At 34.8% G+C, this 103,928-nt stretch overlaps 1 protein-coding gene across 1 annotated transcript; it reads left to right on the top strand.

Moving 5' to 3' along the window:
* The first annotated feature begins 451 nt into the window (after positions 1–451).
* On the top strand, positions 452–92,289 carry LRRC9 (leucine rich repeat containing 9). Its single transcript, XM_033108742.1, has 33 exons — positions 452–558; positions 7,523–7,606; positions 7,913–8,131; positions 9,072–9,212; positions 9,729–9,792; positions 10,105–10,175; positions 14,724–14,906; positions 15,996–16,151; positions 17,649–17,845; positions 18,879–19,010; positions 24,725–24,901; positions 25,229–25,346; positions 36,870–37,002; positions 38,349–38,471; positions 39,084–39,199; positions 41,411–41,623; positions 46,353–46,472; positions 50,739–50,930; positions 52,080–52,205; positions 54,477–54,611; positions 55,646–55,823; positions 58,220–58,440; positions 59,593–59,715; positions 67,908–68,038; positions 70,069–70,177; positions 70,885–71,024; positions 73,570–73,706; positions 78,201–78,418; positions 82,308–82,376; positions 83,886–84,026; positions 88,349–88,493; positions 90,232–90,400; positions 91,476–92,289. Exons 2-33 carry the CDS (start codon positions 7,559–7,561, stop codon positions 91,513–91,515), a joined length of 4,485 nt encoding a protein of 1,494 aa, XP_032964633.1. The 5' UTR covers positions 452–558; positions 7,523–7,558; the 3' UTR covers positions 91,516–92,289.
* Positions 92,290–103,928: the final 11,639 nt, after the last annotated feature.

Here is a 103,928-nt window from a genome sequence, read left to right as displayed (position 1 = left end):
CGGCCACCTTGTGACATCACAGCACCACGCCTAGCGAGGGTTCAAGTCTAGCCTTAAAGCTCTGTGCTTCCAGGCCCTGAAGGTAAAAGATTTACAATAGGAGAGAGCCGGGACTGGAGGAGGCCACGCCTAGCTCCCCGCCACCAGGCCCACAGCTCGTTGCTTCCAGTCAGGTCCTCTGGTCGGGCGAAAGCAGGTGAAAAGTTGCGCGCAAGCACTGAATGACCCGCGGGCGGGGAGCGCCACACGATTTCCAAAGAGCTTCGGCGGGGTCTTCCGGATGGACCCCTACCTCTGCTGATTGGTTGGAGGCTGCCGCCACGTGATCCAGAAAGGGATCGGCCGCTGCTTTCCCCGCCCCTTTCATCCCCACCCCTCTAGGTCGCCGTAGGCTGAGAGCGGGTTTCCTAGGCAACCGCAGCGGGTAGTGTGTACACTTCAGGTCCCGGGCTAGAGAGGGTATGGTGCCTGCTGTTGCAAGCCAAGGATTGAGAGGTCGGAGTGAACTCAGCTTTCTCTCTGGGATTGTCCCGGAATCCATCCTGTCTCTGGGATAAGGTGAGTGTCTGTCACCTGGTGGCCTTCGGGTGTACATTATGTGTAGCCAGGCCCTAGATAGTCTTTGCTCCCCTCTGTCTGTCTCAGGCCGCACCAGGAGGAAGACAGGAGAGAAGCACAGTTGAGTGGCTTTATCTGAGGCTGTCAGTGAACCTCGCAAAGCTTAAGAGTTGGAGGAAAAGGAGGGTGGTCTTTAGTGCACAGGTTAAGGTACTCCTTGGCCAAACTTGATACTGCTCACCTGAGCTGGAAAGGGCATTCACCCCATCCGTGATAAGGGATGGAGTCTTATCCCTTTATACCCAAGGGAGGAAACAGAGGTTTCTAGCTTGTAGAAAAGAAATTTGATTTTCTCAGAATGATACCCTACCCAGTTCTCATGGTAGACAGAAACATGGTCTTTTACACTCCAATTATCATAATACTCTATACATGATTGGTCATGTATAGCTAGTATATCTTTAAGTTATACTATAAAGGACATTGTGATATGACAATTAATTCAAACCATTTCAACAAATTTTATCAAACACCAAGCATGTGCCAAGCACTGTGATATGTTCGTCATCACCGCCTTCAATGAACATGTAACCTGATAGGGAGGAAAGACCAGCAAGCATCACAATATATTGGGACAGGTGTTATATAGCGAGCATTTGCAGACCTTAACAGGAGTTGAGGAAAAGAAGGATTATAATACTGCGAGAGAGAATTGAAGTCTTCACTCCCTTAATGTAAATCTTTAAGGATGTATGAAGTATACCATAAAGTCAAGGGAAAACGACATTTTGGGTGGGGAAAAAGCATATGCCAAAGTACGGAAATATTCCAGCATGTTCAGAGAACTATATAAGGTGTGATCAAACAATACAATGAATGTTTAAATAAAAAAAAATTATTATAGTAAAAGACACATTACTATTTATCCCCCTTAAATACTCCCCCTTGCATCAAACACACTTATCATTCTTGCCACTGTCTGAAGCAGTTCTGGAAGTCCTCTTTTGTGAGTGTCTTTAGTTGCTCTGTCGTGGCTGCCTTGATGTCCTGAATCATTTTCACTTTGGGGAAGAGCCAGAAGTCACACAATGCCAGATCCAGTGAATAAGGTGCATTATGGACACACCGTAATGTTCTTATTTGACAGAAATTGCCATACCAGAAGCAATGTGTGACACCTCGCCTTTCCGTTGTGATCAAAAGATATGGGGAATGCTGCTACTGAATGCCATCCAACGGGAAGGCAGGAATCCTCAATACAGGAATTGGCACATCGAACCTTAGTAAGAGTGTGTGACAACTTTCAACTTCTGTGGTGCAGTCAGTCAGGTGTGAGCTACGGTTGAGAGAAGGTATGTTTTCAACTGTGCCACAAATCATCCTCCATCATGACAATGCTCCATGTCACACATCGCTTCTGGTATGTGGCAATCTCTTTCAAATAAAAACATTATGGTGTGTCCTCATCTACCTTATTCACCAGATCTGGCACCATGCGACTTCTGGCTTTTCCCCAAAGTCAGAATGATTCAGGTCATCAAGGCAGCCACTGCAGCGCAACTAAAGACACTCACAAAAGAGGACTTCCAGAACTGCTTCAGAAAGTGGCAAGAACGATGGCATAAGTGTGTTCCAAGTGAGGGGGAATATTTTGAGGGGGATTAATGGCAATGTGTCTTTAACTATAATAATTTTTTTTTTAATGTAAACATTCACTCTATGTTTTGATCACACCTCATAGTTATGACCAGAGCCGGGGGTGCTCTGGGGAGTTTGTGATTGATGAGCTTGTGGGGTAGGTAGGAGTCCGAGCACAGAGACCATGAATACCTTCCTGGGAGAATAGCATGAGCAGATAGATTTACCTTTCAGGAAACTGGCTGTCACAGTAGTATAGAAGATGGATTGGAGGGAAGTAGAATAATAGGGAGGGCATCCAGTTAAGGTGAAATGATGAAGTCCTGAAACCAAGGCAGAGGCAATTGGAAGGGAGAGGAGGAAAAAGTTTGATAGGCATTTAAGAGGTATGTGCAGAAAGATTTAATGAGTGAGTGAACATGGGGGGAAAGAGTAAGAGTCGTTGAGGGTAAGTCCAGGTTTCCGACTTGGATGATTAGAAAGATGTTGTCATTTACCAAGAAAAGGCATACATTAGGAGAAGCAGGCTGCCTGGAAAATATCATAAGTTCTGTTTTGAACATACTGAATTTTGAGATACCTGTGACATATTCGGATGGAGTTTTCCATGTGGGTAGTTGGATTTGTTGTACAGGAAAGAGGAAGATAAAGATTAGTAATTTTTCTCCAAGAATGAAACAATTGATCAAAAAAGTAGGTTTGAAATAACAAGTAGAGCGAAGCCAAGGAGAAAAAGTCAAACCAAAGAAGAAAACTTAAAGAAGAGAGTCATCGGCATCATCAAATGCCATGTCAAGGTCAAGTTGAGAGCTGAAACATGTCCAGGGTCTTTGGCAATTAGAAGATTACTGTTGACCTTGGTAAAAGAAACTGCAGTGGCCTGAGGTGTCCCCAGTCAGATTGCAGTGAGCTGAGAACTGAAGGGAGGTAATGAAGTATTGCTAATGACTTACTAGAAGTTTTTCTGTAAAACAAGCTATTCATAGAGTACAGGACAGGAAGATTTTAAAAAAATTTTTTTAAATATAGGAACAACCTAACATTCATATATGGAGAGAAAAGAAACCCTAGAGAAGAAAATATTGGAACAAGTGAGAGGAGCAAAATTTGACAGGTCAATGTTCTAAAAGAGACTTAAGAGGATGGGATCATTACACAGAAAGGGAGATTCATTTTGGACAAGAGAAAGAATGCTTTTACTAAGACAGAAAGAGAAAGCAATACATTTTTAGGAGCAAAGAGAATTTAAGGAGTGCATTTATGAAGGCATCACAGTTCACTTTGAAAATAGGGACAAGATTATTTGCTGAGAAAGAAAGAAAGAAGAGTGGTGGAAGTTTAGAATAGTCCCTGTGTCATGAGTCCCAGATCTATAGCCCTAGTCCTACTCTCCCTAGGAGAGGAAGCTGAAGAAGAAAATATAAAACGTCTGTTGAAGATCCAGCTGAAGTTAGAGGCCATGCGTTTGGAGAGACTTCAACCCCATGCTGGTCATGTGAAATCTTCCAGCAGCATTCCAGAGCAGAGAGGAGGGGTGATTAAACCAATGCAAGATTTGAAATTTGAAGGGTGAAATCTATAGAAGCTCCTGGTGGTTTCTTTATAAGCATACAAGGCTTAAAAGTACCAGGAAGGTCCAGGCTTCTCATAATTTAGATTTATGCAAATTATAAAATTTGGAGTTTTTTTATTTCGTTTTGCTAATTAACTATTGAATTAGAACAAGACTTTTCCTAAATGAGGGCATTGATGAAGGGAAAACATGGTGAAGTGAGAGGTAAGGTTGGTATTCTAAACATGGATATTTATCAAGAAAAAGTAGTCTTCTTAAATATTAATGCATGGAGAGCTATGCCTTGTTCTCAAAGAAGACTCAGCACTGCCAAGATGGAAGGTCTTCCTAAATTAATCTTTACAATGGAATCTCAAAACCACATGTGAGTTTTTTTAAAAATCTAATTCAAAATAAGCATAAATCTTACTTGGAAAAATGAATATGAAAGAGTAGCCAGAAATTTTCCAAAAAAAGAATGAGGTTGGAATTCACAATATACACCACAGTAATTAAAACAGGATAATAGTATAGGAATAGGCAGTGCTCAGGGAGAGCACAGATTAGAAAGTCCAAAATTAGACTCAAGTATATGATAATTATGTGATAATTTAGTGACGAACAAAGGGAACAGCTAATTTCTTCTGGAATAGATATCGTGGACATAGACTAGATACATTGGGTCACCATTTGGTGACTGAGATGGTGGGGGCATTGAGGGCAGGCTGTAGCCCTTATGAGGTGGTGGGCAGGCAGGGTTTTCCTTAGTGTTCACAGACATTGATGCAGGGGCTTCTTTCAGGTTGTTTCTGGGTAAGTGCTCCCTTGCCTGGCCACTCCTACAGCTTATGCTGTAATATCTGGGGGCTATCCAAGAATGGGGTTATGAGACAGTTGCAGGGGAAGCAGGGAAGAAATGATCCATATTACTTTCAGGATAGATCGATCCATCCCCTAACTAATCACCATCCCGACTACTCAGCCACAATTCTCTCTCACTTATTTTATTATAACTGTCCCTTAACTGGTCTCCTTGCTTTTGCCCTTGACACCTACAAGTCTGTTTTCAGAGTTGCTAGAGTGATCCTTTCCTAAACTTAAGTGAGCCAGTGTTACTCTTCCACTCAGAATCCCCATATACCTTTCCATCTTACTCCCAATAAAATCCAAAATCCTCACAAGAGCCTACAGATCACAAGAGAGCACATGATCTGGCCCCGCAATACCTCTCTGACCTCATATCCTACCAGTCCCCATATTCCTTGCTATGCTCCAGCCATATGATTTTCCTTGCTATTCTGCAAACATGCCATGTATGCTCGCACCCCATTATTTTGCATTTGCTCTTCCCTCTGCCTGGATGCATTTTCCCCAGATTTCCTCGTAGCTCACACACTCTCATTTCCTTCACCTTTTTGCCCAGATGCCACCTTATCAGAGAAGTCTTCTCTTTCCCCCTGCCCCCATAATCCTGTGACTGGTAGATATTAGTCCCTCAAAACATCTATTAATGAGTGAATGAGTGAATGAACAGAGAATCCAGTGTAGTAGGATAATTACCTGGCTGTATTTTTCTTTGTGATGCTAGTTGGGTTCCCTTCCCTCCTCGACTCAGCGTGGGGGAACGATGTCCCCAGTTTACAAACCCTGAGTACAAATACAGACCGGGTGCAGTACTCTGATATAGATCTCAAAATCCTTTGATTTGGTCCCTTTTGACGGTCCACAGCCATCCTCTTCCCAATCACTGCTGTTCTGAGTTTGGGAATTTTTCAACATAGTTTTGTAAAACTTCTTTCTCTAGTACCTTGAATTTTGGGGGCTGGTTTGTACTGATGGGCTTTTCTCTTAGTCTGATGCTGTCTGCTTCATTTTCCTTCAAAAGACCTTTTTAAACATTTCTGGTAATTAATGCTCTTTTTCTAGCACTACTATACATTTCTTTCTTATTTTCACATTTCCTTAGTTATTCAAGTAGGATTTGGGGAAAGAATTTTAGGTAAATGCATGGACACAAGTCACCATCTTTTTGCCTTACAATTTTAATTTATATACATACATATATATATATATATATATATATATATATATATACACATATATACCTGCATCTTCTACCACTGTCCCCTTTGTTTACTCCTTTCCAGCCACTCTGGTCCCTTCATTGCTCCTTGATTATACCCAGCACACCCTCACCTTAGGGCCTTGGCACTTGTTGGAATATTCTTGCCCCATGTGACTTCATGGCCCATTTCCCACATTACTTTGCATAAAGGAATAAAAGTGAGCCTATAAGTACTTTTTAAATAAACATTTAAATGAAATTTCATTTAAGTATAATATATACAATATATATTATATATATAGATGTGTATATATATTTATATCACACATATATAACAGATAATAGATAAATATATATTTATATCACACAAATCTTAGCAATCTAATTTTATTTTCTCAAAGTGAACATATCCCTTTAATCAGCAGCCAAATCAAAAAATATATCTTCATCAGCACTCCAGAGCCCCTCTTTTATTTCCTCCTAGTCATTCACCCCTGGAAGGTAACTACTAGCCTGACTCCTAATAGCACAGATTAGTTGTTTTCAAATATTATATGAATGGAGTCACGTAGTATGTTCTCAGTGCATGGCTTCCTTTGCTCAGCATTGTGTTTGTGAGAATCATCTATGTTGGATGAAACAATAGTTTCTTTCTCATTCCACTCCTAGGTAAAAACCCAGTAGAAATGCGTACCTATGTCCTGTGTAACAAAAATATTCAGAGAAGCACAAATTAGCTCCAATCTGGAAACAGTCCAAATGTCAACCAATAATACAATGAATAAATAAATGGTTATATATGCATATTATACATCACTAAACATGCTTTTTAAAAAGCGCAAGGTTTTTCTTTTTCCTTTTTGCCTAGATCTAGCCCCATCCAACTTGTCATGCCTATTATAACCACTTCAGCTGTCACCTGCATCTCAGGTTAACTCATATTAACAACTTATCATGTATCTTTCCATATTTTCTCCTTGCATAATCATACATACACATACACACACACACACACACACACACACACACACACACACACACAACCTGTGGGGAGTTATTGTAAAAAGTGGAATCACAATATACACCATTTCTGCATCTTGCTTTGTCATGTTATAATATTAAAACCAGGATTCCTATATTTTTTAAAAAGTATATGTCTGCAATAATGTCATGAAAATATTAAAAATTATGAAAAACTGACTTAAATTTTATTGAAGCTATTTATGTATTAATCAGTTCATATCATCTAAAGTGAAGAAGTTGGCTAATTCATTTGAATAAACATTTATTACCATGCCAGGTATGTTTCTAAGCCCCCTTTTTTTCTTTTTTGCTGTCTAAGTACACTTAGAGAACTAAAAGACATGAACTGGGACGAGGTAAGGATGTAGATGAGAGACGGCTATTCAAGTGGTAAAGGCTCATAGTGTGGAAGAAAATTATACTTGTTTTATTTGAACCCAGAAAGTAGAATGACAAGTGGGTAGGAGTTATGGAGAGACAGAATTAAATTCAGAATAAAAAATAACTTTCTAACAGAAAACTTCAGAAATGGAATAGACTGTTTTGGGGGCCAGATACTTGGTAATGTACTATGTGAAGATTTCAAGCCACAAGAGGATAGGTCCACCAACATAACTTTAAGGTCCCTTTCAACGTGGAATGATATAACCCTAGTATTTACTTCAATTTTTTATTTTCCCTAATAGATAATATTATTATGACACTTATTTTTAATAAGGAAGATGATTGAACGAGAAAACCCAGACCAAGAAGAAATAATTAAAGAACTGGTGAGTCAAAGCCAAATTTCTTTTCTACCACATTTGAAAGAATATTAAATGGAACATTTTACATTCCTTTCTGGAGCTTACCTTGAGATTTCTTCTACTGCATGACCTTTGAAAGCAGAGGAAAAAATCATATATATACAACAACTTTCATTCTTGTGAGAGTGAAAAATGCATCAGTGCAATTGACCGTTTATAATTTCTAATGGCAAAAATAATTTTTGATTTTTGTTTTAGCCATTTTTTTAATTAAAAATTTTTTTTGATTATTTTAAGTAGGTAATAACCTAATTTCTTTTTTGAAAACAGTGTTTATGCAATGGTCTATCTTATGAGATGGTTGGACAAGAAGGATCAGATACTTCCAAACTGGAGATGTTTTTCTCAGGATATCCCCGTATAGTCGGATTATCATTATTTCCCAGTTTAACAAGTCTCACAATTGTTGCTCAAGATATAAAAGAAATTTCAGGATTAGAGATTTGTTTACAACTCAAAGAACTTTGGATTGCCGAATGCTGTCTAGAGGTAAGTCTAAACATACAAGTTTACGTGAAATATTTTATGCTGAATTCTTTGTATTTGGAAACATAATTCATTGAAATATATGCTTGAGACATGGATCAAAACAGATAAATGGGGGAAGGCTAAAGAGGCTGTACATGATGCATTGCAATAAAACCTTTTATCCATTCAATAACAACAACAACAAACCCAAAAAACAGATAAATGGGCAAAAGAAATAGATTTATACAAAGGAAAAAATAGAATTAAAGAATTAAAACATAGACATATACTACTTTTTAGTAATCAAATCAGATCAAATAATACCCAGTATTGCTTAGTAGTGAAATTGGTTCACTTAGACACTATTGGTCGTGTGAAATTACGACATTTATATTGAAAAACAATATTGTGAAATGTATTAAGAGCCAAAGAAAGGTATATATCATTTAATTCAGAAATCCCTATGCTAAAATATTATCCTAAGTAAGTAATTCACAATCAGAAAACAGCTGTATGCATGAAGTTATCTGTTGCATATTATTTATAATAGCTAAAATTTGAAATATAAATATGCACTTTTAGGGTTGTTTTTCAAAAAAATGATTATAAACGTCATGAAACATTTTGTAATTATTAAATATTATAATTTGAATATTATGGAAACATCTTAGATGGTCTCAAATTATAAAAACTCACAAAATTGTATAGGTATTATGACTATATAAAAATAAGTGTAAAAGTGACTAAAATTTAAAGAGAACATGAAAATTGAAAATAGTTGTATTTAGGTAGAGAGATTATATGTTTTTTTCTTTTAAAAATAGTTCACTTTGCTGGGTATTAATTTTGTAATACTATATGATTTTTAAACAAAAATGTATTTAAAATCTACTTTATTAAAAGGATTAATGGCAAAACGTAAGCTAACACTATTCAGTCTGCTCTTTTTTTTTTTAAACAGAAAATTGGAGGTCTTCAAGAATGTAAAAATTTAGAAAAACTGTATTTATATTATAATAAAATTTCCAAAATAGAAAATCTAGAGAAATTATTGAAATTGGAGGTTCTTTGGCTGAACCACAATGCAATTAAAAATATTGAGGTAAGATAATTTCATTGATTTATATGTGAAGTTAATTACTACTTGTGGTGTTTACACCACGATATCCATGCTCATATTATGCTTATGGGCCAAAATATTCATGATTAGTTGAATTATTGTTGTTAAGAAGACCTAACATGGAGAACTTCATATGCATCATTTTCTGTACTCCTCACACCAAATCTGAGAGGTAAGGTGTTATTTCTTCTTTGGAGATTTTTTAAAAATAAGGTTTAGAGAAGTTTTATATATAACTTGCCTAAGATTATAAACACACTTGAGTAATGTATTTGTTTTCCTGTTCCTCCTCCTTTTTTCCTCTCCACTCCCCTCCCTGCTCCCTCCTCCAATAATTCTCTCCAGTTTTCAGAGAAACAAAGATTGCTTCATAGAGGCACTCACTTATTTGTGTGCTCAATGCTCAGAATACCTAGTGTACTAACAAGATTGATCAAATGGTTTATAAATATAGATTTTAATGATTTCTCCTAAATGATATAGTGTTTAAATTTTTAGGGCTTGCAAACTTTGAAGAATTTAAATGATCTCAACCTTGCTGGAAATCTAATAAGCATCATTGGTATGTATTGTTTCATTTGTGATGTGAGCTAATGCTACAATAATATTTTATCAGTATAAAAAGTACATGTCTTTCTTTTACACTTTTTTGTATGATATCTTTGCAAAGCATTTCTAAATCTTTATAGGATGTGATTATAAGATGTGAATATATCACTCGTTAATCAGTGGTTACTAATTATACAATGTTATTATTAGTCTTATTTACATGCAAGAAATGATGGCCATACACAACTCAGAAATATGAGAGAATATGAACAGGAGGTAAAACAAGAAATTTAATTTTTCTTTCATCTTGTTTTTTAAATTAAAGGTCGATGTCTTGATCCCAATGAACAACTGGAGAGGTTAAACCTTTCTGGTAATCAGATATGTTCTTTCAAGGTATGTTAAAGTGGAATAATTCATTTCTACTTATTAACCTAGATCATGAACCATGTTATTGCAAAAAATGGACTAAAGAGCCCCCTTTTAAGAAAAAGTTTAATTATTTTGGATTACACAATACTCCTGGAAATTTGAGAGTCAGCTGACTAAATTGGCCCTAATGATCTGACACTATTAAAATCAAACAAATAACTATTTGGCTTTAGGATAGCACTTTCTAGTTTTCTTCTGATCTTCCTTGGCTATACCTCTTCAGTTTTTTGGTTTTCATCTTCTCCTAACATCTAAAAAATGGACTCCTCCAAGTCAATCCTGGGATCTTTTCTCATTTCTATCTGCTTTTATTCTTTAAATAATCTCATTGTGTCTTAGGATTTTAAATACCTTTCATCCACTCATTACTCCTAAACTGGTATCTCTACTTTCCCTAACAAGTCATCCAAACTATAGATGTCTCCTATCCTGTTTCAAACTGATTTCCCCTTCACTAAACCTTCTTCTCCTGCAGCCTTCTCTATCTCTCTAAATGGCATCTCGATTCTTCTAGTAACTTAAGCCAAAATCCTTAGTCATTTTTGACTCGTTTTATTCCTTCCTACTCCACATCCAATCCATCGGCAAATTCTATTGACTCTATCTTTAGAATATGTCCAAAGTCTGACCATCTCTTACCACCTGCATCACTACCAACCTGGTTTAAGACACCATCATCTCTAACCTGCATTATTGACAAAAATAAAAAAGCCTCCTAACACGTCACCCTGTGTTTACCCTTTCACTACTATCAGTCTGTTCTCCACACAGCAGCCACTCCTTTAAAAATATGTCACATCAAATCACTCTTCCTCTCAAAAACCCCCTTGGCTTCTCATCTCTTTCAGAGTAAATGCTAATTCTTACAATGGCCCACAAAACTCTAAATAATCTAGTTCTCCAACTGTCTCTCTGACCATAGCTTCTACCACTCTTCCCTTTGCCTACTGCATTCCAGCTGCTCTGGTCTCCTCACGATTCCTTGCACACATTCACCTCAGGGCCTTTGCACTTGCTGGAATGTATGGGATATTTGTTCATGGCTCATTTCCTCATTTCTTTCAGAACTTTGTTCAAACGTTATGCTCTCAGTGATGCCTTTTCTGCCCAATTTAGTTGGAAAAGCAACAACCCTTACTACCCTCCCCACTCTGAAGCACTCTCATCACTCTTTCCCTGTTTTATTTTTCCTCTTGGCACTTACCCACCTCCCTTACTAGGATACAAGCTCCATGAGTACAGGAGTTTTGCCTGTTTTGCTCACTGCTATATCCACAATGCTTAAAATAGTACCTGCCATATAGTAAATCTCAATAAATACTTGTCAAGCACTTGAATAAAAGAGAAAAAACTGAAAGACAATGTTTATGGCATATAATGTGGGTGAAAATATGGCATTCATAATTTTGACAGTGTCAGATTGAAGGTGCATATTCAAACACTTCCTCTTGACAGTACTGAAGAAAGACAAGTAAATTTATAATAGAAATAATTTTGAATTAATCAGTATTAAAATAGGCAGTCTTTTACTCAGAGAAGACTATAAGACATCAAAAAGCTGGGGATGAGACAGGATACTATAAGCACTTTAAAAAGAGACTTAAACAAAATTTTATTTTCTTGGTCAAAATCAAGAGGAAATATTTGATGTGAAGCTTGAAGGGCTGACAGAATTTCAACAGGCATTTTAGGAGGCTCTTCTATGCAGTGGCAGGTAGGCATTCTAGGATGGGGAGAATAGTATGTACAAAGGCGTGAGATAAGAAATCAAAGGGTATAAGTGAGTAATAGCAGGAGAGATCAGTGGGTGCTATAAAGGAAAAACTCAGAATACTGTGGGAGGTAATCTTTAAACTAATATATGAAACATGAGTAAGGAGTTACCTAGTGAAAGAGCGTTCGGGCAAAGGTGTGAAGGACCTAAGTGGTGGAACGGAGCATAGCAAATTCAAGAAACTAGAAATCCTGTGTGGCTGGAATAGAGGAAGGAAGAGAATCATGAGTTGAGACTGAAGAAGATAAGGGTAGAATGCTGGGAGGATAAGGGGTTGCGCTGCCAATAAGCCAGGTAGAAGCTTATCTCGCCCTGGCTAGCCATGGCAGCCTTCTGGTGGTGAAGAGCATAGACACAGGCAGAAATGCCTGTCAGTTTTGCCCAAAACCAGAGGCAGCATAATACGGCCGTAACGTGAAGTTTAAGTGAAATAATAATGTGAAGTTCTTAGAATAATGACTAGCCCATGGTAAGCACTCAACAGAGATGCTATTGTATTATTATTACTATCACTTTAATTATGTCAATCTCATCAAAAATGGGGATAAAAATAAGGTTATTGTGAAAAGTCATCGTATGGCATGATGTTAAAAAGGCTCTTCATAATAACGATGGCTCTTTATCATTAAAAAAATGGAAGGTGATTCACAGCAACTTTTACTATTCTCTCCTGAAACACTATTATCTTGAATTTTTTCTCTAACCTTTCCATCCACCCTACAAAGATACTATCCTGGTAGTGATGGAATAACTTCCGTGCCACTTTCCATCCATACCAGGTACCCCAACACTGCTTTTCAGTGATGAAAATGACTCCAGTGTCACCTGACTTTTGTGTGTAGGTGGGGGTTCCTGTGTATGACTTCAAAGTGCACCATCTCCTAGCCCAGACTGATAGTCAAACGCAACATAGCTCCCCAGCAATCAAAGGGTGTCTTTACTCATCGGAACAATCCGAGGTTTGCCTTCCTTGTTCCTGCAGAATTCGACCTAATAATTCTCTGCACAGCTCGGTCCAGAAATTTCCCTCTCAAAGCAACTCTGCCTAGTCCCACTCCTGTCATGGATCCTGCCAGGGAGCCAAGTTCTCACTTATCCAGAGAGAGAGGGCACACGTTGGCCACCGGGCCCTGTCTTACTTTGTACTCTGGCAGCCTGACTTCACAACTGGCTTCCCCACTCCATTTGTACTTTATCTTCAGAACTAATGCCTCCTGGTTCTTGCTTTGGATTTCCCTTAACTCCCCTAACTAGCATTGCATCCTTGCAAGTCCAGCCCCACCATAGCACCCTTCTACTCCAAGAACCATCCTAATAATGCTGTTATTGAGGGAGATGTGAGGATGTCTTGAAGGTTGGTAGAAAGTAATAACCATTTGATTCAATTCATGTATTTACTTAGTGCCTCCTGTTACTAAATACTGAATGCTGGGAACTGGGAACGCAGTGTTAAACAGGACACAAACCCTGCTCTCAGTTTATCTCAGGAATTGGCTATTTTTTTCTATAGAAGACCAGATAGAAAATATTTTAGGCTTTGTGGGACATATATGACCTGTGTCGTATATTCTTCTCTGTTTTTTATCCAGCACTTTAAAAATTTAATCACAATTCTTAGCTCATAGACCGAGGGCCAAAGCCCATATGGACCCTTGGCTTACAGACTTGTGGGTCCACAAGCAGGTGGCCGTAGGCTGTGGTAAATTGTATCACAAAGGTAAGCCAAGTGGTCTAAGAGAATTCATAGGAGGAGCATCTATCCCAAGCTTGGGCAATGAAACAAAGCTCCCAGAGAACATGATTCCTAGGTTGAGTCTTAACAGAGTAAGAGGTAAAATTGGGGTTAAGTCCAGTCCACTCAAAGACAGCAGCATGGATGAAGGTCTAAAGATAAGATGGGGTCTGGCACATTCTGAAACTTCGAATTGTTCAGCGTAGCTACAGCATAGAATATTAGGATTTCAAAAGGAAGACACAAGACTGAAGAGTTAAGCAAGGGCCCGATGCCAGATAAAGGAAGGTATAAAGATGACCTGAACTTCAGGATAAAAGATGTTAAGGAAAAACCATCTAGAAGTACATTAGCAACCCCTCCCCCTCCATCGGTTGTGAGAAAAAGGAGGCCCTCAGGAGAAAGCTCGGTTTCAGTTGTCCTTAATAGGTAGAAATGGCATTTACAGAAAAAAACAAAAATATTTTTTAAAAAACTGAAAATCAGGATCTCAGTGGTGATTGTTATAGGTCCCATAGCCTTTGATGAGAAGAGATGTGGAGGCCGAGGAAAAGGTGAGCAGTGTTCCTAGGTGGTCAGTGTGGGGAATGGTGGTGAAGGGAGTAGGAGATAAGATCCCCAGCTACACTGGAGGCCCCTGTTAGAAAAGAGCTGTGCAGAGGAGAAAACGGTGTCTAAATGAGTACATGTGCTCAATGGACTGGCTCCAAGGTTCCAGGTGAAATACATGATTTGGTAAATATTCTTTGACCTTTTTGTTAAAGTGCCTTTAAAATGCCTAGTTATACAGAGTCTGCTATTTAATTACTGATGCTCTGTTCCATTCATGCATTTAGCATGTGTTTTGTTAGAGAAAAACATTTTATCCATCTCACATTAACATATTTAAGCACACAATTAGAATGCATTACATGACATTATGGTGATCTTATGTGTTCAAAAGCCTCCTTTAGATATGGACAGTGGCAATTAATTAATTGAACATTATTACTGCCGTTGTTTTTAGGACCTCACTAACTTAACCAGGCTTCAACACTTAAAGGATTTATGTCTGAATGATCCTCAATATAAAACCAATCCAGTTTGTCTGCTGTATAATTACTCCACACATGTGCTGTATCACTTGCCTTGCCTTCAAAGACTTGACACATTTGATGTGTCAGCAAAGCCAATCAAGGAACTGGCAGATGTAAGTGCATCTCTAATTGGGTATCCGTGACTTAACTTTAATTAACTCTTCTTTCTGGCTATGTCCACATATGGTAGGTAGTATTATCTTGTCAGTTCTTGTTACCATTTCGACTTTTGCCCCAGTCTTTTGACCTGTTCTTCATGTCATATACTTGTTTCTATTCTATCTTTTATGCGAAATAATTCTGTTGGGATCTTGACTGTTAAATCTCTACTAAATAAAATCACATAACAGGAACCTGTGTCTATAGAAAATGTATGTCCAGAATAGTGTATAAGTCTTCCAACTTATCTGAGGTACAGATTTCCTGTTAAAAAGAAATGACATTATTATTTCAGGTAAACAGTTAAAACTTGGACACATTTTAAAAGTGTACCTGATTTCTCCTCCACTAGTTCATTTTGACTAATGTAGTTGACAAGCCTATTTAGCTACTGTATTCTTAATGGTATATTTAATCAATTTATCATTATAAACTTATTAATAACTGCATGATCCACTGGTATTAAGGAATTAAAGATAACTGGATTAGGTTGACAATTTAGTAATTTGTTCAATCTAAAACAAGTTCATTTAGAGCTCCCTTTTATAGATTTGGGAGAAAAAAATAAATCTTATTCTTAGCTATGCTTTTAAAAATTGAATTAAATAATGTTACATTTGCTTTTAAGTCTTTTTAATTTCTTTACTTTTTCCATAAATTAACCAAATAGGAAAAATGTAGTTGTATATTTGGTAGTATTATAGCTTAGGTAGCACTGACTCATTAGCTCAGTGATACTATTTTGTAAATTGAATTCTATCAATAGTCTCTTTATATCATCATCCTGGAAATAAATGAGAATATGCCTCACATTTGAAATATTATCTGTAAAGAAAATCTTTGGAATTTTATATTTTGCTTATTAAGTTTAAATATAGAACTCTGTGTAGCCATTAGCATTTCAACCATCATCATTATTACTAATTGAGCTTACAAAACTTTCAAATTGTTATATAGAATATATCTCACTCATATAATATCGCTAATAATTACCTATGATGTTTTTTATTTCAGCTAATCTTTGTGGCTTTTCTCACTTTTAGATCACAGCAATGAAAAAAATAATGTATTACAACATGAATATAAAAACTATTCAGAGGCATCTCAACGAAGACCTTGAAAAACTGAATGATCGAAAATGTAAATTACAGAAGTTGCCGGAAGAACGATTAAAATTATTCAGCTTTGTGGAAAAAAATGTAAGCTTTAATACTGTAAAATTTCAATGGCCACATCTTAGGAAAACTGGAAGATAAAACAGCATTATCTTTTAATTTTGTATGTATGTATACACACATACTATTTTTTTTTATTAATACTGAGTTTCAAGTCAAGCTTGTCCCCAAAATGTTTTGAGTCCAGCTGCTTAGTTAAGCTTCATTCTGTGCCTAGACATCTTCAGTTCAACAAGGTATAGGCTTGTTAATACATACAAATTTTGAAAAGCTGTGTAATTAATTCAATATGATTCAGAGACCTTTGACTTATTTCAGCTGCATTTTTATTAGACACCAGTAGGTTGTGCTCAAAATTCATTTTCTTGTCTAAAGTGCTAAAATGTCCTTTTACTATTATTAAGGTACACAAGGTAGAAACTATATCAAGCTACACTTTAGTAGTTATATTATGTGTGCTTCGTTAATTTAGAATAAATTAGATTTTCTTTACTAAAAGTAGACCCTGAAAAGTTAAGGATTATTTACCACAAAACAAAACTTTGTATATACGAGTATTTATCTGAATAAAAACCACAAGAGAACCAGGATATGGAAATCATTTTATATCTGCCATTTTCATCTGCAAATACATGTGTTAAGTAAAACCTACAGATGTGAAAAATAATATCTATAGATTATATAAACTACAGACATTTTTATAAATAAGCTTACTTTGTTTTTTTAACAGCTGGATATAGCCATTACAGAGGAGGGAGTACAGAAAATTAATAAATTTCTATTTATATACATCTCTGTGTGTATAGTACAGTTTATCCTGAAATCCTGCAAGGCTGGGTAGGATTATGATGAAGCAAGTGATTCATTTGCCCTGGGCCCAAAATTTAAGGGAAGGCCCAAAACCTCAGTAATCAAGATAAATCATAGTTAATGCAGTATTTAAAAAAAATAGAAATAATGAAAAAAAGTTCATAATGAACAAAAAACCCCAATATCAAAAATTTAAATAAAGACATTGCTCTATTGAGTCATATAGGAGACTGAGGCAAAAGGAAAAATGTGCACCCATATATACATGCCGTTGTGTATTTTTTATGATTGATTTTTTTCCTAGAATACCAAAGTAGATGAAAAAATATTGAAAAATTGAAACATAGGTGATAAAAGTCACATTATTTGGAGTTTGAATATTTTATTTATACCTAAACCAGAATTCATTGTAATTTTATTTTGGCTTTAATAGAATCTAACTCCTCAGTAACATTTAAAAGCCTATTTCTTTGTTTTTCTCAGTTTCACTTGAGAGAACTGCCATACTTGAAATACTTAAGATTATCTTTCAGTTGGTCAAGAGAAATTGGCTGACTGAACTCGTACCAAAGTTATAATCACATGCTGGCCATGTTTTCATGAAGTTTGGCCTATTTGTTTCCTAGATTTCTACTTTGTTAATTTAAATTAACTATATATTTAATAAAGTCAACTAAAAATTTTTGCTCTCTGGTACATTGATTTCAACAGTTGGAACGGGAACTGGCTGAACTCAAGGGATCTGACAAAGGTCACAATGAGAGATCCAATAACAATAAAGTAACAGAGCTGGAAAAATCAAAGAACTGTGAAACTGTCACAGAAGAACCGAGTCTTCAACAGAAAATACTGACCAAACTAAATGCCTTGCATGAAAGGGTAACATTCTGGAACAAAAAACTAGATGAGTATGTTTGATAAATTTTCTAATTGTTTAGATTTGAAACATGAGAGAATATACTGTTCTGGGCATTCAGTTGAGCTCAGTTCCCTCCTTCAGGAGTGAAAAGAATTATAGTATTAAATAAAACATGAAATGTGTTTCCTAGTAGAGGATAGGCATCATTGGTTCAAACCTGTCATATAGTTTTTTACAGAGGCAATACTTAAGTAGGACCAGTGAACTTTCCCTGAATGGCTTCCTGTCACGTCACTACTCTCACGTTTGCAAACTAAAAACATTAGTTTTTTTTAACATTAGCTGCTACCAGTATAAAATCTCATGACATAGATGAGACTGGGCAAAGCACCTACACAGTTGTCTGGAATCACATAGAAACAAACTCAGGTTGAGTATCAACTAGAAACATTAAGCAAGAAGACTTAGTAAATACTGTGAAGTTTGTAATTTACTAGGGCACCAAGTGGATAAGTTAGTTTGCCCAGTAATAATACTAACAAAATAATAACTAACATTTATTGAGCTCTTATCGTGTGCCAAACTCTTAGCTAAGAGCTATGCATGCATTTTGCATATAATACTCAAAGAAAAGCTTCTCCAGGTGTTGGTACTTTTTTTTTTTTTTTTTTTTAAGGAGGGTACAGCTCACAGTGGCCCATGTGGGGATTGAGCTGGCAACCATTGGTGTTATCAGCACCCTGCTCTAACCAGCTGAGCTAACCAGCCACACTTGGTGTTGGTACTATTAATATTGTCATTTTACCGAGAAACTAGCATAAAAATGTGACTTGTCTAAGATCTGAGAGCCACAAGTGGTGGAGGCAGGAGACTCTTCTAACCTTCACTTATTACGAGGTTAACAAAATTTGAGGTGATTTTAATTGCCAAAAATAGAAATGACTTCCATGGTTTAACTATTAACATCAAGCTTTCTTTATCCATTGACAAAAGCCTAGTATTTTTAACAGCGGCTTTTAAAAAAAAATTCTATCATGAATTTTAGATCATTTTAATAGCTTTATATATTTTTTCTTAAATAGAATTGAAGCAATCTATCAAACTGAAGTAAAGCAAAAGAAGAAAAGTCATGGCTTATTGATCCCATTTTTGTTAATTGAGTTGGAGACCGTGGGAAATATCCACTTTGAAGAAGGCACTCAATCTGATGACTGGTAAAGCTGTTTGAAATTGAGTTATAGCTTTAAAAACAATTTTAAGTTCTTAGAATCATCAACCAAAATAGCAATTTATAAAAATCTTAAAATGTCCCATTTTCAAAATACTTCTCACATGGAATATTCATCCATTGTAAATTGGCAGTTACCTACTTTACCACCTAAACATTTTTCTGTTTACACCATTGCTGTGAGCCAACCTGGAAAACATGGTATTTCATTGTTCTGCACCCAATTTTCCTTAGTCCAAGAGCAGAATTTAGAAGTTTATGGTCCGGTACTAATTTTATACATGTTTATACTGTTTATTTCTGGACCAGATATAGCCCTAGGTTCTAATATTGGGTGAGAAGTTAGAACAGAGAAGGAATGGCAAAGTAGGATTGGCAACAGCACGTTGCAAACACCATACTAGAAGGCTGCCTAGTAAATTTCTTGGAGGTTCCATAATCAAAGTCAAACCAAATTGGCTAGAGCTAGTTAGCGTCAGGGTGCACATAGACTCTACGAGTTAATATAAGTCCCAGGAATCCAGGTGAAAGTCCATTTAGACAAAAATAGAGAGAACCACCAGAAACAGGAGCAGGAAGCAGGCATCCACACTTCAGAATCAAGACCTCCCGGTAGACCTGCAGAAGTGGTTGTATTGCCTCAACTAAAGGGTACATCCAAAAAAATGATCCTTACAAAAAAAAAAAAAAAAAAAAAAGAATGAAAGAAATAAAGCCTTTGCAGAAAAATATTGCTAATTATTACTTTCACATTTCTGCAATCATTTTCTCAAAATTGAGAAGCCCATGAACAAGCCAAAGATTGCCCTAGAACCTTGAAGCATATGGCAAACTTGGGTGTGTGGAAAGAAACCAGGAAACACATAAAACTATAGCATGGACTTGGTATATTTATCTAGAGGATGATTTTACTTGCAGTCATTGTTGAAATAAACTCTGATTGTTTTTTATAGAGTAAAATGCAAAATTTGCATTAACTTTATAGAAAGTAAAGTGTGTGATTGTTATGGGTTACTTTAAACCAAGCCCTCTGATTTCTATTAAATGTGGCTCTTCTTCCCTTCTGTGAGTAAAAGCTCCTCAAGGGCCTTTAGTGGAAAAGTATGAGAAGTTCTTTGGAAGGAAGAAAGAGATTTTTTCAAAACACTTTCTTTTGTATCAATACATCCATTTACCCAGCAGTTACCACTGTTTGCTTAACCACAATACTTGATTTTTATGTATAAAGATATAAAAGGCGTTCATCACAGTTCCCATGTAAACAAGTAGAGGCCTTGATTTTTTTCAAGTGCAAAAATTGAATGGTGTCTCTCTGCAAGATGCATGAATAATTTTTTTCCGTCTTTCATTTATATTCACTCACTCTAAACAGAATTTTTTAAATTATTTGTTTCTTTTTAACTTATCGTAAGCTCTTTACAAAACAAGTAGATTAGTGGGCAAAAATATGTAAAAGCAATATGACTAAAAAGCCATTTAGGTAACTATGTCAGCCTGACAGTCAATTAGATAGCTTTGATGGATTTTGATAAGCATTAACAATTGTTTACTTAGTTTTAATTAAAATAACCTTGATCCATTTTAAGGAGAAAAATCAAATATATGTTGGCAGAATTTCAAGGACTGTTTTTTACTTTTAGTGTACTGCAAGCTTGGCCACCTTAGCTCTGATCTTTTATGTATGTTAAGAAATAATGACTGAAGTGCTTTAAATTGCTCTGTGTGCTACATATCTAGTTGTTTTATTTAAGCACTGACTTCTCTTTTATTAATATTTTTAAAGCCAATGATTTAGCGTTTAAATAAAAAGTACTGGAGTAGGGCTAGAACGGACATACAGATTTCCCCGCTATTCTAAAGTAGAGTGTTCCTATGAAACCTTTCATAGCCAAAATAAGCCAACATGGTGTAAAGTGAAGAAGCAATTACCTTAATTTAGACGGGAAAAATTTTTTTGAGTATTCCCAGACCTAAAAAATAACTTACCAAATCATACCAACTAACACATGAAACCTAAAATGACACTAACATATAGTGAAAGCAGGAGTGATACGATAAATACACACCATATGTATAGTAGAAATAACGCATATACAGTGTAGTTTCACTTACCAGTGCCTGAAGCCTCTATAACAGTTCACTGCAAAACAAACACTGAGTGCTATTTTTGCTTTTCGCCTTTTTTTCATAAAAACGAAAATTCTCTTCAAATTTCTTTTGGTTAGCAAAAACAGGTACTAATGTAGGTCTTTCATAAAAGTGAAGTGGTGTAAATCAAAGTTTCAAAAAACGGTGTATACCTGTATAATACGTCAATATAGCCTTCATTCATTTCTTTAGCCAAAGAGAATTGCATATTTCTAATTGTTTATCTTTCAATATTTTTTAGCCTTATTTCTTTTATGAAATAAAAGGGCTATATTTTTCAGTTTTAAAAAGTCCTATTTTACAGAACCTTGCTTGGTGAATAGATTGTTGCCACTATAACATTATCATTATAGAATCATACTCTTTACCTATGTATTAGCAATTGAATTAGCCGTTGACATCAGACAACATTTATCAAATAGGGACTCCAAAGCATCAAAGATGCAGTCCTTGTGTTTGAGAAGCTTTCAACCTGGTTATAGATACAAGACATTTACAATTTAAAAAATAACTTTAAAGCACCACGAAACAACATAAAAGAGACTGTGTAAGCTCCCTGGGGACAGATATAATGTTTCATGTACCTGATAAGTCATAACATCTAGCACAGAGCTGGCTGGATTCATAACTCAGTGGATAGCTACTAATTAGGTTTCTATATCACTGTGTAAATATGTAACAGTTTCACTTTTGTGGATATAATGTCTTTCAGTAATTAATCTAACTCCTTATATATAAAGATTTCATGCTGTACTGTTTCAGGGAGCTATATAGCAGCATAAACTTTTTGTTTTGTACTGATGTTGGTTTAAGTCAGCAAGTCAGTTAACAGTATTTATTAAACCCTTGTTTAAGATTCTGAACTGCACTTTAAAAGATTTTATTGAACTCCAGCCATTTAAAAACATGTGCATTCTACATTTGCTAAATGAATGCATCATCTGCATATTAATGAACGTTTGTAGGCATCTCTCTGTGTAACAATATCTTCGTCAATGATGTATAAGGCCACTGTGAATGTTCACACGTTCAGGTCCCACTCGTGAGGCGGGGGGGGGGGGGGGGGGTGCCCAGTGAAAGGAGGGGCCCTCACTCTACTAACCTCGGCAGTACTTGATGCTGTTAACCATTGTTAACCATTCCTTCCTTGTAACTTCACCTCTCTTGTTTTTTGTACTTAGACATTTTCTCTTTTCTTTTTACACTCTCCCTTAACAGTCTCTTCTATCTCCTGCACTTTCAAAAATTACTTATAGTTATCATCTCTCTCCTTTAATCTGGATTACACTTTTGTTATCCTATAACAAAAACCTTATCTACATAAAATGCCCACAGCACTAGTTTGTATCAGAATGCAATAATAATTAGAGTACAGATAATAATGAGAACTTCAGTGGTTCCAGGACATGTCCTTTAGGGATGACTCGGACTGATTTAGGTCCAGAAAATGACCCCTCTGTAGATGAGACTGCAGGTTTCCCACTCCACATGATGATGTGGTTGTTTGGCCAGACCTCTGAACTAGTTAGCGGCCTCATGCTGGATTGCAGCACCGCCTCTGTCCCCTGTACCATACTGGGAGCTTCTCTAGGATTAATTTGGTTTGGGTAGCTCACTTCTCAACTCTAAGAGTGGCATAACTGGGCAGCGCCTGGCTGCACTGGCTCAGCCTTTGCTAGTGAGAAAGGTAATGCTGTAAATAAGAGCTCAGATGTCAGTATAAGGAGGAGACCCCCCCCCCATAAGGAAACTCTGTGATCTTAGTCCACACCCATGCTCAGCCCCTGGCTGATTGTGCCTGTGAGGACAAAACATCTAGTCAAAGGCAAATAGATACCATATAGGATCACTTAACTTCCATTTCAAATTGATCCATTTTAAAATCTCATCTTATGGGCCCACCATCTAAAATCTGTGCTACCCTGACAGGGCCAGAACTGCTGTGAGCATGGCCGGATGAGGGCAGCAGAGAGCAAATGAGCCCTTCAGTCCATTTTCCCGAGATTTTTCACATAACTGGCCGCCCCTCCTCCAATCCTTAGCTGCACTATCTTCTCTGAAAGGTCTTACCCAAGACCCTTCTTAACTAGCCCCCATTCCATTCATTACCCCAAGCCTCTCTTTCTTCAAAGCACTTATCAGTTTAGAAATGATTTTATTTATGTCTTATTTATTTTTTGTCCAACTCTCTTGGAATATAGGCTTCATGAGAGCAGGGACCCTGCCTCTTTCACTTCTTTATCCTCAGTTGCGAAGTTATTGCAATAGTCCAACTGAGCGATGAGGGTGATCCAGCGTAGGGCAATAACAGTGGTGATGATAAGACAGGGTCACATCAGGATGTATTTTATTTTTCAAATTAGTTTTTTTGAATATAAGTATAGTTGGTATACAATCTTATGTTGGTTATATTAGTTTCAGGTGTACAATATAGTGATTTGACATTTTTATATCTTACAATGTGATCACCCCACTAATTATAGTAATCATCTGTCACTGTGTAAACTTATCACAATAATATTACAGGATGTATTTTAGATGTAGGGCCAAACAGACTGGCTGAGGAACTGGATATTGGTGAGGAAGAGAGGAAGCAAGATGTCTTCCTGTGGTTTTAACATAAGCTACCAGTTAGTTGGTGGTGCCATATACTGAGATGGAAAACACTCAGGAGGAACAGGCTTAAGGGGCAGCCAGCCATTGGATGAGTTAAGTTTGAGAGGCCTATTACATATTCAAGAGAGCATATATCAAGCAGGTAGTTGGATATATCCAGTCTCGTTATATCCAGCTAAGTTGGGTAGAGATAAAGTCTAGAAATAAAATGTTGGAATTTACATATATATACATAATATTTTTAATATATGTTGCCAAAGGACCAGATGAAATTATTTAGGGATAGTATTCATGGAAATAAGAGAAGAGCTAAAGATATACTCCTGGGGCAATCCAATATTTAGGAGTCTGTCAGAAGAAAAGGGAGCTGCCAATAAGAAGAAAGCAAGAACATGTAGTTTCACTGAAGCCAAAACAGAGTGTATCAGAAATGCAGGATTGCTCAACCAACATATCTTTAGTCAGACCAAATACATAATAATTAATAAAAGAACTTTGTTTTCAATCTAGATTTCCAGTTTGTTATGTTTTTTCAACTTTTATTTATTTAAGTGTGTTTTTCCAGGACTCATCAGCTCCAAGTCGAGTACTTGTTTCAGTCTAGTTGTGGAGGGCGCAGCTCACAGTGGCCCATGTGGGGATCGAACCGGCAATCTTGTTGTTATGAGCACTGCACTCTAACCAACTGAGCTAACCGGCCACCCCAGGACTATTATTTTTATGTTTCAAAGTGCAGCCTTTCTTTTATTGATTGAATAACTGTGTCCAGTTTGAACTCAAATAGAGCTACTATATGATGATGTATCTATCGTTAGCAAAAAAAAAAAACACACAGAAAATATGGGCTATACGTTCTATCATAAGTAACTTTGTGTTCTTCAACATTTTAAGGAAAATCTGTTATTTTCTTTGTATATATTCTGTATTTCCATATAGGTTTAATTCCTGCTATAAATTAATTCTATCACGTTTTTGTACATGGAACTTCAGAACATTTGGTATTACAGGAGTGAAAGTAAAACGTGTCATCAAAGTTAACAACCGTATTCTGAGACTAAAATTTGAAAATAAACTCCAAAAGTTTTTGGACAATGAAGACATGCACGATTCAGAGTAAGAAGTTAAATTCCACAAGGAACATTTTTACAAGTCTGCTTTTATTTTTGTAAAAATGTCTTTCTGTTTTAAAAGTTTACAATATTGAAAATATGACTTCTTAGTAAATATTTCCTTTTCATGCATCTCCCTTGACTAGAATGACCTCATAGTTTATCCACATTGGGGCTCTTTGTGAGACGAAGGGGAGTGGAGATTTAATAATGACATGGGAAAGTCCAATGTAAATGAGAAATATCCTGGGCAGGACATATAGTTGTCTTATCTATGGCTAAGTGTTTTTTGAAATCAGTTCTTAAACATTTGTTCGTCTCTATTCTTAAGGAGCTATCGAAACATGCTGGAATGCCTTTTTTATGTTTCTGATCCTGAAGTTACAGTGAAGAAAAAGCATCTGCTACAAATCCTTGAAAAAGGATTCAAAGACAGTGAAACAAGCAAGGTAGCATAAAATGTCATTCAGAATAATGCTTTCTTCTTAGTGAATAAAGCTCTGGCACCAGTTAAGCATGGTTTGATTCTTAATCCTTTTATTCATATTTATAGAAAACTTCTGTAGCATAAAAAAGCTGAGTGCTGTCATAGAAAATATAGCATCTTTGTTCTTTGGATTGTACAAGAATTAAGTCCATTATTTACTTTATATGCATGACTATCTATTTAATCTTTCCATGCATCCTATTTTTTATGCTGTGATCCTTTTGTTGATGATCTCGAAATCTACTTCTTTAATCTGTTTTAAACTCTCCAAGGTCCTCTCCATCTTGAAAAAAATCAATTCACTTAACACTGCCTGTGCTTTCTAGCTATCATCCTATTTTTCACTTTCCTTTCATTGCCACCATTTCTTTGTTCTCTACTTATTGCCCCCACCTCGATGCTGATATTCCTGAGCCCCAAATTATCCAGTTAACCTTTCTCTGTCCTCCACCCTCTTGTTGAGGCAGCTGTAGCAGGTGTAGACAGTGTTTCCTAACTCTCTTCACATCATGGTACACATAAAATGAAAACACTGCTGCATCTGAATCCTGGCTTTCCTACTCAACCAGCTCTGGGACTTCACTTCTCTGCGCCTTTTTCTTCCTATCTGTAAAATGAAGATAATAATATCTACTTCCCATAGTTGTTGTTAGGATTTAGTGAGATATGTTTAAGAATTTCTTGTATCTCAATATTCTTTTTTTTTTAAATTTATTGGGGTGACAATTGTTAGTAAAATTACATAGATTTCAGGTGTACAATTCTGTATTACATCATCTATAAATCACATTGTGTGTTCACCACCCAGAGTCAGTTCTCCTTCCATCACCATATATTTGATCCCCCCTTACCCTCATTTCCTACCCCCCACCACCCTTACCCTCTGGTAACCACTAAACTATTGCCTGTGTCTATGAGTTTTTGTTTCTCGTTTGTTTGTCTTGTTCTTTTGTTGTTTTTGGTTTATATACCACATATCAGTGAAATCATATGGTTCTCTACTTTTTCTGTCTGACTTATTTCGCTTAGCATTATACTCTCAAGATCCATCCATGTTGTCACAAATGTTCCTATATCATCTTTTCTTACCGCCGAATAGTATTCCATTGTGTACATATACCACAACTTCTTTATCCATTCATCTATCGAAGGACATTTTGGTTGTTTCCATGTCTTGGCCACCATAAATAACGCTGCAGTGAACATTGGAGCACACGTGTCTTTATGTATAATGTTTTCAGATTTTTTGGATAGATACCCAGGAGAGGGATTACTGAGTCATATGGTAATTCTATCTGTAATTTTTTCAGGAACCTCCACACTGCCTTCCATAGCGGCTGCACCAGTCTGCATTCCCACCAACAGTGTATGAGGGTTCCTTTTTCTCCACAGCCTCTCCAACACTTGTTACTATTTGTCTTGTTGATGATAGCCGTTATGACTTGGGTGAGGTGATAACTCATTGTGGTTTTTATTTGCATTTCTCTGATGATTAGTGATGTTGAACATTTTTTCATATGTCTATTTGCCATTGGTATGTCCTCTTTGGAGAAATGACTCTTCAGGTCGTCTGCCCATTTTTCAATTGGGTTGTTTGTTTGATTGTTGTTGAGTTGCATGAGTTCCTTGTATATTTTGGATATTAGCCCCTTATCGGAGGCACTGTTTGCAAAAATCTTCTCCCATTCAGTTGGTTGCCTCTTTGTTTTGTCGATGGTTTCTTTTGCTGTGCAGAAGCTTTTAAGTTTCATATAATCCCATTCGTTTATTTTAGCTTTTACTTCCCTTGCCTTTGGAGTCAAATTCATAAAATGCTCTTTGAACCCAACGTCCATAAGTTTAGTACCTATGTTTTCTTCTATGCAGTTTATTGTGTCAGGTCTTATGCATAAGTCTTTGATCCATTTTGAATTAATTTTGGTACATGGTGACAGATAGCAGTCCAGTTTAATTCTTTTGCATGGGGCTATCCAATTCTGCCAGCACCATTTATTGAAGAGGCTGTCTTTTCTCCATTGTATGTTTTTTGCTTCTTTGTCAAAAATTATCTGTCCATATTTATGTGGTTTTATTTTGGGGTTCTCAATTCTATTCCATTGGTCTATGTGTCTGTTTTTCTGCCAATACCATGCTGTTTTGATTATTGTAGCCCTGTAGTACAAGCTAAAGTCAGGGAGTGTGATACCTCCAGTATTGTTCTTTTTTCTTAAGATTGCTTTGGCTATTCGGGGTCTTTTGTGGTTCCAAACAAATCTGATGATTTTTTTGGTTCTATTTCTTTAAAAAATGCCATTGGGATTTTGATGGGGATTGCATTAAATTTGGGTAATACGGCCATTTTAACTATGTTGATTCTTCCAATCCATGAGCACAGAATGTCTTTCCATTTCTTTGTGTCTTCTTCAATTTCTTTTGAAAATGTCTTATAGTTTTCAGCATATAGGTCTTTCACATCCTTCGTTAAGTTTATTCCTAGGTATTTTATTCTTTTTGCTGCAATTGCAAAAGGAATTGTTTTTTGTATTTCTATTTCTGAGATTTCATTGTTAGTATATCGGAATGCAATGGACTTTTATACATTGATTTTTTAACTTCTTCATGCCCAATTTGGATGCCTTTTATTTCTTTGTCCTGCCTGATTGCTCTGGCGAGGACTTCCAACACTATGTTGAAAAGCAGAGGTGATAGGGGACAGCCCTGTCGTGTTCCTGAACGTAGAGCAAAGAGCTTCAGTTTTTCACCATTAATTATGAGATTAGCTGAGGGCTTGTCATATATTGGCCTTTATTATGTTAAGGTATTTTCCTTCTATACCTATTTTATTAAGTGTTTATTAAGTGTTTTAATCATAAATGGATGTGTCTTGTCAAATGCTTTTTCTGCATCAATTGATATAATCATATGATTTTTGTCCTTTATTTTGTTTATGTGATGTATCACATTGATGGATTTGTGGATGTTGAATCATCCTTGTGCCCCGGGGATGAACCCCACTTGGTCGTGATGAATAATCTTTTTAATGCATTGTTGTATTCGATTTGCTAGAATTTTGTTTAGGATTTTTGCATCTGTATTCATCAGAGATATTGGTCTGTAGTTTTCTTTTTTTGTGTTGTCCTTACCAGGTTTGGTATCAGGGTAATGTTGGCCTCATAAAATGAGTTAGGGAGTACTGTCTCTTCTTCAATTTTTTGGAAGAGTTTGAGCTTGATTGGTATTAGATCCTCTTTGAAGGTTTGGTAGAATTCACTAGTGAAGCCATCTGGTCCAGGACTTTTGCTTTTGGGAAGGTTTTGGATGACTGATTCAATTTCGTTACTGGTGATCGGTCTGTTTAGATTTTCCAGTTCTTCATGGTTCAGCCTAGGAAGGCTATATGTTTCTAAGAACTTGTCCATTTCTTCTAGGTTATTGAATTTGGTAGCATATAGTCCTTCATAGTATTCTTGGATGATCCTTTGTATTTCTGTGGTGTCTGTGATAACTTCCCCTTTTTCATTTGTGATTTTGGTAATTAGTGTCTTCTCTCTTTTTATCTTAGTGAGTCTAGCCAAGGGTTTGTCAATTTTGTTAATCTTTTCAAAGAACCAGCTCTTTGTCACATTAATTTTTTCTATTGTCTTTTTGTTCTCTATTTCATTTAGTTCTGCTCTGATTTTTGTTATTTCCTTTCTTCTGCTGACCTTGGGTTTCATTTGTTCTTCTTTTTCTAGTTCTTTAAGGTGTAACATGAGGTTATTTATTTGGGATTTTACTTGTTTCTTGAGATAGGCCTGTAATGCTATAAATTTCCCTCTTAAAACTGCTTTTGCTGCATCCCAGAAATTTTGGTAGGATGTATTTTCATTGTCAAATTTGTTTCTATGTATCTTTTGATCTCTCCTTTAATTTCTTCTTTGACCCGGTCGTTCTTTAAAAGTATCTTGTTTAATCTCCATGTATTTGTGTTTTTTCCTGCTTTCTTTTTGCAGTTGATATCCAATTTCAAAGCCTTGTGATCAGAGAATATGCTTGGTATGATTTCAATCTACTTAAATTTGCTGAGGCTGATTTTATGTCCCAGTATATGGTCTATCCTTGAGAATGTTCCAGGTACACTAGAAAAAAATGTATAGTCTGATGGTTTAGAATGAAGTGCTCTATATATGTCAATTATGTCCATTTCATCTAATGTATCATTTAGGGCTTTTATTTCGTTTTTTATTTTCTGTTTGGATGATCTATCCATAGCTGTCAATGATGTATTTAAGTCCCCTAGTATAATTGTGTTTTGGTCAATTTCTCCCTTTAGTTCTGTTAGTAGTTGCTTGGTATATTTCGGTGCTCCCCGATTGGGGGCATAAATATTGATGACTGTTATGTCTTCTTGTTTTATAGTCCCCTTTACCATTATGAAATGTCCATCTTTGTCTCTTGTTACCTTTTTCACCCTGAAGTCTGCTTCATCTGATATCAGTATGGCTACACCTTATTTTCTCTAGATACCATTTGCTTGGAGTGTCAATTTCCACCCTTTCACTTTGAGTCTATGCTTGTCCTTGTAGCTGAGATGTGTCTCTTGGAGACAGCATATGGTTGGGTTTAGTTTTTGATCCAATCTGCACATAGTAATGTGCCTTTTTATTGGTGATTAAGTCCATTTACATTTAGGGTGATTATTGATATGTGAGGATTTCCTGTCATTCTATCTTTAGTTTTCTGGTAAGGCTGTGTCTCCATTATTTCTTTGCCTTTTTGTTGTTGTCTATTATTTCTGTGTGGTGGTATTCTATGATGTTTCCCTCTGTTACTTCTTTTATTACAGTATATATTTGAGTTCTGGATTTTTTTTGAGTGGTTACCCTTAAGTTTATGTAAAAGAAAGTTTGATATTTAGAGTACTCCATTTTCTTCAGCATGCTTACTTTCTCCATTCCCATATTCTGGTTCAGGCCTTTACTCTCCCCCTTTTTATGTTTTGGTTGCCACAAAGTGTCCCTGTTGATGGTGGTCGAATAGCCTCCTTTAGTATTTCTTGTAGTGCAGGTCGTATATTAGAAAATTCCCTCAGCGTCTGTATGTCTGGAAAGGTCTTTATTCCTCCTTCATTTCTAAAGGCTATCTTTGCTGTATACATTATTCTTGGCTCCTAATTTCTCTCTTTCAATAGTTTGAATACTTGGTTCCACTCCCTCCTGGCTTGTAGCATTTCTGCTGAAAAATCTGATGATAATCTAATAGGCTTTCCTTTGTAAGTTACCGTCTTCTTTTCCCTGACTGCCTTGAGGATTCTTTCTTTGTCGTTGATTTTAGACAGCTTCAATACAATGTGCCTTGGAGAAGGCCTGTTGGGATTGAGGTAATTAGGTGTTCTATTTACTTCTTGGATTTGAGGATCCAGTTCTGTCCACAGTTTGGGAAGTTCTCATCGACAATTTGTTTGAATATATTCTCTGTTCCCTTCTCTCTTTCTTCTCCTTCTGGTATGCCCATTATTCTTATATTGCTCTTTCTGATGGAGTCAGAAAGTTCTTGTAGAGTTCTTTCATTTCTTTTTAAGTCTCAAGTCTCTTTCTTCTTCCATCCGTGTTATTTCCAGGTTTCTATCTTCAATGTCACTGATTCTTTCCTCCATCTGGTCAACTCTACTACCTAAGCTGCCTATTTCATTCTTAATGTCTTCTATTGAGTTCTTAATCTCCAGAAATTTTATTTGGTTCTTTTTTAAAATTTCAATCTCTTTCATAAAATGCTCATGTTGTTCTTTGATTGTGTTTCTGAGTTCATTAAACTGCCTTTCTGTGTTTTCTTGCATCTCGTTGAGTTTTTTCAGAACTGCAATCTTGAATTCTCTGTCATTTAAGTCACATATTTCCATATATTTAAGTTCCTTTTCTGGAGACTTTTCACTTTCTTTCTGAGCTGTCTTGTTGCCTTGGTTATTCATGGCAATTACTGATTTATTATTTCTCTTCCTAGACATCTATAGGAATGGCTTCTGCAACAGGTTGATAGGAAGAGGTCTTTCTTTTGTTTTCCAGTACTTGTTTGTAGAATGTTTTACTTTCTCTCCGACTGCAGCCTTTTTTTCTCTCTCACACGGTAGTGCTATGTTTTCTCTGCACTATTCCAGCTTCTCACACAATGGGGGGATTCCCTGGGAGACGGGCTTCTCCTTTGTTAATAGTTCGCCTGGGTCACAGGGCACAGTGTCCGTGTGGGTATGCGGAGAGCTTTTGAAGTTCCAAAGCTCTTCCTGCACCAGATTCAGAGCCCATATGTTTCAGCAGTTCTGTTTACTCCTGCAGGGATCCGCCCAGATAGGTGGGGCCAGGAGCAGCTGAGTTGTGAGAGGTGGCCCAGAGCAATGGCGGTGGCCACCACCACCACAGCCAGTCCTGCTTCCACAGCTCCCTCCCCTTCGCCAGAACTAATTGGGCTGCGAATCTGTGTCTGCAGTCCACAGTTCTCAGAACAGCAAATATTCTGTTCTTTTGATCTGACACTGCTACTGTTCCGCTTCTAGCACCAGGCAGGTGGAGGCGGGGTGAGCTCTGGGAGGGTAGGGAGGGGGTGGCTAGTCTCAGTGCCTAAGGCTTCCGTTCTCTGCTCGGCAGTGAGGGCTTAAACCACCGTTTTCAGCCCTCTTCCCTCAGTCCCTTCTCTGAGGTCTCTGCCATGAGTGTTGGGCCCAGTTGTGTTATATGCTGCCCCCTCAGCCCTGTGGGCCATAAACAGAGCCCTAGCAGTCCAAGTTCTTCCCTCTCCCGCAGCTGTGGTAGTTCTGGGATGCAGCGAGCTCGGAGCACTGAGCTAGATCTGCGTCCTGCGCCTGCGTGGCTCCGTCTCCGCACTTCTCCCTTCCCTCTTCCCCCCGCTCGCGCAATTCGCCCACCTTTAGGTGAATTCAGTAGGGGTCCTCTTCGTCTTGCCTGTCTGCTGTGCAGGGAGTCCTTTGTGTAGTTATAGATGTTCAATTAGTTGTAAATTCCAGGGGAGATTTACAGAGGCTCACCTCATGCCGCCATTTTGATGACGTCTCCCCTTATCTCAATATTCAAAGCATCATTCACAATAATCAAAAAAGTAGAAACCACCCCAGTGTCCATCAACAGATGAATGGATAAACAAAATGTATACACATATAATGCAATTTTATTCAGCCATAAAAAAAATGAAATTCTGATATATGCTACAACATGCATGAATCTTGAAAACATGCTAAATGAAAGAAGCCAGTCATAAATGGACAAATACTGTATGATTCCACTTATATAAGGTACCCAGAACAGGCAAATTGGTAGAAATAGAAAGCAGAATTGGTGTTACCAAAGGATAGGAAGGATAGAGGTATGGGAATTATTGCTTAATGAGTACAGAGCTTCTATTTGGGATGATGAAAAGTTCTGGAAATGGATGGTGGTGATGGTTGCACAATATTGTGAATGTAGTTAATGCCAGTGAATTGTACACTTAAAAATGGTTAAAATGGTATCTTTTACTGTATTTTCTATTTTTACCACAATAATTAAAAAAAGCAGTCCAACCGCTTGGTGGAGGGATTGGAGGGAGTAGGAGCAAATGATGGGGGCACTATATGTGGGAGGTTCTACAACGCTCAGGCCAGACGTGATGGTGGCTGCAGCAAGGTGGCCCTCACTGTACTTTCTGGAAGAGAAATGAGAAGGCGGTGGGAAACTGTGGGTTTTAGAAGGTGGAGTGAAGTGCTCGGGGTCATTCCAGAGAACTCTGGACCATCATGGGCACAAAGGGTGGGGGAGGGATGGGGTTAACATTTCTGTGTGTTTTCTGCGTGCCATTCACCGTGCTAGTGCTTCATCTCCTGCATCTCCTAAAAGAGATGCAATAGCTCTAATCCACCCAACAGCCCTCTGCACTGCTCCCTGCACTGCATTAGCCACTACCCATGTGTGGCTGCTATGCATTTGAATTGTGACTAATCAGAACAGAGATGTGCTCAAAGTTTAAAATATACACCACTTTTTGAAGACTTGATACAGAAAACAGGACTATGATTTCTTACATTGATTACATGTTGAAATGATAATATTTTGGAATATTTGATTAAATGTAATGTATTATTAAAATTTATCAAAAAAGTACTTGGACCAGTTCCTGGCACATGGAAATTTTTGATACAATTTATCATCATTGTCTGAAACATTTGATACTATTTGACTGCTCTTTCCTTTTTGAAACTCTCCTTTGGCATCCATGATATTACACTGTTGTTATCCTCCTGTTTTTCTGATTTTCCCATTTTTGTTTCCTTTTTGTTCTTCATTTTGCCTCAAAACATAAGAATACCAGAAGATTAAAATTTATTAATCTTCCTCTTCCCTTCTTTCTACACCCACCATCAATTACTCTCATTGTTAAAATCTTAGAAATGGGGGGACATAATTAGCTGGAAAAATCACCGTGTAGCATGTAGATCAGATAAGTTAGATTTCTATGCTATGATATGTACACACTGAGTAAGGATACATAGTTATGTTCTGTATCATTTAAGAGGGGATCTGATTTAAAAGATGAGCTGTGTAAACAATTCAGAATGTGGCGTAGTTTGGCAATACTTGGCTGAGGCAGAAGGCTGGCTGGCATGGGGAAGATCAAATATGTCATGGTCAATAGCCATATGGAGTATCATTTATTCGATTTTGGCTTACATCCCCAGTTAGCCCATCTCCTGATCTCTGCTCTGACACCCACAGCTGCCATTCCTACATGGTTATCTGCTTTATCTTCTTACACAATATGCCTAAAACAAGCTTTTAATCTTTTGCTCATAAGCAGCTCCCTCCCATTTTCTTTCCTTATTTCTACTAACAATGTTGTCATTCCCTCCACTGAACAGGTTCAAAGCCTTGGAAGTTTTTGACCAGTCCCTCTTCCATTAACCCTACATCTAATCATTTGCCATTTTAGTGATTCCTCCTTTACCGTATCACTTGCATTCCTCCTTTCCCTCCCTGTTGCCGTTGCCTGCCACCACTCAGTATCCTTCTAATCTTTGCCAGTAGTTTCTTAACGAGAAACCTTGCCCTTCTCTCTCTTCCTCCCACCTTTAATAATACAGACAAATCCATCTTTCCTAAACTATTGTTTCCAGAGAGCACACTGCACTGTGTCATGATGAGAAACCTTCAGCAGCTTCCTGTTACTTCCAATAATGGAGTCCAAATTCCTCTCCGCATCAAAATTTAAGGCCCTTTACAATCCAGCTTCAACCTAACTCTGTGTTACCAACCACACCGATGTCCCAAGAATGTACTTTACTTGTAATTCTCCTATACACACCTCAATGCCTTCCTTCGATGAAATGCTTTTTCCTCCTTTTTCCCTGTGGCATACTTGTCCTTCAAGTCTCAGCTCAAGGACTTGCTCCTCGGTGAAGCCTGTCCTGAATTCTCAACCAGTAGGAGCCTTCCTACTTAGTTTACAGGTGTTTCAAAAAAGGCAATTAAAATGGAGAACTGTAAACAAATGATTTACTTAAAGAATCCTTTAGTATAACTTAAAACACGTAAGCTTACAGTCATCTGTCTTTGTATGGAGGGCCAAAGCCTTTGAGTATGAGTTTGGAACTCTACATAGTCTTTCTTGCATCAGCCACAACCGTATTACATATTAGTTTTGGTTGCTTTAAAATTGAGCATGAACTTAAAGATTCTTGCAAAGCAACTTGAATGCAAGAATCCATCTAGTTTGTATGATCCTCCTTGCCACTACCAAAATTTTGCATTTATTTCCCCTACACATTTTGACAGAAGTAGTTAATGATTATTAGCCTCTATGGAATCCTATCAAAGCTTCTCACTTAGTTTTCATAGAAACATCTCTCATTCTTTCTCATATTTCATTTATTTATGTAATGGGCATAATTTCAATGACAAATACAATTGGTATAAACAAGTTTAGGAAGAAAATTAACTGACTTTTGGTAAGCATAAAGCATGACTGGGTGAAACAAGTATATCAGCATTTTAAAAAGTACCCTTTTATGCTTGAATTATCACCATACTGTGGGTTAGAGAGAGAATGGAAAATACTGGTTAATCCTATGAATTGGTTAAGTAGAAGTTGACTAAGGGACAATCAATTGGGAACTTTTACTGTAGCACATTTGTTATGTTGCAATATAATCATTTCTCTATAAGTCCTTGAGGGCAAGGACTTTGTTTATACATTCTTACTTGGAGTCTGATAAATGAAAGATGGATGGTTGGATACATGGATGGATGGCAACCACACCTATTTCTGTATCTTCATATGTTTTCCTTCTCTTAAGAATACTTTCCTTTAAAGTTTATGAGTTTTGGAATTGTGTCTAATCTTCAAAGCCTAGCCATGATCCCATTACCTCTAAAAATTCCTTCTTAATCACCTCACTTAAAAAAGGATATCTCATTTCACACATCTTGTGATGCCTTGTATTTTTAATTATTGGGTATAGTTTCTTTTATCCCCTCTCTTATTTGAGGGCCAAGACCATGCAGTAGCTTCATAATGCCATGCAAATATCTAATGGAGATGTTCACTAGAAGTATAAGATTATATTTAATGGGATGTGGAATTTATGGTCACATGACGCACATTTCAGTATTTATTTTTTTAGAAACCTCTTTGGATAACAGGTTTCAATAAGAAAAAATATAGAGAAAATTCAGCATTGATAGAAAAGATAGTTTTCTAGATAATTTGGCTACTAATATTAAACTAGTAATAATTTCAAAACTGAGCTAGTGAAAGCGGGGAGTAGAAGTGAGGTCAAATCATGACTTTGCAAAATTCTACTTCTGTCCTTGGATAGATCATATAATCTCTCTTAGCTCTAGTTTTTTTACTGCTAAAAATAGAGATTGTTTTTGCTTTTTTAGAGTTGCTTTCACAGCAAGTAATATGAATATTGCTGATAAAACACTTTCAAGAAATAAATCTAGTCACAATGCAAACTGATTTCCATGCATTAGCACAAGTATCTGGAAAACAATGTCGATTATTAGACCAGATATATTATTAAATATATATATTTATTATTAAATATATATATTATTAAATATATATTAAATATGTATACATATATATTTAATAATATATCTGGTCTAATTATATATATATGCCCTCACTGATGTAATTCCCACAGGATTTTCTTTTTAGAATTTACACGATTACTAGTGGAATATCACTGAATATGTGTAAAATTGTAGCTCCTGCACCACACAATATTGTCAGTCTTGACTCTGGCTGCTTTTACAAAAACAAATACTGTTCTACATTACTTTTCATAAACCTATTTGCATATACATTATATAAATGGTTTTACAAATTAAGTTGCACGTGAAGGTTATCCACTTCTTTTCAGTGAATCTGGCCTGCGTTTTCTTTGCCCAGACACATAAATAGAAAATAATAAACCATCTGTATTGATGCTGAAGTACTGTCAATTTTGTAAAAATACTCAGACTTTGTTTTTGCATTACAGCTCCCTCTCAGAAAAGAAGCTGTTACTCTTGCCAACAGCCTAAGTATATGTGACTGTCCCAGAATTCAATTTCTACAGCAGAAGTACAAGGATGAGAAGAAAAACTCTTTTGAGCATGAGCTCTTTAGACATGGTAATACAAATAAATATACAGTATTTCTGAACTTTTAAGTTCTAAGTCTTCAAATTCATTAATTATTTCCATAACATTTTTGATGCTTGGTTTTACCAACCTGGGAGATTTTCTGAAACCTATTTTATTAAATATTTACCGATGTAGTAATACATGACTTTCTGATCTATTACTTTAATCAAGTTATCAATAAATATTTACTGAGTGATTATTATGTGTTTATAAGGATGAGACTCATTTGTTACTCATATTTAATCCTACTTATATGATATAAACACCTCATAGTCTGCTTTTGTTCATTAAGTAGTGTCCCAAAATAAAAAAACTTTATATTAATATATACATACATACACATGCATATATACACATACATATACATATATGTGTATTATACAAACACACACACACAAAATTCATAGGGAAGAGAAAAGAGAACTTGGCCCATTTATGCATTAATCATCATATAGAGCACTGAGGAAGGCAGGCCTTATTTGTCCTTAATCATCAAAATATAATAATAAATCCTGGTTTTAAATGCAAAATTGGCTAAAAACAAATTGTGAAATGTATGGATTGCTTAATAAGTTGCCTTTTGGAAGATAAACTTTTGGTATTTAATTTATTTATAGTCATAAGTACATAGTCGTATGTACTTTATTTGCATCTTGAATATGTATAAGTAAGAGTACATGACCCAGTTTCTAGGACACATCTAGAAGAGGATCCCTGCTACCTACAGATAGGGGAAAGAGACCAATTCATCATGTCCTCTCTTGCCTCACCCTCTTCCACATTCATTCTTCAGTCCCACACATATTTATTGAATGCTTACTGTGTGTGAGGCACGTGGTAGGTGATAGTGATACAGTCAATCCAAAGTGGACACATTTTCTCCTTTATGGTGTTTATGAACATTAATAATTATGCAAATAAATATAAAATTACAATTATCAGAAGAGCTACAAAGATGAAATATTAATGCATCGTGCCAAAGAATGTATAATGAGATTTGATCAGGTCAGGGAGTAAGGGACACGTAATCTTTGGTCTCAACTATCCAACCTACTAAAGATTGAGTAGTCAGAAATACGGTTAACTTATTTATATGAGTGATAAAATCACAGGACTCCTCTTTCATAACCATTTTATTTATTCAACAAATATTTCTTGAGCTCCTCTTTTGGGTGAAGCAATGTACTATGCGCTATCCAGTGGCAACAAGATAGCCAGGATCTCTGCCTTTACACAATATGCAGTCAAGTCTGGGGCCAACGAATAAGGAAGGTGATACTGGAAAATTACTAAAATGCATTATTGTTAAAAATGATTTATTTTTTTCAACTTAGGCATCCTCCTCATTACAAAGGTTTTCCTTGGCCAGAGTGTTCAGGCTCGTGAACAGGACTCCATCAATCAAGCCAACTATCCAATGGTTAATTCAGTGTTCATTCCTCAAAAATATTTACTAAGTATGTTTGCCATAAAGAGAAATCTGCTTTCAACTTTCTGAATACAAAATGTTTGTATTTAATATAGATGCTTACAGTTTAACCTCTACCTAAAATAGTTTGTAAACTTTTCTACAAAAAAATGTTCCTAGCTACTGACCTTCCATTTTTCTACCCTCTACTTCAATGTCATTTATATATGTGTATGTGTAGATATTCTAGTTTGTAAAATTTTATTTTATATTTCACATACATATAAGTACCATATATGATATGTATAATATGTATTTCAAAAGATAAAAACTTTTATCTTAACAACAAGTTTTTAGAATAATACACTTGTTGAAACTATATGGCCACACATTGAACAGAAAAATGAAAAAGTATGAAAAGGAAAAATAATATGAATAAAACTAAACCCTACTAGTCTATGTAGTGAAAAGGTGACTAGTAAGTATTTATAGAATTAAGGAACTATGGGGGAGATATAAGAAAAAAAAAACCACAATAACATAATAGTTGGAACTTACTGAGTTTGTTGTTTATTAATCCATGTAAGAATGAAAAAAGTATATTATGTTTCATTTTGAAGAGTGATTGTTTTGCTTGTTTCTGTTTTTTATTTTACTCTAGATTCTATAGTGCAACAAAGAGACTGTGATTGCAACTTTCGGCAGTACAAGTGGTTTGTCTTTGACCATGACTTTGTTTTGCCAGAATACATCGTTGAATTTGAGTATATTACGGTGGTATGAATGTATTTTTAAACCTGTAATTCCTTAAATGAGAACAGAACAGTAATTTGAAGTCCAATGTTATGTCAAGTTTATTTTATATATGCATAGTTAATTTTGAAAACAAATCATTATGACACCTAAATATTTTAATTATGCAACTATATTACATGAATAATATATGGCTATAGTCTCACTGGAAAAGATTCAACTATATTGAAGAATATAGTATAAACATGAAAATCTGCTTTTCTTCAACCCCACTGCTACTCCCTTTCATGAAGCATCCACTGTTAACAGCTTTGTGGGTTTGCTTTCAATCTTTTTTCTATGCATTTCTATGTCACTTGTCTTTTATTTGTAGCAAAAAACTCATTTGTCATTTTAATTTGTAACTTACAAGTTAATTTTTAAGAGGTCAATTTTTTCCATCTTTTCTGGTATGGATTCTGAATTTTATGTCTCGTTTCAGAAGGCATTTATATAAATCTTCTTTATTTTCTTCCAAATCTACATAAGTTCTTCTAAAACTTTTACTTTATTAGTTCCATCTAGAAATTGTTTAATATTGTGTGAGGTAGGGTGATCAAATATTTTTTCTAAAAATGAATAGCTATTTGATAAGCATCATCTTTTTTGCTGTATTTGAAAATACCATCTTTATTGTTAAAATTATTTTCATATAAAAGGGGTCTTCTACTGATCCTTCTATTCTGTTCATTGATCTCTTTGTCTAATCTTTGACCCCTACCACACTGTTTTGGTTATTACAACCTTGATGATATGTTTTGATATGTAGTAGGGCAAATTTCCTTCCCCTTCCCCAACTCCTTAAAAGAAAAAAAAAAAATCTTGGGTATTTTTGAGCGTTTTCTTTTCCAAATAAAATTTAGCATCAGCTTGTAAAGTTCTATTTTAAAATCCTATTAGGATTTGATTGAGATTGTATTGAATTTAAAACTTAATTTAGGGTGAACTAAACACTTTGCAGTATTGGACCTCTCATCCAGGACCATAGTTAAGTTATTCCATTTACTCAAGTCTTCTCTTACAGTTTTCTTTACATTGATCTTAAACATTTCTTATTAAGTATTGTTCTGGGTATTTATATTGTTATTATGAATGGGATGGTTAGTCAAGTACACTTTCAGCAAAAGACACAGAAATCCAAACAAATAGTAAATAGAGTAACTCAAATAATCAGAAGTCAAGAGGTGGGCAGCTCCTGATTGCTGTTACTGTTCAGTGACATCAGCGAAGACGTTAGCTCCATTCTTCTGCTTTCCACATCATGAGCTCTTTCGATGTGAAGGTTCAGTTCTTTCTTCACGTCTGGGAAGTTTCTTTCTCTTAATTCATTGATTATTTCTTCTCTTCTATTCTCTGTCAAGCTGCCTAGCATCTTTATTAGTTAAACATTGGACATTCTTAATTAATTCTCCATGCCTTGTAATTTTTTTTTTTACACCTCCATCTTTAAAATTCTATGTTTTGGAAGATTTCCTCAATATTAGCTTCCATACTGCTAATTTGATCTGCTGCCATATCCATTTGGGTGTTCAGAGCATTTAGTGATTATTTTTTATTTCACTAATTGTTTGTAATTTGACTTTGAAATGTTTACCCTATTCTTTTCTATGGTAGATGCTTTGTTCTCTTATAAATGCTTTATTCTCCCAGATTTTAAAAAATTCTTGTATGGACCAGTTTGGGTTTTTTTAGAGCCATTTCCTTTTGTTTCATGTTGTGCTTGCTTATCCATCCACAGTTGGATAATTACCCAATTACCTGAATACTTAATTACCTAGAGCATCCTCCTGCTGTTTAACTTGTTCACTCTGAACACCAGCTTTCTCTGGATCTGCTCTTCAGTGTGTTTATCTCCTGCGTATGTTTTGGCTACAGGTTATATTTCTGCTCCTTTTTCTCTGTCAATCACTGAATGATTTATGTCTCACAATTTTTAGTCTTTTGTTGGTGCCCTTTTCGCTGTTTTAAAATTATCTTTTGCCAGTTTTAAGGACTATTCAGTGGGAGGGGACGAATATACTCATCCTTAGCCCACAATTTTAATCTACTCTCATAGATTTCCTAATGTGATTCTGATCATCGTAGATATTACTATATAACTGAAAAACTTAATTTATCTTTACTACATAATCTATTTCTTGTTCAAAAGGATAAATACAGCAACCAAAGTTTCAATATTTTTAATACATATTTTAGGTCAAGGCTCACTCTTTATTTTCTTCGTTCGACAATGTTATTCTAGAAGAAAGCAAAAAAAATTCAGAAGGATCAGTATTGTCCCAGGATTTGAAATTTGATGAAGAAGTTATAAAAATGGAACCCAGGATCAAGCCAAGACCAAAACTTATTAGTGTGGATGATAAAACAATAGTTTCCCTTGGCAAGACTAATATTTACAGTCATATTGTGGTAAGCATTATTACAAGTAAAATATTGGGACAGAAACCTTGAATTTGGAATCAGAATCTATCATGTGAAATCTAAAGACACTAAACCACCTGTCTGAGATGCCAGGCACCATGCTGTCAAACTTGAAAGTGCCCAACCCGTTTCTTGTATGTGGACCAGATCTGGTAGTAACATAATATGAATCATGTATATAATTTTAAACTTTCTATTAGCCACATTAAATTTCTTTTTTAATTAAAAAGCCAGATTAATTGTAATAATATATTTTAGTTAATCCAATATACCCAAATATTATTTCAACATGCAATTGATATTAAGATTCATTAATTAGATAGTTTCGAAATAAGTCGTTGAATTCTGGAGTATATTTCACACTTACAGCACATCCCAATTCAGACCAGCCACATTTCAAACACTCAGTAGCTACATGTGGCAAGTGGCCTCCATACAGGACACTGCAGGTCTAGAGGTAGCCTTCTGGTTTGCAAGGGATTTTATTCCTGAATAACACATCAACTCTCCTTAAATGATTAAGATAAAGACAGGTAAGTTTCAAATCAGTATTCAGGATCAATCAACATACAATATGGGAGCTTTAGCTTTACGAAATTAACAGTTAACTTATTTAAGTGACTTAAATAAGTCACTTTACACTGAGGCAATTCTATTGAGATAATCGTATTAAGCCTACCTCCCTATCTTGACTTTCAGATCTGTCCATTTCCACTCTGCCCCCAATCTATCCAAACTACCTTTATCTCTGCCCTAGACTACTGCCATAGCCTTCTAACCCGGCTCCCTCTCCCATCACAACATTGCACAGCTCCAGGAGGCACTGTGCATGTTGTATTAGTGTGTACTGTTGATGTGCTCTTTGGGTGCCACTCACTGAATCACTGAATATAACTCAGTAGAGGGGAGGGGTGCCTCCTAGAGCTCGGCAACAGAGGCCCTGTCCTGCTTCCACTTTGAGCCCCAACTCATTCTCCATGTTGAAGCTAGAATAATCTCTTCAAAATGTATTTCTGATCATGTCACTTTTGTCACACCTCTCCACTTCTTCTTGAAATCCTCAAATGATTTTTTTTCATTGCTTTCAAAATAAAACCAAAGTCCTTAGGCCTAGAAGGTTTTACATGGCCTGGCCCTGGCCTACCTTTCCAGATTCTTTTCATATTATCCTCCCTTCAGCTCTCTGTGCTCAGCCTCTTCCTATTTTGAGATGCACCCTGCTTGCAGCCAACACAGAGCCTCTGTACTTGCTAGTCTTTCTGCATGGAATGCTCTCCCCGGACCCCTTCTCCTAATTAAATCCCACACATCTTTTAAATCTATACTTAAGCATTAAAGTCTTCTCTTACCTCCGAGTCTAGGTCAGATTCCTTTGTTATGTGCTGGGTTATCCTTCCTAGACTGTAAATTCCGCAGAGGCGGAAGCTATGGCTGTTCTTGGTCATGTACAAGTACATCCGCAGCTGCAGAATAGTGTAAGTCTGTGCGGTGTGCATTGCACAGGAGGGCCACCTCCAAGGGGCACCTTTTAGATCAGAGAGTAGTATATATACTGCAACAATTTTCTGATAACTTCTGGTACATTTTCTTGTACTAACAAAATTGGCATATTGTGACAATTTTCTAAAAGCTGGAAATAAACGTGTCTTAAGGAAAGGATGCTTTTTTCTCATAAACACTGTATGGACCAGCAGCAGCTCTGCCGTTGTCAACCACAATACCTGGCACACAAGTGATCATCATCAGCTACTTGTTTGAAATAGATTGTCTTCGCAAACAGCGAGTGATTCTTAACAAAGTGGGTTGCTTGCCCGAATCTGCAGATTTAGTAAGCAAATTGATATCTGATTGCTAAATACATAAGAATACTTGAGAAGACCACATATTCCTACACAACACTATCGATGTTTGCACTGAAAGCTGAGATACAGATAAAATTCAAAAATGATTTTTGTTATCTTGAAAGTCAATTACATTGCTCCATTGTGACATTTCTAGATCCATTGTTTATGACAATTTTTTTCTCAAGTGACTGTGAAACAGAAAGAATACAAAAATATTTTTTGACATAGTTAAGTGAGGTTAATAGTTTTAAGTCTGCTTCTGAAAATATCAGAAAACAACTTTTTCAAGAAGTTTATGGGCCTGCTTTGGTGAAACGTGTTGTCACCACCCACCGAATCGTCAAGTCAATTAGATGAAGTCCTTACCTTAGCCAGTTATTATTAGAGACGAAGGAAAACTTTACAACATAATGGCAATATCACCATCTTTATCATAGCTGTAGCAATCTTCCAGCTGACAGTATAGAGAAATTATTATTTCTGCACTATATTGTCAAGATTTCATATTTCAGTAATACATTTTTGATGATAAAGCTTTTATAAGGAAAAATTTAATAAATGAATGTGTGCTAATTGGATTGAGCTTCCGCAACATGTATTCCTACATATTGAAAGAGATTAAATAAAAGTGAAAAAAAAAAACAGAGGTAGGTCTCTTTTATTATCTTTGGTTTGTAGATGGAAAACAAAAGAGTAAGACTTCAAATGACCTTGACCTACTTGACCTCCACCTGACTGCATTAATTTGATCAACACCCATAACATAAGTATGGAGGGGCTTATCCTCTTAAATTTGCATACACTGCTTAAAAGCCAGCAAACTTTCTAGGGCTTCTAGTAAGAATACCAGATATTACAAGAATGTGGAGACATCACATCCTTTGTTTTCCTTCCTTTGTGCCATCACGATAGGAGAAATTCAGGTACACGCCTCTTATTTTCTTTTCAGTCTTCCCCACTAGATTGAGTTTTGTGAAGACATCCATATAAATAAATAAAATACGTAGAAATAAAAACCCCAGGGTATGTAACATGTAATTCTATCTTCTCTTATAGCACAATTCAATACTAAAAATTAGAGTTAGTTACAGTCTGGCTTTTGGTCTGATTTATTCATCTAGCATTTACTGAGAATTTACTGTGTTAGGCAATGAGGTAGTATTGGGGTTTAAAAAAGATAAATTATTTTTCCTGCATCAAGGACATCAATTTAGTGGAGGAGACAGATATGTTAACAACTATAGGAAGCTTGGAGTTGCTGGGACAGTGCCACAGCAAGAGGTAGGTTCTGTGTGGATTTTTGAAGGATATGAGAAATTTAGCTGTTTATGTCTTCCAGGCATAAGAAGTACTCTACCTATAGGCACATGGTTTTGAAAGAGCCAGGTGTCTTCAGGGAACACCGAGAAATTCAGTGTGACAAGAACACAGGGTATGTGATGTCGAAGGTAGAGGCGTAGATTGGAATACAAGGAAGAAATATGAAGCTGTGGCTGGAAGAGTAGAAGGTTACAGACACACTAGAATGGATGTTAGAAGGCAGATTTTAAAAAAATTTAGATTCTTTTCTTTAAAGAACAGGCTCTCTGTTTTTAAAGACCCTGCCTTTGGCAGCTTGTGGTAAGATTTAACTGAAGTCAGACTGGTGGATGGAAATCCAGTAGAAACTATTGCAGCCGTCCAAAGGATAAATAATAGTCCGGCAGTAGTGATGGTATGGGGCGTCGATTTGACAGACATTTCTAGAATCACATATTTTGTGGAAAACAGGGAAGGGGGCGGTCAACGATATTTGTTAGCTACTGAAACTCTTAATCAGGATTGAAAACAGAGACTGCCAAGCAGATAAATAGAGAAGATGATGAATTCAGTTGTGGACATGTTAGATGCAAGGTATCTGTAGAAGCTATCATGGGTGATACCAATATGTGTCCTATGGAATAAACTGGTCTGCATAAATTGACCCTTCTTATCAATTTTTGCTAAGTTTTGACAACTATTTGACATTTAGTTATTTCTCCCTGGGGGAATTTAGTTAAGTCCACTGCATAACAGGGTATTAGATGGTGGTGGTGAGCGAAGAGCGTTGGGAAGTGGACACCTGAATTTATCATAATACCCATTTGTTGTGAATAATGTGGTCCACTGTATTCATACATTTTCTTGTGCCACTGTTTATTTTGTAGACAATACATAAATACAGTCTTCACTCGATATCATTCACAATAGTATAGCTTAAAGACAGAAAAATATGTAGACATCAGGGTCTCCCCTAAATATAAAAATGTAATAACATTCATTTTTTATAGTCCAGGGTCAAACGAATAGGGAAAGCCTGGTCCAAATTCTGATATATAAATTGTCTTAGACCCTCTTTACCTCCTCCTTTGACATTTTGCCCTCCTACTTTACGCCCTCACTCAGCCCTTCTTCTTTAGTCCAGTGCCCTCAGACGGTTCCCTGCAGTCAAGGTGTACCCTTATCATTCTCTCTCTCTCTCTCTCTCTCTCTCTCTCTCTCTCTCTCTCTCTCTCTCTCTCTCTCTCTTTAGGTATCCTAGCTAATACCCCAAATCTTTAGGGCCTACATTGTTCACTAGCTAGTCTGAGAAACAGAGCTCCTCTAGTAAATATCTTAACTGTATATTTCACTATTTTCTAAAAAGAATCTCATCCAAGTTATTGATAAACTTAGACCAAGTGGAAAATCAAATTAATCCAGAACCATATCCAATGATGCTATTGTAAACTGTACCTTCTAAAATCATACACTAGAATTTCTTCCTCATTGGCTCTGTCTTAATGTTCTTTAAATAAATGTGGTATACAATATAATCTGTCTTATTTTTTAATTTGTATTTTATTTTACTTTAGAGTCTGAATCTACATGGAAACCGCTTGAGTAAATTGAGAGATCTCGCTAAGTTAACAGGACTTCGAAAACTTACTATCAGCTTTAATGAATTTACTTGTTTAGATGACGTATACCACTTGGTAAGAACTGTCCTTTTGAAATTACTTAAGTAAAAGTATTAATTTAATGGATAAGTTACATTTGTAATTATGACCTCATATATACCATTTTCAAGATTACACAACCCAAATCAGGAACAAAACATGCATAAACGATACTATGTTACTTTTTCTAAAATAGGCCTCAGATTTAGATTTCATTTACAAACCAAATATACACCTGTAGTCATATCTGATTTCTAGCTACTTTAAAATAAATTTGTTAAAACTACTATGGAATTGTTTTTAAAATGTCCTTTGGAAAGTGTCCTTTCCATTTTCTTCTGCTCTTACCACTTCACATCTAATGTCAATTCTTCCGATCTGTTCATATCCATGTTGGTATTTCTCTTTCTCTCTGTCTTGTCCTTTCTACCTGAATGTCACATTCATAAATCTTATTTGACTTGTGTTTGCCTTCACTTAGATCATAGGAAAAATATAGTTATACACGTATACACATAGGTATGGATCTTGTCTGGCTTTTGCTTTCCTTGTTATATATCATATAACAAAAATAGTTATATATGTGGCCAGAACTCCAACCCAGCATCCCATTTCCACCGGTCCCTGACAAACCTTTTCAGAACATATCGTCATTCTCAGCTCTTATTCATTCTCTTCTCTACCTCCTTGCAACCAAATCAAAGCCCTTGCATTGCTGCTTCTACCACTGTTGTGGGAGCTGTCCCTCTGCTTTCTGGCCTTAGGTTTTGGTATTCACCCCCCAACTTATTTCTTTTGGTAAGCTTTTCAATAGAATCCCTGACAGTCTGGGTTTAGCATGAAACTGAGGAAAGAAGGTAGTTTAATAGAGGTCCCAGGACTGTATGTAAATTGTTGACAGGTTTTAATTTAAGTTTTTCTGATGATTTGCAAGCACTTCCAAAGGTCTTGACAATTATTATAATTTTGCTCAGGCACAATTTTAAAAAGTAAACTCTTAAGTGGTGCAAGGCACTTAGATTGTGAGTGAGCTTAGCCAGCTGCCTGGCATGTATTTTGCAATGCGGTTTTTCTTAAATTGAAAAATGTCTTTCATCATCATAGCCTCAGAGCCTACTTATTGGATGACTATTACCATGGTCATTTTACAGATAAGTGAACTGGACAAATTTTATGCCTAAGTAGTATTTTCAAATTTTAGGATTAGCAAAGGTGGCTAGATATAGACCTCTCAAACATCAAGTATCTGATGTATAAATATGTTTCCAAAAATGATGATAAGAGTGTTAGAGGAGATACTTTACTTGTGTATTATTTCACCTGTTTCTGTAATATAAAACACAGATGTAGAAAGCTACATGCTACAAACATGTGGTTTCGTCAATTGTTTATACGATGAACATGCTTGTAACCAGCAGCCAGATCAAGAAATAGAACTTTTCCACCTACACATAAGCCCCCTCTGTATGTCCCATTTAAGACATCATTATCCTGAATTCTATAGTAATCTTTTCCCTGCATTTCTCCCATAGTTCCATCACCCAAATGTGCATCCTTAGCACAATAGTTTGGTTTTGCAATTTTTTTTAATGTGTTACATCTTTTCAGCCACTTTTAATTAATAGGTTTCCCTTCTATCCCCTTCTACATTCCATAGTTTATCTGCAGAAACACTTGGAGCTTCCAACCCAAAGAGTTTCCTATAGTCTGGACTCTGCTGATTTGCTTATTTATAATACAAACCTGCATGCTCTCCACCCTCCACATTTTTTGAAAATTGGCCACTGGATCAAAAGATTAGCAACTCAGGTTCCATTCCTCTGGCAAGAATGTAGGAAGCACAAAATGTCTGGTGATCTCACTTTTCTGATGCCAACAGCCACTAGTCATGCGTATATCCATTAATTCATAGGGGATTACAAAATGGCAACATTCTTGTATCATTTCTTTTTCATTTATTAGTTGAAATAGCCTTACATAGACATTTCCTTTGTTATTTGGTAATCCAGTGGTACCATTCATATAGAAAATGCAAAATAGATGCTTGATTATTTACCTTTATTTACCAATTTTTAAAATAATGAATTCATTCCTTATGATTTCCCAAAGATGAGCAAATTCATTTTTTTTTTAATATCATTAGGAATGCAGGGACTTAAAAACATATTTGATGAGATTCGATCCATTGCAATTATTATCACAATTGGAGTTCAAATTGTCTTAGCCAGTGGAAGTATCTTAAAATTAGCTTCTTTTGCAATAACCCTGGTGGCCTTTTGATAGCTTTTTTTGCCACCTGGTATGAAGAATGTTCCATACGCTTTATGCATTTTCTGTTGCAGACATGGGATCAGCCATTTCCACAAGGAGCCCTGGTTTCTTTTAGAGAAAAGTGATATTTTAGTACTACAGTCTAGGTTGGTCACTGTTTCTAGGTCTTTCCATTGGATAGAATTTGTTGTAGGAGAGGGGTGTGTGTGTGACTTATGTATGTATGTATGTATAACTAAAACTGACCTCATAAATTTACAGTGATACTTCCAATTCAGATTCAAGAGTACAAACCTTTTAGCTTAACCTCTGCTCTGTTACATGTATATCTTTTTTCTCCCACACCGAGACCCTGATTCTCAAGGATACAAGGTGACAGAATTAGAATGTTTTATAATTATTCATCTGTCTTATCCCTTATTACACATACAACAGTCTCAGAATGAAAGTACTAATACTTTCATCAATATGGTTACTGGAAAGATTTTTTTTTTTAATTTTTGGGTATGTTCTTTCCTTTCTTCACCATTTTAAAATATAATTAAAATTATCATACTATAGCTACACTGTCAGAGCATGTAGCCTTACACTCTGCACACTCTCCCTTTTAGTTCACTGGTAACTGTACATTTAATTCTCATCACCAATCCTCAGGTTGGTATCTCTCTAAACATTTTGATTGTCTAAAAAAATATACTAATATACATTCCTCGGGAAGGGCTTATGGAAACACTATCCCTTCAGTTACTGCATATTGATAACAGTTTATCTATGTCCTTTATACTTTAAAAGGCAATTTTGTTAGATAAAAAGTCCTTGCTTGGCTAACAATTTCTTTTCTCGGGCATCTTAAATGTTATTTCATTTTCTTCTGGTATAGTGTTCCTGTAGGAAAGTCAGAAGGGAATGTATAATTGATTTCACTTAAAAGAGTGATCTAAGATTATGTCCTCAATACTTCTTTTTACTGCCAAATATGCTCTTGTTCAAGAAATTATAATAATAGTAAATGATGGGGTTTTTTTTGCCTACTTAGGAGAATGAAACGTCAGTAACACTATTTGGTGTCTAGAAATTTTCTTTTAGGTTTTAGTGACCTATACATTTAATTCTTGACACCTGAACCTCTATAATAGTGCTATTCCAACAATATGAACTATGCATTGCATAGCAGTGACTAATTCTATGCTGACTTCAAACAGTTGTTTAAATTAAACTGTAAAGAAATGAAGTTCATTTTTAATTTATGGTAATATTTTTTATTTTAAAATATATGTTGCAAAATATCATCTTAAAGTTCTCTTTATCTCCTTTTTCTCTGTATCTTATAAGAAAATTTTATTTGCAACAAATAGAAGTAACAAAGTCTTAAAGATTTCTTACAAATAAGTAGGATGAAGCTCTAAATAGATAAATGGTCAAATACGAGAAACCCGATAAACAAAAAAAGAAATCTGAAACAGGCTAATATAAAGAAATGGACACATGTTTGACTTCACTGGTAATAAACAACGTAAATTAAAATAAGGCAAGTAAGTGAATTGCTCGGTAATTAGACAAATGGGCATTCTCATATTTTACTGTTGGAAGAAAATATCGATACAACCTTTCTTAAAAACTATTTGGCAATATTTATCAAGAGTCTTAACAATACAAAAAACCTTAAAACCAATAATCTCCTTTCTAGAACCTTTTCTGAAAAAATATCAGTCTCAGTTGAAGTACGATCATGGACATTTGTTGCGGTGTTGCCCAACAATTAGAAGCCACATAAATGTCCATAGAAAAAATGTTTAAAACAATCCTAATAACTCACATATTAGAATAATATGCAATAATTAAAAATCAGTTTGAAAAACACTTAATGATGTGTAACCATGTTAAATGGATTCAAAATTCTATGTAATACAATCTGTTTTATATAAGAAAAATATATGTGCATGTAAAGTACTTAGAGAATCAAACAAAAAAGAACTATGTAAATACAAACCGTGATCTTTTCAACATCACTTCTATTTGTATGTATTGCAGTATAACCTTGAATATTTGGATGCAAGCCATAACCATGTGATAACCCTTGAAGGATTTAGAGGACTGATGCAACTAAAGCACTTAGACTTGAGCTGGAATCAACTGAAAAAATCTGGCGCTGAAATAAATGTGTTACGCAAACATACCACAAGCCTTCTCACTCTCGATATTCGACATAATCCGTGGCAAAAGGTATGCAACAGACATGTTTATAAAAAAAGTAAACAATTATTTTTATTTCAAAGCCATTTTCTCACTGCCAGAAATAGACAAACTATCTTTGTTTTAGTAGAATTTCTTTAAATATTTCATAAATTCAATTTAGTGTAGTGATCAAATGACTCAAATGTTACTATAAGAAAAGACTATAATTTCATATCAGATTGTTTTTGTAATCTTTAATAGTTTGAGAGTATTATGGCTTTAAGAGTATTAGATGTCATTGCCATTTGCAAAACTTCAGAGAGTAGATGTAGCTCAGTGTGCTAGAACCCTATTGAAAGGAAGCATAAGAACCAAAAATAATAGAATACAGTGAAAGAAACATTCTATTAAGAAGGAACAAATTTGTGACTTCTCCTGACAAACCTGGGTTATAAATCTTATGGTCTATTATAAAAGGAAATTTGGTTGAACACTATGTTTTCTCATCAAAAAATATGTAGGTTCATGCTAGGAAATTACAATGTTTAATGATTATATTTAAGGGTATCTCCAAGTATTTAAAATAAGCCCCAAGATTATAATTTCAAGAATCCTCCTTCCCTTGCTTTTCAAAAATGTATATAAGACTGTGTTCAACGTTTTAAAAAGGGACTAAAGCATGACTGGTTCTATTCAATTGGGCATAATATTGTTTATATTGTTATACATCTTCTATTTTGCTCCATAAAATTGAAGGATATTTTTCTTTTGCCAAAGCAGACTTCCTGAATGATCACGGTACAGCTGTCTCTCTGTTACCAAATTAGATGTCAAGGGTTGAAAGTCCGTATTGAATCACACTCAGAGCTGACTAGCTAACTGCCGATGTAGATAAAAGGGAGGCACTGCAGTTGTTCTTTGAACACTTTCACTATAGTTACTTTTCAACAGCTTATGGGACCTCCCCACTCCATACGAGCAGAACCATCCACCTCCAAACAGAACAGATTAATTCATAAACATAATTTAATTTCAACTAATATTAAAGAATTAAGTTAAGCCTTTATTTTTAGATACGTAATAAAATAGGAGATGCGTAATTTTGACTTAAATGGGAAAGAGCGAAGAAGCACTCCTTTCCATGCCATAACATATGTAATATGTTGTAAAAATTAACTTTCTGTTATTTTTCCCAAGCCAGCCACATTAAGGCTGAGTGTTATTGGCAGATTAAAGACTCTCACTCATTTAGATGGACTCGTGATTTCCGAAGAAGAAGCAGCAGCAGCTGTGAAATTTATTACTGGAACAAAGATTACTCAGGTTGGATTTTACTGTTTAGTATTTCTTGTGCTATTTAGAATATACAAATTATATTTTCCATACTCTTGTTTCGTTAAGATTTTGTATCTTCTTAGCATACTAATTTAAAAAGTCAATTGATACATAACAATTACATCACTTGAACTTTTTCTCTGTGTAAATGTATCCCATTGAAAATGAACTGATTGTATGGACTCTCATCCCTGCACACTACCCCAAAAATACCTCCAGGGTAACTGTTTTATTCCTAGTCAACCTGAACTCAGAGTCCTTTCTAAAGCCTATATGAAAATAAGCAACTTTCTGTGGATCAGGTAAGCTTAAAGGCCTTGAGAAAACATGTAGTGAATGATCTACCTAGTATTGATATCACATGTGTCTGGCTGAAAAAAACAAAACCTATTAACTTGAGGAAGGGAACTACCGGTAGTATCCAGCTTAATAATGCTGTACTTTGGCCAAAGTAGCTTCTACATCCTAAATATCTCCACTCTAGTTATCTAGCTATTTACTTTTGGTGGGGTATTTAAATACTAATTCCTTAAGCAATGTAATGTTTAATTTTGGATCTACTCAAAATGAAGGAAAGAAACTTTTTGTCGATAAAAATATAATTAACTCCTGAAGAAGATTTGGGGATTTAGCCTACCAGAAATCAAAACGTACTAAAATGCTTTAAGACAATGTGGAATTGGCACAGAGTTAGACAAATAGACCAATAGAACAGACTATAAAGACCCATTGTTGACCCGTACACACATGGAAACTTGATAAAGAACAGAGCTGCCTTTACAGATCAGGGAGGCTAGTCAATAGAAGACAATGGGACAAGTGCATCAAGAACTTCACTGTAAAAGGAAAAGCCAAATGCGTTTTCGAAGAAAATAGCAGACGTTATCATTATGACCTTGAATTAAGGAAGAATTTATTACACAAGAAACAAAGAGCATAAACTATAAAAGATCGGATTTGTCTATGTTAAAATTAATAGTACATGTGTTCCTCAAAGGGCACACCATGAAGAAAGTGAAAAGATAAGCTACATAGTGGGAAAAGAACTTTGCAACACATCTAACTGACAAAATATATTCTTTATATATCCAGCATAGATCAGGGAAAAGACAACCAATCAAACAGTAAAATGGGCAAAAGATTTAAACAGATACGTCACTGGAGAGGAAATCAGAACAGCTAAATAACTTAGGGTTCACCACATTATTGAAGAAAATGAACATTAAAACTACAGTGATCTACTAATTTAAAGCCACCAATTGGCAAAAGTTTTAACGCCTGACAATATCAAGTTTTAGCAAAGATCTGAAGTAATGGTTACGACTGGTACAATCACTTTGGAAAACAATTTAGCATTATCTAGTAAAGCTGAATGTATTCATACCCTACAATCCAGCAAGTTCTATATACTCTAAAGAAACTCTTGCATGTATGCACAAGGAGTCATGCACAATAATAGCCATGACAGCAATGTTTATAAAAGCAAACACTGAAATCAGCGCCGATGTGCATTAACAGGAGAATTGATGAGGAAATATTATGTAGCAATGACATATGAATGATCTGCTGCTACACAAAGCAACATCGATGAATCTCATGAATATAGTAAGCAAAAAAGCATGTCATAGAATGCATACATATTATTCAATTTACATAAAATTCAAATATGTGCAGACTAAATGATATATTGCTTATGGACACAAATATAGGTTGATAAAGAAAGCAAGCAAATGGTAGATACAAAATTTGAGATCATTTAATCACTTCTTAGGGGATTTATTGATTCACATGAGATGAATGATAGCTCTGAGGAGAAGAGAGGAAAGAAAAGGATTAGGATGGGGCACACAGGGAGCTTCTAGGGTAGTAGGAATGTTCTAGCTCTTAAGCTGGTTTCATAACTGGATTAGATGGGTGTTTGTATTCCAGTAATCCTTTCACAATTTTATAAACATTATTTTGTAAGAGTTAACTATTTGCTAAAACAAAAAATGAGTGAAATACATAATTTAAAGTTTATTTAGATATTAAAAACATTTTCAGGAAAAGCAAATGTCATATTTTAAAATTATTCACTGGGCTACTCATCTAGGGAATAATATTAGGTTGGTGCGAAAGTAATTGCGGTTTTTGCAATTATTTTTAACCTTTTAAACCGCAATTACTTTTGCACCAACATAGTTTTATATTTTAACTATATATAAATTAACTTCTATATGCTATTTCCTTTATTCATCATGTGTTCTTTTATTTTGTTAGTCATCTCTCTTATCACATTCTAGCACTGCAGAGGAGAGACCACGGATACTTAGTATCTGGCCTTCTGCCAAAATTCTGACACAGATGTCAAAGTTAGGGCCACATTCACATCTGAATGGAAACTGGTACTTGAAGGTAAAGGCCAATTCTATTAAACCTAATATAAAGCTTAATTTTAATTGCTTTTTAGTCAGCTTTGGTCTGTGTATCACAAAGAAGGCACAGATAAATAAGGGGCAAAAAATTGGAAAAGCCAAATTAACATTAAATAGGGACGTCAAGTTGTGTATCCTTATGTCATGGGGGGTAGGCCTTGATGGTGATCACCATAGAATTGGAGATTTAAGATAAAGGTACACTACAAAACCAAGGAGCAGATTCTAATAATATATCAAAATAAGCAAGCAAACTTCAAAGCTCAGAGCCAGGGATCAAGCCAAAAGTTTGGGTGGCAAGGTAAAAGCTATCAAGATCCCTGGCAAGGGAATAGGGGAGCTAGTCAGAATTCAGCCAAGGATGCAGGAAAAGGTTATAGATCACCAGCAGCTTCTTGCTGCAAAAAGCGCCCTTATACTCCCTACCAAAGAAACTGGGTTAAGAGAAACTGAACCTTGAAAATGGAAAATAATTGTGGCATTATTTTTATTACGAGATATATACAAGATATTACGAGATATATGTGATGCAGGCCCAGTGATAGCCTTAGCTGATCCCACAGGGAGTTCTGGAATTAGACTGGCCCTTTAAGTTTCTCTCAGGTTGAGTTGAGATGGCCAGGCCTTTATATCCCTCCATCATTGGCTGTGGACCAGTTTGGGATGGAGCGTGACCTTGGGCGAGTCAGCTCATTGCAGCTGAGGCTGTCCCTGAAGGACTGACAGCTGAAGGCTTTCTGCCACAGCACTTGCAGCAGCTGGGACAAATCCTTCACTGCAGTGGGAACCTGACTGGCACAGCCCGGTGTTCCGACACCACAGCAGTCCTTATTGGGGCTACAATCTTGACAGTTTTACTTCTTTGTAAACTATGAGCTTCACAGTACTTTTATGGGGAAGGAATTCCTTTGATGTTACTTTTCACATTTGAATTATTTCATGAGACTTTTTATCTTATAACATTGAATGCATTGATAAGATTCAGAAGTAACATATAATGTAATTATTCTACAGATAACGGCCTTAAATTTAGAGGGGCTACATCTCTTTGAAATCACAAATTTAGAAAAATTGGAAAATTTGAAATGGGCATCATTCAACAACAATAATCTCACTAAAATAGAAGGCTTGGAATCCTGTGTGAACTTGGAAGAGCTCACATTAGATGGAAACTGCATCTCAAAGATAGAAGGTAAGGGATTTGAGAAATTGAAAGTTGAAAATATTTAAAATAACTGACAGGAGAAAAAAAATGAATTGCCACTGAGGATAGAATTTCTGAAGAGGAAAATCTCTCGAGAAGTTCCAAAAAGGTTTGGAGCAGAATATTCTAAACACCTATTAGTGGGATCTGTGACCACCTGCTGTATAATGAATCCAGCTGGCTGACTTTTGCTTCTCCTGCCTTCCCTCTTCTGTCCTCTGTGCCACTGTGTGCTGTCTATTATCAAATCTAGCATACGACAAACTAGGCAGCAATTAGTATCTGTAGAGTTGAAAACAATGAATGAATTAATGAATGAATGAATGAAGTGCTTTTGAAAAAGAAAAAAAAAGCCCAGTTCATTTTTCAAAATATGGAATTAAGTTTACATTTGGAAATTTGAAGACTAACAAAAACAAGAATTTTATTCACTAGAGGTTAAAAATCAAATGTATAATAACTATGTAACCTTTTATGTGGATCCACATACAAGTACAATTAAGCAGCTTTACTAATGTTTGGGTATGTGCACATACACACAAACATACATACTTATCCAGGGTATAGAATTTTTCTGGATTTTACCTGTTAGTAATAGGGTTGCCCTTGGCAAGGACAGAAGGTAAGAATTAGAAATCATGGCTGGAAAAGAGACTTAATTTATACTGTATTCACTTTTGAATTGTTAGATTATTCTTAGCATGTGTGTGTACTATCTTTTTCATAAAACAGAAAATTTTATTTCAAAAAATTACATATGAAAAAGCAAATGTTAAATATCTTTTAAAACGGCGTGTATGCGTATAACATTTGTTATGCTTTATTTTAATGGCCGTTAATGATATGTTTCTAAAACTTGCTTGACCATAAGAGTCACTTGGGATCCTTACTGAACATACAGATTCACAGGACTCTCCTCTATGCATTTCAGTTGAGTAAACCTGGGGGTAGCTCAGGCATTTGTGTTGAGAACCATCACTAGTCTTCCATTCCCATACAACAAGCTGTTAGTTTTGCTTCATGTGTACAATTGAAAGCCTTATTTCCTTTTTATTCCCTTCCATAAGCCCAGTGAAGTGAAGAATTTTCTACCTGTATTTTCCCTAACCCCACTTATCAGAGAAGATAGCTACCCTACTAAACTTTAACAGATATTTCTCTTCTTTTTTCCAGACATAGATACCATGTTTCCCCGAAAATAAGACCTAGCCGGACAAGCAGCTCTAATGGGTCTTTTGGAGCAAAAATTAATACAAGACCTGGCCTTATTTTACTATAATATAAGACTGGGTATTTATAATATAATAATATAATATAATGTAATATAATATATCATACCAGGTCTTATATTAATTTTTGCTCCAAAAGATGCATTAGAGCTGATTGTCCGGCTAGGTCTTATTTTGGGGGAAGCACGGTAGGTTTCATATCCATTTAAGGATTAATACTTTGATGGTTTTATTCTAACTTGCCCTAGATTGATTTATTTTCAACATTGCATAGTCCCATGATAGAGGTTGGTTTGAAAGGGGAGCATGGGTAAAATTTATCGAGGAGCAGTTATTTGCCAAAAGCTATCAGTGACGTTTTTCAAACTCCATTCCATTTAATTCCATAACCCCTTAGAAGTTGGTCTCAGTATGTCCATTTTATGGATAAGGAAAATGAGGCTCAGAAATTACAATATTTTACATAATTTATCTATGGTCCCAAATCTAGTAGTGATACGTTTGAAACCAACTCTGACTCCAAAAATTTTTATCTTTCAACTGCACCTTCCTACCTATAGTTACAAGGTGCCCACAGTGTATAACTTACATAAGGGTTAAACAGTAGTGAGAGATGGCATTTGTTTTAAAGTTCTGTCTTAGAGAACTTTAAAAAGGGCAACTTATAATCATACAAAGGTAGAATTAGACTAAATGGTTCTTTATCATCCAAATGATGCCACAATGAGGAATACTTTCCAGAGTGTTGTACTCTAGCTAGTTCCTTACCCTTGTTTTAAAATGGGGGCTGGTGATTATTTTTAGCTTTGTGTAGAGCTTTGTGTTAGTGTGATGGTGAAAAATCTTAATTATATTATTTGAAGGTTATTTGAAAGCAAAATTCAATATTTCCTATGGAATAAATACCTCCCATTATACCTAAGAAGAATGATTCTACTTAGAAATCCCAACCTGAAATTTAAAGTGTTACCTGGGACTTTGTACACATTATATCCTTCTTAAACAAAAGGGTAAACAATGATGGTAAATATTATAGAATTCGTAAAGCCACGTGACTTAGAAAAAGAGAAACAGAAAAAATGACCAGTCACTTATTTTTTAAATTAACCTTTCAGTGCAGTCTGAATCTTCTCTTGAATTTGTTTATTTTTCTAGGCATTTCCAAGCTGACTAAATTAACCCGCCTCAGCCTAAATAATAATCTTCTCACCGGTTTGGAAAAGCATACTTTTGATAACGTACTTCATCTTCACTCCCTCTCTCTTGAGAACAACAAAATCACTTCATTGAGTGGTTTACAAAAAGCTTTTACTCTAATTGAATTATACATAAGCAATAACTATATTGCTCTCAATCAGGAGATCTACAATTTAAAGGTGACTATCTGGGGTAACGTTTTTGTTGTTAAAGTATTTATTATTTGTCCTATGAAAGTAAAGCATGCTCACTATACAGGATTTGGAAAATATAGAAAAATGCAAAGAAGAAAATAAAAATCAAGACTAACAAGGTTTCTTAAGATGTATCTGCATTCGGTTCATGTATACGTACAAACATATGTATGTGTAACCACAGTGACCTCAGGTTGACAACCTCCTAGGGTAAATTTGTTTTTTAGTATTTAAATAAAATAACCCAAGCCCCATTCCTCCTAACTAATGCCTTCCTCATTATTTCTAAGGATTACCCAAACCTGGTTGGGGAGTAAGATTCTTGAGTATGTCCTGTTCTGAGAACAAATCTTAATTATCTCTTACGTACTGGTTCTTATTGGTGGCTCCAACTCTTTCTGGTCCACTTTGCCCAACTTTGCTCTCTTTAATTCTCCCAAAGAAACCTCTAATTCAAGGCTACTATATAACAGGCTTTACTGAGGGTTGAAAAAAATGGAAGTTTACTACAGCACAGAATAGGAATTCACTTCAAATGTAATGTGTGATTTCCTTGTATCCAAAGTTCAATGACCATTTTCTACCACTGGAACTCTCACCAGGGCCTCTTTCCTTTTCCCATATTTCCAGGACTTTATCTCCTACCAAAAACATATGTCCATTTCCCATCTCCCCTTAAGTTTGCCTTCTCCCCATCCTACTCCCCCTATATACCTACTACTTCTAAAGCTGCAGAAGCAACCTAATCGATGGCAGCAGCAACAGAACAAACCATTTTACATTATGATGAAGAGTAATTTTATTCCCTCTTGTCTTAACCTCATCCATCCATATCTACTCAGGACCCTTCCTTCACAACAAGGGCAGGTCAAAAGGTCTTGTCTGGTAAGAAAGGACATTTTTCCTTAAGATGAATTCTGCTACTCTCTCAGGAGGCAGAAGCACTTCAGTTTTATCCCTCATCAGAAGGCAGTGTTTTTCTTGCACTAAAAAGTATGCTTAAAGACACTCAAATAACTGTGAAATGATAGGGTAATTCAAATATCATAATTCAAGATGATTAAACTCTTTAAGGGGAAAAAATTGTTAGAGTGATATATACAGATCACTTTAAATGTATGTATTTTTATTACCCAGGGTTTATGCAACCTGGTCATTCTTGACATGTATGGAAACATTATTGTGTGGAATCAAGAAAACTACCGGTTGTTTGTAATATTTCATCTGCCAGAACTGAAAGCATTGGATGGAATCTCAATTGTAAGTTGTTTTATGACTCATAGTATTTGGTCCAAGTTGCATATTCACATACCCATTGGCCATGATCATTTTGAACATTGCTTTATCACTAGTATGATATTCAAACTTACTGTGCTTATTAATATCTAGGTCTCCAAAGCACATTTTTGTCCTGGGTTTTTAAATTTTCTCATCTGACCAGTTCTTAATTGTATAACTTGAGGTGGCAGAGGAGGGAAGATGCTGCCTATATTCGCACCCACTGAATTCAATGCCTAAAAACTAATGAGCACAATTTTATGGGATGAGATGGGGAAAAAAATGCTCTGGAGCTCTACCATCCTCTTAGGCCTAAAAACTGCTTTCTATTTCCTGGAAAAATACAGATGTTAATCGTTTAAAAAAATATATTCGAACGAACAAATGGTATGTCAACATTACTAGTAAACTGTAAAGAAAAATAACACAGAACATAGGACTAAATATGAAAGTAATATTTGGAAACTTGAAGTCTATATCAAGCAAGGTATAGGAAATCAGGGCTCCTGATTTCCATGTAACAGGGTACGTGCATGACAAATATACGAAGAATAAAAAGGTTCCCTGGGTAACTCTGCCTATCTCCTGTCAGACAATTACACGCATCAAATCTAGAAAATTGGGAGATTGTTTGGGACTTTGAGGTGCTCTGAGAAGATTACTAATTCTAGCCTTTTCTAGAACCCTCCTCAGAATGGAGAATTCCAAAACATTCTCCCCCAACGCAAACTCCCTAGAATCTGGTTTACTGGGTTTTATTGTTGGCTTTCATTGAGGGAGGTCTGAAAAATAGTCTTAGGAAACTAGTACTTCATTTGCTCTAACGAGGTTGGTGAGGGTCTTAGCCTTCCCATCGCTCTGTGCTCTCATTTGAAGGATCACGTGAGAAAGTGCTTTTAGAAGTAAGTGTAGGAAAAACTTCTTCCTCTAAAGAAAATTTATGTTCTGCTCACTGCCAATGAGTATGATTTAACCATTTTCCTTTTCACTTCGAATACCTAAAAAGCTCAGGGCTGAATTTATGGTTCAATAACAGAAAACCCTGTCAGATTTATGGTCTCTCTCTATCTGTTTACCCCATGTCGATCTATTCTAATATATCATTCTTGGTCTTGATCTTCACTGTTTATTATTTTCATTTTGCTATTGGATTCTATGTACTTCCTATAAGCTGCCACAAATTCTTTCTGGAATGAGGTAGAATATAAACATATGAATTAATAATGTGGCATGAAGACTAGACTTGATAATTTAGACTTTAATTGAGACATAATGGGAAGGCAGTAAAGATTTTCGAGTAGGAGGATAACGTATTCAAAACTATGTGTTAGGAATTTAATCTAACAGCTGTGTTTACAGTGATAGATGAAAGACCAATCAGAGGCCATTAGAATAGTCTGCATATGAGGTAATGAGAACCTAAACCAAGGGGAATTGACTTTAAAATGGAGAGCTGAAAGGTATGAGAAATACGGGGGAGAACTGACAGAACTTGGCAACCGACTGGATTTGAAGGACAAGGAAAAAGTTTGAGTCTGTGCCAATAAGAGATATCATAACAGAAATATGAATATAGGAGGAAAGGCAGTTTTCAAAAATAAGATGATTAGTGTTGCACTAATTATCTACTAAGTTTTATATGATAGTAGATTATCTGACCGGAGATGTCAAGTAGGCAGTTGAAAAAAGAAGACAATGTAAATATGGAAATTTAATTTGCCTTTGTTTAGATTTGGAAGTTGATCGTTAAAACCAAAAGCTTATGTAAAATTGTCTAAGGAAACAGAATAGAGAATGTAAATCTAAGTGAAGCTTTAATATAATGTAAAGAGGAAGCCAAAAAAAGTAGGTGCAGAGGGAGCTAGAAGAGCAATACAATCCTACGGTGTTTGAGATGTAAATGGACACGGACTTTAGAAATGACATAGTCCAAATTTTTTATTTTATGGATGAGCACAAAGAACTCTGGAGAATTTATATGACTTATTCCAAGTGACAGGACTAATGGTAAAGCCTGAACAGCTGAGCCTCACTCTCTGTCCAAACTCTGGACATATAATCACACGGCCTTCTTTGAAGTAGGAACCAAGGGAGGACACAGACTGTGAAGATCCAGAGAGCAGTCTGGGTAGTTGTGTTTTCATTTTATCCCCTCTTTCTACATGCTTCTATTTTTAAAACATTATTTTTACAAGAAAAGTACGGAAAAAGATGGTCAATCCCTGATTTAGGAGGACACTAATCAAATGTTATTTTTATGATTATGAAAAATACAAAAGCAGTGGTATTCCTTTAGCTGAATTAATGTATTTTTTAAACTTATTCTAAGATTGTATCATTTAAGGTTCAACCAGAAAAATACAACGAGTATGAGGGTATGTGTGTGTGTGTGTTAAGAGGTTTGTTACCAGGAATACTTAACAATTTGTTGGGGCTGCTTAAGCAAGTCTGAAACCCATTGGACAGACCGTCAGGAGGAGGAGATTATGGGCAGGCTGGAACTCATGGTCGTGGACCCAAGCTGCTGTCTGTAGGTCGATTCCTTCTATCCTTCAGGAAAGTCTCACCTCTGCTTTTAAGGCCTCTCAGTTGCTTGAATGAGGCCCACCCAGTTTATCCAAGATTGAAATTCAACAAATTGGGAGCTTTAATTAGACTTGCAAAATGCCTTCACAGCTATACCGACATTAATGTGTGATAGAATAACTGGAGACTGGAGCTTCATTTTTTTGCAGCCCTGTTGTTTGGTTCATACACCTTTAGGATTGTTATGTCTTCTTGATAGATTGACCCTTTCATTAGTATGTAATTTTCCTCTCTGTCCCTGGTAATTTCCTTTGTATCAAAGCCTATTTTATCAGATATTAATATAGCCACTCCTGCTTTCTTTCTATTAATGTTTGTGTAGTATATCTTTTGCCATCTTTCTACTTTCAACCCGTATATATCATTATATTTGAAATGAATTTCTTGTTGACAGCATACAATTGGGTCATGTTCTTTTCTCCACTGCCAATTTCTATCTTTTAAATTGTAAGTGTAGATCACTTCCATTTTGGGTAATTATTGACATGTTAGTGCTTAAGTCTGCCATTTTATTGTGAGTTTTCTGTTTGTTTCCTCTACTTATTTTTCTTCTTCTTTTTTTATTTATCTGAAAGAGAAAGCTTCCTGTGAACTACTTCAACATTTTATAGAATTCTATTTTTTTAGTATATCTTTTTATATAGATTTATCCTTTTACTGGTTTCTTTAGGTATTACATTATATATGCATAACTTACAGTCTACTAGTGCTGACATTTTTACTAGCTTGAGTGAAATATTAGAAACCTTACTTGCTTTTAAGTCTATTTCTCCTCTACTGTTTATAATTGCCTTAAATATTCCTCTCTATATATTGAGAACCACATCAGACAGTATTATATTTTTTTACTTCAACTGATCAAATATAATTTAGAAAACTCAAGAGGAGAAGGAAAGTCTATTGTACTTATATCTTTCTGGTATGCTTTCTTCTTTCCTGTTATTCCAAGATTCCTCCTTTCTTTCTTCTTTCTCTCTCTCTCTCTCTCTCTCTCTCTCTCTCTCTCTCTCTCTCACTTCCTTTAGCTGTTTTTCTTAGGGTAGGTCTGCTGTTGACAAATTTGCTCAGTTTCCTTCATCTAGGGATGTCTTAACTTCCCCTTCATTTCTGAATCATATTTTCTCTGGATATAGGATTCTGGGTTGACAATTCTTTTCCATGGTTTCTGATGAGAAACCATGGAAACCAAAAGAATGTGACACAACATCTTGTGAATGAGAACCACAACATTCTTTGGTTTCTATGGTTTCTGATGAGAAAACTGCTGTAATTCAAATTGTTTTCCTCTTATAGGTAAGATTTCATTTCTCACTACTTTAAGATTTTTCTGTCTTTAGTTTTCAGAAAATTGATTATGATTATGTGTCTTGACATAGATTTTGAGGTGTTATGCTCTTTTGGAGTTTGCTTGGCTTCTTGAATCTGTAGGTTTATGACTTTTGACAAATTTGGGAAAATTTCAGCCATTATTTTTTCTAATACTTTTTCAGTTCCACTCTATTTCTTCTTCCATTCTAGGAATCCAATGATATTAACGTTAAATCTTTTGTTAGGGTCCCACATATTCAGAATGTAGTCTATCTTGGTAAGGTGAAGCTCATTTTTTAAAGTCTGTTTTCTCTCTTTTGTTCAGGTTGGGTTATATCTATTGTTCTATGTTCAAGTTCCCTGACTCTTTCCTCTATTCTCTCTATTCTGCTGTTGAGCCCATCTACTGTGTTTATTTGGTTATAGTATTTTTCAACTCTAAAATTTCCACTTGGTTCTTCCTTTTATCTTCTATTCCTTTGCTTACACTTTTTATTTCTTTGCTGAGAGTTTCTATATTTTCATTTGTTTGAAGTATGTTCACAATTGTTCATTGAGGCATTTTTGTGATGGCTGCTTTGAAATCCTTGTCAGATAATTAATATCTGTGTCATTTCAGTGTTGGTGTTTGTTGCTTGCCTTTTTACATCCAAGTTGAGGTTTTCCTGATCTTATTATGCTAGATTTTTCTATTATATTCTGGAAATTTTGGGTATTATGTCAGAGACTGTGGATCTTATTTAAATCTTCTATTTTAGCAAGCTTTCCATGACACTGCACCAGTAAGGAGATGGGGCATCACTTTGTTGCTGTCAGGTGAGAGGTAGAAGGCCAAGTTCCCCCACTTGGCCTCTGTGAACAATCTGGAGGTGTATGCTTCCATTGCTAGGCTCGGGGAGAAGCTCACGTTCCCCATAGGCCTCCTCTGTCTCATCCTGAATGGGAAAGTGCATCATTAATAACAGACAGATCGTTGTTACTGGGTGGAAGTGGAACAGGTTCCACATGTGTTCTCTAGTAACACTTATCTCGGTGGATACATTACTGCTGGGACAGGGTGAAGGTCTAGGCTCCCGACTCAGTGGGGAATGATGGAGGGGTGCCTGTTACAGCTGGGCAAGGACAGAAGTGTATGCTCCCATTCTGCTTTTACTGGTAGAAGTGGGGCCACAATGCATTTCATGGGGTTTGGTCAGAGTAAATCCATTATTGTCTAAAAGTTTTCTGCCTGTTAGGCTTCCCCTTTTCTAGTCTTTTGACTACAGAAAGTAGGCTTTTTTGTGGACTTTTTTTTGTTTGTTTTCTCTTATTGGGATGTTGGGGTTTCTGGCTTGTTGGTCCCTAGCATCTACTTCAGCATATGTGAGGGACAAGAAAAAACACAGGTCTAAAGGAAAAAACTCACTTCTGTGTGTTTCCTTTACTCTTACACTACTACCACACTCACAACACTTCTGACACCAAATGTATGGGTTTTCCACACATCATGCAATTCTCCAAAATTAGTTGGGTATCCTAGAATTCAACTAAATTCTGACATCTACCTGGAGGTATCATCAGGTCCCACATTTATCTACCTGGAGATAGCATCAGGGCTCAGTCCCACAATACTGCCCCCGCTCCCACTTCAGAGGCCTATCACAAGTTGTCACCTGTATTCTAAGTGACTATAAATAGGAGATTCCCATGACCACCTTTTTAGGTTTGATTAATTTTCTAGAACAGTTCACATAACTTAGGAAAACATTTACTTCTTAGATTACTGGCTTATGATAGAAGGCTATAACTCAGGAACAACCAGATGGAAGAGACACATAGGGCAAGGCATAGGAAGGAGCACAGAGCTTCCATGCTCTCTGAGCACACCAGTCTCCCAGCACCTCCACGTGTTCACCAACCCAGAAGCTCCCTGAACCCCTCTCTTTTGGGGTTTTGATGGAGGCTTCACTATGTAGTTGTGATTGATTAAATCATTGGCCACTGATGGCTGATTCAACCTCCAGCCGTTTTCCCTTCCCTGGAGGTCAGGGGGTGGGGCTGAAAATTCCAGCCCTCTAATCATGGTTGGTTCCGCTGGCAACCAGCCGCCATCCTTAGGGACTTTCCAAAAGTCACCTCATTCACATAAACTCAGATATGGTTTAAAAGAGCTTGTTATGAATAACAAGACATTCATCTTTAGGTTCTGGATCTATTTCAGGAACCTATGACAAAAGACCAAATATAACAAAAGATGCCCCTATCGCTTTTATATAGGAAATGAAAAGGTTTTAGGAGCTATGTGCCATGAACAGTGGGTGGAGACCAAATATATATTTTTTATTATAAATCACAATGTCACAGTCTACTTCCTGGTCTTTGAGCACAGATCCTTTACAGCAAAATGATCATAAAATTAAAAAGATACTGGCCTATTACTACAATCCCATTCAGTCATTATCCAGTCCATAATCAAATGAAACGATCTCCCAGGATGAGGCCACTCAGATTTGCAGGCTTCCACTGGAGACCTTGTCAGGTTCCAAAAGCAAGAGAGATCTCAGAAAACATAGCTTTACCTTTTTAGGCATCTGATATGATTGAGTTAAGAGACAATATCATCTCTTGCTCTGAGCCTGTTTTGAGATTTTAATGTAATATTGAATTTTCCTAATGATATAACCTATTTATTAGTTCCTTTGCCCATAACTACTATCTCTCCTCTCCATGTTTAGCCAAACTTTTCCACCTGTGGAAGGGACAGTGGGTTCAGCCGCTGCGCTGGTCTAGACTGCAGACAGCAATGCTAGTCTAGCAAGCACCTCCCCTTCGGGCACTCCCGTTCAAAAAATGGAAGGTTATATAGGTGCAGAACTAGTGGACTATTTTTTCCACCAGGAAACACAGCTACACTCACTGTTAACCCCAATTTTGCCAGGTTAGGGTAAAGGCAAAACCCACCCCATCAGGCCCTTAAGAATTCTGACATAAGGTTTAAAAACACAGTCACAGTTTCATTGCTTAGGAATCATCCCTCTTTTCAGCACTTATAGTTACAGCTGTGGGCTCGGGACCACGGCATCAGGTAGAAAAGTTGAAGGTGACATGGGGAAGAAGAAGAAAAAAAGTATAGTGGTTATACCAGCAGCATCCTTCCTTAGCAAGAACTGCAGTCATACCAGCATCCCTACACACGTCCACCAGAAAAACCATCCGGTAGGGACACACCCTTAGCCTCACACATGTTCGCACTGAGTGTGAGCACTCTCATGAAGGCAGCTAAGTCAGCCCTTTGCGCTTTTATCTCCCTGTTAGACAACCAATGTTTTCATTGCCCGTTCCATTTCTCTATCAAACCGTTACTCTGAGGAGGATATCTCTCTGCCCATTGTTGGACATGATGGATGTCGAGTGTGTTCCTTTGTCTGAAGAAATAACAGTCAGCTATCAAAATTGTCATAGTCCCTTCTGTTCCAACCCTTTTATAGCACTCTGAGCATTTGCTTTTACCACTGGGTAAGCAAAACCCAGTCAAGAGTCAGTACCTATTCCTGCCAAGACCCACTTGTAACCCCCCTCCCCACCCACCCCCCCAGTGCTAGTAGCATCAGTCTGACTTGCCAGCTATGTTTAGGGCCTTCTCCCCAGGGAAATCTTCCACTTGGCCATCTGCAGTCGCTGTCTCTTTTGCTGGCTGACTGAACAGTCTTACTGGTATTTCGTGCCTCAGAGGTTGCAAGAGGAATGCCGAGCTTCAGCCCATCTCTGCATTGCTGCAGACCCCCCTGTCCACCTGTTCATGTCATAGACCCAGGTGGCCACATTAACTAAGCAGATTGAGCGCATCTGCTTGTCAATTCCAGTCACCTTCCAAACCCGGAAGGCAGTTCCAATGGGCATCCACACGTCCTACTTTAATGCACCCCTCATAGGGCCATGCCCCTTTGGGCATCCCTTTAGTAGGCCAGGTTTCCATTGCCCTCCTGCGTGACTATATGGCCAGGCCAGGAGCACTGGATGAAGACCAAACATACATTTCTTATTATAACACATCAGGAGACTCACCACAGTGTCATTCCTCAGGTCCCAAGGTCGCTAGCTGGTCTGCCTTTTTCTCTGCACCTGCCAGGCTCCTTATGTTTATTTTATATATGACGAGCAGGGCTTCTAGTTGTGCTTAGTAGAAGGAATAGGGAGAAATGCATCCACTCCATTTTGACCTGGAACTAAAGAATTAATGATTAATGCCATTTAGTCATCTGTAAGAGAAGACATCACTTTCTAAATGTTCTCATACATAGGAACCACCAGAGACTGAGTGTGCAAAAGATTTGTTTGGTGGCAGACTTACTTCTGACATGATTGTAGAACGACAAGGACATTCAAACTTCACCCAAATTCAAGAACTAAATTGGACTGCATCATCCATCAGGTACAATTATTTTATTATACGCTTTTTGACATTATAATTAAATATGTAATTACTATCATTTTTCTAAGGATTATAATTTATACATCTGATTCAAATATAACCAATAATTCAGAAAATTATCTACCCTGCTTCAGAATCTCATGCTAGCTTTACCACCCTTTGAAATACATGAATAATTTTTATTATCCCACACTATGGTTAAAATGTCATCAATCTCTTTCTAAGACTTTGTATTTCTCTTTTCTTTTAAATTTTAAAATTTGCTACTCACATCGTATCACTCTAATCAGTGCAGTCTGGCTTCCACTGCCATCAACTGTCGGATGCTATTCTCACGGAAGCTATCACTGTCCTCCTGGTTAATAAATCTTTTTCTCTTCTCTCTTGATCTTATTTTATACTCGTCACAGGCAGACATCTCTAGCCATATGTGTATGATGATGACCCCATATTTAGCCCAAATCTAGGCTCCTCACTTGAATATTCAATTGCTCTCTAGACAGCATCTAGAAAAAAAGAAATCCACCTGTTGTTGCCCAAGCCAGAAATCTAGGAGTTATTTCTCTCCCTCCTTTGTCCTCCACTTTTAATTACTCACCATGTTCTACAGAGTCTATGTCTTACGTATGTCTCATAATTACCCCATCCCCTCTTTCCATAGTCACTGTCATTGGCGTAGGTTGGGAAATGAACTATTTTAGAAACTTTCTCGGTGATCTTTTTGGTTTTTGTCTTATGTAACCTTCCCTGCCAAGTCTATTTATTATTCATACTGCCTTCTAAGATGCCAGTTTTATCAAACCACTTCCCTTGTCAAAATTGTTCAATGGCTTTCCATTGTCTACATAATAAAATTTAATGTCCCTTTGTATGGTGTAGAAAACCCTTTAATTACCTTTTTTCATTTCTTGTAACCCTTACCTTTACTGCCCCATAATGCTTTATACTCCAGAAATTCTAAAATATCCTAGTTCCTTAATTTCAATCAAATGATGCTGTTTCATGTTTCCGCCCTTGCTTATGCCTGTTACACTGCCTAGAACTCTTTCTTTTCTAATTTGCCTAACAAATGCCTATAGATTCTCCAAGTCTCATTTTAAGATCTTTCTCCAATGTGAAGTCATTCCTGATTTCCCCAAATAGCTTTTTTCTTTCCCTAAAATACCATTACACCTAACTGTATTACAGCAATTTTCCTTTTTTATTTTAGTTTTTCTGGATCCCACTTCTTGAGGGCAGAGACAGCGTCTTTTCATATTTGCTATAGCCTTCCAAACACATTGATTGTCTGCACTTAGGAAATACTAATGAAAACATGTTGAATGAATTAGTTAGTAATGAATAAAAATATGTCATAATTGTAACTCTGGGGTTTAGAATTTGTTTAAAGAAGTGGTTAGGGCAATGTGATTTAGCTTTATGCCTTTCTCTTTCATGGCTCAAAGGAAGGTGAGACAGTTGTAAAGCTATGGACTAGGAATCAAACATTCTGTTTAATTACCAAAATATCCTTACAAGGTGGAATGCCATAGAAGTTTTCTGGGGATCTCACAGAAAACTCTGTTTTCAGAGACCTTACCTGCTTTCTCCTTTTCTTTCCCATTCATATCCCCTCCCTGGTATTTCATAAATAACCTATTTCACACTTATCCTCTGCAGTTTACAACCTGACAATCTTATGATTTACCATATCTATTTCACTATGATTTCATGAACATGTGAATTTATAAAGAAATTGGGGATGTTTATGTTTAAAGTTTCTTTTATGATAGTGCTATGTTTGTGTGGTAATAGACATGTTTTTTAAAGCAGTCAAATTCTATGTCATTTTCTTACATAGTGTCCAATTCTGCAAATGTTACTTATCTGATCATTTGACCCATACATTTTACATTATGGCAGTTTGTTTTGATAGCATTTGTCAGATGAGATTTTTTTTAAAAAATTGTACTAGGTTATTCCTATTAAAATTATAATTTTCCTACTAAAATTAATTTTCCTATTAAAAGTATAACTTTGTCTAAATTCAGAACTGTGGATTTGATTCCAGTTGACCAATTTAGAAATGTGTGTAATGTGAATCTACAGAACAATAATCTTACCTCATTCAGTGGATTAATCTATCTGCCTAATGTGAAGGTGAGTCACAAATTTTCTATCAAAGTTTTCAACGCAAGCTGTAATCTTCTTTGGATTAAAATATATTTTCATGTTCTCAAAAAGAGAATTTATTCCAAAAGGTTTTTTTTGTTTTGTGGGTTTTTTTGTTTCTTGTCAAGCATGAGAAAGTATTAACTTCCAAAGTTATTTTGGTTGACCTTAGTTTTACATGGTTGTTTTATATGCAAACAGTAAATCTTACTCTGCAGTAGGAGATGGGATAAAAGGCTGCCTCTGTAGTGAGTGGGTATGGTATGAAGTTGGAGGACACTGTGGTTCTCAAAGCAGCTTTTTTGCCTCCTGTCCTATAGCTTTGACTGAGCTACCTACTAAGGCCTTTTAAACAGAGGGAAATAGCGATCTATCCAACTAAGGGGTTATTTCATCTAAATCAGGCTTGGAGAAGTCAGGTGTGCAGATTGAGAAAGTTGAGCAGCTTTCTGGAATCTCCATTATTTTGTTTGAAATGTTGTCATTTCCCAGCATGTCAGATAATAAAAAACACATTTAAAGCCCAATCCAGACAATTTGTATAAAAATTTGTCATTTTTAACATTGATATTAAATGATGTTGTATGGTGCAACAATGTTAATAGTTTTTAAAATGTTAGTAATCTCAAACCAAAGATACATGTATAGCAGCATTCATATTTTAATGTCTGATTAATAAGTTGTCCTTTCTGTAGGTCTTATGCCTCAACTATAATCATATTGAGTCAATCATGCCCAGATTAAAGCCTCAGACTCACCTGACCAGCAGACAGCTACTCTATCAGAAAGTGCCTTCAAGTGGCTATGGACAGCAAGGAACTTCAAAAATAAACAGGTACTAGTTTTGTTTTTGTTTTTTTACAATTATAAATAATTTTGGTTGGGAATATAAAAAGCATTTAGTCACATTAATGATAGCAGTAACATACATTTAGCTTATTTTAATACTTGTTTAATAGCTACATGCCAAAATAAACATCTCAAATGAGATACTGAAAATACTCCTTTGTCACTGCTTTTTCCGTTTCTTCCATTTCATACCCATATTGTAAAAAACGAAAAAAAGTGAAAAATCTTGTATGTTTAATGACCTTGGTTTTTTTAAAATTGAGATACAATTTACCCTCTATGCACAATTCCGTGATTATTTTACTATATTCAGAAAGTTGTGTAACCATTATGGCCATCTAATTCCAGAACATTTTCATCACCCCACAAAAGAACCCCTAACCTAGGAGCATGGGCTTAGGTTTCTTTTAACATTTGTTTTTGTTTCTAAATTATTTATCTGGTTATTTAATGTAGCAATGGAAAAGATACTTTTTGAAGATGAGGACATACCTCCCACTTTCCTACACATTTTTGGTAGAACATAAAGAGGTATATGTTATCTTCAAGTCAGAATACTTTCATTACATTTTTCCCAACAAAGAGCATTCCTTGTGTTTTTATTACCTTTAATGAATTATATATAATAAATCTCACCAATTTAAGTGTACAGTTTAGTGAATTTTTTTAATTAAAGTTTATTGGAATGACAATTGTTAGTAAAGTTACATAGGTTTCAGGTGTACAACTTTGTAATACATCACCTATTATATATATATCACATTGTGTGTTCACCACCCAGTCAGTTCTCCTTCCATCACCATATATTTGATCCCTTTCACCCTCATCTCCCACCCCTCTCCCCGCTTACCCTCTGGTAACCACTAAGCTATTGTCTGTGTCAATAAGTTTTTGTTTCTTCATTTGTTTGTCTTGTTCCTTTGTTGTTTTCAATTTTATATACCACATATCAATGAAATCATATGGTTCTCAACTTTTTCTGTCTGACTTATTTTCCTTAGCATAATAATCTCAAGATGCATCCATATTGTCACAAATGGCACTATTTCATCTTTTCTTATGGCAGAATAGTATTCCATTGTGTATATATACCACATCTTCTTTATCCAATCATCTATTGAAGGACACTTTGGTTGTTTCCATGTCTTGACCACCGTAAATAAAGCTGCAATGAACATTGGAGCACATATATCTTTACCGATAAATGTTTTCAGATTTTTTGGGTAGATGCCTAGGAGACGGATTGCTGGGGAATATTATGATAATTTTATTCTTAATTTTTTGAGGAACTTCCACACTGCCTTCTATAGCGACTGCACCAATCTGCATTCCCACCAACAATGTATGAGGGTTCCTTTTTCTCCATAGGCTCTCCAACACTTATTGTCTTGTTGATGATAGCCTTTCTAACTGGTGTGAGGTGATAGCTCATTGTGGTTTTCATTTGCATTTCTCTGATGATTAGTGGTGTTGAGCATTTTTCCCTATGTCTACTAACCGTCTGTATGTCCTCTTTGGAGAAATGTCTATTCAGGTCCGCTGCCCATTTTTTAACTGGATTGTTTGGGTTTTGTTGTTGTTGAGTTGTATGAGTTCCTTATATATTTTGGATATTAGCCCCTTATTGGAGGCATTGTTTGCAAAAATCTTCTCCCGTTCAGTTGGTTGTTTCTTTATTTTGTCGATGGTTTCCAGTTTAATGAATTTTGATAAATGTATTCATCGTGTAACCAGTACCACAATCAAGGTACAAACTATTCCCATCTCAAAAACTTTCCTTACATCTCTTTGCAGTCCTCTACCCCCACACCCTGGCAACAACCACTGATCTGCTTTCTATACTATAAATTTTGCCTTTTTCTAGAATTTCATATAATTAGAATTATATAATAAGTAGTCTTTTGTGTCTGGCTTCTTTCATTTAGCATAATTCTTTTTATGCTGCAAGTGTCAGTAATTCTTTTCATTTTATTGCTGAGTAGCATTTCATTATATAGATTATATGACAAGTTGTTTATCCATTTATTGTTGATGAACATTTGGCCAGTTTCAGGCTGTTTTGATTAAAGTTGCTATGGACATTCCATTTATATGCATATGGCTGTCCTGTAGCCTTTTTTTTTTAACTCCATAATATATTTTAGTGCAATAATAGTTTTTTGGTGGAATGCTTAGGATTTTCTAAATACAAGATCCTGGCATCCAAGAATAAAGACAATTTTACTTAATTCCTTTCCAATCTAGATGCATTGTTTTCTTTTTCTTAGCTGATTGCATTCACTCTTGCTTTTCATTTTAAGTAACTTTCTGCCCTTTTATTTTTTACCATATAAAAATATTTTTAAAGAATAAAAATCATTATTAGATATAATATAAATAGACATATTACAGTTTAATTCTGATATATTAGTAAATTCACTCATTTTCTTTTTTTAACTTCAATTTATAGTAAGTACATACAACACTGCCTTTTTATGATACAGCTGGTTTGAAATTAAGTTTATAGGATCAAATTTACATCTGTGTTTCAGAGATACAATGAGCAATGAAAATTTGCCTCCAATAATGCACAGTTTAGAAGTTCTTCATTTGGGCTACAATGGAATTAGTAATTTAATTCAGCTACAACTAAACAGACTAAGAAATTTAAAATTCCTCTTTCTACAGGGTGAGTAGCAACAATGTTAATGTGTATATCTGTAATTAAAAACTAATTTGATCATCATCCTTTGTGATAAGTACACACAACCATCAACATTTACTTAAAATGGGTTCATTGACAAAAATATTTTAGTAATCACAAATGGATTTTTCTTGGGTTATTTACATAAATAATGTAAATACAATATTTTAGGACTATAGAATATTGCATTCTCTAGGGCAGTATTCTAGGGCTATGTACAGTAAGTATTACATCATAATTTACTTTTAGATCACATCCTATTTTAAAAAACAATAGAAAGTAAGCAGTGAGTAATTCACAAGTACTCATTAAAACCAGAATTATGCAAAGTACTAAGAAAGACATAGAAATATTGTATTATTGTAATTACATATAATTGAGATCCTTGCTCTAAAGTAGTTTAAGATCTGCCAGAGGAGATATACTGAGGCAAAGATGAATTTCTGACTATGTGTTATTAAGTGTAATAGAAGTATAGAGACAAGAGAAATTGAAACATTAACCTTTACATATCTAGGACCCTTGGGAGGACTGGTAGACTTTAGGTGGAAGGTGAGCATGACTGCGAGCTTCACAAGTTCGGGGGGAGGAGGAGAGAGTCACAGGACAAGACTGAAGTGTTTATGGGCCAACACTTGAAAAGGGACCTTGTAGAAACAAAGAGTATGTAGTTCTTGGAGTTATAAAGCTTCTGAATGTGACCAATTTGATGAATAATGCTCATTTTACAGTTGCATATAGGCAGGAATTATAAATTTTTAGAAAAGTAGCATGAGGAAAAAAACAGGGTTGGGAACATTAGTCTAACAATAATTATTTAATGACACAGAAGAAAGTTTGGAAGATCCCTCAGTGAGAACATAGTGGGGAGATATCTTTATAGTTGATCTGAGTATAGTAACTTTTCTCTGAAAGCCAGGCTTTTCTAGACCATATTTTAAATATTTTAATGCATCTTTTTTCCTATCAAAGGTGCTTGTCAGTTGGGTCAAGAATATGGAGACTTAGCCTTACAAGAACAAGAAATTGAGCACAACAATGTCAGTTCTTTTAAAAGATACAATGACATACAAAAAAAAGCAGACAGCCTACCCCTGGAAGGTCTATTTTAATCTAATAATGTACAGGGGTAGTCTGTTTTGTTGCCATGTCTAACATGGCAAATTAGAGAGGGGCGGCCTTATACAGGAAGGGAGGCAGTTTACTCTGACAATAATGGCTGCCATTTATTGAGTCATTGGGCAAGGTAAGTAATTTTATATGCATTTTATAAAAAAAAAAGAAATAAAGAAAGAAAGAAATTGAATCTCAGTGGGGTTAATAATTTACCTAAATTTGTGCCAGTGAGTGGTATATCTTACAGGGTCAAACACAGCTCTGACTCCAAAAGCACATGCACTTTCTATCCAGCACGAAAGACATAAAGGCTAGAGTAGTGTCAGTGGGAAAGGTGAGTCAGAGATAAGTCCAAAATGCGGTTTAAAAGAAGGAAATATTAGGACTTAATGGCTAAATTAGATACGTAAGGAGAGAAAAGTAGTTTGAGATGTTTTTATGACCTCATTAGGAAATTAGGCAAAAAGGGAAGTATTGAAGCTAGATAAAGTTGCTGGGAAAGTTTGCTCATTTGCAGTTCGAAAAGATCAGTTTGTGTTGTGACAACTGAGACATAAAAATGGAAACTTTAAAGCAGTAGTCCTGGACCACAGGTCAGGATTGGAGATGTACACTTTAGAATTATTCCCATGGAGGTGATAGGTGAGGTCATAACTGCATGTGCTTACTTAGGAAATAAGTTTAGAGAAAAAATGAAAGGTCAAGAGATGTAGAGACACACACGCCAACCTAATATCCCCCTAATCTCCCAGTATACCCCTAACCTCCCAAATCCCAACCCTTCCCCCTGCATTAAGAAGGCTGGAGAAAACAGAACCAGCAAAGGAGTCATACAAGAAATTTTGAAAGAAAACTAAGACGTGCTGACTCTAAACGTCAGGGGAAAAGAGGATGAATGGCCTCAAAGTCAAATGCTGAAAAGAATGAGACCTGTGAAAAAATATTGAATGTGGACAATTGGAGACCAACAAAAAAATGAGACCATTAGTAACCTTTAGAGGATCAGATCAGGAAACATGGTAAGAGCAAAAACCAAAGTGAAAACAATTTAGAGGGAAGTGGTTGGATAGGCAGTAAAGGCAACAGATGGATGGATGGATGGTGGCTAGCTGAGGTTATGAGCATATTTGGAGGTTTATGAAGATGTGAGTTAGGTTAAAGATACTGAACAGGAGCAGATGATTCTGAGATCATTCTAAAGGGGGAAGAGGGCAAAAGCTGTAGGGGAGTACATAAATGTAGACAGTGATAAAATAAGGCCATGCCAGGGTCCACAAGAGAGCTAAGGAACCTGTATTTCCGCTGCTGTATAAATTTGCAAGAAGGTGGGGAAGGTGGAGTTTTTGGGGAAGGGCAGGGTGGGGCTGTGGGGAAGCAAGTTAGAATCTTAAGGATTAAGGATCCAATTTATCTCAAATAATAGTAAATGTTGCTGGTTATAGAAATTTAATATCCCCGAAATCACATGCAGCATAGGTGTGTGGGAGTTGCCTTTCTTAAAAAAAAAAATATATATATATATATATATATAAAATTTATTTATATTTATATATATAACTTATTTATATTTATATATATATTTAATGAACATTCTAAAATGAATAATGGCCCAAAATATGCTCCTGTAGACAGTATTCAGTAGTTTAAGCTATCCCATGTGATTTTTATGCCACTGGACTTAAAATATTGAAAGTGACAGTCTAAATATATAATTTCATGAATGTAATATAGTAATACAACTGAGTTGTTTTTTGCAATTCAACTTTTATAAACTTTTTTTCATTTATAAGTAAGGTAGTGATAATATTTCAAAGGTGAGATTTTGAAAAAGTTTCTGTGAGCAATTTTATTGAAGGTTGTGATGTTATCAATTTCTCTATAAAACAAAATAAGGTAAATTTACCATCTCTCATCAATTCTAAGAGACTCAGTTTTTATATCTTAACATATCTGAAATCTGATTATGTCTTAATTGATGGTATGTCATAGCTTACCTAGCCAAGATTTTTTCTTTCTTAGTATACATAAAATGTTGACACATCCTAACAATTGTTGCTGTCATAAATTCGTTGAAATATGTTAAATTTCAAGGAGAAGATTTCCAAGATCATTTGATAACGTGTTCAGTAACACATTAGTTTGGTAGGGCTGCCATAACAAAGCACTACCATAGACTGGGTGGTTTAAACAACAGCAATTCATGTCCTCACAGTTCTAGAGGTCAGAAGTACAAAACCAAGATGTCAACAGGGTAGGTCACTTCTGAGGGCCTCTCTTCTTAATTTGTGGACGGTCTCCGTGTCCTCACATGGTCTCACCTCTGTGTGTTTGTGTCCTGATTGCCTCTTCTTATAAGGACATGTCGTACTGGATTAAGGCTTACCCCAATGACCTCATTTAACCTTAGTTACTTCTTTAAAGACGCTATCTCCAAATACAATCACATTCTAGTGGTGAGGTACTTGGGGTGAGGACTTCATCATATGAGTTGTGGTGGGGGATTAGGAGAGAGACACAATTCACTCCATAATAGATAAGGAGGAGGAATAGGGAATGAAGCACAGTATGGCATAGTAGAAGCAGCACTGAGCTTAAAACATAAAAGGTGTAGGTTAACCTTGGTGTTGCCACTGTTATGTCTTTGAGCAAGTCACTTAATTTCTCTGACCCTCAGTTTTCTGATCATTAAAAAATGATATTTCCCCTGTCCTATTTCGAGACACTAATAGGAAACATATAAAAGCATTTTGTCAGCTCAAGGGTCCTCTTTTTATATAAACTATCATTAATACTTGTAAAGCTATTGATTGCTACAGTAGAGAAAAATCATTCGTTATAAAGAAAGGACTGAGGTTTTAAAGAATGTAATGTATTCTTTTTAAATGTAGTTGTGGTGCAAAAATATTTTTTTATGAAAGAAATAAGATAATTAAGGTGAATTTTTCCAACTTAATAAAACAAATTAGTTCATTTTAATGAATAATTAGATATACTTATTTGAATACTTATTAGAATAATCAGGTATACTCAGGAAGCATATCTTTTGCAGCACTTTTATACATCTACTTTTGTCAAAACCAACTGTTTTAGCACTTACTTACTGAACAGACAGATTAGATCAATGCAGTACATTGCATACATCACATTTTGATCTTTCAAACATAAAGGAGAAATTTTACTAAATATTTTATGATGATACTACTTTCTTTTAAATTACATTTCTATTTCTCCTTGGAAATATGATCTTTTCAATACTTTACTTTTTAAACAAATCATTTGATAAAAAATATTTAAATGAAGATAGATAAGCTTTGATTCAGGAAGCTTGTGTTCACTTGACATACTATGGTTTATCTTTTTTAGGGAATGAAATCAGTCAAGTTGAAGGTCTTGACAACTTAGTAGTCCTTCAGGAATTGGTAGTGGACCATAACCGCATCAGAGCATTTAATGACAGTGCCTTTGCCAAACCAAGTTCTCTGTTAGCACTTCACCTGGAAGAAAACAGACTACGAGAGCTGAGCAAATTACAATCTTTGGTAAAACTAGAGAAACTCTTCCTGGGATATAATAAAATCCAGGTAACATTATTTTGTTTTTTGTTATGAGACTTACAATACTTAACTCCTCTGAACATAAAACTTCCAAACACACCAATGAAAACTTTGCTAGTATATTATGAATCATTTATATGCCATGTAAATATTCTGTGATGCAGAGGCATATAAATCATCGGTGATGCAAAGATGTCCACCCTGCTTCTAGACTTATAAACTCAACTTACCCCCATGCATCTACCTGCTAAAAAAGATTAGCTCCAAATGTTCTAGGGCTCTTTTCAGCAGTCCTCTCTAGGAGATCTTTCTTCTTTTCTTGATCTCTTCCCTGTAGTTTGCTGTTTTTCTTTAGTGTTTTGCTTAGGTTCCTTTCTCTTTGCTCTTTGTATATTTTTTGTAAGTTTTTGGTTTGTGGTTATCATAAGTTTATATATATATATCATTCTTTATCTATAGCAGTCTATTTTAAGCTGATAGGCATTTACGTTTAAGGACTACATTTTTACTCCCCCCCTCCATGCTTTACGTTATTGATGTCATATTTTAGATCTGTTTGTGTTGTCACTAAGTACTTATTATAGTCTGAGTTGAGTTTGATACTTTCTTCTTTTAATCTTCCTACTAACCTTCATAGTAGCTACAATAATCAAAACAGTCTAGTACTGGCATAAAAACAGATATATAGATCAATGAAATAGAATACAGAGCCCAGAAATAAATCTTTGCTTATATGGTCAATTAATGTACAACAAAGGAGGCAAGAAAATAAAATGGGCTAAAGACGGTCTCTTCAATAAGTGGTATTAGCAAAACTGAACAAATACATGCAAAAAAGTTAAACTAGGCCACTTTCTTACACCACATACAAAAATAAACTCAAAATGGATTAAAGCCTTAAACGTTAGGCCTAAAACCATAAAACTCCTAGAGGAAAACATAGGCAGTAAACTCTTTGACACCTCTCTTAGCAACATCTGTTCAGATATAACTCTTCAAATAAGGGAAACAAAAGAAAAAATAAACAAATTGGACTACATCAAACTAAATTTTTTGCACAGTGAAGGAACCATCAACAAAACTAAAAGACAATCTACTGAATGGGAGAATATATTCACAAATGATACATCCAATAAAAGATTAATATCCAAAGTACACAAAGAACCATACAACTTAACACCAAACAAATAAACAAGCAAACAAAAAAATCAATCCATCAAAAAATGGGCAGAGGACCTGAATAGACATTTCTCCCAAGAGGACACACCGATGGCCAACAGACATATGAAAAGATGCTCAACATCACTAATTATCAGGGAAATGCAAATTAAAACCATGATGAGCTATCACCTCACACTTGTCAGAATGACTGTGATCAATAAGTCAACAAATAAGTACTGACAAGGATGTGGAGAAAAGGGAACCCTCATACATTTTTGGTGAAATTGTAAATTAGTTCAGCCATTATGGAAAACAGTATGGAAATTCCTTAAAAAATTAAAAATAGAGCTGCCACATGATCTAGCAATTCCACATTTGGGAATTTACCCAAAGAAAACAAAAATTCTAATTTGAAAAAAAACATGCACTCCATATTCACTGCAACATTACCAGTAATAGCCAATATATGGAAGCAACATAGATGTCCATAAATAGATGAGAGGATAAAGAAAGTGGGGTCATACACACACACACACACACACACACACACACACACACACACAGGAATATTATTCAGCAATATAAAAGAATGAAATCTTGCCATTTGCAACAGTGTGAATGGACCTAGAAGATATTATGCTAAGTGAAATAAGTCAGACAGAGAAAGATAAATGCTAGATGATCTCACTTTAGATTATATATGAAATCTAAAAAAATAAAAAATAAAAATAACAAGAGACAAAGAAGGATCCAATAATTCCACTTCTGGGTATTTATCTGAAGAAATTCAAAACGCTACTTCGAAGGGACGTGTACATCCATATGTTCATTGCAGCATTGTTTACAATGGCCAAGATATGGAGGCAGCCTGGATGTTCCATCAATGGATGGATAAAGAAAAGGTGGTACATATATACAATGGAATATTATTCAACCATTGAAAAGAATGAAATCTTGCCAACTGCAACAATACTGATGGATCTAGAGGGTATTGTCCTGAGTGGAGTAAGTCAGACAGAGAAAGACAAATTCCATATGATTTTACCTATATGTGGAATCTAAAGAACAAAATAAACAAATAGAAACAAACCACCAGATATAGAGAACATTTTGATGGTTGACAGCTGGGAGGGGGTTGAGAGGGTAGGTAAAAAAGGGGAAGGGATTAAGAAGTACAAATTGATAGTTATAAAATAGTCATGGTGATATAAAGTATAGTATAAGAAATATAGTCACCCGAGGGGAAGGGGGGAAAGGGGTAGTAGATGAGGGTAAAAGGGATCAAATATATGGTGATGGAAGGAGAACTGACTCCGGGTGGTGAACACACAATGGGATTTATAGATGATGTGATACAGAATTGTACACCTGAAATCTATGTAACTTTGCTGACAATTGTCACCCCAATAAACTTTAATTAAAAAAAAAGAAATATAGTCAATATTGTAATAATTATGTGTGGTGTCAGATAGGTACTAGATTTATCAGGGTGATCATTTCATAAGTTATATGAATGTCTAATCACTATGTTGTATACCTAAAACTAATATAATACTGAATGCCAACTGTAATTGAAAAATTTTTAAAAATTAAAAAATAAACAAAAATAAAAATAGGAAACCATTAACACTCTTCCCCTAATTATGAACATACTAGTTTGCATGCTGTCTGTATACCGGCATTATCCTCTACAAATTTAACACCCGATTTCTCATATTATAATAACATTTTCCAGGAGAAACACACATTTTGGTTAGAAATACTTCACTAGTGAACACTGCTATACTCCATTTAATTTGAGAAAATAATGTAAGACTTTTCACATGTCCATGCTTCCCAACCAGGCTTTGTGTCCACAGATAGGAACTTCCTGTGGACCAAATGCACAAGATCTCTACAGATAATTGACTGGGAGAGATTTTTCCAAGTCCTCCTTTATGATAGCTCCAAAATCAAAATAGTAAAGATCAGTCATTTTAAAAATCAAATTCTATTTCCAAATGATCAAAAATAGGTCTAAACGTTTTTATAGTTACTAGGTGAATTGTTTATATTCACGTCATTCCAAATAATAGGAACATCAATAACATTGTTTTATTACAATGAACTAGCAACAACCTTAAGCTGAGCTTATTGCCTAAATTTTTTCAGAAAGAGCACTGTAAAAAACAATTTTGCAAAAACTAAAATGTACAGTATTTTCAAACTTTCACCAATGTTAAATAGATAATAATAAATAATCCCATCCAGGTGAAGACAAGTCATTCAATTACAGAAATAGTTTTTCAACTATATACCTATATTCCCAGCAAATATGTCAGGAAGCAGTCCACTCAATATCATGTGTTCCTTTATGGTGAAGGTTGTGCTAAATATGTACGTTTGAAATTGTTTAGACTGATTCACCTTCATTTCCATTCTTCTGGGTCAATCCTTTATGAAATTAACCAATTATACTGTGAGTCCTAGAATAGATCATAACTTTTCTGAGGAACAATTTGGTTTTTTCTTGCAAATGTTGCTACATGGCCTCTTTACCGTATTAGAGTGTCATCTCTGCCAATCATTTATTCAGAAACAATAGTATACAGATCTGTCTTTAATCAACAATACAGAATATTGTCACTCAAGCTCACTTTGGAGGATTCAATCATGAGCTAGCAGCAATCTAGCACTTACATATAATTACTGCAAATCAGTGTGTATTTGAACACGTTGGGTCTAACCAAATACTAACTTACTAACTTTTCAATAGGATATGGCAGAATTGGAAAAACTTGATGGTATCTCTTCTCTCATGGAGCTTACAGTTTATGGCAATCCAGTGAGTATGTTAACTTTTCTAGTTTATTAGTTAATTTACTTATAGTTGTATATAATTTATTTTTAAATAATGTGAGAAAGGCTTTTTATCTGTTTCCATATGCAGTTATACGAGCACAATTTATTGACTAGTGTCTTCTTCCAATTGATTGGTAAACTGCCATTGTCATATATAAGAGGGTCAGTTTTAGGGTTCTACAATATATTCATTGATCTATTTGTCAATTCCTGTACCAGTATTACACTGTGTTAATTACTAAAGTTTTATATTAAGTCCTGATGTCTGGTAGAGTAAGCACCTCTGATTTCCTTTCTCTTCCACCTTCTCTTTTTCTTTCTTCACTATTTTGGTTATTCTTGACCCTTTACACTTTCTATGAGTTTTAGCAAACAGCTTCTCAAGTTATGTGAGAGTTCAGTAAGGTTCCTGGATAAAGAACAATATGCAAAAATCAGAATTTCTATACGCTGGCAACAAACAGTTAGAAAAACATAAAAAGATATTGTTTAAAATAGTTATTATATTAAACTACAGAATAAATCTAACCAAAGATGATTAAAACCTTTAGGAAAAAATTATAAATCTTTATTAAACGACATAAAAAATATATAGGGATATTTGTGTTTATGAATGAGAAGCCTTAGTACTACAAATATTAGGAGAGACTGCTTATTGTATTTCTTTCTTGGTAGACGTAGCTCTGTGGGCTTGGATGACTGTGCATATGGAAACACAACTGTTCACACTCTTCACCCAGCAACAAAAATGCACCAACCGGTGTGTTATGCTTCTTCCCAGGGAATCCCATTATACTTAGCATTCAAGAGTTTTGTTAGGGGCAGGTCACGTAGGTACCTTACGCGTATCACATACCCAAATTCCAGACTCAGAAAAGGAAAGGAGGTCAAGCATAAATCATATTGTTTGTATAAGTAGTTAGTACCCTGAAGTACCCTTGTCAGTTAAGGAATGGTAGGAATGCTTCCAAAATCCAAGTACCAAACAATAGTCAAGAGCTATTCTCGCAAGCAGGCCCTTCTAAAGATAACAGCCTCAGGCCTAATATGTTAACTCTTTCTGCGCATCTTCTTATGCACACATGCAAATATTTTTAAGAGTATGTTGGCACTATGAAGTGATGGATCATATAGTTCAATATATGTGTATTGAATTGAATAGTGCCTTTGGGAAAATATATGTTTCAAACTAATTACTTACAAATGAATTTTTATAATGTAATCCTATGCATGAGTTGGGATTGCTTGTGGTTAATGATCAATATTATATACTCTAAAAAGAGACTAAACCTCCAAATGGTAACCTTGGTTTAAAAAAAAAGTTCTTAGTTTCATTTAAATAATAGGGAATTGGGAAATCTTTCAAAAAGGGAGCTCATATTTGTATCATCTGTCATCTTTGCTGCCTATGCTAAATTTCCTTCTCTATAAAGGTTAATCTTTATAAAAGATTTTTTTAAATAAGAAAAAAATTAATTTTAACTTTATTCAGATTTGTAGAAAAATGCTACATCGCCACGTGCTCATATTTCGACTGCCTAACTTACAGATGTTAGATGGAATTCCTGTGAATTCAGATGATAGGGCAAAAGCTGAATTTCACTTCTCTGAGCTACAAGCAAAGAAAAATTCGGTAATACTTATATTATTTATACCTTTTCTTTTAAAATATATAAATTATTAGTAATTGAACATTATATTACATATTGTGCATTTTTACTTAACTATTTAAACCTAAGCTATGATGGTTTTGTAGATTATTTTAGGATCTATTAGTGATTACTGTCAAAGGCAGATTGATCTGGTGAATAGAGGGTGCGCGCGCACACACAGGCCAGGGAAGCCCCTGGTTCTAACAACATTCTTTGACTTAAAGCAAATTATTTAAAATCCATGTGCCTCTTGCTCAATATGTCTGATAATTGTAGAAAGTAAGAAAGTACAGCATGTCACAGAAACTAACTCTTTCCACTTGGCCGATAGTAAAGGAAGGAAGGGATCCTCAGCTGCACTCCCTGGACTGCGTAGTTCATCTAAAAAGAAAGATGTGCACCTCTTTTCTTGTACATTGGCTGAAAAATTGGGCCTTTTACCCACAAAGCCTAAAAAGGTATCTGACTATGGTAGGAAAGAGATTAAAAAGAGAAGCCACCACAGTATATCATTAGGAAATTCTGTCATTGATCGCCAGGATTCTTCATGACCATCCTCCAAAGACTAAATTTAACACAGAAAAGCTATAGTTGAAAAAAAAACAACCCAAAGAAATAACATTATTAGAGCTGTGCCTTTACAAGGTTTGGAGATGAAGAGGCTGGAGACAGGGAAACAATTTTAGAATTACCTAAGAGAGATTATGAAGACCTGGACGACGAGGGGCAGTAAGAATGTAAGAAACCGCTAATGTCAGTGAAAGCCGGAGAGCAAGGACATTAGTAAACAAAGATTACTTTTAAAAGTTATATTGAGGAAAGAGATAAGACTATTGTAGGTGCTTTCCCTTAACTCACCTGCTTACCTGACATTCTCCATTCCCTCTATAAAACAGATTCGCAGAGCACACTGAACATTTGGTATTAGTAGACTCCTCTTTAGTCCACTTCTGCCTTCAGCAATAGATTCACATATTTATCAAGAGCTGGATGTGTTTTTTTCAAAAACTTACATTAGTTCTTTTAAATAAACAGATATTCTATAAATGCAAATCTTAAATTATTATTTTTCTGTTTCTATGAAAACCAGATGCAATACTGTGGAAAGTCTGAAATAAAGACCAGTCTCTCACACGCATGCACATGCACACAATGTCAAATTGAGTTGGGAGAAAAAAACCTGTAAAATATGGAACAAAATTATAAAAATTCAGAAAAATTATGTGGGAAAATTATTTTTAAAAATCTAGACAGATTGTTCTGTTCAAATTTTTTCCATGTCTTTAAATTCTTGCTACTTTTAAAGCAACCAAAACTACATATTGTAGCCAAAACCTTAAGGGTGCATTTATCCAGGAACAATCAGATAAAATAATAATCAAGGGACTCTTGCTTACAGAAAAGGCCTTAGCCCTTTATCAAAAGATTGGTGAGTTCATGTATTTCTATGTTTTAAATTTTTGTAAGGAAAAATATTAATTATACATATAGTTCTTAATTATTCCCTTTTTTATTAACCTTGAATTTTTTTAAGCAAGAGGCTTTTATTATAGGTCAAAGTGGCTATAGAAACCTGTGAGATTTAAAGTTGTTAATAAAGATTATCCAGATTACACAAAGGAAATTGGTTCATTCGTGGGTTATATCTACAAAAATTTTTCTCTAAAAACTACCATGTTTCCCCAAAAATAAGACCTAGCCGGACAATCAGCTCTAACGTGTCTTTTGGAGCAAAAATTAATATAAGACCCAGTCTTAGTTTGCTATAATATAAGACCAAGTCTTATATAAGACCGGGTATAATATAATACAATGCAATGTAATGTAATGTAATATAATATAATATAACATAACAATATAATATAATACCGGGTCTTATATTAATTTTTGCTCCAAAAGACCCATTAGAACTGATTGTCCGGCTAGGTCTCATTTTCGGGGAAACATGGTATGCTTTGTGAAAACAATGTTGGCCACTAATTTGTATGATATATGTAAGAAAAAGTACCATCTAATGTCATCTACTAAGATTATTGTCACAGGCTCCAGTCTTTCAAAAGAGAACAAATAATTAAATAAAATTTAGTTCCGTGATTTAAGCACCCTTTCCTTTTCTCTATTTTATATTCCTGGAGCAAGTCACTTCTTGCTCCAAAAGTGGAAAACTAAAGAAAACTTTAGTTTCCTATTGCTCTGTTGCTACTGTAACAGATTACCTCAAATTTAGTGGCTTGAAACAACACAAATTTCTTATCTTACAGTTCTGAGGTCAAAAGTCCAAAAATCAGTTTTACAGGGCTAAAATCAAAAGTACGGGCAGGGTTGTGTTCCTTTGGAAGCTCTAGGAGAGAATTTGTTCTTGAAGCTATCTGCGTTCCTTGGCTCACAGCCCTCTTCGCACGATGGCATCACTTCCACCTCTGCTTTCATCATCACATCTTCTCTCATTCTGAGGCTTCTGCCTTCCTCTTATAAGGGCCCTTGTGATTGGATTGGGCCCACCTAGACAATCCAAGATAATCTCCCCATCTCAAAATCCTTAATTTAATTATTCCTGCAAAGCCCCTTCTGCCTTGTAAGGGAATGTATTCGCAGGTTTTGGAGATTAGGATGTGGACATATTTTGGGAAGGTTGCATTATTCTGCCTACCACACCACATAGATGAGGGCTCCAGTGAGGGACCTATATAAATTGTCACATTAAGATTTATAAATTCTTTTTTAAAGTAATGTTGGCTAAATTTGAAAAAGTACACATAAATTATATATAAATTCACTAAATAACATATACAGAAATCAGACCAACTTTAAAGATCTTAATTTCTATTTATGTTTTTGATTTGTTTAATCTAGCAGAAAAACTACATGAACTCAAATTTTTGACAATGATGAGTATTTCACAAAAGAATTTGCTTGTTGGCTATTCTATTTCTCATATAGTGAACTCATTTTCCCATTACTATATTATGATGTTGTCTTGAGTGATTCTTGCCATTTGAATCACTGCCATGTATTAGAATTTAATTCTTTTACTTATTTTATATGTAAACATTTTATTAAAATTTGTTTTGATTCCTCTACACATGGTTAGTAAAATAAAGGTGATATTTGAAGTCTTCATTTTAGCGAAATCTAGTTTAAGATTCAATAATAATTTTTATTTTCATGGCTAGAACAAAATTAAGCCATTATTTCTTTTAGCTGTTCCGGAGACAAGAACAGAATACTTTTCAAGTTCATCAGTTCAGTCTAATGTATTATTCTTTGTTTTAGTTGCTGCTATTCTTTCTTTTGTAACAGCCGATAAAGAAGGAATAAATGAAATCTAAAGTTGTCCTTTAAACCAGAACACTTTTGGTGCTCTGGTTTCATAAGAAAATTTGACAACATTCTAGATTAGTGATTGGAAGAGATTCTTCCACAAAAGAATTAGGTAGGGAATTTGGAACAGGCCAGCTTTAGTAAAAGGCTGATACTTTAGTGTTCGTTACAAAGCTGCATTCTTGGTAACACTGAAGTATGAAGGAAAGGAAATCGGTAATTCTACACAATTTTTTTTTAGAGATGCAAAGGCCTGCATCTCTAAATAAGTTGAATTCTATATTCAGAATTTATATTTTTAAAAGTGTAAACAAGATCAGTCTTAATGAAGACAGAGCAGTTATAAATTCCTAGGGAAACCAAGTCTCTAGACTAAAATACTACTCTCCTCCATTTGCTGATTCCAGAAATTCTTTAAAAAGACTCTTAATCCTCAACTAATGTAAAATGTAAACACTATTTAGAGTTAGCACACTCATTAAAAGTGATTGTTCTAAGGTGCTTTTCTTAATCCCCACCTTATTTACCTGTTTGTTTTTGAAAAACTAATTAACCGCAAGGCTCCTGATGAGGTATTGTGAGGAATACAAAGATGTAGAAGATATAACTCCTACCATCCAGAAATTCCTGTTCAGAAAAAAGAAGAAACATTACAAAGGGGAAAAGGCTTAACTCTTATTTTCTTAATTCCATACTTTCCTTGTTAAGACCCTTTGGAAAGGGAGAGGTGCCACTGCACTAGAGTCTACTGATGAGTACAATGCAATCTGAAAAGACAGACCATAATGTTCTGTGGGAAGTTAACGGCCCGAAGACTGATTGTGTCACACAGTTTTTGCTTCTTATCAACTCTGAGGTTAGGCAAATAAGTAAATCATGACCTAAAAAATTTGATTAACAAGTGAGGCTTGTAATAAGAACTAAACCTATTGATTTAAGTTTTAAAGGTGAGGGTCCGTAACTGTTTTATTTTATTATGTAGCTTATTCCTGTTACCAACTCTCGTGTGGATGGTGGGTCATTTGCCCAAGTGAAAGCTCCTCCCATAAAGATAACAAATGTAATTCTGCCTGGTGGATTTAGCCATTATTTGGGATCTGACGTCACTTTAATTCCTGAAGTTGAAGGTATTTATTTTTCAATTATAGTTGACATTCAATATTATTTTATATTAGTTTGAGGTGTACAGCATAGTGGTTAGACTTTTATGTAATTTACAACATGATCCCCCCAATTAGTCTAGTACTCACCTTCCTGGCACTCACTATACATAGTTAGTACAATATTATTGATTACATTCCCTGTGCTGTACTTTACATCCCTGTGACTATTTTATAACTACCAATTTGTATTTCTTAATCCCTTCACCTTTTTCACCCAGCGCATTACAGAGGGAATGTACCAAAAAAAAAAAACAAAAAACAAAAAACAAAAAAAAAAACAACCAAACACTTCACTTGAAACAAAAATATCACTTTTATTTCTAATACTATTTTAAATTGCATTTTTAAATTTACATTTCCTAAAATTTTATGTTTGTTCAAGTTTCATGTGGCCATCCTTATTTGAAAAAAGTCTATAGTATTTTTTGGTTCTGCTCAACTACTAATATGTTGTAACTAAACATTTGCTCTAGATTTGTATAAATGTGATACTTGAGCATTTATTTCCTGATGTTTCTTTTCAAAGCTTTTATTCCATTTTGTGTATTTCCTAACAAATGACTACAAAGACCAGTTAATTAGTAGTACATCCTGCTACAAAAAAGTAGAAATCAGAGGTTTAAAAATATTGATAACACCAGACTCATGGGGTACAAAGGATATCTTAGAAACAAAAGATCAGACTTTATCCTTGAAAGCACAAGTAAAATACTCATGAAGCTAATACTAGGGAAGATTTTCAAGAGATAGAGCTCTAAAGGAGGAAGTATATTAAAAGGACAGGCCATAGAAAGGGTTCATTCGATTACATACATTTTAATTCAGGCTTAAATCAAGCCTTTTCCCTAATTCCAGATCTTACTTGGCTACCATATTTGTGAAATTGGGGGTAGCTACTCCTTCTCTGAGGAGTTCACCTCTTCCATTCCTTTTAACACTTCATGTTGCCTTAGAACTGTTAGACAATAAAACTGAACATCACACACACACACAAGATCGAAGAGCCTGCTAAGAATAGTAGATTGCTGTATGTGATTGTTTTTAAAGGAAACTCAGTTTAAAAAAAAAACAAAACATAATTTACTGTTATTTTTTGTTTAACTTATTTTTCATAATTCTACATACTTATGGTTTCAAGGTTTTAATCACAGTGAGAATTTTTATGCTTTTGTCCAGTAGATAAAACTAACAGTGAAACTGGATGTACCAAATTGTTATTAGCCTTCTTAACAGTACAGTGTCATCTTCAAGAATGTCATCAATATCTGTTTTGGGGGGACATTAGTTCAATCCTGGATTCATTTCCATAACTCCCTTCTCAGATATCTTCAAGATTTTTTGTGCTACTATTTTTTAGAATTTTCTGGAAAAGTTCTGTAATTTCTTTCCTATTTCCTGACTATGTTGCCCCAATTTTTATTTTGAAAAGTATGGTCACTTTATCTGTACATTTATCATAGCATGCAGCTTTGGATACTTATATTTTATAAATTACCTAGAAAGGATCAAATTGAGCCACTAGCTCAGAGAAATTTAAGCAGCATTAAGTGCTAGAAATATTATATATTCCAATTCTATAATTTTATTAAAATTTTTCCTCCCCCACAAAAATTTTTAATTCATTCAGCTAAAGGACAACCAAATTTTATTACTTTATTTTATTACTTAATGATTATCATTGTTTCATAATTCCTAATTTCAGACAAAAAAAACAAGAATACAGGGATTCTGACGAATAATCCTCGGAGCATCCATGCAGAAATAGCTTTTCGGCAACTCAGAGGGATGAATCTCTCTCCACCTCTTTTGTCACATCAGAATATGGCCTCTCCAACTGCACAAATGTACCAGAGCAACCAAGATGAGGGAAGGTAAAGCTATTCTGTGTTGTAATATCATTTCTCACCTTAAAAAAAAAACCTCCCCAAATTTGTTAGTCGTGTAAAACTAGGAAATATTGTTATATACTACTATATATTTACTCCGAGAACTGGAAAAAACTGCCAGATCGCATAGGGCTTCTTCCCCAAATCTACCAAACCTTTCCCAAAGTCCAGTGTATTTACATCATCATTTAAAGAGGCTTAGAAATGGCTATCGTGGTAGAATAGGGCTCACCTAGTACTTATGTGAGGGAAAATCGAAATAATTACATAGGAATTACTTTTAATTGCATTCTCTCCCAAGTCACTTCTAGTCACTGAATATGTTTTGAACATTAGATAAATTCAACTCTCTGAAATCTCAAAGACTGAGAATTTTGTAAATGCTTCAAACCTCTCCTTATACCGTGTTTCCCCAAAAATACAACCTAGCCGGACAATCAGCTGTAATGTGTCTTTTGGAGCAAAAATTAATATAAGACCTGGTATTGTATTGTATTATATTATATTACATTATATTATAATTATTATACCCGGTCTTATAGTAAAATAAGACCGGGTCTTATATTAATTTTTGCTCCAAAAGATGCATTAGAGCTGATTGTCCAGCTAGGTCTTATTTTCGGGGAAACACAGTAGTTCCCCCTTGCACTCCTTCGCGTCTGGACTCTAGTCCTAGATGCTAGTTCAATGCCTAAGAAACTGTTACTTCTCATTAAGAATCCCCTCTGCTGCACAGCACCTGTTTGCCTAGATTTCCAGTTATTACCTGTCCCCCAGCTTGTCTGTAGCCAAGCTCTGCTCTGTAGCCAGCAGATCTAGCTTAGGTCCGGCTCTTGCTGTATGACTTCTCTGCTATAATCAGTCATGTTCCACTGAGTCCTCAGGATAATCCGAGTTTTAGGTAGCCAAAAACGGGATCAGTTTCTCTTTTGTTTTGTCGTTTTGAATTGTACACATATAAAATGCAGAAATTATTTACTGTAGAATTACCCTAAGTAAGCTGATCCATTAAGAAATTAAGTCACCATTATGTGACTAATAAATATTTTATTTCTGACAGAATTCCTGGCAGCCACTTCCCAAGAGCAAATCAAATGTAACTGCCTAAAGAGAAATGAATACACACCAAGAAGCCTTTATCTGTTTAGTGTTGTGCAAAAACTAGCCGACAATATCAATGGGAAAAGTACAAGATAATCATGTTACTGAAGTACTTCAGTTCCATATGAAGATCTTTATCACCCTTAGCGAATTTTATTTAATATCACCTCTCAAATTTTCTTTATGGTTATCTTAATTATTTTTTTAAATTTCTATATTAGAGAAATCATGAACTTATTATCTCAAACCACAATTTGAAAGGATGTAAAACGAAGCCCAAAGAATCAAATATTTAGTATTGGTATTAGAAGCATTAAAGTTGGAAAATCTCATTTTGGCCTATCCTATGAAGATACTAAGAAAGGTAATTTTAGGAAATAAGCACATTTTCATTTCTAGAATATCTGCTTATGTGGGGTTACCTGAAACTAAAGCATACATTTCATACCAAACACCACTATTACAAAAGCAAACTGCGTTTTCCTAGTTGAACTACAGATTAGCTTTTTAGGACTACATTTCAAAAAAAAAAAAAAATACCCTCAAACTGGGTCTGCCCTCAGAACTGTTTAGAGAAGCAAATCGTGGGCATGGACAGTACTTCCTGAAGGTGGCTAACTGTGGGTGCACTAGTCATTCATAAGCTCTAAAAAGGAAAGAGTACTATTTCATATACAAAACTTGTTATTTGTGGCCATAATGATATAATTTTACAAGCGCTTTTAGGCTAAAAAGAATGCATGTTTCAAGCTGAGTAGACACATTTACAATTTGGACCCTTAATAATTATATTTCACTTGAAATAATTTTTTCTAAAATATTACATTTCATAGTAATAGGACATATCACAAATAAATCAAATATGTTTTTAAATTTGCTTGTTTGTTAAATATAGTTATTTCCATTAATAACTAAATTGTCAATCAGACTTTTATATAAATGGACTCCATGACTCATGAAATTTCCTATTTAAATTTTTCAAGTATTGGTTCAACATTGCATGTAGTTTTCGTACTACTTTATATGTTCCTTACATGAAAATAAATTATTTTTACTGCAATATTTGTATTTTATAATCTATCTGGAAATAGTTTTAAAGATATTTTAGAGACTAATTCCAATGTGTATGCAACAATTTTGTATCTTTTCTTCTTTAAATGCCGTATGTTTGTAATTTAATCATGTGATATTTAAAATTTCAAACCTAATACAGATTGATTTTATACTTAAGAATGTGTGGTTTTTAAACAACTATTAATTACTCGTAGGTGGAAATAAAATGCTTTGTTTAAAATACAACTATGCAGTTCTTACGATGTCCAGAAGATGTCTTTGTTGCCCTTTAGTTTTGGCAACTGCTTTCATGACAGTGTAGTGATAGGGTCTGCTCTTCACTATTTGTTACTAAATTGGCATCATCTTTTTTTTTTCTTTTTTAAGTAAAATACTGAATAGATGTTACTTTTATAATAAAATGTGTCTTTTAAAATAATAAACTGGGTGGGAAAAATAAATGTAACAGGTTTCCACTAGAGAAAAATTTACAAGTGTAAAGAAGAAAAGTATAAAGCAGGAAAAACATAACTCAGCATCCACTTAACATTTGCCGTGTTTTCTTTTAGCCATTTTTCCTATACATTTGTAATATTTTGAGATCTATAATTTGATTTTTATGTATGCATTGTTAAATTTTAAGATCTTATTTCTATTATAAATTTTTAATTATATCTGAATTTATTGAAGGTAAATTAATTTGTAATACATAATTTCATAGAAATATTAAGAATAATAATAAACATGTATTAAGGCATAGCTAAGCACTGTGCAGAAAACAGATACAGACCCAACCTTAAAATATTTTAATATAAACATATGGTAAATAATTTCTATAAAAGCAATGAGGGGGGTGATTACTAACATAATTTGGCACAGTAGATCTGAAATTTTTTTCTGCCATTACAGCAGATGACACTGACATGATATACAACATACTCCCCTGGAATGCCTCGATATGTTAAGCAGTTGGGTACGTGCAGTTCGTAAAGCAATAGCTGTAACTTCACCCTTTCTTATTCAACAAAACAAATGAAAATGTAATTGAATATGAGGGATGCTTTTATAGATGTGACTTTAGATCAGCCACAAAAGTTACTGGTTAAGTAAATCATTCACAAACTGAAAATTTAAGTGATAGTTACAAATCGTTTGTAACAACACACTTAACAACTGATTGCAACAAAACAGGCAGGTAGTGCTTTACATTTACAAACCACTGGCCCATGTTTTAGCCCAATAACAACTTTGAAGTAAATATGAAACGTACGGTGTGCATTTATAGATAAAAAGAAAAACCTGACTTAAAACAAAAAGAGTAGATATCACACCAAATTCTAGATTTTTTTCCAACTCTAAATTCAATGCCTCTTTGATGACTACAATTGACATTTCATTCTTACTAATGTGCTATTAAATCAGCTGTTGTAGAGCCCTAATGTATGTAAAATCTGTAAACCATTCATTTTCTTCCAGGGTATTTAGCTTAGGGAAAATGTATAATTTCTACAATAAAATTAGTTGTTTGCTGCCAGCAAATGTATTCATAGATTTATTTTGCATTTAATCATATACATGATTATATGACTTGTTTTAAATTAAAGGACAACTCCACAAACAACCTGAAGAGCTAAAAATTAGGGCACTTTAACAATAGATTAGGAACCTACAATGCTGAATTGAATATGTTAATACATGATGCTGAAGTGGTCTTCTGATTTCGATACATGAAGATTGACTATAATTAAGTAATTGCTCAATAAGAATTTTATTATTTACTTCTATTTTTATAGTTCTGAATTTCTCTGACAGTTGACACAAAATTAACTATGGTTGTGAACATATTTTTGCCTAAAATATTTAGCTTGCATGGTGTGTATTTTCTGGCACTCATGACTAGTTTTAAAATAATCCTTTAAAATATTTAAAGTAACATGTCTTTTCACTATTCATAAACTATCAAACATTATGAAAAGTGTTTTAAAACAGATTTGTTACTCATGCTATAGGCTCTTAGCTTCAATTAAATGTTACTTATGTAAAAAGAAGTAAATTATTTATAGTACTTAGTTCTGATGGTTATTCAATGAATCTTATCAAATTAGTGTTTTTTAAAATGGGATAGAAACTGGCTGTTGTTTTTAATTGCTCTGCTATAAAACTTAGAGCTTCGGGATCACCTCCAAGTGCTTAACTACTTTTCTTGTTCATCTTTGCTCTTTCCTCCATTATTAAAATATTTTTAAAGAAAAACCTATACTAAATTGCAATTTTAGTTTGCAATTACCTTTTAGAATGAGGTCAGAAAGTACATAGTTCTTTTATTAGTGCTATTTTATTTCAGCAAGTCTTTATCTTATAAAAATATGAATTATAATATCCTACTATTACTTTTTCTTTCATTTGTGAATAAAATTGTTTTGTAAACTACTGAAAAGACATTTCTCAGATCTAATTTGTGCATTTTTGATCTTCAAATTTTGTTTTGGTGATGATTTTCCTTATAATTAAAATAAAATGAATGATTTCTTGGCAAAAACATAAAATTCTGTAAACTGAAAACATAATAGTACATTCAAAGGGACTTAGAAGTAGCTTTGAAAATGTTAGTTACTTGAAATCCAATCATTTATCACTTATGTTTTATTTATTAGCCCTCAGCTTAACTATATGCTCTTTTAGGTAAATCAAAAAGCCAATTCATCCGCATCTTCATTTTCTATATAAAATACCTGTGATTCTGCAATGGTAATTTTAAAATTAGGATGATTTTTCCTTATACTGTATCATTCAAAATAAGAGTATTTCCATATATTCTGAATAAAAATCCATCAGAATAACATATTATGGTAACATTAAAATTAATTACATTTTGATCAAACATTAAAGTAAAACTGGATGTGAAGTATTTTTCACAAATAGTATTCTACATTTTCATCTGGTTTTTAATTTTATAATTCTAATTAACTTCCAAATGTTTAAAATATTTCATACCAGCAGAGTTCCATTTGTAAACATTACAAATAAGAAAAAAGTGATCATCTTACTATTTTTGTAAACCATTTGTGGTTTACAGTTTTGTAAACCATTTATGGTTACATTTATTTTTTAAATAACAATATTTATATTTTAAATAGAAAAAATTAAGGTCATGTGGCTTAAAAGCTGTACCTTTTAATCATGCACCTATATGTTTTACATCTTGTTTAGTGTAAAACATTATTTTTTTTAGAAAATGTTTTAGATAATTTTAGTAGTTTGGCTCTATTTGTTCTACCTTTAATTATAACATAATGCTGCCTGTCCATAATGCTTCCTCTCCCCTGAATGTTTTACAAGCCTGTTTCTCAAGAACAACCAAAAAAGACTAACCTGTAAAAAAATATCAATAACATTTTTAAATTTCCAATTATTTATTATTCCTTCCTATCAATTTGGCTGAAAATAGGTATTTACAAACACTTGGTAGCCTACTTTCTTATGGCCTTTCATTTTTATGAAGTGCTTTAAAAGACTTCAATCAACCTTAATGGTACATTTTTAGTTAAGGAAATAGAATGGGGAGAAGTCAATTTGAGCTCCCAGATGAACAAGTGTCTTCAGAACAAACAGGCATAAATGGGTTTAGAAAACAGAGAGAGTACGAGTAAAATGCAGTGAGCAGAGCACTCAAGGAAGCCAGATACAATGAAAAGAGTAAAATACTGCAGAGCTTTTTAAGCTACACACAATTGGAACAATGGACTTGATCCAGCCATCTATGTTAAACTGTTAAAAGATAGGTGAAAAGCAAGCTGGAATTCTATAAAGAGTGTTGAGGAACAGTAGAATGAAGAGCTTTAAATCTAAAGAGAATGAATGCAGTCATTCAATAGGATGGAAATGAAGTCAAAATTAGCATATTTCCTTGGTTAATTTACCTTGTGAAGGACTCTGTTCAGTGTAGGTATTAAGCCCTTATTAGCAACAAAACAGTCTTTAAATTGCCACCATTGGAGTTTTTAAACAGCAACATAGTGTATTACATCTGTGAATTTTATATGTACATACCACATACGCATACACAATACATGCAAGTAAAACTACAATATATAGGTCTCATATAATTGTAACAATTTAATATTGTAGTCTATCTCAATCAGTGCACTATGTACGTCAAACTTCCTGTCCTCCAAAAACAAAAAAAGCGAATTAAGGATTAGTGGCAAAGGTACAAGTATGCAATTACAAAAACTTGAAAAAGAAAACTTATCTAGATAATACATGTAACTCATAAAATAGGATACTTTGGGATGATTGAATGGCTTAATTTTTTTTATTATTAGCTGGAAGTCAATCAGAAGACTTATTTTCTGGGGGAAAACTTTTATTAAATGTAGTGATATACGTTCCCGCTTTAGTAAGTAGAATAAATTAAATTTCATTTTCAGTGATTTATAGGGTGATAGTTGTGCATGATTTACAATTTTAGAAAAATGTAGCTGAAGGAAACCATATAGAATGTGTCCTGAGTTGAGAATTTAACCTTGGAAGTTGCTTATGGCCAAGATCCCTGATTTGTGCTTTGTCTTCTGGCTTGGGTTTTTTTGTGTTCAATTACTAAGATGCTGAAATAATTTTTCAAGTTAGGTGAAGGTTCTAATATTATTTTCTTATATAGTGAACGGAGGCATTACTGTATTGTTATGTTTTGAATAAAGGTATGAATATATTTATGGAAATAGATCTAAAACCTCTATAAATAGAAACTAAATAAAGCTAAAGCCCAAACATTTGTTAATGTTAACAGGTTGGGCCATTGTTAACTCTCAAAAAGAAAGCTATGAGAACGTCAGCCACATAACTGTCATCCTTTAGTAGTTCTGTTATTAAATGTTGTAAATACCTATTTGTTCTTTTTAAACTTAGCATTAACTTACAGATAATTGACATTATCCAGAATGTAAACAACTACAACAGGCTTCAGAAATAGTGAAGATTTCCTAGTATCATGGAACTGTTTTAATATAATGCTAGTTCCAGAATTTTTTTCAATGCATTATAAGAAAATGAGTAGAAATATGTACTTACAACATGAGTATTTCACACACTTCGTTATTTAGAAATCGTTAAAAACAGCTAATAAAGATAATAAAAGCCAAACTTTCTAAAAAGCATTATTTTCATGGAGGAAACAAAAATGACAAAAAAATTAGTTTTTTATTAGAAACCACTTTTATAACTCCAAAACAATTTTAAAAAGTGAGATATTTATTTCCAATATTAGATCTTGCATGTCCTTTGATCAGTTATTTTCAATTATATTCAAAAGATCAATAAAGAATACTATTATGAGCCTAGATGGGGGAAATAAAATAAAAATAAAGCAGAATATTGGTGTCTAGAGTAATTTTATTAATACTGGTTTATAAATAAGCTTGAATTCCCTTACTGGGTCATAAACATTTATTTAACATTGAGATCAATAACTAATATTTACATACTGTTTTGTTTCCCATTGAATTTTGTGATTTTATTCATTATGTGTATTATGAATCAAGGTTTTGAGGAGGGGGGAAGAACAAAAATGATTTTTTTTTAATTCTAAAATCAAATCTCACTAATTTAATTGAAGGTGTAAGGTATAAAAATATTAAAAACTTGTGAGTTTGTAAGTTTTTAAAAATTGATACTATTCCTTTGACATAAATCCACTTATTCATTTGTGTAATCAGTTTACCACAGCTAAATGGCCTATGTATTAAAGGAGTAAGCAAATGAATAATGTTATAGCAGAGAACAGAGGATACCCAACTAACAAAAAGAATGATGGAAGTCAAAGATTTGTACTACGTATTATTAGATCACTTCTATTACATGATATAATACTTTTACTGTTCTTTTGCATTTATAAAAGATGTACACCTCCTTATCTGGGAGAGCAAAAAAAAGGACTGTACAGTCTCTCAATTCAAATCTTCAATTGAATAATATATCAGTATAAGAGAGAAAACAATATCAGAACCAACGCCTGAGACCTATGATATTATTTCCCCCAGGAGTTGCAAACTTAGAAAAATTAACAGCCAGAAATACAATCAATCAACTGCACTTTTACTAAAATAAAATATGCTAGTTTCCATTTGCCCTTCCAGATCTACTCTCCACCTTTCTCCTTCTGCTTTGTGACTCTAGAGAATGATTTTTATGGATAAATCAAGCAGAGTTCTTTGTTTTTCTACCTAGCAGTTGGGTTCAGCTACTGGAAGACTTTCAGAGTGGGAGAAGAGTTAGACTTAATCTTTTGTAGTAAATGTATTCCTTTACATGGGCCACAGCTCCTCTTGGATTCTCCTAAAATTCTCTGAAACTCTCCCTCCTCTTACGCCTTCAGGCCTAAGGCTATTGCAAGTTTGTAATGCTTCACCAGCCCTGGTTTGTTTCCTTTTATCCTATCCACACTTTTGGAATAGTCCCTTCATCCTCAATGTCCCTATCTGACTGTGCCACCTGTTTCCTGCCAAGACCATTGTATATAACATGTAGTGCCTAACATGACATAAACATGTGTGATATTGGGGATTGTATTTAAAATTCAAAATGGAAAAAATACTAATGGAAAAACTGAACTAATTGTTTTATAATTCATTACTCATCTAGTTTGGAACTAGACACTGATACATTTTTCTCCTACAGCAAGATGTTCATGTCAGGTTGGAATTGTGATGTGCAGCATGGAATACAGACTTGAATTCTGGGAGCCATAATTTTTAATTAGTCTCATAACCAAAAAAATATATTCATAAATATAGGATCTTTAATTATGGATAAAGTCTATGCCCAACAGTTTTTAAATATTACTCCTGCAATGTTGTGTAGAATAGCTGTATTTCAATCTCACTTATTTAATTTTAAATCCACAAAATTCCATTTATAACTATTCATTCTCAGTCACTATCAGTATTGAGAAAGACTAGACAATGTTCATAAAGTTTGAAGTCATGTAAACGTGGGAATTTAGTCTTTAACTCCACACTCTTAGGAGTGTTATACAGGCCATCACTTGCTTTTCAGGAAATTAATTTCAGATTACTCCTTGTCAAACTTGCAGAGATAAAATTTCTCTAGGATTGAGTGAAGTAAACCAGATGTCTGTGTAACTACTAGTAAATGTATTTCCAGAGAAACATTTCAGAGCATTCAGATGTAATATCAGCCCCAAAGTCTGTCCTTAAACTAATTTTCATTAGTGACTTGAGCCAAATTTTTTGTGAATTATATGCATAAATCAATTTTCCTGGTTGAAACTCTTCTAAACCATGCTTGACTAATAACCAAACCTATTGTGTAGCACAGCAATCTACAGTATCGTGCATCCAGTTCATTAAGCTCCCAGCCCCACTCAACTCCCAACTATACTGTGAATTTTTTCCCCAGTTGTAGGTAATTTGCTATTTTTGGCTAAGAGCCTAAAAAATTCTTTTTCTTCATCCTTAAAGCTTATTTACTATAGCTCTTAGCCATGCTCCAGAATTTTTCTTTGATTGGCAGCCAGTATTTGAAGTTTATGGCTAGATCCTTCTCTGTTTGATTGTTGATGGTAAATTTGTTTTTTCTGTTGTTGTAGTTGGTTGTTTGTTTGGGTTTTTTTTTAGCAATTGGGTGACAGTGATTCATTCTCCTGACTTAATTTAGAAATTCTTACATGAAGATTTTCTTTCATGTCTCCTCTAAATACACAAAAATAATTCATGTTGTACTCTAGTGTCTAAAATGTTGAGTAAAGCTATGTTAATTTAAAGGGAAGCTAGTGTATTATGTTAGCTCGTATCAAGACTAGTAATAAAATGAATGTGATTAGTAAATTTAAGAAAGTATATACACAGAAACTTTGAGGAAAATTAGACTAAATAGGAAAGCCAACAGAAATATAGAATGTTTTGCATTTTTTCAACCCAAGGAGCAAGAGAGCTAAGAATATCAAGGACTAAGGTTTTTTGATAAAGGCAAACCTAATGACCACTCTTGGTTGTCCTGGCAATAGGAGACCCACCATATGAAAATGATATAATGAAAAAAAAACCCAAAAAACTCATGCACATAAAGTACATAAGAATTAAAGGCAAAGTAACACCTGGTCTGGCTATCTCTACCCTCTAGGAATGACCAGGGACGTGCGTTTGAGAGTGGTTTGTGTTGTATATAAAGCATCAGATAATGTAATCAAGTGCTATGTATCCATAATACCTTATGTGTTGTATCTATGGCAATCACAACCTGAAAGGGCTTATTATCGTCTTGTCCAGTATAAGCTGGCTGGAGATTTAGGGAGTTCTTGTTGCTTACGTAGCTTTCATAAAGAATTGTAATACTTCATACAATTTTTGTTTTTTCACATTATATATCTAAGCATTTTCCATATTTCAAAGCCAGTATAATTATCATTTTAATGTTTACATTATAGTCAACCAAAGGGAAATACCATTATTTTCTTAATTATCTAAACTTTCAACATTTAAGTTGCTTCCAATTTTACACATTAGAAATATGCAATAAATACATACGTACATAAATAATTTTTCTCCTGTTGAATACTTTCCATAGAAAAGTGTTAATCAGTTAAAAGATATACATTTTTTACAGAGCTGCTGATAAATATCACTAAATTTCTTTCCAATGGGATCATATAAATTTGTATTACCCAGCACTCTCACCAGAGGGACCCATGATGTGAGTACTGTTATCCTTCTATGTATCACTAATTCCTAACAAATTGCCTATCACCTAGTACACACAATACATCTTTACTATCTGAATTCATGAATGAATAAATGAGAATGCCATTTAACTAAATCCTCACTATCACTGAATCTTATTTTATTCAAATCAGAAGGTCCATAAAAAAAGTAAATCTTCTTGCCAGCATGAAGGTCTTTCCTGATATTTAAACATTTTCCTATACATTGCCAAGTATAATGTAGTTTCACTCAATTACAACCTTTTCTCTAAACATAAAATATTGCGGGATCACTATCCTGACCTGCCACATTTTGGTACGAGATATAACTTCTACTTAGCATTTATGTATAAGCAAATGAAATAGTATCAGCTATGCTCAACTCATCATAATCAAAGTATAATTGGTGCTAAGTTTCCCTTGTCTTATTTTGTTCTTTTTTCTTGTGAATATTCTATCCATTATATTTCTAGTTCTTTGACATTGTTATTTCTTTTTCAACTCTGTATCTGCCAAACTGACTAGCACAAAAAGTTTTGCACATAGTAGGCATCAATAAATACTTTGGTATGTTTATCATGCTATATATTTATTTTCTGTTTGATCTAATTGAGAATAATTTTAAAGAATCATGATAAAATATATTCATTTAGAAATATATATTACAAGGATCCCCTCTTTATGCTAAAGTAAAATAAAATTATCAGATAAAAAGGAAGCTTTAAACTATCCTGATATTCAATGTAGTGTTTAATTCTTCTTCACAGGTTATAAATTATGAGGAAAATGTTACTAGAACTGTCAAATTCTCCTCCAAGCAATTTTCAAGTTAATCAACATAGACAATCACTCTTTTCATTTCTATAGCAATAAGAAAATTTTAAGCAGTATCTTTTGATTGGAGCTGTCTTGAAAATTGCTTAGTTGCAGGCCTTACTTTAAAAATTCAACTAGCCTGAAATATTAAATGTAATTTGTCATGCAGCCTAGAGAAAGAATGAAGCATTTGGTATATTTTTCCTAATTGTTTCTGATTGCTGCCTGGGTAGTCCCTGCACTTCTCCATTTTCAAAATCACCTTTAAGGGCTTCAACATCTTTGACCACTACTTTTAATCAAAGAGACTAAACATAAAATAATTTGACTATTGTGTAGCAGAAGTCTTAACAATACTGGCTGTAACATTTTTATTTAATTGACCTTAAAGACAGAGCCCTCAGAAAGTAAATTGTTAGTACTTAATGAATTCTGATTAACATAGTGGGGAAAGGAGACATACATAAACAAAGGAAGTCTTTTCCTTTTGAGTAAATGTAACTTTTAGGTTTTCATAGGCCAGCCAATGTTCTAGCCCAGAGTACTTTGGGGTATACCAATGATGCAGGAACAAGTTGTCTAGGGATACTGAATTGTGTAATTCAGAGTGTATGCCTCTACACGAATTGGGTCATTCAGAATACAGTATTTTAATTTGATTTTTTTCAGTTGAGAGTATGAGTCTTTGGTTTTATTACATGTGTTAGGCGGGGCATTTGTGTCCTTAAAAGAAAGCTTTTCTTTAAAATTTTATTCATTATTGTTGCCAGGAGAAAAAGTTATAAGGAAAAAAATTCACAGGGAAAAGAAATCCATAAGCTAGTTTTATATTAAAAAACACAAATAAAAATATCCATAGTTTGTTTCTTAATATATGGTTACCTCTACAAGTAAATGCATCTCTCTTGCATGCTGCTCTTTACTGGGATATACATTTTCTACTAATTACAAAGTCTTTTAGGAGGAAAATTTCTATGCAAAAACATGAATCTGATATTTGACTTGAAATTCATAAATAACAGAATGTTTTAAATTCAGTAGGATTAATAATTATTCTAATATTAACCTCTGTACACTGTTTTTCACTTAAACTAAGAATCTATAAAGCATTTCTGGGAAAAATGATTTTTAATTACTGGCATACATTTTATTAAAAATTATTGTACTATATTGCTAAAGATAAGCCACATATGAAAATTTCTTCCATTAATACTTAGTCATTGCTGGTTCAATAAAATAAGACTGCCATGTATTTTATTTTGCGTATTATATATAACATGTACTTTGTAAATGTACAAGTATTTTACATGTATACATATCTGTATAAATACATTAATGCATGTATATTTTACATACTATACTAAAACTTAGGATTTAACATGCAGCATTAGAAATCCTAATGATCTTGAGAATGTACATAAATTTAGTAAATGCTCTCATTTAATATAAAATGAACTAACTTTAAGGATACCTATTGATAAAGCATTAAAAAGGTGGTCCACATTCTAAACTATCTCTCATTACCAGAGTTCAAAATTTAGCGGTATATCAAATAACTTATTAAAATTTTAACTTTAATATAGCATTAAAAAATAATATAGTATCTCTCTCCCTACAAAATCATTAACAGTGTAATCATTTATTTGTAGAAACTAGCAACTCTATTTTCTAAATTATTTTCTGGATAAAGGTGCTATTATAAAAACAACAATCTACTGGAGATGAAATTTTTGTGAAAGGGAACTGCATTTTAAATTTTGTTAGAGCCAAACTAAGTTTCAAAATGTACCTCCAAAATACCATCCCACCAACAATTGTTATTGTTGA

The sequence above is a fragment of the Rhinolophus ferrumequinum genome, chromosome 6, assembly GCF_004115265.2.
Source record: "Rhinolophus ferrumequinum isolate MPI-CBG mRhiFer1 chromosome 6, mRhiFer1_v1.p, whole genome shotgun sequence".
Lineage (NCBI taxonomy): Eukaryota > Metazoa > Chordata > Mammalia > Chiroptera > Rhinolophidae > Rhinolophus > Rhinolophus ferrumequinum.
This window is presented reverse-complemented; position numbering and strand designations above follow the sequence as displayed.

What these genes read in the sequence shown, in the direction of transcription:
- LRRC9 (XM_033108742.1), top strand. Translation starts at nt 7,559, where the DNA reads ATGATTGAACGAGAAAACCCAGACCAAGAAGAAATAATTAAAGAACTG. An exon ending in ATCAGATATGTTCTTTCAAG is followed by an intron (nt 10,176 to 14,723) that starts GTATGTTAAAGT and finishes CGTTGTTTTTAG; the next exon opens with GACCTCACTAACTTAACCAG. An exon ending in ATATTTACAGTCATATTGTG is followed by an intron (nt 41,624 to 46,352) that starts GTAAGCATTATT and finishes ATTTTACTTTAG; the next exon opens with AGTCTGAATCTACATGGAAA.